At 43.9% G+C, this 144,179-nt stretch overlaps 1 protein-coding gene across 8 annotated transcripts; it reads left to right on the forward strand.

The window, feature by feature from the left end:
• The first annotated feature begins 12,792 nt into the window (after nucleotides 1–12,792).
• On the forward strand, nucleotides 12,793–89,618 carry LOC140733757 (4-galactosyl-N-acetylglucosaminide 3-alpha-L-fucosyltransferase 9-like). 8 transcript variants are annotated; one of them, XR_012100343.1, is made up of 5 exons: nucleotides 12,793–13,058; nucleotides 53,936–54,129; nucleotides 68,730–68,950; nucleotides 81,191–84,215; nucleotides 88,268–89,618. XR_012100343.1 is itself a non-coding variant. In XM_073057494.1 (4 exons), the coding sequence occupies exon 4, from the start codon at nucleotides 81,199–81,201 to the stop codon at nucleotides 82,273–82,275; it is 1,077 nt and encodes a 358-aa protein (XP_072913595.1). In that variant the 5' UTR covers nucleotides 12,793–13,058; nucleotides 53,936–54,129; nucleotides 68,730–68,950; nucleotides 81,191–81,198; the 3' UTR covers nucleotides 82,276–89,618. The 8 variants fall into 8 exon arrangements, 6 of the variants coding, with proteins under 6 accessions (XP_072913595.1, XP_072913596.1, XP_072913600.1 ...); XR_012100344.1 differs by having other exon boundaries at nucleotides 81,191–83,797; XM_073057494.1 differs by having other exon boundaries at nucleotides 81,191–89,618.
• The last annotated feature ends 54,561 nt before the right edge of the window (nucleotides 89,619–144,179 follow it).

The raw sequence follows: 144,179 nt of genomic DNA on the forward strand, positions 1-144,179 counted from the left end.
TCTAAAATGTCTCCTCTCAATTTTGAGTCTGTGCCCTCTAGTTCTGGATACCCCCACCATAGGAAACATGCTCTCCACATCCACCCTATCTAGTCCTTTCAACATTTGGTAGATTTCAATGAGATCCTCACTGCATTCTTCTAAATTTCCACGAGTACAAGCTGGAATACAGACCCATAGTTTCGGTTTGCTCCTGCCTCACTGAACTTGTATCTGCCTACCTGGACTCCATTTTGTCACCCATAGTTCATTCACTCCTCACGTACATCCGGGATACATCCCATGCTCTCCACCTCTTCAATAACTTCCAGTTTCCCATTCCTGACCGCTTCATTTTCACTATGGATGTCCAATCCTTATACACTTCCATTCCTCATCAAGAAAGCCTCAAAGCCCTCCTCTACTTTCTGGACAATAGACCTCACCAGTTCCCCAACACCACCACACTCCTCCGGTTGGCAGAACTGGTACTCAAACTGAATAACTTCTCTTTTGGCACTTTCCACTTTCTTCGGACCAAGGGTGTAGCTATAGGTACTCGCATGGGCCCCAGCTATGCCTGCCTCATCACCGGGTATGTGGAAGAGTCTGCTCCAAACCTATACTGGTACTGCACCCAACTTCTCCTTCGCTACATTGACGACTATGTTGGTGCTGCTTCCTGCACCCATGCTGAGCTCATCAATTTCATCGACTTTGCCTCTAAGTTCCACCCAGCCCTCAAATTCACTTGGTCCACCTCGGACACTTCTCTCCCCTTTCTCGATCTCTCGGTCTCCATCTCTGTAGACACACAGTCCACTGACATCTTCTATAATCTCACTGACTCTCATAACTACCTCAAGTATACCTTTTCCCACCCTGCTAAATGCAAAAATGCCATTCCCTATTCCCAGTTCCTCCGACTCTGCCGCATCTTCTCCCAGGATGAGGCTTTCCGTTCCAGGACATCTCAAATGTCCTCTTTCTTTAAGGATCATGGTTTCCCTTCTGCCGTCATCAATGATGCCCTCACCCGTATCTCCTCCACTTCCCGCACTTCGGCCCTCACCCCATCCTCCCGTCACCACAACAGGGGCAGGGTTCCCCTTGTCATCACCTACCACCCCACCAGCCTCTGGATCTAGCACATCCAGAGTGATCATAATATGATAGAATAGTATTCTAAAGTCAGGGTAACATAACTGTGGCTAACAAGGGAAGTCAGAAACAACAAAAAAGCAAACAGGATGGCATATCATAGTGCAAAAATTAATGGGAAATTCGAGGACTGGGAAGCTTTCAAAAACCAACAGAAGACAACCAAAAATGCCATAAGGAGAGAAAAGATGAAATATGGTAAGTTAGCAAATAATATCAAAGAGGATACTAAAAGATTTATTCAGATATATAAAGAGTAAAAGAGAGGTCAGAGTAGATATCAGACTACTAGGGGGGGTTTCAATGAGATCCCCCTTCATCCTTCTAAATTCCAGCGAGTAGATACCCAGAGCCATCAAATGTTCCTCATATGATAAGCCTTCATTCCCAAATCATCCTTGTGAACCAAGTCTGGACCCTCTCCAATGCCAGCACAACTTGCCTTAGATGAAACTAATCACAATACTCCAGGTGAGGCCTTATACAGCCTCAGTGTTACATCCATGCTCTTGTATTCAAGACCTCTTGAAATGGATGCTAACATGGCATTTGTCTTCCTCACCACCGACTCAGCCTGCAAGTTAATATGCAGGGTGCTCTGCACAAGGACTCCCAAGCACCTCTGCATCTCAGATTTTTGGATTCTTTCCTCATTTAGAAAATAGTCTGCAGATCTATTTCTACTACCAAACTACATGACCATGCATTTTCCAACATTATATTTCATTTGTCACTTTCTGCCCATTCTCCTAATCTACTTAAGTCCTTCTGTATCCTACCTGTTTCCTCAACATTACCTGACCCTCCACCAATCTTCATATCATCTGAAAACTTGGCAACAAAACCATCTATGGCATCATCTAAATCATTTAAATGCAGCATAAAAAAAGTGGTCCCAACACTGACCCCTACGGAATACCACTAGTCACTGGCAGCCAACCAGAAAAGGATCCTTTTATTCCCACTCGCTGCCTCCTACCAATTAGCCAATGCTCCAACCATTCAATAACTTTCCTGAAATACAATGGGATCTTAACTTGGTAAGCAGCCCCATGTGTAGCACCTTGACAAAGGCCTTCTGAAAATCCAAATATACAACATCCACTGCCTCCCCTTTATCTATCCTTCTTGTAATCCTTCTGCATTCCAACATTCCAACAGGTTCATCAGGCAGGATTTTCCCATAAGGAAACAATCCTTAACTTTGTTCTATCCTGTCCTGTGGCACCAAGTACTCCATAGCCTCATCCTTCTCACCACAGTTACAAGTATCTGTAAGTTTCTTGTCATTTTGCTCCTCTATCACTCATCCAAATTGTTATAATCCAAATCACTTTTCCTTCATTATTAAATTGATCCAGCAGAAGAGTCCCAAGAAGATCCCCTCTCTTCAAAACATTAATGATCGGCTTTGTATGTGCTGGTATTCAGAAGAGTTTGTGGCCCAGTGCTCGGGGTACTAACATTGGCGAGTCTGGAGCTTGAAGCCTGGAGTTCAGATCCTCAACCATGGACCTCATTCACTGTCATCAGCAAGCCCTGGGCTTGATAACATAGATTGTAGCCTGAAAGATCAAAGATTATTTGGAGGTCCAGGGGCCAATAGCTGGACACCCAAGTCCATGAATCTCTGCAAGTCTGCTGGGGTAGTGGAAGACCCAATGACTGCAAATGCATGAGTCCACTGGAAGCTGGACACTGAAGACAGCCTGCTCTAGGGTTGGAGGACGACGTGTGTGGTGGGAGGAATGGAGCTTGTTTTGCTGTTGTTGTTCTGTCACATTTTGTGTTGTGTTGGTCTGCTGTACATTGTGGTAATGCTACTTTGGCACCAGAATATATTGTGATACTTGTAGGCTTCCCCCAGCACATCCTTGGTTGTGTATGTTAAATGATGCATTTCACTGCATGTTTCAATGTACACATAAATGAATCTGATGTGATATGATTGAATCATATAAAATCCCAAAGTGATCTTGAGAGAGTGGATGTGCAGAGGATACCAACAGGGCAAACTTGTAATTTGGGGTTCACTGATTAAAAACAAGAGGAATCTATTTTCTCAAAGAGTGGTTGGTTTTCAACTCTGCATCAAAGAGCAGTGGCAAGCAGTGTTCTGGAGTAATTTTAGACATCATCAAGGAACCCCAGCATCCATGCCATGCTCTCTTCTCACTACTACCATTGAGCAGGAGGTACAGGAGCCTTAGGTCCCACATCAACAGGTTCAGGAACATTTATTACCCTACAACCATCAGGTTCCTGAACCAGAGAGAATAACTTCACTCATCTCAACATTGACAATGTTGACTTGACTCATCTCAACATCTCAACAACCTATAAGTTCACTTTCAAGAACTATTGACAATTCTTGCCCTCAATAATGTTTATTCGCACAACTCATCTTTTTTAACACATTGGTTGCTTGTTAGTCTTTGTTTATGTGTAGTTTTTCGTTAATTCTATTGTATTTCTTTATTTTCCTGTAAAAGCAGGCAAGAAAATGAATTTCAAGGGTGTATATAGTAATAAAGAAATACAATAGAATTATCATGTTCTTTGATAATAAATTTGCTTTGACAGATAATTACTCATTTAATTGAGAGGTGCGGCATAGTAACAGGCCCATCCTGCTCAACAAGCCCATGCCACCCCATTACACGCATATGAGTAATTAACCTGTATGTCTTTGGAATGTGGGAGGAATTCCATGGGGTCACAGGGAGAACATACAAACTCCTTAAAGACAGTGGCAGGAATTGAACTGGGGTCACTGGCGCTGTAATAACATTATGCTACTGTGCCACCCCTTTGATAAACAAGGGAGTTAAAGGTCACCATCAGTGAACCTGAATGCAGAATTGGCATTAAATGCAGATGATGCTATTGAATAACAGAGCAGGCTCGAGTTGCTTATGATCATATTCCTGCTCCTAAATCATATGCACAGATGAATAAATGATATCTTCCTTAAGTTAACATAAGAACTAGAAGCAGGAGTTAACCATCTGTCCTGTTGAGCTTGCCCTGCCATTCAATAAGATCATAGCTGGTTTGGCCAAGGACGCAGCTCCACTATGCTGCCATTTCCCCATAATCCTTAATTCCCGCAGTATTCAATAATCTATCAAACTGTGCCTTAAACATATCTTACCTGGGCAGAGAATTTCACAGGTCCTGGAATATTCAATGCCCAAGCAATGTCCTCATTTTGAGCAATGTTTGAATTATTGCAACTTAATTGTAACCCCTGGCTCATCAATAATGACCACTTTCAAGGACTGTTCATCGCATGCTCTGGATATTCATGGCTTATTTATATATTGTTATTATGTTGTTTATTTTAAGTATTTGCAGAGATTTTTGTCTTTTGCATGAAGGTCATTGAATCTCTTATACTTCTTAGTGTTTGCTGTGAATGCCCACAAAAATGAATCTCAGGGATGACAGATATCTATGCGGATAAATTTATGTTGAACTCTGCCTCTTACAGCCACAAGACCATAAAACATAGAAGCAGAATGAGGCGATTCAATCCATTGATTCTACTCTGGCATTCCAGCATGTTAATTAATTTCCCTTCTCAGCCCCATTTAAATTTTTCTCCCAATACTACTGCTGTTTTTTCAAGAATTTTCTTGCTCCCTCTTTAAGTACTTCCAGTGATCTAGCTTCCATGGCCATCAAAGGATGCAGAATTCCAGAAATCCCAGTGAGAAGAAATTCATACATCCTTTGTTTAGAATCAATGGCCCTTATCCATGTCCTTAGTCTGGGATACTCCCAACAGTGGAAGCTTTTCAGTATCATCAACCTTATCTATCATACTTCAAAAATCCCTCATTATTCTAAACTGTTCGCAATGCAGAGAGAGCCCCATTGTGAAGCAATGCACTTACCGCAAAAAATCATGAGACCTGAAGACATAGGAGCAGAATTTGGCCATTCAGCCCATCAAGTCTGCTCCACCATTCCATCATGGCTGATTTATGTATTACAAATCTACATCATCTTCATCTGCTCTGACCTATTCATTTTACTTTATTTTGTTTTAGAGATATAGCAGGTCAAAAATCTCTCATTCTTCTTTGCTCTAAGCGATGCTGAGATAGCTTCTTCCCAGCCCAATCAGCCAAATCAACTAGCAACTCAGCAGTTTAGCCTTAGCCTAATCACAAGGTAATTTACACTGGCCAATTAACCCACTAACCGGTATGTCTTTGGAATGTGGAAGGAAACCAGAGCACTCGGAGTGAACTTAAGCGCTCATGGGAAGAATTTTTTGGAAATGTCATTGGAATTGAACTCCACCAAGCTGTAATAGTGTTACGCTAACCACAATGGTACCATGCTGCCCTATGCCACCCTTATCTACCATCCTTCTAAAACCTCTCATCTTTCTAAACCAGGGGTTCCCTACATTTTTCATGCCACGGACCAATACCATTAAGCAAGGCATCCATGGACCCCAGGTTGGGACCCCCGTTCTAAACTCTAAATAATGCAGAGGTAGCCTCATTGTGAAGAAATGCCCTTACTGCAAGAAACCATAGACCATAAGACACAGGAGCAGAATTGGGCCATTCAGCCCATCGAGTGTGCTCTGCCAGTTGATCATGTCCGATTTATATGTTACAAACCTCATTATCTTCATCTGCTCTTAACAAATATCCTATTAATTCCTTCTCTGTTCATAAGAGACACCACAGCAGTGTAATGGTTAGCATGGCACTACTACACTTCGGGCCAATGAAGTTCAGAGTTCAATGACACCATCTGTAAGGAGTTTGTGTGTCCTCCTCATGAGTACAAAGGTTTCCTCCAGGTGTTCTGGGTTCCTTCTACATTCTAAAGATGTACCGGTTAGTTGGTTAATTGGTCATTGTAAATTGTCTTGTGATTAGGCTAGAGTTAAATAGATGGGTAGCCAGCAATGTTCCTATTAATTTGTAATGGCCAGTGTGCACAAGAATCCTGTGCTGTGCAATTTTTTACCCAGTGACAACATACCTACACTGAATTTTAGAAAATAAAGGCATTCATTTTAACAGCAGGCAAAACACTATCAATAAGACATTTGATCTCCTCTGGGTTTGATCGTTTTTGCTCATGTTCATCTGCACTCTCACAAAACATGAGAGTAATGAAGGATTTTCTCAGCTGAGCTTTTGCACACTGTCTGTAGGTGATTTGCTTGCTAAATGATACATCAAAAAGTCAAGTTTCCAAATATTACTCCACTTCTTCCCACTTGCAAATTCTCCAGAACTTTTGCATCGCAATAATACACGCAGGTAACACCAGTCTCTGTATAGTACATAAACATTTCTTGTAGCTGCATGTTCCTGGCCTCATGGGCTTTTGGTGTAGCAGTTTCTACTGTTTCATGAAGCCATTCTGATTTAAATGAACTCGCAGTTCTTTTGCACTTCATTTCCTTTGCTTCTTTGGAATTTGACATAGTGAATCCATAACTTCTTCAATAAAAACAGTATAAATAAGCCAATTCTAACATCTGCGGACAAATCATTGCAAACTCCACACTGTGAACACCGTCCACATCAAAAACCAGAAAAGGAAATGTGATTGTGTATGATCGCGAAGTATACTTAACATGCCAACAGGGTAGAGGGTGACAACCTTTGTTTAAATTCCTTTGTGTGCTAGTTGCAAAAACTCTGTGCACACACACAGACACACACCTTAGAAGGAACATTGGTAGTCAAACTAGTACTCCCATTTTTTCTAGCACATTGTGTTTCACTTTTTTAGCCTCAATACCTCCTTGTGTAATTGGATCTTTGATTTCCTCACTTGCAGACCCCAGTCAGTTCAGATTGGCAAAAACATCTCCTTCACAATCTCCACCAGCACAGCTGCACCCGAAGACAGTCTGCTCAGCCCCCTGCTCTACTCACTTTACACTTACTATGTGGAGCTAAGCTCAGCTCCAATGCCATATTCCAGTTTGCTGATGACACAATTGATGTAGATCAAATCAAAAGTGGTGATGAATCAGCATATAGGAGGGAGGTTGAAAATTTGGCTGAGTGCTGTCATTACAAAAACCTCTTACTCAATGTCAGCAAGACCAAGGAGCTGATTAATGACTTCAGGCTGAGGAAACCAGAGGACCAAGAGCCACTATGTGTGCAATTATGAAGAAAGTACTGCAGCACCTCTACTTCCATAGCAGTCTGCAGAGAGTCAGCACGACATCTAAAATTTTGACAAACTTCTATAGATGTGTAGTGGAGGGTATATTGACTGGCTGCATCACAGTCTGGAATGGAAACACCAATGCTCTTGAACAGAAAATTGTACAAAATGTAATGGATTTGACCCAGTCCATCACAGATGAAACCCTCCTAGCCATCGAGCGCATCTACACAGGGCGCTGTTGCAGAAAAGCAGCATCTGTCATCAAGGGCCTCCATCACCCAGGCCATGCTCTCTTCTTGCTGCTACCCACAGGAAGAAGGTACAGGAGCCTCAGGGCTCACACCACCAGGTTCAGGAATAGTTACTACCCTTCAACCATCAGGTTCTTAAACCAAAGAGAATAACTTCATTCATCTTCACTCACCCATCATTGAAATGTTCTCACAGCCATTGGACTCACTTTCAATGATTCTTCATCTCATGTCCTCAATATTTATTGCTTACTTATTTATTATTATTATTTCTTCTTTTTGTATTTGCGTACTTGTTGTCTTCATCACTCTGGTTAAACACCCTAGTTGGGTGGGCTTTCATTGATTCTGTTATAGTTGCTATTCTATAGATTTGCTAAGTATGACCATAAGAAAATGAACCTCAGGTATACAGTGACATATATGTACTTTGAATTTTGTATGTTACTGCCACTAGCCAGGAAATGTTTCTTTATTTATCTGAATTATAATTAACATTCTTTTATTGGCTTCATTTCATTATTAGTGGGTTTAGCAGGGCAGTATTAGCAGTCATAAATAAACCAGCTGCACTTACTATTGGTTTCCAAAAAGCTCAAAACCTAACTGACATACCTTGCCCCAGGTTGGACCAAGGTCGTCAGGGTGGTGAGGGGTCACTGAGAAAAGAAATCCCATGTGTACAAATGTTGAAGTGGACGGTGTGTGTGTGTGTGTGTGTGTGTGTGTGTGTGTGTGTGTGTGTGTGTGTGTGTGTGTGTGTGTGTGTGTGTGTGTGTGTGTGTGTGTGTGTGTGTGTGTGTGTGTGTGTGTGTGTGTGTGTGTGTGTGTGAGAGAGAGAGAGAGGTGGGAAATCTGGGATCAGGGCTTGTTTTGTCTTTGTTGTTTTATACCATTATTTTTATTGTTGTTTGTTGTATGTTGCCTGCGTGTTGCTCTTCTGAACATGATGGGTATGCTATGCTGCCACTGGATGTGTAGTGAAGCTTGTGGACTGCCTCCAGTACATCCTTAGATTGTGTTGGTTGTTAATGCAAACAGTGGATTTCACTGTAAGTTTTGAAGTTTGCTTCTGTGTCAAGCCATATAGCATTGTGCTCCAAGGTTTCTTAATCGAGTCATTAAATCCTTGTGCTTTCTGTTTACTCTTTTCATTTATTTTGACTGGCATGAGATTTTCACACATTTTGTTTATTTAAAGTGGGCTCCTGATTAGTGCTTATTGCGGGGGTTATTGTTTTCAGAATGATTTATTGCTCAGTCAAGCCACCGATGTTTTGTTGGAATTCCTCTGTATAAGCTCTTGTTTCCATCTCTACATGGGAGTCTCTGCAAATGGGTTCAGTCATTGCCAGTGCACACTGTGACATTCGATGTACACGTGATGTACCCGTTTCCATTTCCTGAGGAGATGGAGGCAAGTGAGGCTTGCCCCTACCATTTTAATCAATTTTTACAGGAACACCACCAAGAGTGTCCTGAACAGCTGCATCACTGCCTGTTTTGGGAAAGCAAGGCATTGACTGCTACTCTGTATGTAACTGCTAAGAGGATCCTCAGGGTCTCTCTTCCCCCTAATAGAGATGCTTTTCAGGAGAACTGCATATGGAAGGCCCTTAGCATTGACAGTGATCCTCCCATCCATCCAACAATCTCTTTGAACCCTACCATCAGGCAGGAGGTACCGAAGTATTAGGACATGGACTGTTAAGATGGAAAACAGCTTCTTCTCCCAGACTGTTGGACTACTGAACTCACTGCTACCACCCAGGTTTCCACAGTGCTGTGGCCACTGTGCTATTTGCTTTACACTTATGATTTGTGTGGATAAGTACAGTTCCAGCACCATATTCAAGTTTGCTGATGTTGTGGGCCATATCAAAGGTGATGAGGGAAATTGAAAACTTGGCTGAGTGCTGGCATAACAACAACCTCTCACTCAGTGTCGGTAAGACTGACGAGCTAATTGTAGACTTCAGGAGAGGAAACCAGATGTTCATAAACCAGTTCTCATCAGTGGATCGGAGGCAGAGAGGGCAGTAACTTTAAATTCCTGGGTGTCCCTATCTCAGAGGAGCTGCCCTGGACCCATCATTTAAATGTCATTGCAAAGAAAGCACAACAGCATCTCTACTGCATTAGGAGTCTGCGGAGATTTGGCATGGCATCAAACATTTTGGCAAACTTCTACAGATGTCTGGTGGAAAGTGTATTGACGAGCTGTATTATGGCCTGGTAGGGGAACACCAATGCCTTTGAACAGAAAATCCTACAAAAGATAAAGGATTTGGCCCAGGCATCACAGGTAAAGCCCTCCCAACCATGGAGCATATCCACATGAAACACTGCAATAAGAAAGCAGCATCCATGATCAGAGATCCTCACCACTCAGGCTATGCTCATTTCTCACTGTTAGAATCAGGCAAAAGGTACAGGATCTTCAGGACTCGCACCACCAGGTTCAAGAACAGCTATTACCCCTCAGCCATCAGGCTCCTGAACAAAATGGGATAATTACACTCTTTCTATTGAGATGTTCCCACAGAAAATTATCTCTCTTCAGGACCCTTTATCTTGTTATTTCATGCTCGTGTTATTTATTGCTATTTATTTATAGTTACATTCCAACAGTTTGTGTTCTTCTACGCTCTTTAGAAGTATAGAAACATGGAAAACCTACAGCACAATACAGGCCCTTTGGCCCACAAAGTTGTGCTGAACATGCACCTACCTTGGAAATTACTAGACTACCCCATAGCCCTCTATTTTTCTAAGCTCCATGTACCTATCCAGAAGTCTCTTAAAAGACCCTATCATATCCGCCTCCACCAGCGTTGCCAGCAACCCATTCCACGCACTCACCACTCTCTGAGTAAAAAACTTACCCCCAACATCTCCTCTGTACCTACTCCCCAGCACCTTAAACCTGTGTCCTCTTGTGGCAACCATTTCAGCCCTGGGAAAAAGCCTCTGACTATCCACATGATCAATGCCTCTCATCATCTTATGCACCTCTATCAGGTCACCTCTCATCCTCCTTCGCTCCAAGGAGAAAAGGCCGCATTCACTCAACCTATTCTCATAAGGCATGCTCCCCATTCCAGGCAACATCCTTGTAAATCTCCTCTGCACCCTTTCTATGGCTTCCACATCCTTCCTGTAGTGAGGCAACCAGAACTGAGCACAGTACTCCAAGTGGGATCTGACCAGGGTCCTATATAGCTGCAACATTACCTCTTGGCTCCTAAATTCAATTCCACAATTGTTGAAGGCCAATGCACCATATGCTTTCTTAACCACAGAGTCAATCTGCGATGCAGCTTTAGTGTCCTATGGACTCGGACCCCAAGATCCCTCCGATCCTCCACACTGCCAAGAGTCTTACCATTAATACTATATTCTGCCATCATATTTGACCTAACAAAATGAACCACTTCACACTTATCTGGGTTGAACTCCATCTGCCACTTCTCAGCCAGTTTTGCATCCTATCAATGTCCCACTGTAACCTCTGACAGCTTTCCACATTACCTACAACACCTCCACCCTTTGTGTCATCAGCAAACTTACCAAGCCATCCTCCACTTCCTCATCCAGGTCATTTATAAAAATCACAAAGAGTAGGGGTCCCAGAACAGATCCCTGAAGCACTCTGTTGGTCATTGACCTCCATGCAGAATATGACCCGTCTACAACCACTCTTCTCCTTCTGTGGGCAAGCCAGTTCTGGATCCACAAAGCATTGTCCCCTTGGATCCCATGCCTCCTTATTTTCTCAATGAGCCTTGCATGGGGTACCTTATCAAATGCCTTGCTGAAATCCATATACACACTACATCTACTGCTCTTCCTTCATCAAAGTGTTTAGTCACATCCTCAAAAAATTCAATCAGGTTTGTAATGTTACAGTCCGGTCCGTGGACTCCTCATTCCAGTCATTTCCTTTTCCCCTGTGTTCCATTGGGCACCTTGATTAAGGCATCTGATCTTCATTTCGAACCAGCAGCACAAAAGGCTCCGGGTTACAGCTAATGAGTTGCTGGACCGTCATCAGAAGGTCGTCACCGGTAACCAGTCACCGGAAGCCAGTCACCTCAGCAAGGCGGCTATGCTTGTCTCGGGGACGCCGAGAATCGTGGATTCTAGTTGTTTCTGTGCCGTGGCCACTTAGTGAATTCAGTCGTTTTCGTGTCCAGCTGGGTTGTCGGCCGTTTTGCTGCTGCTCCGAGTATGATACGAATTCTGTCGTTTTCATGGCCGGCTGAGACTAGGTCGAGTCGGGAGCCTGCCGTGTGCAGTTTCTGGGTCGAGTCGAGAGCCTGCTGTCCTTCCAGCTGAGTAGACTCGGCCGTTTGCCGCTACTCCGACTTGGGTATTCTGTTTCTTCATTGTCCAAGTCCTTCCAGCGGAGTAGGTCCGGCCGTTTGCTGTCTCCTCATTGTCCAATTCTTCCAAGTCCAGGCTCCAAGCCGTGTTCCAGTTCCAGGCTCCGTGTTAAGTACGAGCCCAGGCTGAGGCTCAATAAAGCTCCAAGTCCGAGTCAAAATCTGAGTCTGAGTTGAGATCCAAGTTCCAAGTCCAAGTCAAGATCCAAGTCAAGTCTGAGTCCAAGTCCAGTTTGTTATCCAACCTTTAAGTCTAGGTTGACATTTTTGTTCTGGCTTTCAGGCTTCCTAGTAACTATCAATAAACACTGTTCTGTTTATTCTGCCTCTGTGTTTCTAACCAGCTGCACCACTGCACAGTGGCAGACAGGAAGGCTCTAAAACGGGTAGTTAAAACTGTCCAACACATCTTCAGGAATCATCAGGAAATGACTTCATTATTTCTTGTCAGTCACTTTATGTACAGCCTGGTATCACTTCATGGACATACAATCAATCTACACATATAAACTAGCTTATTCATATTTATTGTGTGTATTTGGTATTGTTTTCTTTATCGAACTGTGAGTTTTTGTCTTGCGTCGGACCCGGAGTAACAATTATTTCGTTCACCTTTACACCTGTGCTGGAAATGATATTTCTTGAATAAGTGACCTTGAATGATCTTGAAACCATTTACTGGACGCTTAGGGACCGAGTGTTCACGCCGAGACCCCGGACTGTCGCAGCGCAGTGCCCGGGACACCCGAAGGAGGTGGGTATCAATCCGGCCGATGGGGGGTGGGGGGGATACCGTCATCACATGCCCCCTCCTGGCGTCTAGCCCACGGCGTGTAAATGTGCCCAGCCCCCGGGGTCGGAGTGGCGAGGGGGCGATGCTGGGGCGAACAGCGTTGCGGCTTCCACTTCGCTGAAAAGTAACGCGAAGACGCCACTTCCTGTCTAACAAAGGCATTGCGGTGGCGAAAGCGGAGCCTGCCGTCAAATACCCGCAGCAAACGCCGGCTCCAAAGCATACCGGGGGGCACAAAGGAGAGGAGACCTTCTGTTCTCCTCCTTAAAATGGGATTCTCTGCCAGACCTGTTTTTCCTCGGCTGACGTGCATCCAATTCTGAAATTGTGAGTACTCGCGAATGCGATTCGTACATTGTAAAAGTATGGTTCATTCACCAATTGCACCTGCAGGTATTGTCCATCGCTGGGACTGCAACGCCGCATCGTTTCGTTTCTTTCATGTTGGCAGAACATTTCAGTGTTAATGATTTTATGGGGAAAAAAACTGTATGTTCTTGCATAATATCCATGTTAACGCACGGTTTGCAAATACCCTTTCACAGATTTTCCCATTATATAAGCTATCTTATGTATTTATATTTATTTATGATTATTGTGTTCTTTATGCTTAGTGTGTGTTTTTGTATATACTGGATCGAATCCGGAGTAACAATTATTTCGTCTCCTTTACACTCGTATACGCGAAAAGCCATTAAACAGGCTTGAATGTTGAAAAGGTTTACATAGAACATTGTAGAATTAAAAATAACAATTAAAAATATATAGCAGCCCCTATGTAATTCAAATGACCTTTTGTGTATCTGAATGTGGATAGGTTTGATTTTTTTTTAGTATCATTCTTTCGAAGTCGACGTGAAATGATAGCGCCACCTCCAAAAATGACCCACGGAATCTTGCAGAGACTTGAGAAACCCCGAGGCTGTTTAAAATCAAAATATCATTTGACTGCCTATTAAAACTTTGTCAGCTAATATTGTGCGTCCACCAATCACGTTGCGAACCCATCTTTGTGTTGGGATCAGTCGAGGTGTAGCGAGCGGCCACACTCACGACGCTGTTCAATCAACGATTCATCTTTCAAAGTGGGCTGTGATTCATGGCAAATCCCGCACGGTAATCCGCTTCCAACATTCCCCGGTTATTCCAAAGCAGCGGCTCCACAATAGATGTTTGTTGTGTTGGATGCATTTGCAATTGTTAGCCTTGCTCTTGTACAATCAATCCGCGCAGCTCTTTTAGCTCGTTTCGAGGAAACCCGTTCAGAACTGTGGGGCTCACTTGTTAATGCAGTTTCGGCGACGTGACTTGATTGCCAAGTGCCATATTCGCAACGGAACGCCGACTTAAAGTTAACCATTCCTTACTTCCTCAGCAGCCCCTGTGCAACATATACAATGCAGAAGTCAGCTGAGGGAGCTGCGTTCCCAACCAAGACCAAAATTAGGCATTTTGTCAAATAATCACCGTTTAGCCACAAGGGGTGTGTGTGTGTGTGTGTGTGTGTGTGTGTGTGTGTGTGTGTGTGTGTGTGTGTGTGTGTGTGTGTGTGTGTGTGTGTGTGTGTGTGTGTGTGTGTGTGTGTGTGTGTGTGTGTGTGTGTGTGGCCTCATAGGACTGTGGCCTTGTCATGGCCCAGAAGCTTGTGAGTTCCTGAGATCCCAAGAGCAATGGGGTCTGGAGTTTAGGGTCACCCATGGCGGAAAGGTCAAGCCGGAGGTTCCAGACAAAGAGCAATCCAACCACGACCTCATCGGTGGAGCTGGAGGAAGGCTGCAGCAGTGAAGGGTCCCCAGTCATCTCACACACCGTGCCTCTGGATTCTGAGCCCAATCTGTCCAGGACCGTGTGGTAGCTGCTTCTGCATCAGCCTCTCCACCTTAACCAAAGCCGTGCACAGGCATTCCCCAATAAGAAAATCCACCCTAACATCCTGATTAAGTGGATCAATCTCTGCAGACACCTGAGGATGAGGACCCAGGAATAGACAAGCTCTTAGGAGATCATCATACTCAACTTGAGCTATTACACTGTGTGTGTGTGTGAGTGAGTGAGTGTGAGTGTGTGTGCGTGTGTGTATGTGCGCGTGTGTGTGTGTGTGTGTGTGTGTGTGTGTGTGTGTGAGTGAGTGAGTGTGAGTGTGTGTGTGTGTGTGTGTGTGTGTGCGTGCGTGCGTGCGTGCGTGCGTGCGTGCGTGCGTGTGTGTGTGTGTGTGTGTGTGTTCTGCACAGACAATGCAAAATACTAACACATTATCTCGTTGAGTGCCAGAAATTGTATTGATTCAAAGACGTGACATTTACAACATCTCGGCCATGCTCTTTTCTCATCGCTGCCATCAGGACCAACTCACAACACCAGCTTCAGGAACAGTTATTACCCCTCAACCATCAGGCTTTTGAACCAGAGGGGATAACTTCACTCAACTTCACTCATACAATCACTGAACTGTTCCCACAACCTATGAACTTTCTTTCAAGGACTCTTCATCTCATGTTCTCGATGTTTATTGTCTGTTTATTTATTTATTTTCTTTCTATTTGTATTTGAACAGATTATTGTCATTTGCACATTGGTTATTTGTCTGTCCTGTTGACTGTGGTCTTTCATTGATTCTCTTATGGTTACTATTCTATAGATTAATTGAGTATGAATTGAAAATGAGTCTCAGAATTGTATATGGTGGCACATATGTACTTTGATAATAAATTTACTTTGAACTTTGAACTTTGAACTGAACATACAAGATTGGAAGGAAAAAAGACTTCTTCAAAAATAGGAAGATGAATAGATTGGTTTATGTAGTTGACACTACGACTGATCAATAGAGAATGTCACACTGTGTTAATTATAGCATAAATAGGATCATGGGAATACAAGGTGTAATTGCAATTAGATAGTTTTCTAAGAAGAACAAAGGTTTCTTTCCGACCTACCATTCTACTATATAATCTGTACACCACATAGTCTTCACTGATATTTTAATTGAGCAGATTTTGAGATTTTCTGAAATTACGCAAGAGATTTGTTGGCCCTCATGGGATGAGAGGGAGTTGAATGTAAATTGGTACCTCTGTTATATGTGTTCAGCCTAGGATTCAGGTTTCTCACGATTTTAAAACTTTCCAATATATGCTACTTGGAGTAACTTTATTATGGTAATATCTGTTGGATAATTCTGAAGTAGCTAACTTTTACCTCTGTCTACCCAGTTCGTCCCTCCTTTAGATGTTCAACTTTGCCAATCTCCTGCTTTAAATTTATTTCACCAATTCTATATAATAAACCAATGTAAACGTTCCCACAGTGCACAAAATGCTGGAGGAACTCATCAGGTCAGGCTACATCAATAGAGAGGAATAAGGAGTCTGTGTTTTGACAGACAGACAGACAGACATACTTTATTGATCCCGAGGGAAATTGGGTTTCGTTTCAGCTGCACCAACCAAGAATAGTGTAGAAATATAGCAATATAAAACCATAAATAATTAAATAATAATAAGTTAATCATGCCAAGTGGAAATAAAGTCTAGGACCAGCCTATTGGCTCAGGGTGTCTGACATTCCGAGGGAGGAGTTGTAAAGTTTGATGGCCACAGGTAGGAATGACTTCCTATGCCACTCAGTGTTACATCTCGGTGGAATGAATCTCTGGCTGAATGTACTCCTGTGCCTAACCAGTACATTATGGAGTGGGTGGGAGTCATTGTCCAAGATGGCATGCAACTTGGACAGCATCCTCTTTTCAGACACCACCATCAGAGAGTCCAGTTCCACCCCCACAACATCACTGGCCTTATGAATGAGGCCATGGTATTTCATCAGGAATCTCAGCCCAAAATGTTAACTGTTTATTCCTTTCCATAGACAACGCTTGACCACAGTTCCTACAGCATTTTATGTGTGTTGCTCTAAATTTCCAGCACTTGAAGAATCTCTTGTGTTTAAACGGTCCTGCATCCTTTTTTGTTGTTTGTTTAAATAACTGTGAATCAGAGACTCTTAAAACCCATAGATGTGCAACTTGAGTGGTAGGACAACAATCCTTTGTTCAAGAAAACTGCTCTAAGAAGGTATTTTGTAGTCCATCAAGAAAACAAACCCTGCAAGGTTATAGGCAGAGTGCTCAGCATAATATATTAAGTCAAACATTGTAACACAGCTGATAATTTTGTAGTCTTAGACCATAAGACTATAAGATATAGGAGCAGAATTAGGCCATTTGGCCCATTGAGTCTGCTCCGCCATTTCATCATGGCTGATCTATTTTCCCTCTCAGAACCATGCTCCTGCCTTCTCCCTGTATCCCTTCATGCTCTGACCAGTCAAGAATCTGTCAACCTCTGCCTTAAGTGTACATAAAGACTTGGTCTCCACAGTGATGCACCATCAATAACTCACGCCGAGACTTAGGAAGTGAGATATCGGCTTTTATTGACTGAAGAACAACACTACATCCTGGGAAAATGAGGGAGAGCAGCAGGCCACAGTCGCCTTTATACAGGGGTCTGTGGGAGGAGCCACAGGAGCAGTCAGCAGGGTCTTGGGAGGAGCCACAGGAGCAGTCAGACAGGTATATCTAGTTCACCACACACAGCTGCCTGTGACAATGAATTCCACAGATGCTCCACTCCCTGGCTAAAGAAATTCCTCTTCATCTCTGTTCTAAAAGGATGCCCCTCTATGCTGAGGCTGTGACTTCTGTTCTTAGACTCTCCCAGAAGAAGAAACATCCTTTCCACATCCACTCTATCAAGGCCTTACATCATTTGATAGGTTTCAATGAGGTCACCCCTCACTTCTGAATTCCAGTGAGTACAGGCCCAGAGCCATCAAATGCTCTTCATATGACAAGCCATCAGTCTGTGAGTTCAGCTCAGGGCTAGCAACCCTGACTGGTCAGAAAAACTGTTACGGAAACAGCACTGAAGAATCCTGTTCTAAAACTTGAGCATAAAGGTGTCAAAAGGCCCATTAATCTGCCTAGTCCCGTTGACCTGCATACCACAACCATCTACATACCTATTCAATTTTCTTTTAAATTTTGAAATCGACCCTGCATCCACCAATTGCTTTTGTAGCTCGTTCCATACTCCCTCCACCTTCTGAGTGAAGAAGTTCCCTCTCAGTTTCCGCTTAAGCATTTCACTCTTCACCTTTAACCCATGACCTCTAGTTCTAGTCTAACCCAACCTCAATGGAAAAAGCCTGCTTGCTTTTACTCTATCTATACCCCTCATAATTTTGTATATCCCTATCAAATCTTTGCTCAGTCTTCTATGTTCGAGGGAATAAAGTCCTGTCCTATTCAACCTTTCTCTATAACTCAGGTCCTCAAGTCCCAGCAACATTTTTGTAAATTTTCTCTGCACTCTTTTAGTCTTATTTACATATTTTCTCTAGGAAGTTGACCAAAACTGGACACAGTACTCCAAATGTAGTAAATGATAAGGAGGATAGTAATAAATATCAAAAGCTGATGACTGTGGGGCCAAGTCATTGGGCATATTTAAAGCAGAGGTTGATAGATCCTTGATGAGTCAGGACATCAAAGGTTATGGGGAGAAGGCAGGAGAATGGGGTTGATAGGGATAGTATATCAACTGTGATGAATTTATGATCAGCCGGTGATCTGTCCCATCCGTCCAGCAATCTCTAACCCCTACCATTAGGCAGAAGGTACCGTAGCACTTGGACACAAACTGTTAGGATGGGAAACAGCTTCTTCCCCCAGGCTGTGAGTCTACTGAACTCCCTGCCGCCACACAGGTCCTGTATTACGTGCCAGTAGCGTTATACTGGTTACTTTTTAAATTGTATCATTTACGCACCTCAGTATTTGTTAATTTATTGGTGGTAATATTACATTATGTGTTATGTGTGTGGGTTATAGATACTGTGTAGTACGCCTTGGTCTGGGGGAACATTGTCACGTTTGGTGATATACATGTGTACCGTTGGATCACAATAACATTGAACTTGAATGGCAAAGGCTCGATTGGCCTAGCTCTGCTCTTATATCTTATGGTCTTAAACCTGTACTTTTTCAATGAGCTGAGATGATCCCTGGGGCCAGTAGAAGTCCAATGGCTAGGCCAATTAATATGCTAATTATATTTATATCATTGCTCACTCAATTCAGTATTATTAAAGCATGAAGGACATCCGACCCTGGCTCCCTCATTGGAGTATTGAGGAGGGTGTGGTTATTCTTCACCGCAAAGTAACACAGATAAGAAGATATAGAGGTCATAGATGCCAGATTGTTCACCTTAAGACAGAGAGGATCACAGGGAAATTTGCCATACAGTTAAGATTTAATATTTGTTAGGAAATGTAGGGGAGGCTTGAGCCAAAGGCAGAGCAGTAGAGGCGATTTAGTAGTGAGCAATCACTTTACTAATAAACTTCAAAATAACAAGCTCTGAAGGGCCACAACATGAGAGAACAGATGGTACTCAACATGATGAGGCAACGAGACAAGTAAAGGCTTGGAGCAACTGAATGAGGCTGGCTGGTTCAATGGGTGAGCAAAGGATTGTGGCTGAGAGCTGGGTTCAAACAGGCTGCAGGTGATAAGTAAGAAATGAGTGGCAGGTGACTCCTGTTAGCTAGGAGGGGACGGTCAAGTGCCTGCCTGTGCAGGCCTGACAATATTAGTTATGTTTGTTGCAGGTATTTTGAAACATTGAAATATGCAGTGAAATGCATCAGTTTGTCTCAATGACCAACACAGTCCGAAGATGTGTTGGGGCAGCCCGCAAGTGTTACCATGCTTCTGGCACCAGCATAGCACACCCATGGTTTATTAACCCTAACCTGAGTGTCTTTGGACAACAGCAACTATACTACCTGAGGTGCTTAAGGAAAGTTAATCTGCCTCAAGAATTGCTGGCCAACCTTGATCGATGTGTGATGGAGAGCATACTGACATACGGAATGACAGTGGGACTCTAGCTGCAGCAAGACAGATCACAAAGCACTCCAGTGGGTGATTGGGAAGTCTCCGTACATCACTGAGACTCAACTACTGGACTTAGAGACTATCGCTGCCTACGGAGTGCTCGTGATATCATTAAAGCCTCATCCCATCCCGGAAACTGTCCGTTCAATCTGCTGCCATTTGGTAGGAGACACAGAAACACCTTAGCCAAGACAGTGCGACTGAAAAACAGCTTCTTCCCGAGGCCTGTTGAGCAGCTGAATATTGCTACACCCTGGCTTGCCGTTGGACTTTGAGTGTTATGAACTATCGAAGTCACGTGTTGCATGTAAATATGGGATTATTCTAATTAAGTGGTACCGTATGCATTATAAATATCTGTTTTTCATGGACTGGGGTAGCACCACAATCTCAATAAGTTCTGTTCTGTTTGGAATGTGAGAGGAAACCGGAGCATGCAGAAAATGCATTTCTTACTTCCCAGCATCTACTCCAGCCTTGCAGGAATAGGAAAGGGAGGAAAAGAAGAGCTCCCTTCACAAAATGGTGAGTATACAAGATTCCAGAAGTATGATATTGCTCAGTTTTTAAACTGTTTTTTATTACCATGATCAATAGGAGGAGCAACTAAGCAAGAATTTAGTTTTTAAATTAAAATTTTAACAGGGCAGCTAATGGCACTCCCCATTCCCATTCTGACATGTTGATCCATGACCTCCTCGCCTGCCACAATGAAGCCATCACAGGTTGGAGGACCAACACCTCATTTCCTTCGCTGTAGCATCCAGACCGATGGTGTGAGCATCAATCCCTCTAACATCCAGTAACTTTTCCCTTCTTTCCCTCCTCTTCTTTTCCTTTCCTTTCCTCATTGATTCCCCTCTCACCCCTTCTTTTTCCCTCACACCACCCTCTGGTGCCTCTCCTCCTTCCCTTTCGCCCATGGTCCACTCTCCTCACCTATTAGATTACTTCTTCTCTCCTTTACCTCATCTACCTATCACCTCCCAGCTTTGTACTTCAATTTCCCTCTCCCCACCCGGCTGCCCTCTTACCTGGTCTCACCTATCATTTGCCTGTTTGTCCTCCATCTCCTCCTCCCACCTTCTTATTCTGGCTTCTTCCCCCATCCTTTCCAAGCCCGATGAAGGCTCTCATCATTGACTGTTTATTTCTCTCCTTAGAGTTCCTCCAGCATCCAGCATTTTGTGTGTGTTGCTCTGGATTTCCAGCATCTGCAGAGTCTCTTGTGTTAGTAAGAAAGAATTAATTATTTTCAAAATTTCCTCACCTATTGGGAGAGGGCAGATATATGAGCAGGGATTGTTCAAGAAATAAATTCCTTAACTGTCAATAACGTGTAAAAATTGCCACAAACGTGGAAATTGAAATAAAGGGACTCCTGTATATGAGAAGAGAAATGTGTATCCATATAAATATTTTATATGGTAATGATAAACTCAGGAAGGTTTTTCAGAAGCTGAGAAGACAGAAAATATACTTCTCTGCAGAGAGAATTTAACAATTGTGTGGTTCAGTTGTTTGAGGAGAAACAGCTGATTAGATTTGAATGTAGGACAATGCGCAGAGAAGCAGGTAGCAGTAATTTATCTGTTAGTGACAGGTTGCCCCTGACAGAGGCTGAGAGAGAGAGGAATCATCAGTCAAATGTACAGGAATAATGGAATCCTGAGCACTTTTATACCTGAAGAACTCCCAGGATCTTTATCAGTTGAGATTCTACATCAAATTGCATGAAGGGTAATGACTGATGGCCCTTGACCCATGTCCTCACTTTCAACTGGCCAGGAAGTCTTGGAACACAAGACCAAGAAAAATCAATTTAAAACTGGAGCGACATCACACTTCCGGATCGTTCTTGACACATTTGGGGAACTCTCCTTTCTCTCTCTTTCCCATTCCTAACACACAGGAAAAGAATTTGGCCATTCAATTGTGGCCTATTTTATTTTTCCCTCTCATTCTCCTGCCTTCTCCCTGCAACCTTTTCATGTCAGGCATACATAGAGTCATTATTTATTTTATTTTTTTTCCCTTCTATATTAAGTATTGCTGCTAAGTTAACAAATTTCATGACAAATGTTGGTGATATAAAGCTGATTCCAATTCTGATCAGAACTGGAAAGAAAGAGGGAAGAAGCCAGAATAAAAAGGTGGGGGAGGGGAGGAGGATAGGTGAGGCCAAGTGGATGGGAAAGGGAAAGGGCTGGAGAGGAAGGAATCTGGTAGGAGAGGAGAGAGAATCATGGACATGGTTTTCAGCTAAGTTGGGCTGCACTGTGGAATAGTTTAAAATTCAAAGTAAATTTATTATTGAAGTACATATGTGTATGTCACTATATACACCCCTGAGATTCATTTTGTTGTGGGCATTCACTGTAATTACAAGGAAGCGCAATAGAATCAATGAAAAACTACACAATAAAGATGGACACACATACACACACACACAAATGAAGAGCATAAATAAATAAATAAACAAACAAACAAACAAGCAAGCAAGCAATAGAGAACATGAATTGTAGCGTCAGTCCAGAGACTGAGGAAGCAGTTCAGTGTTGGGGTGAGTAACATTATCTCACCCACATATTGCAGCACCAGAGACCCAGATTTAACATTGATGAGTGGGGTTCCCATGGTTTACAAGGGACCTCATGGGTTTCCTCCCACTTTCCAGAGCGATGTAGGTTATGAGTTTAATTGTCCATTCTAAATGGCTCCTGGTGTGCAGTTGAATGATAGAATCTCAATCGGGACACAGTTTACCAAGGTCTTGCACAGAATGTCCTCAGTTTTAATTTGCTTCTAGCTAAATACCATCTCCTCAACCTTTGGTAATGCATGCACCTTCCCATAATGAAGCAGTTTCTAACTGTGTTAATATTCATATGAATTGCTTTATTATTGATTTTAACCCTTATTTAGATTTTGTTTTTTTTTAGCATCAATGGTTGTGATATATTTGATAATGGAATTGGTTTATTTTTGCCACATGCAGTGAAAAGTGAAAACCTTGTTTTGCATACAGATCAGGCAAGTGTGATGTTGGCATTCACTTCAAAAGGACTGGAATATAAAAGCTAGGAGTTACTTTGGAGACTTTATAAAGCACTTGGAGTATTGTGAATAGTTCTGGGCCCCTTATCTCATTGGAGAGGTTCACAAAAACGATTCCAGGATTGAATGGCTTGTCATAGGAAGAGCATTTGATGGCTCTGGCCTCGTATTCACTGGAATTCAGAAGAATGAGGGGTGACCTCATTGAACCCTATCGAAGAGTCTTAAGAGCAGAGGATACTGCCTCAGAATAGAGGGGAGTCCTTTTCGAATGGAGATGGGGGGAATGGCCTGCTTCTGCTCCGATATCTCATGGTCTTATGGTCTAAATCATGACACAATGCATTGAGATACAATAACAGTGCAGAATAAAGTGTAGTAGATATTGAGAAAGTACAAGTGCAGGTAAATAATAAGTTGCAACATCATAACATCAGACAACAAACAACATCATGTTGTCTATATGGACTTCAGTAAGGCCTTTGACAAGGTTCCGCACAGAAGGTTAGTTAGGAAGGTTCAATCATTAGGTATTAATATTGAAGTAGTAAAATGGTTTCAACGGTGGCTCGATGGGAGATGCCAGAGAGTAGTGGTGGATAACTGTTTGTCGGGTTGGAGGCCGGTGACTAGTGGTGTGCCTCAGGGATCTGTACTGGGTCCAATGTTGTTTGTCATATATATTAATGATCTGGATGATGGGGTGATAAATTGGATTAGTAAGTATGCAGATGATACAAAGGCAGGTGGCGTTGTGGATAATGAAGTAGGTTTTCAAAGCTTGCAGAGAGATTTAGGCCAGTTAGAAGAGTGGGCTGAATGATGGCAGATGGAGTTTAATGCTGATAAGTGTGAGGTGCTACATTTTGGTAGGAATAATCCAAATAAGACATACATGGTAAATGGTAGGGCATTGAAGAATGCAGTAGAACAGAGTGACCTAGGAATAATGGTGCATAGTTCCCTGAAGGTGGACTCTCATGTGGATAGGGTGGTGAAGAAAGCTTTTGGTATGTTGGCCTTCATAAGTCAGAGAATTGAGTACAGGAGTTGGGATGTAATGTTAAAATTGTACAAGGCATTGCTAAGGCCGAATTTGGAGTATTGTGTACAGTTCTGGTCACCGAGTTATAGGAAAGATGTCAACAAAATAGAGAGAGTACAGAGAAGATTTACTAGAATGTTACCTGGGTTTCAGCACCTGAGTTACAGGGAAAGATTGAACAAGTTAGGTCTTTGTTCTTTGGAGTGTAGAAGGTTGAGCGGGGACTTGACAGAGATATTTTAAATTATGAAGGGGATAGATAGAGTTGACATGGATAGGCTTTTTCCACTGAGAGTAGAGGAGATTCAAACAAGAGGACATGAGTTGAGAGCTAGGGGGCAAAAGTTTAAGGGTAGCATGAGGGGGAATTTCTTCACTCAGAGAGTGGTAGCTGTGTGGAACGAGCTTCCAGTAGAAGTGGTAGAAGCAGGTTCAATATTGTCATTTAAAGTAAAATTGGATAGGTATATGGACAGGAAAGGAATGGAGGGTTATGGGCTGAGTGTGGGCCAGTGGGACTAGGTGAGAGTAAATGTTCGGCACGGACTAGAAGGGCCGAGATGGCCTGTTTCCGTGCTGTAATTGTTATATGGTTATAATGAGGTACTTGGGAGCTAGAGAGTCCCATCATATCGTATAAGAGGTCCATTTGTAAGTTTGTGTCATCGCTGATACTTAAATCTTCATTTTGTGTTTTTCCTCGTACTTTGAGACAAACTGCCACTGTATAGTCTGGCTTTGCGACGATTATCTTCCCAACAGAAGCATCAGCAGCTCTGATTCAGCGCTCCTGGACAAACTGAGTACCCCGATTCCTGAATCCCCTTTCCTCACCTCAGAAGAGTCAAATTGGATTTACTGTCAAAGTATGTATACACAATACATCTCTCAGATTCATCAACCCACAGGTAGCCATGAAACAAGAAAATCATGGAACTTGTTCAATGAAAACATCAAATGCTGTACACGCAAAGAAAAGAACAAATCACGCAAACGGCAAAGAGCAAGCGAACAGCACGAGTGGAGCACCTGGGAATGGTTTTGCTGCTGATGTAATGGTCGTTCTGTGGAAGCAGTGTTTGGGCTATGGTTAGAGATAATGGATGCTTTGGAGTGTGAGCTGGGGCTTTTGTTCAGTGTGAGATGGAGAGAGAAGATGCTGGAGTGAACGGGACATAGAATATGACCCGGTGGGGAGACCGTGATTCGACAGAGCCGGACGGCGAGATTGACTGAGGATCCATGAATTGATCTCCAACTGGTGCACATTTGTCTGTTTAAATATAATGGATCCTTTTTTATTTATTTCTTTTCTTTACTGACACTCTTGTGAAGATTCATAAATGTAATTCCTTCAATCGTATACAATGTGCTGTCTGCTGTTCCTTGGCACCGAGTTGTAACAGGATTGCAAATTACACAGCATGCACACAAACTGAGTTTGGGGTGGGAGAGCTGGCTCAATCTCTCTAGTTTGGCAGGACCGGTGTATGTCTTCCCTAGTCTTACACAGCTAATGAAACCAGGGGGTTTCACATAGAAATCGAAACATCAAACCAGGAGACCAGGAGTATTGAATTTAGTTCAGTTCAGCACTGCACCGCTAGCCAGTGCCGGTAACAGAGACAGCCTTTGCCAAAGTGGCCCAGTCTGCTTCGATGAAACTGCTAAACATTCAGCAAAAAAAGAGAATCCAGAAACACATGCAGCATGAACATCTAAGTCCCTGAAAAAACAAGTCCACAGCCATGAACCTCACCAGTCAAACCTTGCAATGTGGAACCCAAGGCTCCTTCACTTCCCTCGGACAGTAATTAGCTGAGGAAGAGCAAGACCGGTCAAGGCCAAACACCTGCCTGACCTCCACTCCACTCTTGTCCTCATCGACTTCAATCTTGCTCAACGTCTCAGTCGGAGAGAAGCAACGGAGTTGATCATGGGCTCACACTCTGTCTCTGGGCTTCCAGGCCGCCAGGCCGAACACTCTGTCCCAACCTCACTGAACTCCCAACCTCACTGAACTCCCAACCTCACTGAGCTCCCAACCTCACTGAGCTCCCAACCTCTCTGAACTCCCAACCTCTCTGAACTCCCAACCTCTCTGAACTCCCAACCTCACTGAGCTCCCAACCTCACTGAACTCCCAACCTCACTGAGCTCCCAACCTCACTGAACTCCCAACCTCACTGAACTCCCAACCTCACTGAGCTCCCAACCTCACTGAGCTCCCACCCTCACTGAACTCCCAACCTCACTGAGCTCCCAACCTCACTGAACTCCCAACCTCACTGATCTCCCAACCTCACTGAGCTCCCACCCTCACTGAACTCCCAACCTCACTGAGCTCCCAACCTCACTGAACTCCCAACCTCACTGAGCTCCCACCCTCACTGAACTCCCAACCTCTCTGAACTCCCAACCTCACTGAGCTCCCAACCTCACTGAACTCCCAACCTCACTGAGCTCCCAACCTCACTGAGCTCCCAACCTCACTGAACTCCCAACCTCACTGAACTCCCAACCTCACTGATCTCCCAACCTCACTGAGCTCCCACCCTCACTGAACTCCCAACCTCACTGAGCTCCCAACCTCACTGAGCTCCCAACCTCACTGAACTCCCAACCTCACTGAACTCCCTCGGAGGCAGCAAAGCACCAGGTTGCTCAATCAGCCCCCAAAACACCATGGAAATGTAATTCAGAGGTTCCAATCACACACATAGAGTCATATTTGAAAGAAGTATACGAGGGGTGATTGACAAGTTCATGGCTTAAGGTAGAAGGAGTCAATTTTAGAAAACCTAGCACATTTATTTTCCCTTCTTTGTAGAAGTCAACATCTTGGACCTCCAGAAGTGGTCCACAGCATGGGGTGATTGATAAGTTCATGGCCTAAGGTAGAAGGAGATGAGTTATTAATTTCAAACTTACTGCACTTTCACTCAAAGAGTTGAACTGCACATGCATGTAATGAGAGCTGTATAGCTAACCTCCTTCTACCTTAGGCCATGAACTTATCAATCACCCCTGCTGTGGACCACTTCTACAAAGAAGGGATCCGTATGCTCCGCGACAGCTGGACTAAGTGTGTTCATGTAGGAGGGGACTATGTTAAAAAATAAATGTGCTAGGTTTTCTAAAATTGACTCCTTCTACCTTAGGCCATGAACTGATCAATCACCCCTCGTAGCATAAACACCATCTATAAATTTGCTGATGATACAACCATTGTTGGCAGAATCTTCGATGGAGATGAGAGGGCATACAGGAGTGAGATATACCAGTTTGGGAAGTGGTGACACAGCAATAACTTTGCACTCAGTGTCAGCGAGACCAAAGGGCTGATTGTGGACTTCAGAAAGGGTAGGATGATGAAACACAAACCAATCCTCGTAGGGGGATGAGAGGTGGAGAGAGTGAGAAATTTCAAGTTCCTGGGTGTCAATATCTCTGGACCTAACGTGGACCCACCATATCGATGCAGCTATAAAGAAGGCAAAACAGTGGCTATATTTCATTAGGAGTTTGAGGAGATTAGGTTTGTCAACTACAACACTCGAAAACTTCTATAAATATACTGTGGAGAGCATTCTGACTGGCTGCATTACTGGCTGGTATGATACAGGACCGAAGTAAGTTGCAGGAACTTGTAAAATTAGTCAGCTGCATCATGGGTACTAGCCTCCGAAGTATCCAAAACATCTTCAAGGAGCAGAGCTTCAGGAGGGGATATCCATCATTAAGGATCCCCACTGCTTAGTATATACCCTCTTCTCACTGTAACCATCAGGGAGGAGGTACAGAAGCCTGAAGGCACACACTCAGCGATTCAGGAACTGCTTCTTCCCGTCTGCCATCTGATTCCTCAATGGACATTGAACCCATGAACACTACCTCACTACTTTTTTATTTCTGTTTTTGCACTAATCAATTTAACTATTTAATGCATATATACTGTAATTCAGATTTTTTCTCCATTTTAATTTATCATGTATTTCATTGTACTGCTGCCATACAGTTAGCAAATTTCACGACATATACCTGTGATGTTAAACCTGATTCTGTTTCAGAAAAGAAGTAGTTTTGTGCTTTGTCTGAAGGACATCGCCATTGGTTGTGTTGTTCACTGGCTCCATGCTGGCATCCATGCCTAACATGGAAAGATTGCTGGGAGTAATCAGGAGAATGAGAGGGAAAACTAAAATCAGCCATGATCGAGCCAAGAAGACTTGGCCTAATTCTCTTCCTGTGTGTTAGGAATGGGAAAGAGAGAGCAAGGAGAGTTCCCCAAATGTGTCCAGAACGATCCAGAAGTGTGATGTCGCTCCAATTTTAAATTGATTTTTCTTGGTCTTGTGTTCCGAGACTTCCTGGCCAGTTGAAGGTGAGGACATGGGACAAGGGCCATCAGTCGTTACCCTTCATGTGATTTGATGTAGAATCTCAACTGATAAAGATCCTGGGAGTTATTCAGGTATAAAAGTGCTCAGGATTCCATTATTCCTGTACATTTGACTGATGATTTCTCTCTCTCAGCCTCTGTCAGAGGCAGCCTGTCACAAACAGATAAATTACTGCTACCTGCTTCTCTGCGCATTGTCCTACATTCAAATCTAATCAGCTGTTTCTCCTCAAACAACTGAACCACACAATTGTTAAATTCTCTCTGCAGAGAAGTATATTTTCTGTCTTCTGAGCTTCTGAAAAACGTCCTGAGTTTATCATTACCATATAAAATATTTATATGGATACACATTTCTCTTCTCATATACAGGAGTCCCTTTATTTCAATTCCCAAATTTGTGGCAATTTTTATACGTTATTGACAGTTAAAGAATTTATTTCTTGAACAATCCCTGCTCATATATCTGCCCTCTCTCAAGAGATGAAGACGTTTTGAAAATAATTCTTGTTTTTGTCAGGTCTGCACAGGCAGACACCTCCTGGTCTCCGCCAGTGAAGAGGAGTCTCCTGCCATTCGTTTCTCACTCATCACCTGAAACTGGCAGTGTGTCTGTGGCCTACCACCATCAGGCTCCTGGACTGGCTTCCCTCCCCTCAGTACTGACCCGACTTGTCGGCTGTGGATATACCCTGTTTTCAGCCACCTGGGAAGCAGAAAGGGTGTGGGGGGCAGTAGATCGGGTACTTGGACTGCATCAAGAGTCACACTTGGTGCTGGATTAAACCATGGAATTCATGACCCTTGTGGCGATGTGGGGCTGGAATTCAGAATCGCTGCTGGCCTAATACCATCATGGCCTCTTGAGAAGTGCTCGGGAAATGCCTACCAACCTCGAAAGCCTCATCATCCTGGCCCTCTGAATTGACAAGCATCTTAGAGAATGACTGTCCAGGTGATCAGCTGGAATCCTAGTTCTGTTCCCAGAACTGTTTCAGGCTGCAGGATCCTCATCAACAAAGCCCCCTCTGGAACTCATGCTGTTCTCCCCCAAGAGCATGATTGCCACTGGAAGAACAATATGTTTACTTACTGCCGAGCCCCTGATCACCCATGTTCAAATGCCCACTGCATCTCGAAAGCAGCACCACCAGGTAGAAGTGAAGGTCCTTCTACCTGGCAACCCCCCACCGGCCTCTCGTACCAGCACCACTCTCTCTGTGCTTATCCACACCCTAATGATTCTACACATTCCGGAGGTTCTGGTGGATGCCGGTGCAGCAGGCAACTTTCTGGACAAGACTCTGTGTATGCAGCTTGGACTCCCTACTGAGCCTACCTCTCAGCCCTCCTGCATCAAAGCAATCGATGGATGTCTGTTGGGGTCTTGGATGGTCACAGCATACACACGGCCTGTGCACTTGAGCTTTGGAGAGCAGCACGAATCCATTCATTTCCTCCTGATTGACGTACCCAACACACCTCTCATCTTGGGTTATCCCTGGCTCTCCACTCACGCCCCTCATTTCGCCTGGTCATCTGGTTCACTCCCGAGTTAGGGATGCCCCTGCCAAACCATCTGCCTGTGGCCACATCTGACTTTACCCCATACATCTGTAGAAATGGAGGAAACCCTTGACTCACCAAACTCCCTCTGGAATACCACAACTTAGCCATCGCCTTCAGTAAAAAGGAAGCCGGCACCTTTCCATCTCACAGATTACACGACTGTGCAATCAAGCTCCTCCCAGGTACCATTCCTGTCTCCCAGTCTCCTCTGGAGATCCAAGCCATGAACATCACCAAAGTGCCACAGCATGGCTTCATTTTACCATTCCAGTTCCTAGATGGTGCACAATTCTTCTTTGCCAAGAAGAAAGGTGGGTGTCTCAGTCCCTGCATTGTCCACCATGGATACAACAAAATAACCATTACAAATGCTACCCTTCCCCCTTGAGGGATAGTGCATTCAAACCATTCCATGGAGCCCAGATCTTCACCAAACTGGAGATATGGTGTGTGTACGACCTGATCCACATCTGCCAAGGAATGAGTGGAGGACGGAGTTCATAACACCCACTGGCCACTACAAATACTTTTGGACTTTCCAGTAGTCCAGCCATTTTACAAGCCTTCATCAACAACATCCTCTGAGACATGCTACACAGATATGTATTCATCTTTGACGATATTCTCATCTTTTCCAAAGACCACCAAGACCAAGTCATTAAGCGTCTTCTCGAAAATGAACCACATTGAGAGTTGGAAAAATGCCAATTCCACACCACAGTAAGTTTCTTTCTGGGTTACGTCCTTTCACCCCAAGACATAACCATGGACGTAGAAACGTACTGGCTCTCATGAGCTCTCACCACGGTTAATTGGTCCCTTCAAATTTATCCATTGCATCAACACAGTCACTTACCATCACCAGCCATCACCATCCCTCAGGATCACACTTAGCATGTGTCTTGCCTTACGGCCGTTGTCCATGAACCACTCAACCCACCTGAGCCTACACCTCTGGAACCAAGGATGATGGAAGGGTGGTCCGGTGTACATGGCTCACCAGTTGATGGATTCAGATTGTACAGGTTGGAGCAGAGTTCTTGGGTGCTGGCTGGTTTCATCTTGGATCCAGCACTCATCAAGGAATTCCACCGGACCCATCCAGATCATCACCTGGCTGTCAGATGTCAGCCATAGGACTGAAGGGGGAGGGGGTGGGTCAGTCAGCCTGTAGAGGCAAGCACCTCCCAGTCTCCATCCAGTAAGAGGAGTCACCTGCCACTTATTTCCAATTCATCACCTGCAGTCTATTTAAACCCAACTTGTATGTACCTGTACAGTTCTTGTTGACTCTCGGAACCAGCCAGCCCCAAACAGTTGCTGCTAGCCTTTAGCTACATTTTTATCTTGTGTTAAATATCTATTTTCTCTTGTTTAGTGTCCCCTTGAGGCTTGTTATTTTTTAGTTTGCTATTAAAGTTATCGCTCATCATTAAATCGTTTCCACTGCTCTGTATTTGGGTCAGCTACATTTCCTGACAATTCTTGCTCAGTTGCATATTACCATATTACTCATATTACAGAAAAAAGTAAAACCTGGGTGAAGCCACACTTCTGGATCTTTGTGATTCTCCATTTTGTGAAGGGAGCTCTTCCTTTTCTCTCATTCCCATTCCTGCAAGAAAGGAATACAGAACAGAACAGCACAATACAGGCCCTTCAGCCCACGATATTAACCATACAACCATATAACAATTACAGCACGGAAACAGGCCATCCCAGCCCTTCTAATCCGTGCCGAATGCTTACTCTCAGCTAGTCCCACTGACCCCCACTCAGCTTATAACTCTCCATTCCTTTCCTGTCCATATACCTATCCAATTTTACTTTAAATGACAATACTGAACCTGCCTCTACCACTTCTACTGGAAGCTCATTCCACACAGCTACCACTCTCTGAGTAAAGAAATTCCCCCTCGTGTTACCCCTAAACTTTTGCCCCCTAACTCTCAACTCATGTCCTCTTGTTTGAATCTCCCCTACTCTCAATGGAAAAAGCCTATCCACGTCAACTCGCCCTCATAATTTTAAATACCTCTATCAAGACCCCCCTCAACCTTCTACGCTCCAAAGAATAAAGACCTAACTTGTTCAACCTTTCCCTGTAACTTAGGTGCTGAAACCCAGGTATCATTCTAGTAAATCTTCTCTGTACTCTCTCTATTTTGTTGACATCTTTCCTATAATTCGGTGACCAGAACTGTACACAATATTCCAAATTCAGCCTTACCAATGCCTTGTACAATTTTAACATTACATCCCAACTCCTATACTCAATGCTCTGATTTATAAAGTCCAGCATACCAAAAGCTTTCTTCACCACCCTATCCACATGAGATTCCAGCTTCAGGGAGCTATGCACCATTATTCCTAGATCACTCTGTTCTACTGCATTCTTCAATGCCCTACCATTTACCATGTATGTCTTATTTGGATTATTCCTACCAAAATGTAGCACCTCACACTTATCAGCATTAAACTCCATCTGCCATCATTCAGCCCACTCTTCTAACTGGCCTAAATCTCTCTGCAAGCTTTGAAAACCTACTTCATTATCCACAACGCCACCTACCTTAGTATCATCTGAATACTTACTAATCCAATTTGCCACACCATCATCCAGATCATTAATGTATATGACAAACAACATTGGACCCAGTACAGATCCCTGAGGCACACCACTAGTCACCGGCCTCCAACCCGACAAACAGTTATCAACCACTACTCTCTGGCATCTCCCATCTAGCCACTGTTGAATCCATTTTACTACTTCAATATTAATACCTAACAATTGAACCTTCCTAACTAACCTTCCGTGTGGAACTTTGTCAAAGGCCTTACTGAAGTCCATATAGACAATGATATTGTACTGATCCAAGTTCAATCTAATTTTTCCCTCCCACATAACCCTCCATTTTTCTATCCACATGCCTAGCTAAGACTATAACCATAAGACCATAAGATATAAAAGCAGAATTAAGCCATTTAGCCCATCACATCTGCTCTGTCATTTCATCATTGGCAACCCTTACATTTCTTCTACCAGAGTGTATGACCATACATTTCCAAACATTGCATCCCATCTGCCATTTCTTTGCCCACTCTCTGGAAAAAACAATTCCTTCTCATCTGTGTTCTGAGGCTGTGTCCTGTGGTTGTAGACTCTCTCACCACAGGAAACATCCTTTCCACATCCGTTCTATCAAAGCCTTTCACCATTCAATAGGTTTCAATTCTTCTGATTTCTCTTGAATACAGACCCAAAGCTATCAAACACCATTCCTATGACAAGCCATTCTATCTTGCAATCAGTTTTGTGTACCTCCTCTGAAGCCTCTCCAGTTCAACACATCCTTTCTAAGTGGCCCAAACCTGCTCACAATACACCAAGTGAGGTCTCACCAGTGCTTTATAAAGTTTCAACATCACATCCTTGCTTTGATATTCTAGTCCTCCTGAAATGAATGCTATCATTGTATTTACCTTTTGCTCACCACAGAGTCAAACTGCAAATCCTGCACAAGGACTTCCAAGTCCCTTTGTGTATTTTCTTCCCATTTCGAAAAGCATCAGCCCTTTCATTTCTTCTACCAGAGTGCATGACCATATTGTATCCAATCTTCATTTTCCTTGAACATTCTCCTAATCTGTCTAAGTCCTTCTGTAGCCTCTCTACTTCTTCAAAACTACCTGCTCCTCCAACTATCTTCATATCGTCTGCAAACTTTGCAACAAAGCCATCATTCCATCATACAAATCATGGACATATAATGTAAAAAGAATTGGTCCCAACACAGACCACCGTGGGACACCACTAGTCACCACCAGCCAGCCAAAAAAGGTTCCCTTCATTTCCACTCTTTGCCTGCTGCCAATCAGCCACTGCTTTATCTATGCTAGAATCTTTCCTGAGATATCATGGGCCCATTGTTTGTTAAGCAGCCTCGTGTGGCACGTTGTCGAAAGCCTTCTGAAAATCCAAGTACACGTCAACAGATTCTCCTTTGTCTATCCTGCTTGTTAGTTCTTCAAAGAATTCCAACAGAGATTTAAGGCAAGATTTTCCCTGAGGAAGCCATGCTTACTACAGCCTATTTTATCATGTGCCTCCAAATACCCTGAGACCTCATCCTTAATAATTGACTCCAACATCTCAACATTTTCCCAACTACTGAGGTCAGACCAACTGGCCCACAGTTTCCTTTTTTCTGCCTCTCTCCCTTCTTGAAGAGTGGAGTGACATTTGCAATTTTCCAGTCTTTTAGAAGCATTCCAGAATCTAGTGATTCTTGCAAGGTCATTGCTAATGCCTCCGCGATCTCTTCAGCCACCTCCTTCAGAACTCTGGGGTGTACCATCCAGCTAGATGACCTATCTACCTTCAGACCTTTCAGTTTCCCAAAAACCTTCTAGTTGTAGTAACTTCACGCACTTCATGACCCATGACACCTAGAACTTCCACCACACTACTCGTGTCTTCCAGAGTGAAGTCCAATGTAAAATACTTGTTCAGTGTATCCACCTTTTCATTGTCCCCTATTACTACCTCTCCCACATCATTTTCCAGCAGCCTGATATCTACTCTCATCTCTCTTTTAAACTTTATGTATCTGAAGAAACTTCTGGTGTCTTCTTTAATGTTATTAGCTAGCATACTTTCCTGTCCATCTTTTCCATCTTCATGACTTTTTTAGTTGCCTTTTGCTGGTTTTTAAAAACTTCCCAGTCCTCTAACTTCCCACTAACTTTTGCTCTATTATATGCACTCTCTTTGGCTTTTATGTTGGCTTTCACTTCTCTAGTTAGCCACAGTTGTGTCATCTTCTTTTTAGAATACATCTTCCTCTTTGAGATGTATATATCCTGTACCTTCAGAATTGCTTCCAGAAATGCTAGCCATTGCTGCTCTGCCATCATCCCTGCCAGTGTTCTTTACCAATTAATTCTGACGAACTCCTCTCTCATGCCTCTGGATGTCTGTAAAATGTCCCTAAATTATCTGTCTCTACCACTGGGAGCACATCCGCTACACTCAGCACTCCCTGTGTCAAAGGGAAACTACTTCTGACATCCCCCCCTACACTTGCCTCCAAATACATTAAATTTAAAATTATGCCCCCTTGTATTAGCCATTTCCATTCTAGAAATTCGAGAGAGGTGTATAAGATGATAAGACCTCTCCTCATAAAACATGCTCTCTAATCCAGGCAGCATCCTGGTAAATCTCCCCTGCACCCTCTCGAAGTATAATGCTTTTCGTGTTATTTATATAATTGGGTTCTCTTTATCTATGTTTAGGACTTACATAAAGACCTGATCAAATTCTAGTTCATATTTATGTAGAAATAGAGAAAACTCCACAAGTTTCACAAACTTTCTCGCAGCACTTTAAATAGAATCACATTGTCTCTAAAATTTTTAAGTGATCTGACAGAACAAAACATGTGTGTAAATGTGATACAGTTGATTCTGGTTATCTAGGCCATTGGTTAATTGGAGCTGCCACTTTTTTGGGACAAATCTTAAAGATCAAAGTCTAATCAAGAAAATAGCTGGTTTTTCATTTCTTCAAGACACTATGCTGCTTAATTAGGACAGGAGGCTGTTGCTGAACAGTTTCTTGCTGGCATCAGTTATGCTCATTTGTGTGACCATTAGACGCTTCACCATGTTTAGAGCAAACCATTTTTAAATAGCATCAGCTGTGTGTGCTTGTGTAATGTTACCATTTGGACGACCAACACTGAATTAAAAAGCAGTGATTTTTGACACTACTTCATGCTGGAAGGCAAAGAAGGCAGTCCATTATCTACATTAAATGCCTGCACTAATCTGTTCATTTACAGTCAATCAAAAGAACACGACAGTGTACACTGGATGAATTCCTCCATCGATAACTATTAGGAACTGTAGTACTTAGGCTACATCCACACTAGACCGGATAATTTTGAAAACGCTGGTTTCGCGTAAAAATGATGGGTGTCCACACTATGCATTTTTGAAAAGTATCTCTATCCACATTGAAACGGAGATTTCATCAAATCTCCTCCTAATGCGCATGCGCAGGACACATCTACCAAAAACAAGTGACATGCTTAGTGTTGAATCTTACCTGAAACAGGAGAGACAGGGTTTGGGGTGGCTATACCAGCAAAAAAAATTGCAATCAGCAGAAGAACATCTGATAAGTTAGCGGTGTATACAGTGGAGATGATGGCAGTATTGGTTGTGTTGCGTTGGGTAGAGAAAGCTAGACAAGTCAAAGCATTGATATGCTCAGGTTCATCCTCAGTTCTAGCAAGTTTAAGGTCTTTTCAGTCAAGATGTACTATGAAGTCCTTCAGTCAGTCACAAGAGTTGCAAATCAGGGAGGTCAGGTTAAATTTCTATGGGTTCCAGCTCATGTAGGGGTGAAGGGGAATGAGAGGGTGGATGAGTTGGCAAAGGGGGTGTTAAAGAAAGAAAATATAGAGGTGCATGTAAGTATCAGTAAAGCAGAGGTTAAGTGTGTAATCTGGGAAAAAATCAACCAAATGTGGCAAGAAAGATGGGACAGGGAGGGGAAAGGGAGGCATTTATATCAAATACAAAAGAGTGTTACAGGTACTAGGGTAGGTAGTGGATACAGAAGAGAGGAAACTGTGTGGACTAGGTTAAGGCTGGGGCACTGTGCACTAAACAAAACATTGAAATTGATAGGGAAACATCAGACAGGCTCGTGTGAGGAATGTCAGGAAGAGGAGTCAGTAGAACATGTAGTTCTGAGTTGCAGGAAGTATGGGATACAGAGAGAGATGATGAGAATTAATCTAAGGGAATTGGGGGTGCAGGAATTCACATTAAAAGGGTTGCTGGGCATGGGTGAGAGAGCACAGGTTAGGGTATTTTTAGCTTTCTTAAGGGGTATAGCATTTTTTTATAGGATATGATGGATAAACAGGAATAGGGTACTAGGATGGCCAAAGATGGGAGGATTAAGTGTAGGTTAGGGTATGTGTGTGTGTGCGATTGGGTGAAGGGATTTAGAGTGTGAGTCTATCGCACACTCCGGAGCAGAAGGTGGTGGTAATGCACGACTAAGCTGGGTGCCAACTGCGGTAAAATGAGATGGGGAGAGAGAGAGAGTGCTGAATCTCACTGTGAAAGACCATGTGTGTTTGTTCAGTTATAGACTAGAAAAACTTAAACGATGGGCAGCTGTTGGCTCTTGTGCAGGAAGATTTAAAAGTAAAAAAAAAACAAATACTGGAGTGTATGGAGGCAACCAACAGGAAGTTCACGGACTGTATGACCCGGCTGACGACGAACATTGAAAAACCGACTAACTCTTTTGCTTTAATAAAGCACCTTGTTAAATGTGTAAAACATGTCTGCATCAGTGTTATCTTGTATTTCCATACAATGTTACACATCTATTGTCAGAGAAGTACATGCATAAATAGTTAAACCACCTTCATACGAGCAAGGACAAAAAACAGGGCAAAGTGAGTACACTTATTTATTCAGTAAGTTATGGGTCAAAGTATTTGGTGAGTGCATTTCTAACTCTTCTGGCTTCAGTCTCGTTGCCGTCTGTTCCAAAATTGTTAGGTTAGGTTCAAGAAAACAATGAAATGGTGCGCTGCTGTCTGACAGCGTTTTCAGATTTCTCTGGTTACCCCGTCCACTCTGATCTGCCTGAGCAGCATTTTCAAAAATACCCACCCTGGAAAGCGTTTCTGAAAAGCTCCGGTTTCAGGGGGAGGAAAACACCATTTTAGTGTTGACGGAGGGTAAAAACGAAGAGAAAAAGCTTCGTTTATGGATTTATCCGGCGTAGTGTGGATGTAGTTGTAGTGTACAGTATTGGTGTGTTCTAATTTGTTCAGTATTTCATTTAACTTACTTAAACAGTCGTTAATCTTTTTTACACCTTTTTAACCATTTCCATGAAACTTCGCCTAATTGTGCAGCTGCTTAATTGGGCCAAAATGTACAGGTCCCGATGTGTCCCCATTAACTGGAACCCACTGTCTATGGAGAAGAAGCAGTGGAGTATCTGGGAACCTTAGAATGAGCTTTGGGTGATAAGTAGCACAAAGAACTAATCTGATAGGAAACCCTACCACTATTGACTGTTATGTCTCAAAGGTTTGAAAGGTACATTTAATGTCAGAGAAATGTATACAATATACATCCTGAAATGCTTTTTCTTCACTAACATCCACAAAAACAGAGGGGTGTCCAAAGAATGAATGACAGTTAAATGCTACAACCCCAAGGCCCCACCGCTCCCCACTCCCATGCATAAACAACAGTAAAGCAATGATTCCCCCCCACCAGCAAGAAAAAGCATCGGCCCCCCCACCGAGCACTCAACTGTGCAGCAAAGCATCAGCAAAGACACAGACTTGCAGTACCCCAAAGACTACTCGTTCACCCAGTAGTCGACAGACCACAGGCTCTCCCTCCCTAATAAGGGAGAAAGAGGTGTCTCCGTTTCACAGCGAGATGGGAGACATAACAAACAACTCATTGGTTTATAATGTTGTGTGATCCAAGGATTCAAGATTTGATGTACATTTATTATCGAAGTATGTATGCAGTATACAACCTTGAGATTCATCTTTCCAATAGACAGCTACAATACAAAAAAAACCACGGAACCTGCTCAGAGAAAAATATCAGCCACCTCCCCATGTGCCAAAGAAACACAAATTGCACAAACAGCAACAAAAAAAGAGTGAAAACCACGGAATATTAAACACGAAATCAAAAGAGTTCAGGCTTATTTGATTCATTTCAGTTAGTCAAAATCGCACAAAGTAGCAATAATAAAAAGGAGTGACCAAAAACCGGAAACACATCATAACGTGAACCACAGAGTCCAGTCCACCATGTAAATTGCCCAAGACCCAGGATTCTGGCACCATCTTCCGACAGCATCGAGGGAGAGAGAGACTATCACACACAGTGATCTTCCTCAGGCAGCAGTGAGTGAGAGGGAGAGAGAGACTATCACACACAGTGACCCTCCTCAGGCAGCAGTGAGTGAGAGGGAGAGAGAGACTATCACACACAGTGACACTCCTCAGGCAGCAGCGAGTGAGAGGGAGAGAGAGACTATCACACACAGTGACACTCCTCAGGCAGCAGCGAGTGAGAGGGAGAGAGAGACTATCACACACAGTGACCCTCCTCAGGCAGCAGCGAGTGAGAGGGAGAGAGAGACTATCACACTCAGTGACACTCCTCAGGCAGCAGCGAGTGAGAGGGAGAGAGAGACTATCACACACAGTGAACTTCCTCAGGCAGCAGCGAGTGAGAGGGAGAGAGAGACTATCACACACAGTGACCCTCCTCAGGCAGCAGCGAGTGAGAGGGAGAGAGAGACTATCACACACAGTGACCCTCCTCAGGCAGCAGCGAGTGAGAGGGAGAGAGAGACTATCACACACAGTGACCCTCCTCAGGCAGCAGCGAGTGAGAGGGAGAGAGAGACTATCACACACAGTGATCTTCCTCAGGCAGCAGCGAGTGAGAGGGAGAGAGAGACTATCACACACAGTGACCCTCCTCAGGCAGCAGCGAGTGAGAGGGAGAGAGAGACTATCACACACAGTGACACTCCTCAGGCAGCAGCGAGTGAGAGGGAGAGAGAGACTATCACACACAGTGACCCTCCTCAGGCAGCAGCGAGTGAGAGGGAGAGAGAGACTATCACACACAGTGACCCTCCTCAGGCAGCAGCGAGTGAGAGGGAGAGAGAGACTATCACACACAGTGACCCTCCTCAGGCAGCAGCGAGTGAGAGGGAGAGAGAGACTATCACACACAGTGACCCTCCTCAGGCAGCAGCGAGTGAGAGGGAGAGAGAGACTATCACACACAGTGACCCTCCTCAGGCAGCAGCGAGTGAGAGGGAGAGAGAGACTATCACACACAGTGACCCTCCTCAGGCAGCACCGAGTGAGAGGGAGAGAGAGACTATCACACACAGTGACCCTCCTCAGGCAGCAGCGAGTGAGAGGGAGAGAGAGACTATCACACACAGTGACCCTCCTCAGGCAGCAGCGAGTGAGAGGGAGAGAGAGACTATCACACACAGTGACCCTCCTCAGGCAGCAGCGATTGAGAGGGAGAGAGAGACTATCACACACAGTGACCCTCCTCAGGCAGCAGCGATTGAGAGGGAGAGAGAGACTATCACACACAGTGACCCTCCTCAGGCAGCAGCGAGTGAGAGGGAGAGAGAGACTATCACACACAGTGACACTCCTCAGGCAGCAGCGAGTGAGAGGGAGAGAGAGACTATCACACACAGTGACCCTCCTCAGGCAGCACCGAGTGAGAGGGAGAGAGAGACTATCACACACAGTGACCCTCCTCAGGCAGCAGCGATTGAGAGGGAGAGAGAGACTATCACACACAGTGACCCTCCTCAGGCAGCAGCGAGTGAGAGGGAGAGAGAGACTATCACACACAGTGACCCTCCTCAGGCAGCAGCGATTGAGAGGGAGAGAGAGACTATCACACACAGTGACCCTCCTCAGGCAGCAGCGAGTGAGAGGGAGAGAGAGACTATCACACACAGTGACCCTCCTCAGTCAGCAGCGAGTGAGAGGGAGAGAGAGACTATCACACACAGTGACCCTCCTCAGGCAGCAGCGAGTGAGAGGGAGAGAGAGACTATCACACACAGTGACCCTCCTCAGGCAGCAGCGAGTGAGAGGGAGAGAGAGACTATCACACACAGTGATCTTCTTCAGGCAGCAGCGAGTGAGAGGGAGAGAGAGACTATCACACACAGTGACCCTCCTCAGGCAGCAGCGAGTGAGAGGGAGAGAGAGACTATCACACACAGTGACCCTCCTCAGGCAGCAGCGAGTGAGAGGGAGAGAGAGACTATCACACACAGTGACACTCCTCAGGCAGCAGCGAGTGAGAGGGAGAGAGAGACTATCACACACAGTGACCCTCCTCAGGCAGCAGCGATTGAGAGGGAGAGAGAGACTATCACACACAGTGATCTTCCTCAGGCAGCAGTGAGTGAGAGGGAGAGAGAGACTATCACACACAGTGATCTTCCTCAGGCAGCAGTGATTGAGAGGGAGAGAGAGACTATCACACACAGTGACCTTCCTCAGGCAGCAGCGAGTGAGAGGGAGAGAGAGACTATCACACACAGTGACACTCCTCAGGCAGCAGCGAGTGAGAGGGAGAGAGAGACTATCACACACAGTGACCTTCCTCAGGCAGCAGCGAGTGAGAGGGAGAGAGAGACTATCACACACAGTGACCTTCCTCAGGCAGCAGCGAGTGAGAGGGAGAGAGAGACTATCACACACAGTGACCCTCCTCAGGCAACAGCGAGTGAGAGGGAGAGAGAGACTATCACACACAGTGATCTTCTTCAGGCAGCAGCGAGTGAGAGGGAGAGAGAGACTATCACACACAGTGACCCTCCTCAGGCAGCAGCGAGTGAGAGGGAGAGAGAGACTATCACACACAGTGACACTCCTCAGGCAGCAGCGAATGAGAGGGAGAGAGAGACTATCACACACAGTGACCTTCCTCAGGCAGCAGCGAGTGAGAGGGAGAGAGAGACTATCACACACAGTGACCCTCCTCAGGCAGCAGCGAGTGAGAGGGAGAGAGAGACTATCACACACAGTGACACTCCTCAGGCAACAGCGAGTGGGAGGGAGAGAGAGACTATCACACACAGTGACCTTCCTCAGGCAGCAGCGAGTGAGAGGGAGAGAGAGACTATCACACACAGTGACCCTCCTCAGGCAGCAGCGAGTGAGAGGGAGAGAGAGACTATCACACACAGTGACCTTCCTCAGGCAGCAGCGAGTGAGAGGGAGAGAGAGACTATCACACACAGTGACCCTCCTCAGGCAGCAGCGAGTGAGAGGGAGAGAGAGACTATCACACACAGTGACCCTCCTCAGGCAGCAGCGAGTGGGAGGGAGAGAGAGACTATCACACACAGTGACCCTCCTCAGGCAGCAGCGAGTGAGAGGGAGAGAGAGACTATCACACACAGTGACACTCCTCAGGCAGCAGCGAGTGAGAGGGAGAGAGAGACTATCACACACAGTGACCCTCCTCAGGCAGCAGCGAGTGAGAGGGAGAGAGAGACTATCACACACAGTGACCTTCCTCAGGCAGCAGCGAGTGAGAGGGAGAGAGAGACTATCACACTCAGTGACCCTCCTCAGGCAGCAGCGAGTGGGAGGGAGAGAGAGACTATCACACACAGTGACCCTCCTCAGGCAGCAGCGAGTGAGAGGGAGAGAGAGACTATCACACACAGTGACCCTCCTCAGGCAGCAGCGATTGAGAGGGAGAGAGAGACTATCACACACAGTGACACTCCTCAGGCAGCAGCGAGTGGGAGGGAGAGAGAGACTATCACACACAGTGATCTTCCTCAGGCAGCAGCGAGTGAGAGGGAGAGAGAGACTATCACACACAGTGACCCTCCTCAGGCAGCAGCGAGTGGGAGGGAGAGAGAGACTATCACACACAGTGACACTCCTCAGGCAGCAGCGAGTGAGAGGGAGAGAGAGACTATCACACACAGTGATCTTCCTCAGACAGCAGCGAGTGAGAGGGAGAGAGAGACTATCACACACAGTGACCCTCCTCAGGCAGCAGCGAGTGAGAGGGAGAGAGAGACTATCACACACAGTGACCCTCCTCAGGCAGCAGCGAGTGAGAGGGAGAGAGAGACTATCACACACAGTGACCCTCCTCAGGCAGCAGCGAGTGGGAGGGAGAGAGAGACTATCACACACAGTGATCTTCCTCAGGCAGCAGCGAGTGAGAGGGAGAGAGAGACTATCACACACAGTGATCTTCCTCAGGCAGCAGCGAGTGAGAGGGAGAGAGAGACTATCACACACAGTGACCCTCCTCAGGCAGCAGCGAGTGAGAGGGAGAGACAGACTATCACACACAGTGACCCTCCTCAGGCAGCAGCGAGTGAGAGGGAGAGAGAGACTATCACACACAGTGACCCTCCTCAGGCAGCAGCGAGTGAGAGGGAGAGAGAGACTATCACACACAGTGACACTCCTCAGGCAGCAGCGAGTGAGAGGGAGAGAGAGACTATCACACACAGTGACCCTCCTCAGGCAGCAGCGAGTGAGAGGGAGAGAGAGACTATCACACACAGTGACCCTCCTCAGGCAGCAGCGAGTGAGAGGGAGAGAGAGACTATCACACACAGTGACCCTCCTCAGGCAGCAGCGAGTGAGAGGGAGAGAGAGACTATCACACACAGTGACCCTCCTCAGGCAGCAGCGAGTGAGAGGGAGAGAGAGACTATCACACACAGTGACCCTCCTCAGGCAGCAGCGAGTGAGAGGGAGAGAGAGACTATCACACACAGTGACCCTCCTCAGGCAGCAGCGAGTGAGAGGGAGAGAGAGACTATCACACACAGTGACCCTCCTCAGGCAGCAGCGAGTGAGAGGGAGAGAGAGACTATCACACACAGTGACCCTCCTCAGGCAGCAGCGAGTGAGAGGGAGAGAGAGACTATCACACACAGTGATCTTCCTCAGGCAGCAGCGAGTGAGAGGGAGAGAGAGACTATCACACACAGTGACCCTCCTCAGGCAGCAGCGAGTGAGAGGGAGAGAGAGACTATCACACACAGTGACACTCCTCAGGCAGCAGCGAGTGAGAGGGAGAGAGAGACTATCACACACAGTGACCCTCCTCAGGCAGCAGCGAGTGAGAGGGAGAGAGAGACTATCACACACAGTGACCCTCCTCAGGCAGCAGCGAGTGGGAGGGAGAGAGAGACTATCACACACAGTGATCTTCCTCAGGCAGCAGCGAGTGAGAGGGAGAGAGAGACTATCACACACAGTGACCCTCCTCAGGCAGCAGCGAGTGGGAGGGAGAGAGAGACTATCACACACAGTGACACTCCTCAGGCAGCAGCGAGTGAGAGGGAGAGAGAGACTATCACACACAGTGACCCTCCTCAGGCAGCAGCGAGTGAGAGGGAGAGAGAGACTATCACACACAGTGACCCTCCTCAGGCAGCAGCGAGTGAGAGGGAGAGACAGACTATCACACACAGTGACCCTCCTCAGGCAGCAGCGAGTGAGAGGGAGAGAGAGACTATCACACACAGTGACCCTCCTCAGGCAGCAGCGAGTGAGAGGGAGAGAGAGACTATCACACACTGTGACCCTCCTCAGGCAGCAGCGAGTGAGAGGGAGAGACAGACTATCACACACAGTGACCCTCCTCAGGCAGCAGCGAGTGAGAGGGAGAGAGAGACTATCACACACAGTGACCCTCCTCAGGCAGCAGCGAGTGAGAGGGAGAGAGAGACTATCACACACAGTGATCTTCCTCAGGCAGCAGCGAGTGAGAGGGAGAGAGAGACTATCACACACAGTGACCCTCCTCAGGCAGCAGCGAGTGAGAGGGAGAGAGAGACTATCACACACAGTGACCTTCCTCAGGCAGCAGCGAGTGAGAGGGAGAGAGAGACTATCACACACAGTGACCCTCCTCAGGCAGCAGCGAGTGAGAGGGAGAGAGAGACTATCACACACAGTGACCCTCCTCAGGCAGCAGCGAGTGAGAGGGAGAGAGAGACTATCACACACAGTGACCCTCCTCAGGCAGCAGCGAGTGAGAGGGAGAGAGAGACTATCACACACAGTGACCCTCCTCAGGCAGCAGCGAGTGGGAGGGAGAGAGAGACTATCACACACAGTGACACTCCTCAGGCAGCAGCGAGTGAGAGGGAGAGAGAGACTATCACACACAGTGATCTTCCTCAGGCAGCAGCGAGTGAGAGGGAGAGAGAGACTATCACACACAGTGACCCTCCTCAGGCAGCACCGAGTGAGAGGGAGAGAGAGACTATCACACACAGTGACCCTCCTCAGGCAGCAGCGAGTGAGAGGGAGAGAGAGACTATCACACACAGTGACCCTCCTCAGACAGCAGCGAGTGAGAGGGAGAGAGAGACTATCACACACAGTGACCCTCCTCAGGCAGCAGCGAGTGAGAGGGAGAGAGAGACTATCACACACAGTGACACTCCTCAGGCAGCAGCGAGTGAGAGGGAGAGAGAGACTATCACACACAGTGACCCTCCTCAGGCAGCAGCGAGTGAGAGGGAGAGAGAGACTATCACACACAGTGACCCTCCTCAGGCAGCAGTGAGTGAGAGGGAGAGAGAGACTATCACACACAGTGACCCTCCTCAGGCAGCAACAAGCAAAAGTTTGGTCGATGGTGCTGACCACCCACTTACCATCTGCACTCTCTTTGATGATTTCAATCTTCCTCGATGCTTTAATTGGTGAGAAATGGAATCGATCATGGGCTCGAGCCCCATCTCCAGACTTCTTGGCCTTAAGGCCACGCACTTTGCTCGAAGTGTCACAGAACCCTTTCAGAGACAGCAAAGCATAGGTCACTTCACTGGCCAAAAGCACCTGCAAAATGTAGATCACAAATTCCAATAATAGCAGAACCACATCTGAAAGAAAAAGAAGATGCAAAATAAATGAAAGAAGTTTCATGAACCATGTGGAGGATGTCACCCCTTGGTCACATTGTTCACTGGCACCATGGCTACGTCGGAAAGAGAAATATTTTCAACTGTCATCAGCCAGATTCTACGGCAATAATGAAAGAAAACAGTATGATTTTCGTTTCTTCTTCTTTTCTTGCTTTCTGACATTTTTGTCTTATGAAGATAGTTTGAGTGAGCTAGGCCTTTCCTCTTTGGAGCAAAGGAGGATGAGGGGCGACTTTATGAAGTTGTACAAGACGATAAGACACAAAGACTGAGTGGACAGTTAGAGACTTTTTCCTAGGGTGGAGATGGCTAATACAAGTGGGCATAACTTTAAGGTGATTGGAGGAAAGTATAGTGGGTGGGGGGAATGGCAGATGTAAGTTTTTTACACAGTGATGAGTGTATGAAACATCCTCTCAGGGGTTGTGGTTGAGGTAGCTACATTAAGGACAATTACAAAACTCTTAGATAGGCAAATTAATGACCGAAAAACTGAAGGGCAAGATGGAGGGACGGATTAGATTGATCTTAGAAAGGTTTGCACAACAGTGTGGACCGAAGGGCCTGTACTGTAATACTCTAAGTTCTATGTTCAAGAAGGCATCTTATCAATAATTCTCAAGGATGATTAAGCATGAACAAGAAAATGAATTTTTTAAATTGAGTAATTCAATAAATAAAAGTTAATTTGATGTTTTAGATTACTAAGTGCCTTATCAAGAAACTGAAGTTAGGACCAATAATCTACTGATTATCCAATAGAACTCAGGAATTAATTTCCATTGCACAACTTTGAATTTAAACATTAATAATATAAAACTAAAGAAGTTTTTTTAGAAAATGTCTCAGAACACTGGAAGTCCAAAGGAGTACAGGCGGCAGCTCATCCTCGAATCTGTTGAGTAGGAAAGACATTGTCATGAGAGGTAATGATTTTCTAAACCAGTGATTGTTCTGACAAAAGCTCTCTTCTCATGGTTTCTGAGACAAGGCTGTGTAGAAAATAAGAATCCCGCCACTGAGAAACTGGCTTCTATCCAAAGAAACAAAAGCTGCAGGCACAGAGGCTATGAGTAACAGTTGATGAATACGCATGAAGAAAATACAGATTGAAGGACTACATCCCGACTGAAAGAGCATGACCCGCCCCCGCCTCTGCACTTGTGACTTCTGATATGGAATAATCTGCTGATCTCCCTACCATTCTGAAATTCTGTAGCTCATGTGAGTATGATTTGATATTTTGCTGTGAGCAAAGTGGTTGGCACATCGCTTTATAGTGCCAGCCATCATTGATGGGGATTGAATTCCCACCGCTGCCTGTCTGTTCTTCCCATAACCGGGTGTTTTATTTTCTGGTTTCCTCTCACATTCCAAAGATGTACGTGTCGGAGTTAGCGTGTTGTGGGGTATGCTATGTTAATGCCAAAAGCATGGTGACACTTGCTGGCTGCCACCTGCTCGATTACTTGATTTGATCAAGCAATGCTTTCCACTCTACGTTTCCTTGTGCCTGTAACAAACAAAGCTCAACCTTCCCTCTTTATACAAAGGGGTAGTCTAATATAATTGATAAATTTCTTTTACAATGGCTTCATTTTCTGTAAAGTAACAGGCCAGTATATTTGATATTCAGATGGATCTAATAGACTGGATGATGAGTCTTTGTTAATTAAACTAAGGAGATGGATTTACTTCTCAATATTGTTCTGATGTGAAGTGGAGTGTGTCAGGGGGTGAAAGGTTTTAGGAAGGATGGCTGGGATGAGAGGGTGAATATGGCATAGAGCTTTTATTTTAAAGTAAATTTCAAAGTTCAAAGGAAATTTATTATCTAGTCAAGTCAAATCAAGTCAACTCACTTTTATTGTCATTTTGACCATAACTACTATGTACAGTACATAGTAAAAATGAGACAACGCTTTTCAGGACCATGGTGTTACATGACACAGTACAAAAACTACACTGAACTATATAAAAAAACAACAAAGAGAGAAAAAAAACAGCTACACTAGTCTACAGACCTACCCAGGACTGCATAAAGTGCACAAAACAGTGCAGGCATTACAATAAATAATAAACAGGACAGTAGGGCAAGGTGTCAGTCCAGCCTCTGAGTATTGAGGAGTCTGAGAGCTTGGGGGAAGAAACTGTTACATAGTCTGGTCGTGAAAGCCCAAATGCTTCGGTACCTTTTGCCAGACGGCAGGAGGGAAAAGAGTTTGTATGAGGGGTGCATGGGGTCCTTCATAATGCTGTTTGCTTTGCGGGTGCAGCGTGTAGTGTAAATGTCCGTGATGGCGGGAAGAGAGACCCCGATGATCTTCTCAGCTGACCTCACTATCCGCTGCAGGGTCTTGCGATCCAAGATGGTGCAATTTCTGAACCAGGCAGTGATGCAGCTGGTCAGGATGCTTTCAATACAACCCCTGTAGAATGTGATGGGGGTTGGGAGATGGACTTCCCTCAGCCTTCGCAGAAAGTAGAGACACTGCTGGGAAATTTCTTTGCTATGGAGCTGGTGTTGAGGGACCAGGTGAGATTCTCTGCCAGGTGAACACCAAGAAATTTGGTGCTCTTAACAATCTCTACCGAGGAGCTGTTGATGTTCAGTGGGAAGTGGTCAATCTACAACTCAGAGATTCATTTTTTGTGGTCATACTCAACAAATCTTTAATGGAATAATAACCATAATGGAATCAATGAAAGATCAGTGTGCAAAAGACAACAGATTGTGCAAACGCAAAAAGAAAGAAATAATAATAATAATAAATAACTATGCAATAAATATTGAGAACATGAGATAATGCCTTGAAAATGAGGTCATAGGTTGTGGGAACATTTCAATGATGGGGAAAGTGAAATTGAATAAAGTTACCCCCTTTTGGTTTAAAAGCCTGATGGTTGAAGGGTAGTAACTGTTCCTGAACCTGGTGGTGTGGGTTCTAAGGCTGCTGTACCTTCTTCCTGATGGCAGAAGTGAGAAGAGAGCATGGCTTGGGTAGTGAGGGTCCCTGATGATGGATACTGATTTCCTGCAACAACACTTCATGTAGATGAGCTCTATGGTTGAGAGCTTTCGCTGTAATGGACTGGACCACATCCACTACATAGGATTTTCCATTCAAGGGCAATGCTGCTTCCATACCAGGCTCTGATGCAGCCAGTCAATATACTCCACTACACATCTATAAAAATTCGTCCAAATTTTAGACAGCATGCCGAATTTCCACAAACTCCTAAGGAAGTAGGGCACTGACGTGCTTTCTTCATAAATGCACCTAATTGCTGGGACCAGGATAGGTCATCCAAACTATTAAGACTGATGAATTTGATGTTGCGGGATCTCCCAGTAGACACCATTTTAATTCCACTTTCCATTCCCATTGTGACATGTCAGTCAATGGCCTCCTCCACTGCTACAATAGGGCCACACCCAAATTGGAGGAGTCACATCTCATATTCTGTCTGGGTAGCATGCGCATGGAATTCTAGAACTTCTGGTAATGCCCCCCCCCCCTTCACCATTTCCCATTCCCATTTTCCTCTCTCCTCTCCTTACCTGCCTATCACCGCCCCCTGGTGCTCCTTCCTTTCCCTTTCTTCCATGGCCTTCTGTCATTCCTATTAGATGTCTCCCATCTCTAGCTCCTTATCTCTTTCACCAATCAACTTCCCATCTCTTTACTTCACCCCTCCTCCCTCCTGGTTTCAACCATCACCTGTTACCTTGTATTTCTCCCCTCTCCTACCTTCTTACTCTGGCTTCTCATCTTTTTTCCCCAGTTCTGAGGAATGGTCACAGCCTGAACCATTGACTGTTTTCTCTTTTTCATGAATGCCGCCTGACCTGCTGAGTTCCTGCAGCATTTTGTGTGTGTTGCTCTGGATTTCCAGCATCTGCAGATTTCCTCTTATTTGTGTTTTACCACCATCTTTGATTTGGCCTACAGCAGTGGTGTCACCAGCAAACTTGAATATGGCATTGGTCCTGCGCCTGGCCACATAGTCATAGATGTAAAGTGAGTAGAGCAGGGGGCTAAGCACACAGCCCTGTGGTGCGTCTGTGCTGATGGAGATCGTGGAGGAGATGCTGTTGCCAATTCAAACTGACTCGGGTCTGCAAGTAAGGAAATCGAGGATCCAATTGCACAAGGAGGTACTGAAGCCAAGGTCTTGGAGCTTATTGATTAGTTTTGAGGGGATGACGGTATTGAATGTGAGCTGTAGGTGATGTATTGCATCTTTGCTGTCCAGATGTTCCAGGGTTGAGTGAAGAGCCAATGAGATGGCATCTGCTGTGGACCTGTTGCTCTGGTAGGGCAAATTGGAGAGGATCCAGGTCACTTTTCAGGCAGAAGTTGATATATTTCATCACCAAGTGATGAAAGGTATCATTTAAGGTCTGTTACTATGACAGATTGCTGAAGTGAGTGAATTGAAATGCTTCTTTTCAAGTCAAATTTGTGACTATAGCTGATCTTCCACATAGTTCTTTTTATACTTTAGGAGCACAAAGGCTATTTAGAAAAGATACATGGTGTAGAAACTGCCCGTTCTACCCTTCCAATCCTTACTGACTGTTACAGTCTCCTTGAACCTCCTCCTATGTTTGGTCATCAAAATCTACCATCACAAGTCTCCTTTTGTTCTCTCTCAGAAATATGTTGAACTGTCAATTCTATGCACCTTGACTATCTGGTTCAGCTTCCTCCTTTCCTCTTTCCTCTTCTTCAGTTCCCTTCTCTGATGTTTTACCTCTTCCCATCTGCCTATCACCTCCCCCTGGTGCCCCTTTTCCTTCCCTTTCTCCTATGGTCTGCTCTCCTGTCCTTCTTCAGCCCTTTGCCTTTTCCACCTATTGCCTCCTTACTTCACCCCCATACTCCAGGACCTGGCTTCACCTATCACTTGCTAGCTTTCATGAATCACCTGTTGATTCATTTCCATAGATACTACCTGATCCGCTGAGTTCCTCCAACATTTTGTGTGTACGTTGCTCTGGATTTCCAGCACCTGCCTATGCTAACAAGTTCCATATTCCACCTCAGTTAGTATGTCACTTTACAATGCCAGTTCAAAGTTCAAAGTAAAATTCATTATCAGAGTACATACATGTCACTACATACAACCCTGAGATTCTTTTTCTGCGGGCATACTTAGCAAATCTATAGAGCAGTAACTGTAAACAGGATCTGTGAATTGTAAACATCAGAGACTGTAAACTAATGGTCACCAACCTTTTTAATCCCAAGATCCCCTACCTCGGCCTTAATGAAAGGCGAGATCGACCCCAGATCGATTAGAAAAGACCGTAAGTAAAACCCCGCAACCCGGAAGTAGAAAAAATGTACAAACACCAGGGGTCACCACCCTTTCTTTTGCACCGCGGACCGGTTTAATATTGACAATATTCTTGCAGACTGGCTGACTTGGGGTGGGGGGGGGGGGGTGGTTGTTAAACACAACCCGAATACAGCGATATTTGAAGCAGGTTCCCTATGTCCAGTCTATTCCGCAATTTAGTTTACGTGGCTCTCAGCACTTAGCTTCTGTCCTGCTTGCTCACATTTTTTCCGCTGAAAAAACTCAACAGGTTTGTCTTTAAGTGCAGGGACCAGTGCGTGGCGGGGGAGCTACACGCATGCGCACTGGGCAGAAAGAACGGAACTAAAACCCTGCAACCTGGAAACAATCCCTCAACAGTATTTGTGTATTTATTTTTCATTTTTTTTCGGGATCTACTGGGAAAGTCTCAAAGATCGACCAGTCAATTGCGATCGACGGGTTGGTGACCACTACTGTAAACTATAAATAAACTGTGCAATGCAGTTATAAATAAATAACAACATGAAATAACAAGATAAAAGAGTCATTAAATGAGTGTATGTGTCCCCTTTTGTTCAAGAGCATGATGGTTGAGGGGTAGTAACTGTTCTTAAACTGGGTGGAATGAGATGGTGAGGGTCTTTGATGATAGATGCTGTTTTCTACGGCAACATTTCATTTACATGTGCTCAATGGTGGAGCTAAGACCAAAAGATATTACGCCATTCAGCCCATCGAGTCTGCTCTGTCATTCCATCATGGCTGATCCCAGATCCCATTCAAAACCATACATCTGTCTTCTCACCATATCCTTTGATGCCCTCTCCAATCAGGAAATGATCAACTTTCACCTTAAATATATCCATGGACTTGGCCTCCACCACAGACTGCGGCAGAACATTCCACAAATTTACTACTCTCCAGCTAAAAAATTCCACCTTACCTCTGTTCTAAAGGGTCACTCCTCAATTTTGAGGCTGTGCCCTCCAGTCCTGGATATCCCCACCATAGGAAACATCCTCTCCACATCAACCCTATCTAGTCCTTTCAACATTCAGTAGATTTCAATAAGATCCCTAGGTAATCTTTTAAATTCCAGTGAGTACAGGCCCAAAGCTGCCAAATGCTCCTCATATGTTAACCCCTTCTTTCCCGGAATCATTTTATGAACCTCCTTTGGACTCTCTCCATTGACACACATCCTTTCTGAGATATGAGGTCAAAACTGTTGACAATACTCTTAAGTGCAGCCTGACTAATGTCTTATAAAGGCTGGGCATTATCTCCTTGCTTTTATATTCTATTCCCCCTGAAATATTACATTTGCATTCTTTTCCACATACTCAACCTGTAAACTAACTTTACATAAGGACTCCTAAGTCCCTCTGCACCCCTGATGTTTGAGCCTTCTCAATTAGGATAGTAGTCTGCTCCTTTTACCAAAATGCATTATCATACATTTCCCAACACTGTATTCCACCTGCCACCTTTTTGCCCATTCTTTCAATTTGTCTGAGTCCTGCTGCAATCGCATTGCTTCCTCAGCACTCCCTCCCACTCCACTGAGCAGGGGAAGGCTCATTCTAACCAATTCCTACAGGAGCACCATCAAGAGTGTCCTGTCCGGATGCAAGGCATCTGACCACAAGTCCCTACAGAGCACAGTAAAAACTGTTGAGAGCTTCATCATGATCCTGCAAACTTAAATTTGCCGGACCAACAACAGCTCTTTACTTTATCCTTGTTACATACACGCAACCCTGTAAAATTATCAGCAGCAATAGATCACACCTGGAGTCTGGTTTTGCTGTTAACAAAACACTTTTTTATTAGTAACTACGTCATATAGTAACTTAAACCAGGTAAATGAAGAGTTAACGGTGTTATGCATATATATGTGTAATTATATAAATCCCCAAACTTCTTCAAGCTTAGATGGTAGGTGATGCAGTCTTACGATGGTATGTAAGAAAGGTTCAGTTGAAATGCACAGGTTAATTAATGCGAGATGTTTGTAATCCAAAGGGGAATATTGTGAGAAGGCAATTACGTCGTTATTCTACAGATTCCATGACAGCAATACAAAATAACAATAGCAGTAGGTTTTATCTCTGAAATTGTTCCACTCCACACACAAAGTATCACCAACAGTGATCTTCAATGAATATCCTTTCAACACAAGTGGTACCACACCTGAATTCAGCTACGGGACATCCCAAAGTGGTGGCCACAGGATACTCAAACAGAATCCACGTATGGATTATCACCAACAGTAGCTCATCACAAAGGGGATCATCTTCAAGGGAGCCACCACCCAGGCAAGAGTCGACACACCAGTAGATTCCACAAGGTTACCCCAATCACACACAACGTGATAGCCACTTATCCAGTTCCACGACATACGAAATAACTCCCACAGTGACTTGCCACGGGGTGCCTTTCTTCAGTGAATTACCACACCCAGACAAAGGGTAAACACACACGTGGTATTCACAAAGGTTTTCACCTCACCAGAAAACCCACTCCTGTGGATTAACTCTGTGACAAACACACTTTTGAATCCAAATCGAAACAAACTCACCCTCACAGGCTACTTGGAGAGAGAGTCCAAACAGTGATCTCTTTGTCACCAGATTTCTTCTGTTTCAAACCTTCCTCTCCTCTCTTCTCTCTTCTCTGCGAACTTCTAGTCGCAGTAACTTGTGAGAGTCATATATCAATACTCTGGATCGATCTCAACTCACTCCTTTTGGGCTACTGAAAGTTTAAACCAGCGACCCACTCACTGGTGTCATCCATTGACCGAATCCATCTTGACTCTGACTGTGTGTCTGTGTGTCCTTGTATATTCAAAACAAGCCATCAGAAACCATAAGCATTTTAAAGTGACAGTGCGCAGAAAAAATGAACCCTAGGGGTATAGAACAATCCTTTTCACCAGTTTATTCCTTAAATCTCAGCTGGCAAGAGGTGCAAAACCAAATACCAGCAGGACAACATTCCTCTCCCCCGGGGGCTCATAGCGGACTTCTAACTTAGTTGGTACAGCATTTGCCTTTATACCATAAAGAGTTGTTAATCATTACAGAAGATGGGCAAACAGAAGGAAGTCAACTTCTTTGTGATTTTATAGGTGTGCCAAAGTCAGCTTTCTTTGTCAATCAGGCAGTCACACAGAGCAGGTATTACACAAGTCATACTGACCAAGTACAATGTTCTATAAAATCATTCCCTACTTCCAGAACACTCAAAACTTCATCAGTCCTTCCTCCCTCTTTGTGATATTTATCAGGAAGATTGTAGACAAAGGGCCTGAAGCAGTGTTGAGGATCCCTACAACCGAATCCACGATCTCCTTGACCCACCGCCGTCAGGAAGGAGGTACAGGAGCATCAGGACAAGCACTGCCAGACTGGGTGACTGATTCTCCCCTAGGCTGTGAGACTATTGAACACCCTGCCACCACTGACGTCTCATCACTGTTAGGTATGGTCTTTCGTTGATTCTGTTGTGTTTCTTGGATTTACTGAGTATGCCCACAAGAAGATAAATTTCAAGGTTTTATGTGGTGACATATTTATTTATTTATTTATTTATTTATTTTTATATATATATATATATATATATATATATATATATATAATTCATGTTCTGCATCTGAATTTTAAAAAGAGTGCATATAATGTTCCGAAGCCTATTTGAGATTCATCCAACACCTCATTGGCTTCAATAATTTTCAAGAATCTCCGGCGTGAACCTTAAACAGGGGTATGCCTACGAAGAATTCTAAATCAGCTTTAAAACCTATTTTTGTCTTAAGATAAAATCAGAAAGTGCTGGAAACACTCAGTAGGCCTGGTAGCTGCTTCAGAAAGAAACTGTTAATAGAGTCATAAAAATCTACAGCACAGAACAGGCACTTCAACCCATCTAGTTTGTGCCTAACCATTTAAACTGCCCAGTCCAATCAATCTGCAGCTGGATCATAGCCCTCCATGCCCCTACCTTCCATGTATCTATCCAAACCTCTCTTGAAATCAAAATTGCATGCACCCACTTGCACTGTTGTTCCACACTCTCACTACCCTCTGAGTGAAGAAGTTTCACTTCATGTTCCCTTTAAACTTTTCACCTTTCACTCTTAACTCATGATCTCTAGTGTAGTCTCATCCAACCTCAATGGAAAAAGCCTTCTTGCATTTACTCTATCCATATCCATCATAATTTTATAAACCTCTATGGAATCTCCTCTCAATCTTCTATGCTCTAGGGAATAAAGTCCTAAATTGTTCAATCTTCCCTTATAACTCAGGTACTCCAGACCCAGCAACATTCTTGTAAATTTTCTCTGTAATCTTTCAACCTTATTTACATCTTTCTTGCAGGTAGGTGACCAAAACTGCACACTATACTCGAAATTAGGCTTCACCAACATTTATACAATTTCAACATACCAACTACTGTACTTAATACTTTGATCTATAAAGTGCTAAAACACTTTCTTTACAACTCTATCTACGTGTGATGTTACTTTCAATAAATTATTGACCCGTGTTCCGAATTTTCTGTGTTCTACCACATTCCTCAGTGCCACACTGCTCACTGTGTAAGACTTGCCCCAGTATGCAACACTTCATACTTCTCGGCATTAAATTCCATTTGCCATTTTTTAGCCCATTTTTCCATTTAGTCTAGATCTCACTGCAAGTTTTGTTAGTCTTTTTCACTGTTCACTACACCCGCAATCTTGGTGTCACCTGCAACTTTGATGATCCAAATATCATTTAGATCATTGATATAGATGACAAAAAAACCTAGCACCGATCCCTGCAGCACTCCACTAGTCACGGGCCTCCAGTCAGAGAGGAAAACATCTACAACTGCTCTCTGGCTTCTCCCACAAAGCCAATGTTGAATCCAACTTACTACCTCATCTTGAATGCCAAGTGAACAAACCTTCTGGACCAATCTCCCATGTGGGTCCTTGTCGAATGCCTTTTTGAAGTCCACATAGAGAACATCCACTACGTTGCCTTCATCAGGTTTTTTGGGAACTTCCTCAAAACACTCTCGAAGTTTGTTCAGACATGACCTAGCACTCACAAAACCATGCTGAATAACCCTAATCAGCTGCTGCCTATCAAATAGTAATATATCCGGTCACTTAGAATACCTTCCAATAACTTTCCCACAACTGAAGTTGGGCTCACAGGACTATTAAGTACCTGGTTTATTTTTAGAGTCATTCTTAAACAACAAAACAACATTACTGCTGTGGCCATTTCTGAGACTTGGATGGCTCAGAGGCAGGAATAGTTACTTCGAGTGCCAGGTTTTAGATGTTCCCGAAAGGAAAGGGAAGGAGGCAAAAGAGTTGGGGGCGTGGCACTGTTGATCAGAGATAGTGTCATGGCCCTAGAAAAGGAAGAAGACATGGATGGATTGTCTACAGGGTCTCTGTGGGTGGAAGTTAGGAACAGGAAGGGATCAATAACTCTACTGGGTGTTTTTTACTGACCACCCGATAGTAACAGGGACATCAAGGAGCAGATAGGAGATGGATTCTGGAAAGGTGTAATAATAACAACAGGGTGGTCATGGTGGGAGATTTTATTTTCCCAAAGATCGATTAGCATGTCCCACAAGTGAGGGGTTTAGATGGGGTGGAGTTTGTTAGGTGTGTTCAGGAAGGTTTCTTGAAATAATATGTAGATAAGCCTACAAGAGAAGAGGTTGTACTTGATCTGGTATTGAGAAATGAACCTGGTCAGGTGTCAGATCTCACAGTGGGAGAGCATTTTGGAGATGGTGATCACAACTCTGTCTCTTTACCATAGCATTGGAGAGGGATAGGAACAGGCAAGTTAGGAAAGCGTTTAATTGGAATAATTGGACTGAGGCTATCAGGCAGGAACTTGGAAGCATAAATTGGGAACAGATATTCTCAGAGAAATGTATGGAAGAAATTGTGGCAAATATTTAGGGGATATTTGTGTGGAGTTCTGCGTAGGTACGTTCCAATGAGAGGGAAAGGATGGTAGGGTACAGGAACAATGGCGGACAAAGGCTGTTGAAAATCTAGTCCAGAAGAAAAGAAGAGCTTACGAAAGGTTCAAAAAACTAGGGAATGATAGAGATCTAGAAGATTATGAGGCCAGCAGGAAGAAGCTCAGGAATGAAATTAGGAGAGCTAGGAGGGGCCATGAGAAAGCCTTGGCGGACAGGATTAAGGAAAACTCCAAGGCATTCTACAAGTATGTTAAGAGCAAGGGGATAAGACATAAGAGAATATGACCAATCAAGTGTGACAGTGGAAAAGTGTGTATGGAACTGGAGGAGGTAGCAAAGGTACTTAATAAATACTTTGCTTCAGTATTCAGTATGGAAAAGGATCTTGGTGATTGTAGGGATGACTTACAGAGGACTGAAAAGCTTGAGCATGTAGATATTAAGAAAAAAGATGTGCAGGAGCTTTTGGAAAGCATCAAGTTGAATAAGTCTCCAGGACTGGAGGAGATATACCCCAAGCTACTGTGGGAGGCGAGGGAGGAGATTACTGAGCCTCTGGCAATGATCTTTGCATCATCAATGGTGGCAGGAGAGGCTTGGAGGATTGGAGGGTTGCGAATGTTGTTCCATTATTCAAGAAAGGGAGTAGAGATAGCCCAGGAAATTATAGACCAGCGAGTCTTGCTTCAGTGGTTGGTAAGTTGATGGAGAAGATCCTGAGAGACAGGATTTATGGACATTTGGAGAGGCATAATATGATTAGGTGTAGTCAGCATGGCTTTGTGAAGGGCAGGTCATGCCTTAGAGGCCTGATTGAGCATTTTGAGGATGTGATTGAACACATTGATGAAGGAAGAGCAGTAGATGTAGTACATGGATTTCAGTGAGGCATTTAACAAGGTACCCCATGAAAGGTTTATTGAGAAAGTAAGGAGGCATGGGATCCAAGGGGACATTGCTTTGTGGATCCAGAACTGGCTTGCCCACAGAAGGCAAAGTGTGGTTGTAGACAGGTCATATTCTGCATGGAGGTCAGTGACCAGTGGTGTGCCTCAGTGATCTGTTCTGGGACCCCTACTCTTCGTGAATTTTATAAATGACAAGGATGAAGAAGTGGAGAGATGGGTTAGTAAATTTGCTGAAGACAGAAAAGTTGGAGGTGTTGTGGATAGTGTGGTGGGCTGTCAGTGGTTACAGCGGGACATTGATAGGATGCAAAAATGAGCTGAGAAGTGGCAGATGGAGTTCAACCCAGATAAGTGTGAGGTGGTTCATTTTGGTAGGTCAAATATGATGGCAGAATTAATGGTAAGACTTTTGGCAGTGTGGAGGATCAGAGGGATCTTGGGGTCTGAGTGCATTAGATCCATTGGCCTTCATCAATCGTGTGAGTTTAAGAGCTGAGAGGTAATCTTGCAGCTATATAGGACCCTGATCAGACCCCACTTGGAGTACTGTGCTCAATTCTGGTCGCCTCACTACAGGAAGGATGTGAAAGCCATAGAAATGGTGCAGAGGAGATTTACAAGGATGTTGCCTGGATTGGGGAGCATGCCTTATGAGAATAGATTGAGTGAACGTGGCCTTTTCTCCTTGGAGAGATGGAGGATGAGAGGTGACCTGATAGAGGTGTATAAGATGAAAAGAGGTTTTGATCATGTGGATAGTCGGAGGCTTTTTCCCAGGGCTGAAATGACTAACATGAGAGGACACAGTTTAAAGGCGCTTGGAGGCAGGTACAGAGGAGATGTCAGGGATAAGTTTTTTATGCAGAGAGTGGTGAGTACGTGGAATGGGCTGCCGGCGATGGTGATGGAGATGGATACGATAGGGTCTTTTAAGAGACTCCTGGATAGATATATGGAGCTGAGGAAAATAGAGGGCTATGGGAAACCCTGGGTAATTTCTAAGGTAAAGACATGCTCCGCACAGCTTTGTGGGCCGAAGGGCCTGTATTGTGCTTTTGGTTTTCTATGTTTCTATGAGAGGAAGGAAACTTTCCGGAACATATTTGACAAACTGTATCCCATCTACCGTAAGTCCTTTTAGTGTATGTGAGTCCCAGTCAAGATGTTGAAAGTTGAAATCAGCACAGTCATGTAGTGGTTAGCACAGCACTTTATAGCACCAGCAATTAAGATTCAATTCCTGCCGTTGTCTGTAAGGAGTTTGTCTGTTCTCCTCTTGACTGTGTGGATTTCCTCCAGGAGCTCCAGTTTCCTCCCATTACACCATTCCAAAGATGAACGTGCTAGGGTTAGTGAGATGTGGGCAATATTGGCACTGGAAGTATGGCGACAGTTCCAGGCTGCACCCAGCACATTCATGGACTGTGTTGGTCATTGATGCACACAACACATTCCATCTTTCCTGCATTGATATAAATGCAGCTCAGGACACTGGCTGCACCATTATCAACCTTTTGATTCCTGACTTTTTCTCTGCTTTTACCAACATCTTCCTCCACAACCTCTCCCCTAACTGTTCTAGCACTCTGGTACCTTCCCCCCATAGCGTTAGCAAACCTTTCCACTAGGATATCAATCTTCCTCCAGTTCAAGTGCAATTTGTCCCTACTGTAAGGGTCCCAACTTCCCTGGAAGATAGCACAATGATCCAAAAATCTTAAATCCTTCCTCCTACACCAACTCCTTAGCCAGATGTTAAACTCTATAATCTTCCTATTTCACTAGCATGAGTAGCAATCCTGAGATCACAATCCTGGAGGTCTTGTTCTTTAAATTAGCGCCTTACTCCCTGAACTCACTTTGCAGGACCTCACCATTCTTCCTACATGGACCACTACTTCTGGCTGTTCACCCCACTTAAAAATTCTGCGGACTTGATCCAGGATGTCCCACACCCTTGCATCCAGGAGGCAAAATACCACCCTGGAATCTGGTTCTCATCCACAGAACTTCTTTCTGTTCTCCTAATTAACAAATCCTCTGACACTACAGCTCACCTATTCTCCCCTTCTGAACCACAAAGGCAGACTTTCTACCCCCACCCCCACCCCCAACAGTATCCAAAGTGAAATACCCTTTGTTGAGGGGGATGACCACAGTGGTATTCAACACCAGCTGCTTAACCCCTTTCACCACCCTGACTGTCACCCAGATTCTTGTGTTCTCTACCTTGGTGTAACTACCTCTCTATAGGTTCTATCTTTCACCCCTCAGCGTCCCGACTAAACTGGAGTTCTTCCATTTCCAGCTCCAACTCTTTAATGTGGATAGCTAGAAGCTGCAGCTGGATGCACTTCTTGCAGATGAAATTGTTGGGGACACTGAAGGTCTCCCTGCTTTCCCACATCCTGCAAGAAGTGCATTCAACTCTCATACCTGGCATTTCTATTGCTCTAAATATAACCATATAACCAAATAACAATTACAGCACAGAAACAGGCCATCTCGGCCCTTCTAGTCCGTGCCGAATGCGTACTCTCACCTAGTCCCACTGACCCGCACTCAGCCCATAACCCTCCATTCCTTTCCTGTCCATATACCTACCCAATTTTACTTTAAATGACAATACTGAACCTGCCTCTACCATTTCTACTGGAAGCTTGTTCCACATAGCTACCACTCTCTGAGCTAAGAAATTCCCCCTCGTGTTACCTTTAAACTTTTGCCCCCTAACTCTCAACTCATGTCCTCTTGTTTGAATCTCCCCTACTCTCAATGGAAAAAGCCTATCCATGTCAACTCTATCTATCCCCCTCATAATTTTAAATACCTCTATCAAGACCCCCCTCAACCTTCTACGCTCAAAAGAATAAAGACCTAATTTGTTCAATCTTTCCCTGTAACTTAGGTGCTGAAACCCAGGTAACATTCTAGTAAATCTTCTCTGTACTCTTTCTATTTTGTTGAGATCTTTCTTATAATTCGGTGACCAGAACTGTACACAATACTCCAAATTCGGCCTTACCAATGCCTTGTACAATTTTAACATTACATCCCAACTCCTATACTCAATGCTCTGATTAATAAAGGCCAACGTAACAAATGCTTTCTTCACCACCCTATCCACATGAAATTCCACCTTCAGGGAACTATGCACCATTATTCCTAGATCACTCTGTTCTACTGCATTCCTCAATGCCCTACCATTTACCATGTATGTCCTATTTGGATTATTCCTACCAAAATGTAGCACCTCACACTTATCAGCATTAAACTCTATCTGCCATCGTTCAGCCCACTCTTCTAACTGGCCTAAATCTCTCTGCAAGCTTTGAAAACCTACTTCATTATCCACAACACCACCTACCTTAGTATCATCTGCATACTTACTAATCCAATTTACCACCCCATCATCCAGATCATTAATGTATATGACAAACAACATTGGACACAGTACAGATCCCTGAGGCACACCACTATTCACCGGCCTCCAACCTGACAAGCAGTTATCCACCACTACGCTCTGGCATCTCTCATCCAGCCACTGTTGAATCCATTTTACTACTTCAATATTAACACCTAAAGATTGATCCTTCCTAACTAACCTTCAGTGCAGAACCTTGTCAAAGGCCTTACTGAAGTCCATATAGAAAACATCCACTGCTTTACCCTCGTCAACTTTCCTAGTAACCTCTTCAAAAAATTCAATGAGATTTGTCAAACATGACCTTCCACGCTCAAATCCATGTTGACTGTTCCTAATCAGACCCTGTCTATCCAGATAATTATATATACCTTCGCTTAGAATACTTTCCATTAATTTACCCACCACTGATGTCAAACTTACAGGCCTATAATTGCTAGGTTTACTCTTAGAACCCTTTCTAAACAATGGAAGCACATGAGCAATACGCCAATCCTCCGGCACCATCCCCGTTTCTAATGACATTTGAAATCTTTCTGTCAGAGCCCCTGCTATTTCTACACTAACCTCCCTCAAGGTCCTAGGGAATATCCTGTCAGGATCTGGAGATTTATCCACTTTTATATTCCTTAAAACAGCCAGCACTTCCTCCTCTTTAACTGTCATAGTTTCCATAACTTCCCTACTTGTTTCCCTTACCTTACACAATTCAATATCCTTCTCCTTAGTGAATACCGAAGAAAAGAAATTGTTCAAAATCCTCCCCCCCCCATCTCTTTCAGCTCCACACATAGCTGTCCACTCTGATTCTCTAAGGGACCAATTTTATCCCTCACTATCCTTTTGCTATTAATGTAACTGTAGAAACCCTTTGGATTTATTTTCACCTTACTTGCCAAAGCAACCTCGTATCTTTTAGCTTTTCTAATTTCTTTCTTAAGATACTTTTTACATTCTTTGTATCAAAGGATATCCTAGCAGAAAAGACAGTGGAACAGCAATGGCAGATATTCTTGGGAATAATGCACAAGGTGCAAAATCAGTTCATCCCCCAGAGAAGGAAGGATTCAAATGGGGGAAAGGGGCCACAGTGGTTGACAAACGAAGTCAGAGATTGCATAGCATTAAAAAAAAGGAAGTATGACAGAGTTAAGGTGAGTGGGAGGACAGATGATTGGGAAGTTTTTAAGAAACAACAGAACTTAACTAAAAAGGCAATACAGGGAGAAAAAATGAGGTACGAACGCAAGCTAGCCAGGAATATAAAGGAGGATAGCAAAAGGTTTTTTAGGTATGTGAAGAGAAAGAAGTTAGTTAAGAACAATGTTGGGCCCTTGAAGAATGAATTGGGTGAAATTGTTATGGGAAACAGAGAAATGGCAGAAGAATTTAATAAGTACTTTAGATCTGTCTTCACTAAGGAAGACACAAGCAATCTCCCAGATGTATGGATGGGCCAAGGACATAGGGTAACAGAGGAAATGAAACAGATTGACATTAGGAAGGAAACAGTGATGAGTAGACTGATGGGACTGAAGGCTGACAAATCCCCAGGCCCAGATGGTCTGCATCCTAGAGTACTAAAGGAGGTGGCCCTGGAAATTGTGGATGCATTGGTAATCATTTTCCAATGTTCCTTAGCTTCAGGATCAGTTCCTGAGGATTGGAGAATGGCTAATGTTGTCCCACTTTTTAAGAAAGGAGGGAGGGAGAAAACAGTGAACTATCGACCTGTCAGCCTGACATCGGTGGTGGGGAAGATGCTAGAGTCCATTATTAAGGATGAAATAGTGGCATATCTAGATAGCAGTGATAGGATTGGGCCGAGCCAGCATGGATTTACCAAGGGTAAATCATGCTTGACTAATCTGTTGGAGTTTTTCGAGGATGTAACCAGGAAGTTAGACGGGGGAGATCCAGTGGATGTAGTGTACCTCGATTTTCAGAAGGCATTTGATAAGGTCCCGCATAGGAGATTGATGGGTAAAATCAGAGCTCATGGCATTGGGGGAAGACATTGACATGGATAGAAAACTGGTTGGCAGATAGAAAGCAAAGGGTAGCGGTGAATGGGTGTTTCTCGGAATGGCAGGTGGTGACTAGTGGGGTGTCACAGGGCTCGGTATTGGGACCACAGCTGTTTATGATTTACATCAACGATTTAGATGAAGGCATTGAGAATAACATCAGCAAATTTGCTGATGATACTAAGCTGGGTGGCAGTGTGACATGTGATGAGGATGTTAGGAGAATTCAGAGTGACTTGGATAGGCTGGGTGAGTGGGCAGATACTTGGCAGATGACGTTTAATGTGAATAAGTGTGAGGTTATCCACTTCGGGAGTAAGAACAGGAAGGCAGATTATTATCTGAACAGTGTAGAGTTAGGTAAGGGAGAAATACAAAGAGTTCTAGGAGTCCTTGTTCATCAGTCACTGAAGGTGAATGAGCAAGTGCAGCAGGCAGTGAAGAAGGCTAATGGAATGTTGGCCTTTATTACAAAGGGAATTGAGTACAAGAGCAAGGAAATCCTCTTGCATTTGTACAGAGCCCTGGTGAGACCACACCTGGAGTATTGTGTACAGTTTTGGTCTCCAGGGTTAAGGAAGGACATCCTGGCTGTAGAGGAAGTGCAGCGTAGATTCACGAGGTTAATTCCTGGGATGTCCGGACTGTTTTACGCAGAGAGGTTAGAGAGACTGGGCTTGTACACGCTGGAATTAAGGAGATTGAGAGGGGATCTGATTGCAACATATAAGATTATTAAGGGATTGGACAAGATGGAGGCAGGAAATATGTTCCAGATGCTGGGAGAGTCCAGTACCAGAGGGCATGGTTTGAGAATAAGGGGTAGGTCATTTAGGACAGAGTTAAGGAAAAACTTCTTCTCCCAGAGAGTTGTGGGGGTGTGGAATGCACTGCCTCGGAAGGCAGTGGAGGCCAATTCTCTGGATGCTTTCAAGAAGGATCTAGATAGGTATCTTATGGATAGGGGAATCAAGGGATATCGGGACAAGGCAGGAACCGGGTATTGATAGTAGATTATCAGCCATGATCTCAAAATGGCGGTGCAGGCTCGAAGGGCCGAATGGTCTACTTCTGCACCTATTGTCTATTGTCTATTGTCTATTGTTTATTCCTCGAGCACCTCATTTACTCCATGCTGTCTATATTTTTTGTATGTATCTCTCTTTTTCCTAACCAAATTTCCAATATCCCTTGAAAACCATTGCTCTCTCAAAATTTTAATATACAATAGACAGTAGGTGCAGGGGTAGGCCATTCGGCCCTTCTAGCCAGCACCACCATTCACTGTGATCACGGCTGATCATACACAATCAGTACCCCGTTCCTGCCCTCTCCCCATATCCCTTGACCCCGCTATCTATAAGAGTATCTAACTCTCTCTTGAAAGCATCCAGAGACTTGGCCTCCACAGCCTTCTGGGGCAGAGCATTCCACATATCCACCACTCTCTGGATGAAAAAGTTTTTCCACATCTCTGTTCTAAATGGCCTACCCTTTATTCTTAAACTGTGGCCTCTAGTTCTGGACTCACCCATCAGCGGGAACATGCTTCCTGCCTCCAGCATGTCCAATCCCTTAATAATCTTATATGTTTCAATCAAATCCCCTCTCATCCTTCTAAATTCCAGTGTATACATGTCAGGGTCCGATCCGGAACCGCGGTCCGGGTTTTGATCCGGTCCAGGGGCTCCAGACTCTGGTTCCTGCAGTTGTCCCTCCCGTCACCCGTGATCTAGTTAGGACCCTCCTGGTTCAAGGAGACACACCTGTAACTCATTGAGCTGCAGGTGTTTATAAGGGGCCTTGGGACTGGGACCAGACGGGTGGTCGTTTTGTTCTGTTTCCCCTCCGGCTCTGAACTCGTCTCTGCATTCTGTTATCCCGCCCAGGCTCAGACCTATTCTTCATCATGCTTCTCTGCCTGTACCAGTACTACCAGGTTGGTCCGCTCTCCCACCTTTCTTCCCATGCGCTGGTCCCGCTTCTCCGCTTGGTTTTGTGTTTCGCGCGGTTGCGCTGTCTGCCGGCCGTTTCCGAATTTCCCGTTGTCATGGCTGTTGTGTTAGTCAACCTGGACCTATGCCCGTTCCTACCCCTTGCCCCTGTCGGGCACGTCTGGCCAACCTGCCTCGGCCCAGCAGTGGTTCGGCCTGTTCTTATCCCTTGCCTCCGTCGGGCGGTTCCGGCCGATGGGCCGTGGCCCGGCGGGGGTTCTGCCCGTTCCTATCCCTTGCCTCCGTCGGGCTGTTCCGGCCGATGGGCCATGGCCCGGCGGGGGTTCTACCCCCTCCTTCTCTTCCGCCCAAACTCTGGGATAGAGCCCGCATCTGCCTAGGGGTCCGCGTCGTGCCCAGGCCTCCGGTGTTTCCGCCTGGGAGGCGCCCCTACCCGGGATACATGCAGCCCGCCCAGGGAAGGCTCTCCGCTAGCCTATCGCCACCTAGACCTGTCTGTCTGTCTACCTGTCTACCTGCCTGAACCTTGAGGACCTGTCTACCTGCCTGTCTGAACCCGGGGACCTGTCTACCTGCCTGAACCCGGGGTCCTGTCTACCTGCCTGCCTGAAACTCGAGGACCTGCCTGCCTGAACCCGGGGACCTGTCTACCTGAACCCCGGTGACCTGTCTGCCTGCGTGCCTGAATCCGGGGACCTGTCTACCTGAACCTGAACTTCGGGAGCCACTCCACTCCACCTGCCTGGACTCTATCTGCCTGAACCCCAGCTACCCTTAAGTGCCATGGCATCCCCATCCTGTTTTCCCCCTAGTACTTCAGTGCCTGCGTCCTGTGTTTGGGTCCATCTGGCCCCCCTTGACAATACAAGCCCAGTCGCTCCAATCTTTCAACATATGACAGTCCCGCCATTCCAGGAATTAACCTTGTGAACCTACGCTGCACTCCCTCAATAGCAAGAATGTCCTTCCTCAAATTTGGAGACCAGAACTGCATACAATACTCCAGGTGGGGTCTCACCAGGGCCCTGTACAGCTGCAGAAGGACCTCTTTACTCCTATACTCAATTCCTCTTGTTATAAAACCCAGCATGCCATTAGCTTTCTTCACTGTCTGCTGTACCTGCATGCTTGCTTTCATTGACTGATGTACAAGAACACCTAGTGTTAATCTTTAATCTTTCCTTTCAACCTAACAGGAACATAAATATTCTGTACCCTCAAAATTTCACCTTTAAATGACCGCCATTTCTCTATTACATCCTTCCAATAAAACAAATTGTCCAAATCCACTCCTCCTAAATCCTTTCGCATCTCCTCAAAGTTAGCCTTTCTCCAATCAAAAATCTCAACCTGGGTCCAGTCCTATCCTTCTCCATAATTATATTGAAACTAATGGCATTGTGATCACTGGACCTGAAGTGCTCCCCAACACATACCTCCGTCACCTGACCTATCTCATTCCCTAACAGGAGATCCAACACTGCCCCTTTTCTAGTTGCTACCTCTATGTATTGCTGCCAAAAACTATCCTGCACACATTTTACAAACTCCAAACCATCCATCCCTTTTACAGTATGGGCTTCCCAGTCTATATGTGGAAAATTAAAATCTCCCACAATCACAACCCTGTGCTTACTACAAATATCTCCTATCTCCTTGCAAATTTGCTCCTCCAATTCTCGCTCCCCATTAGGTGGTCTATAATACACCGCTATAAGTGTTACTACACCTTTCCCATTTCTCAATTCCACCCAAATAGTCTCCCTAGACGAGCCCTCTAATCTATCCTGCCAGAGCACTGCTGTAATATTTTCTCTGACAAGCAATGCAATACCTCCCCCTCTTGTCCCTCCGATTCTATCACACCTGAAGCAACAAAATCCAGGAATATTTAGTTGCCAATCACACCCCTCCTGCAAACATATTTCACTAATAACTACAACATGATATTTCCAGGTATCAATCCATGCTCTAAGCTCATCCACCTTTCTTACAATTCTCCTAGCATTAAAATAAATGCTTTTAAGAAATTCTCCACCTCTTCCTCTCTGTTTATCTCTAACAGTACAAAGAACTTTACTGTCTTCTTTTTCTTCCTTCTCCCATACATCTGTTCCTACACTCTGGTTTCCCTCCCCCCTCGTATCTAGTTTAAATCCACTGGAGCCTCTCTAGCAAAGCTACCTGCAAGAATATTTGTCACCCTCCAGTTCAGATGTAAACCGTCCCGTCGGAACAGGTCCCACCTTCCCTGGAAAACTGTCCAATTATCTATAAATCTGAAGCCCTCCGTCCTGCACCATGTCTTCAGCCACATGTTGATCTGCACTATCTTACTATTTCTAAACCCACCTGCACGTAGCACTGGTAGCAACCCTGAGATTGCTATCCTGGAGGTCCTGTCCTTTAACTTGGCACCTACCTCCCTAAACTCACCTTTCAGGACCTCCTCACTCTTCCTACCCACGTCATTGGTCTCTACATGGACCACGACATCCAGCTGCCCACCCTCCCTCTTGAGAATACTGAGAACTCGATTCGAGATATCGTGGACCCTGGCACCAGGGAGGCAACAGACCATCCGGGATTCTCGATCTCTTCCACAGAACCTCCTATCTGTCCCCCTAACTATCGAATCCCCTATCACTACTGCTCTCCTCTTTTCCCTCCTTCCCTTCTGAGCTGAGGGTCCAGTCTTGGTGCCAGAGACGCAACTGTAGCAACTTGTCCCTGGTAGGTCGTCCCCACCAACAGTATCCAAAACGGTATACTTATTGTTGATCAGAACAGCCACAGGGGTGCTATGCTCTTCCTGTCTATTCCCCTTTCCTCTCCTGACAGTCACCCATCTACCTGTCTCCTGACTCCTAGGGATGACTATCTCCCTGAAACTCCTGTCTCTTTCTGCTTCTGCCTCCTGAATGATCTGAAGTTCATCCAGCTCCAGCTCCAGTCCCCTAACATGGTTTGTCAGGAGCTGCAGCTGGATGCACCTTTTGCAGGTGTAGTCATCAGGGACAACAGTGCTCACCCTGACTTCCCACATACTGCAAATGGAGCACTCAACTGCCCTAACTGCTGCCTCCATTACCTACTCCTAATCTAATTAGATTAATTAAAGGAGCTTACCCGGCCTTACCTCACCTGGAGTGAAGCTCGTACTCAGCCTCTGCTCGCTATTTAAATTCTCCCTCTGCCTTACGGGCCGACTTTCATGCACTTGCGCAGTTGTGCCCCATTTAAACCTCGCCTCTGCCTCTTCTCGCCGAAGCCTGATTGAGCCAAAGCCGACCCATTCTGCCTCAGTCCACTCCAACGATGGCTGCTGTATATGGCGGTCTATCTTTTTAAACCTTTGGCGCGTTACGTCACACGCCTGTGCAGTCTAGCCTCTTTGCCGTGATCAGTTAAAAAAAAAGCTTCTCTCCGAGCTTCTTTTACCTCTTCCTTCTCTGCCTCTTGCTGTGATTTAAATGTGCAGTATTAAACAAGGAAACAGTAATAAACTAAAATAAAATCTACCTACAGCTGTTTTGCCTTATCTCACTGAAGTCTTGAAGAGTTAAATCCTCGAATCCCCACTCTAACACTGCCCACTCCAACAAAGGGCATTCCACTTGCCCCTGCCTTATTTTTATTTGCCCTTGCTAATGAATCCTGATCTCTGATTGGTCACTGTTGTAATTGTAATGTTTCATGATTATTTGTCAGATGATAGTGAAAAGTCTCCAGACAAATACATTAAATGTTTTTCTCTCCATAGATGCAGCCTGATGTGTGAAATGCTTCCAGCATTTTCTGAACACAAGATATTCTGCTTATACCTTTTCAAAGGATATTGAAAACTTGGCTCGGAAAAAGAGAGAGATCTACAATAATATAGGCAGTATGGAGTAAATGTGGTGCTCAAGAAATATAAAGAATGTAAAAAGAATCTTAAAGAAATTAGAAAAGCTAAAAGAAGATACGAGGTTGCTTTGGCAAGTAAGGTGTAAATAAATCCAAAGGGTTTCTACAGTTATATTAATAGCAAAAGGATAGTGAGGGATAAAATTGGTCCCTTAGAGAATCAGAGTGGACAGCTATGTGTGGAACCGAAAGAGATGGGAGAGATTTTGAACAATTTCTTTTCTTCGGTATTCACTAAGGAGAAGGATATTGAATTGTGTAAGGTAAGGGAAACAAGTAGGGTAGTTATGGAAACTATGATAGTTAAAGAGGAGGAAGTGCTGGCTGTTTTAAGGAATATAAAAGTGGATAGATCTCCGGGTCCTGACAGGATATTCCCTAGGACTTTGAGGGAAGTTAGTGTAGAAATAGCAGGGGCTCTGACAGAAATATTTCAAATGTCATTAGAAACGGGGATGGTGCCAGAGGATTGGTGTATTGCTCATGTGTTTCCATTGTTTAGAAAGAGTTCTAAGAGTAAACCTAGCAATTATAGGCCTGTAAGTTTGACGTCAGTGGTGGGTAAATTAATGGGAAGTATTCTTAGAGATGGTATATATAATTATCTGGATAGACAGGGTCTGATTAGGAACAGTCAACATGGATTTGAGCGTGGAAGGTCATGTTTGACTAATCTCATTGAATTTTTTGAAGAGGTTACTAGGAAAGTTGACGAGGGTAAAGCAGTGGATGTTTTCTATATGGACTTCAGTAAGGCCTTTGACAAGGTTCTGCACTGAAGATTAGTTAGGAAGGTTCAATCTTTAGGTGTTAATATTGAAGTAGTAAAATGGATTCAACAGTGGCTGGATGGGAGATGCCAGAGCGTAGTGGTGGATAACTGCTTGTCAGGTTGGAGGCTGGTGACTAGTGGTGTGCCTCAGGGATCTGTACTGGGTCCAATATTGTTTGTCATAAACATTAATGATCTGGATGATGGGGTGGTAAATTGGATTAGTAAGTATGCAGATGATACTAAAGTAGGTGGCATTGTGAATAATGAAGTAGGTTTTCAAAGTTTGCAGAGAGATTTATGCCAGTTAGAAGAGTGGGCTGAACGATGGCAGATAGGGTTTAATGTTGATAAGTGTGAGGTGCTACATTTTGATAGGAATGATCCAAATAGGACATACATGGTAAATGGTAGGGCATTGAAGAATACAGTAGAACAGAGTGATCTAGGAATAATGGTGCATAGTTCCCTGAAGGTGGAATCTCATGTGGATAGGGTGGTGAAGAAAGCTTTTGGTATGTAGGCCTTTATAAATCAGAGCATTGAGTATAGGAATTGGGATGTAATGTTAAAATTGTACAAGGCATTGGTAAGGCCAAATTTGGAGTATTGTGTTCAGTTCTGGTCACCGAATTATAGGAAAGATGTCAACAAAATAGAGAGTACAGTGGAGATTTACTAGAATATTACCTGGGTTTCAGCACCTTTTATAGAGAAAGGTTGAACAAGTTAGGTCTTTATTCTTTGGAGCGTAGAAGGTTGAGGGGGGACTTGATAGAGGTATTTATATTTATGAGGGGGATAGATAGAGTTGATGTTGATAAGCTTTTTCCATTGAGAGTAGGGGAGATTCAAATGAGGACTTGAGTTGAGAGTTAAGGGGCAAAAGTTTAGCGGTAACACGAGGTGGAATTGTTTTACTCAGAGAGTGGTAGCTGTGTGGAACGAGCTTCCAGTAGAAGTGGTAGATGTAGGTTCGGTATTGTAATTTAAAATAAAATTGGATAGCTATATGGACAGGAAAGGAATGGACGGTTATGGGCTGAGTGCAGGTCGGTGGTACTAGGTGAGAGTAAGCGTTTAGTATGGACTAGAAGGGCCGAGATGGCCTGTTTCTGTGCTGTAATTGTTATATGGTTATATGATGCTGGAAATCCAGAACAATATGCACAAAATGCTGGAGGAACTTAGCAGGTCAGGCAGCATCTACAGAGAGGGATGACGGACATCGTTTCGGGCTGTTTTTATTTCAAATTCCCAACATCTGCATTGCATTAGAAATCACAATAGAGGAACAATGTGTCAGGCCACCTCTGCTGTTGCAGTGGTACGTGTTCTAATGCAAGGTCTTGATCCGAAATGTTGACCATTCTTCTGTCTCCATAATGCTTAACCTGCTGAGCTCCTCCAACAGTACATATTTCTCCTAATTCCATTACCTGCAGTCTCTTGTGGTTCTAAACTCCACAGTACCTTATCTACTGATTGAAGCCTATTACTATAATCTGCACGGGTGTGTGGCCGCACAGGAACTGAAATGCTCACTCGCACATAGCCTTCATTGCCATGCAGCTCAACATGTTTACAAAATGGGAAAACTTTTCTTTCTAGAACTTCATTGTACCCTTCATTTAATAAATAAAAAGTTTGTGGATTTTCAGAGTTCATTCCAAATATTCAGATTATGCATATCACAAATTTTTTTTTATTTAAAGTGCTGCGCAGTTTTCAGGCCATTTAAAAATTTCCTGTTCACAATGATTGGTCCGCACAGCTGTAAAAAAAAAAATTAGAGGGAGCATTGGTTAGGAGGTTAAAGCCTAATGGTTCAAACCGGGGTCAACAAGTCTGTAGATGTCATGGGTCCGATGTCTGTCAGTCCACAGGTACAGAAGACGCTGGAGGGCTAGAGGTGACCTATCATGGGGTTAGAGGACTGTCTGTATGTCTGAGTGGGTGGGTAGGTGGGATGGAAGAAATGGGCTAATTTTGCAGTTTTATTGCTGTTGTTTTATGAGCATGTTGAATATGTTCTGTTGGCATGGGAATGCCAGTGAATTTCCTGAAATACCATGGGTTCTTAACTTGGTAAGCAGCCTCATCTGTGGCACCTTGTCAAAGGCCTTCTGTAAGTCTAAGTATACAACATTCACTGCATCCCCTTTATCTATACTAAGTATAATCTCCTCAAAGAATTCCAACAGGTTCGTCAGGCAAGACTTTCCCTTAAGGAAACCATGCTGACTTTGTCCTATTTTGTCCTGTGTCACCAAATACTCCGTAACCTCATCCTTAACAATTGAATCCGATATCTTCCCAATCACTGAGGTCTGGCTGACTGATCAGGACATCGATAGGATGCAAAATTGAGCTGAGAAGTGGTAGATGGACTTCAACCCAGATAAGTGTGAGGTGGTTCATTTTGGTAGGTCAAATATGATGGCAGAATATAGTATTAATGGTAAGACTCTTGGCAGTGTGGAGGATCAGAGGGATCTTGGGGTCCGAGTCCATAGGACACTCAAAGCTGCTGCGCAGGTTGACTTTGTAGTTAAGAAGGCGAATGGTGCATTGGCCTTCATCAACTGTGGGATTGAGTTCAAGAGCCAAGAGGTAATGTTACAGCTATATAGGACCCTGGTCAGACCCCACTTGGAGTACTGTGCTCAGTTCTAGTCACCTCACTACAGGAAGGGTGTGGAAACCATAGAAAGGGTGCAGAGGAGATTTACAAGGATGTTGCCTGGATTGGGGAGCATGTCTTATGAGAAGAGGTTGAGTGAACTTGGCCTTTTCTCCTTGGAGCAGCAGAGGATCAGAAGTGACCTGATATAGGTATGTAAGATGATGAGAGGAGTTGATATTGTGGATAGTCAAAGACTTACTCCCAGGGCTGAAATGGCTAACACGAGAGGGCACAGGTGGAGTAGTTTACTATGCAGAGAGTGGTGAATGCGTGGAATGGGCTGCCAGTGACTGTGGTAGAGGTGGATACATTAGGGTCTTTTAAGAGAGTCCTGGATAGGTACATGGAGCTTAGAAAAATAGAGGCCTATGGGTATTGCTAGGTTTACTCTTGGAACCCTTTCTAAACAATGGAAAAACATGAGCAATATGCCAATCCTCCGGCACCATCCCCGTTTCTAATGACATTTGAAATATTTCTGTCAGAGCCCCTGCTATTTCTACACTAACTTCCCTCAAGGTCCTAGGGAATATCCTGTCAGTACCCGGAGATTTATCCACTTTAATGTTCCTTAAAAGTGCCCGCACTTCCTACTCTTTAACCGTCATAGTTTCCATAACTACCCTACTTGTTTCCCTTACCTTACAGAATTCAATATCCTTCTCCTTAGTGAATACCGAAGAAAAGAAATTGATCAAAATCTCTCCCATAATAAATCTTTCTTTGAACTTTGATGGGTCATGAAGTTTGTTATATGGTAGCAGTACATTGCAATACATAAATAAAAACTGTAAGTTACAGTAAGAAGTGTATATTTTTAAGATTAAAATAAATAAGTAGTGCAAGAAAAAAATGAAAAACAATGAGGTAGTGTACATGGGTTCATTGTCGATATCTGAAGGCAGAAGGGAAGAAGCTGTTCCTGACTCTTTGAGTGTGTGTCTTCAGTCTTCTGTACTTCCTTCCTGATGGTTGCAATGAGAAGAGGGCATGCCCTGGGTGATGGGTGCCCTTAGTAATGAATGCTGCCGTTTTCAGACATTGCTTCTTGAAGATGTCCTGGATGCTGGGGAAGCTAGTGCCCATGATGGAGCTGACTGAGTTCTCAACTTTCTGCATCATATCTTGATCCTTTGCAGTGCCCCCCAACCATAACAAAAGTTGATGCAGCCAGCTTCACTGCTCTCCACTATACAAGTGTAGAAATTTGCAAGTGTCTTCGTGACATAAGCACCAAATTTTCTGAAACTCCAAATGGAAAAAACTGCTGTAGAGCCTTCTGTGAAACAGCACCAATGTGTTGGGCACAGAATAGATTCTCGGAGGTGTTGACACCCAGGAATTAGAAATTGCTCACCATTTCCCTCAAAGAGGACCAATGTGTTTCCCTGTCTTACCCTTTAAAAACTGTATAAAACCAATAAAAATAAATAATGGGCAGCCAGGAAGATATTGAGTGCAGTCTCTGAGACCATTCTAATGTTATGTATTGCTATTGATGATCAAGAGTGCTGTTCTCCCAAGGGAAGGGTACTTATCTGTCATGGGAGGGGTAAGAGTTCACAGGATTTAAGACAATGACTGTGATTTGGATTTGATATCTTGGTGCAGGGAGTAGAAATCCATGTAATCACCTGTCAGGTTTGGTACAGTTAGTATACCATATGTATGATGTATCATTGTAAATGTCTTATTGGTGAAGGATCTCTCTCACAATGATTACAAAATCCCTAGATGAGCGTTTGAAGTGCAGAAACAGGAGATTAAGAACTTGATGAAAAAGTTAAGAGCCTGAAACATCGACTATTTATTCCTCTCCATAGATGCTGCCTGACCTTCCGAGTGCCTCCAGCATTTTGAATGTGTTGCTCACGGCTGTGTTGGTTGTTAATACAAATGACAAATTTCATTGAATGTATCTATGTACATGTGAGAAATAAATACATCTCAAAACAAATCTGAATCAAATATCTAGCATCTGCAGTATCTCGTGTCGGAGTTAAGAACTAAATAACTCAATGGGATTAGAGTAGACGTGTGCTTGGTGGGCGTCCATGTATTTGAGATTCAGAAGAACTTGGGAGTCCTTATGCAGAACACCCAGAAGGTTAACTTGCAGGTTGAGTCAGTGGTGAGGAAGGCAAATGCCATGTTAGTATTCATTTCAAGAGGTCTAGAAGATAAGAGCAAGGATGTGATGCTTTGGCTTTATAAGGCACTGCTGAGGCTTCACCTTGAGTATTGTGAACAGTTTTTGGCCCCTTTTCTTAGAAAGGATGTGTTGGCATTGGAGAGGGTTCAGAGGAGATTCACAAGAATGATTCTGGGAATGAAAGGCCCATCATACAAGGAATGTTTGATGGCTCTGGATCTGTACATACTGGAATTCAGAAGGATGAAGGGGGAACTCATTGAAACTTTTTGAATGTTGAAAGGCCTAGACAGAGTAGATGTAGAAGGGATGTTTCCCATGGTGGGAGAGTCTTGGACAAGAGGGCACAGCCTCTGGATTGAGGGATGCCCTTTCCAAACAGAGATGCGGAGAAATTTCTTTAGATAAAGGATGGTGAAATTGTGGAATTTGTTGCCACATGCGGCTGTGGAGGTCAGGTCACTGGGTGTATTTAAGGCAGAGATTGATAGATTTTTGATTGGACATGGCATGAAAAGTTTTGGAGAGAAGGCTCAGCACTGGGGTTGAGGAGGAGATTTTAAAAAGAACCAGCCATGATTGAATGGCCGAGTAGACTCAGTGGGCCAGGTGGCCTAATTCTGCTCCTATGTCTCATGGTATTATGGTTTCTAATGGTCTAAGGGGCTTGGGTCTGCATGCTTTGAGCTTTGGAATCCATTACTGTGAACCGCAGACCCTTTCTGCAACACTGAAACAAACTCCACCTGCTTCTGGAAGATTATTAACCTGTTTTAAGACTCCCTCAGATCAGCTTGAGAGTTGATGTTCTTCCACTGCAGAGAACTATCTGTAGCCACATGAATCCTCTTAGAAGCTTGTGAAGATTTGGCATGTCATCTCATCTAAATCTTTGACAAACTTCTTTAGCTGCACGGTGAAGAGTATCCTGATTGGTTTCATGATGGTCTGGTTTGGAAACAACAATGCCCAGGAATGGAAAAGCACACAAAAGCTCAGTCCATCTCAGGAAACACCCTCCCCATCACTGAGCACATCTTCAAGGAGCACTGTTGCAGGGAAGCAGCATCCACCATCAAGGACCCTCTAGACAACGGTTCCCAACCTTTATTATGGCATGGACCAAAACCATTAAGCAAGATTTCCATGGACCCCTGAGTTGGGAACCCCTGGCTGTTGGTAGAAGTTGCTAGGTGAAGCCATATTGGTGGGGAAGGGGGATGAAGTAAGAATCTGGAAGCCGCAACCACAAGGCTTCACCTCTCACCTTCCAGCTTGTCCTCCCCCTCCCCTCATCTTCTTAATCTGGCTTCTTCCCCCTTCCTTCCCAGTCCTGATGAAGGGTCTCAAACCACAACATTAACAATTTATTCATTTCCATAGATGCTACCTGACCTGCTGGGTTCCTCCAGCATCTTGTGTGTGTTGCACTGGATTTCCAGCATCTGCAGAATCTCGTGTTCCTACATTACCACCCTATCTACTTGTTTTGCTACGTTCATGGGGATATAGGCTTGCACTGTGAGATCCCTCTGTACGTCAATGTTCCCAAGGCTCCTGATATTTATTGTTTATTTTCATCATTCATATGACTTCCCAAAATGTTACACTTCAAATTTTTCGGATGAAACATCATCTGCCATTTCCTCACCCATATTTTCAACTGGCCTGTATCCTGCTTATTCATTTGACAGCTTTAGTCATCATCCACAGCACCACTAACTTGTGTGTTGTCTTACTAATCAGACTAACACACTTTACTCAGTATCATTTACATACTGTGTATTACTTATCTTACAACACTTATTCTTGTGGAATAGACCACCGATCAGAGAAACATCACACCACCGTTATCTTGTGTTACCTATATCCAAGCCAATTCGGTATCCAACCGTGGATACAAGGATCTTGTTGAACACTTCACTAAGGTCAATGTAGATAACATCCACTATCCTAACTCTATTGAGCTAATGATCATAATTCCATTAATTATGGAGAAGGTTAGGTCTGGTCCTCATGTTGAGATTCTAAATTGGAGAAAGACAAATTTCAATGGCATCAGAAAGGATCTGGCAAGTATGGATTGGGACAGGTTATTTTCTGGCAATGCTATGCTTGGTAATGGGAAGTTTATAAAAGTGAAATTTTGAGAGTACATAGTTTGCAACAGCAAATATGGCCATCAAAGCTTGCAACAGGATCTGGAACAGCCGGAATAAATGGGCTGACAGGTAGATAGGGTTATAAAGAGAACTTTTGGAGCATTAGCCTTCATGAGTCAAAGTATTGAGATGTTATGTTGAAGTCGCTGAGACCAGCTTAGTAGTATTGTATACAGTTCAAGTCAATAAGATAGAAGAAGTACAGATAAAATTCACAAGGATGTTGCCGGGACTTGAAGTGGATGGGCTACAGCAGTAGAAGACAATACTGGGTTCCACTCCTGACTTGACGATCTGTGTAATAGGGAAAGGTTGAATAGGTTAGGACTTTATTCCATGCAGCATTGTGGATTGAGAGGAGATTTGATTGAGGTATACAAAGTTATGAAGATTATAGATAGCTTAAATGCAAGCAGGTTGAGTGTAACTACAACTAGAGGTCATGGGTTGAGGAAGAAAGATAAATTATTTAATGGAACCTCGGGGAATTAAAGGAATCTGAGGGAGAACTTTTTTTACTCAGCCTATGTGAGTGTGAAAAAAACTGCTAGTGGAATTTGTGGATGTGGGTTTGAATTTAACATTTAAGAAAAGTGCAGTTCATGGATGGGTGGGTTATGGAAGGATATTGTCCAGGTGCAGGTTGATAGTACTAGGCAGATTAATACTTTGGCAGGGACTAGATGGGCTGAAGGGTTTCTGTGTTCTCTAACTCTATATGGGGCCTAAATAATGCCATGCCTCACTAATCCCTGGGTCATTTTGTGTTGCTTTTGTTTTACTTTATTCCACCACAATGCTCTGTGCAATGAATTGATCTGTACAAACATACACAAGACAGGCTGTACCTATTTCTCGGTACCTGTGACAATAATAAACCAGTTCCAATTCTGATGATTCTGACTAGGTGAGGGACCCAATTCCAGACTCCTACTCAAAATTTATACCTTAAAGTGTTCATATCTCATAATCAGTAGAAAATATTTTCTTCAGAGAGTTTGAGGTTTAGCATAAATTACAACATGGTGGTATTTCAATTTATTCTTTTTACTTTAGTGGATGAAAGTGAAGCTCAATTACTGTGTGAGTTAAGACGGGCAACCACGAGACTGAGAAATGCTAATACTGAGGCTTAATAGATCACTTCACTTTCAGCGAGACATTTATTTTCATTTTTCTCTGAGGATCTTCACCTTGTCGTGGTGGAAAAACTTGTGAGCACCTGAGATCCTGAGAGTGATGCCGTATTGTGCTTAGTTCCTGGTAGGGTCAAACATGGTGGTAAAGTCAAGGAAGAGGTTCCAGACAAGGAGTAATCCAACCAAGCCCTCAACAATGGAGCTGGTGGAAGATGATGACGCATCACAACGGCAGCGAAGGCAGAGCAAGGCTGCAGCAGAGAAGGGTCCCCATTTATCACTGGACCCTGACCCTCATTTGTCAAAGACCATGTGGTGGCTACCCGTGGATCAGCATCTCCATGTTAAACAAAGTCATACACAGGTGTTCTCCATTATTTTCATTCCATGTTTGCTCTTGCATCTTGCATCTGTCATAAATACTTTTATCTGTTAAATAATACTTCAAAGAATTACTTTAAGACTCAGTACCCATACTGAACTGATAAGCAAGGAGGAAAACAAATATTGATAAATTCAACAGGTTTAGCTGTTGCTAATGTGTCCCAGGTTATTTTTATATACTTTTATTTATTTGGAGATGCAGTGTGGAGCAGGCCTTTCCAGCCATTTGAGCCGTTCCACCCAGCAACCCACCTATTTAACCCAAGCCTAATGACGGGACAATTTACAGTCATCAGCAAACCTACTAACCGCTACGTCTTTGGACTATGGGAGGAAACCGGAGCACCTGGAGGAAACCCATGTAGTCTTCGAGAGAAAGTACAAAATCCTTACAGAAGGCATGGGAATTGAACTCAGAACTCCAATGTCCCAAGCTGTAATATCTGTTACACCAGCTCAAACACAATGATCTCCACAAAATGACTACTGGCAGTCTACTGAAGAGCAATGACTCTCCCAAGCACTGCTGCTAACACCTCCAGGTGATTTCAGTATTTCAGATTTCCCACAGGAGCAGTCCTCAATATTTAGTGCCTTTCCCTGCAACACCATGTTTCTCATGGAAGCACACAGTAATCAGGACATTTTGGATAGCTGAGATTTGCCAGGGATGGGATCAAGAGGCAAAGGGGAGCAGTGACCAAAAATGGAGTTGAACTATGAGAGTAGGACGACTAGGGGATAAGATCAAACACATTGGACCTAGGGGCCTCTAAGAATGAGTATTGGAATGAGAATTAGAAGATGAAGAGAAATGGCTGCTCTAAACCATAAAATAAATGTTGTCAACAAAACTGGAATCTTTACTACTTTCAAAGTCAAAGTAAACTTATTATCAAGTTATAGATACACTCAGTGACCACATTATTGAGGTACAGGAGTGGACCTGGTGTGGTCTTCTGCTGTTGTAGCCCATCCACTTCAAGGATCGACATGTTGAGCGTTCAGAAAAGCTCTTCTGCACACCACTGTTGTAATGTGTGGTTATCTGAGTCACTGTCACCATCCGGTCAGCTGAACCGCCTGGCCATTTTCCTCTGACCTCTCTCATTAACTAGGTGTTCTTGCCCACAGAACAGCCACTCACTGGATTTTTGGTTTTTCTTTCGTACCGTAGTCTGTAAACTCTAAAGACTGGTGTGTGAAAGTCCCAGGAGTTCTGCGGCTTCTGAGATACTCAAACCACCCTGTCTGGCACCAACTATCATTCCACAGTCAAGTTCACTTCGATCACATTTCTTCCCCATTCTGATGTTTGGTCTGAACAACAACTGAACCTCTTGACCATGCCTGCATGCTTTTATGCATTGAGTTGCTGCCGTGTGATTGGCTGATAAAGTCACCAGAGTGTGTGTTACCATACTAACTTGAGATCCATTTTCAAAGTACAAAGTAAATTCATTATCAAAATATGTATATGGCACCAAATGCAACCCTGAGAATTAGCAAAAAAAACTGATTAAATAAGAGGAGTTCTTGACCTCACAATCTACCCAGTTATGATCATGCACCACAGTCTGCCTGAACTGTTATTCTGTAGCTGTTGCACTTTAATCCACATTCTGCTACTGTTTTAAATTGTTCTACCTGAATGTGCTGTGTAATGATTTAACCTGTATGAACAGTACATAAGACAAGCTTACATATTATACACTGAATCTCAGTGCATGACAAGAATAAACAAATGCCAATTCCAATTCGTTTATTTTATCAGGAGCTCAGCAGTAAGTTCAGGCTGTGTGAGAAATTGATATTCTTCCAACATTCCTATCTAGAATGCTTCCTATGGTGGAGGAGTCGAGGATCAAGAGCACAGCCTCAGAATAGAGGGGCATCTATTTAGAATGGAAGTGAGGAGACAGAGGATGGTGAATCTGTGGAATTCATTGCCACAGGTAGATGTGGAGGCCAGGTCTTTGGGTATCTTTAGGGCAGAGGTTGATTCTTGATTAGTCAGGGCACGAAGGAATGTGGGGAGGAGGCAGGAGGTTGGGGCTGAGAGGAAAATGGATCGGCCATGATGTAATGGCCAAGCATATTTAATGGGGCAAATGTCCTAATTTTGCTCCTAGACCGTATGGACTTATGGGGTTAACATATGAGGAGCGTTTGGCAGCTTTGGGCCTGTACTCACTGGAACTTAGACGAATGCATCAGGATCTCACTGAAACCGACAGAATGTTAAAAGGACTAGATACGGTGGATATGGAGCGGATATTTCAGACAGACAGACAGACAGACATACTTTATTGATTCCGAGGGGAAATTGGGTTTCGTTACAGCCACACCAACCAAGAATAGTGAAGAAATATAGAATATAAAACCATAAATAATTAAATAATAATAAGTTAATCATGCCAAGTGGAATTAAGTCCAGGACCAGCCTATTGGCTCAAGGTGTCTGACACTCTGAGGGAGGAGTTGTAAAGTTTGATGGCCACAGGTAGGAATGACTTCCTATGACTCTCAGTGTTACATCTTGGGGGAATGAGTCTCTGGCTGAATGTACTCCTGTGCCTCTGATGGGGTACCTATAACTAGAGGGCACAGCTTCAAAATTGAGGGGTGGCCTTTTAGAAGAGAAGTGAGGTGGAATTTTTTTAGCCAAAGAGTGATGAATCTGTGGAATGCAGTGGAGGTCAAGTCCATTGGGTATATTCAAAGTGAAAGTTGATATATTCCTGATTGGTCAGGGCATCAATGGAGATGGTGTGAGAGCATGTATATGGGATTGAAGGGGATCTGAGATCAGACATGATGAAATAGTGGAGCAGACTTGATGGGCTGAATGGCCTAATTCAGCTATTATGGCTTATGGTAGTATGATCTTATGGTCTTCTTTCAGGATTGTCGGCATTCTTATCTGGCACTTTGATCTTGATCTTAAACTTGTTGCATTTCTAGCATTTGAGAAACTATGTTCCTATGATCCTAATGGTCTTTGTTCTTTCCTTTTATAGAACACATTATGACGTCAACTCATAAAGGAATTTTACATACCTTGTTAATTTCCATCATTATTTTGGGCTGCCTGGTAACTTTGTTGTTACTCTATGTTAAACCATCTAACAGCTGGATATATGCTCCCATGGAATCTGCCACCTCTGTTCTACGCATGAAAAATATCTTTGCTTCACAACATGAGGACAATGCAACTATTGTGCTCATTTGGCTGTGGCCCTTCGGTCAGACTTTTGAGCTCAATTCTTGTGAATCAGAGTTCAACATCCGTGACTGTCGCTTGACGGTGGATAAGAACCTGTATAACAAATCCCACGCTATCCTTATCCATCACCGGGACATCAATGCAGATTTTTCCAACCTACCCACACAGCCTCGGCCAATATTCCAGAAGTGGGTTTGGATGAATTTGGAGTCACCTACTCACACTCCAAAGAAGACTGAGCTTGACCGACTCTTCAATCTGACATTGACATATCGAAGGGACTCAGATATCCCTGTACCTTATGGATCACTATCAATTAATAAAGTTCCGTTGCCCTTTGAATTGCCAAGTAAAAGCAGTCTAGTGTGTTGGATTGTTAGCAACTGGAACTCTGAACATGCCAGAGTCAAGTATTACAATGAACTCTACAAGTATGTTGAAATCAACACATATGGTCAAGCTTTTGGAGAATATCTGAGCAATATTGATTTTATGCCAACGATATCCAAATGCAAGTTCTACCTTTCCTTTGAAAACTCGATACATGAAGATTACATCACTGAAAAACTCTACAATGCTCTTTTTGCAGGGAGCGTCCCTGTGGTCCTGGGCCCACCCAGGGAAAACTATGAAAATTATATTCCAGCCGATTCCTTCATTCATGTGGATGACTTCCTGTCACCGAAAGAGCTGGCCGACTACCTTCACATGCTGGATAGCAACAAAGATTTATACATGAACTACTTCAAATGGAGGAAATATTATACAGTGAGGAGGACTCGTTTCTGGGCTGAACACGCGTGTTCTGTCTGTGAACATATTCAGCAACATAAAGAATATAAAACCCTCTCCAGTTTGGAGAAATGGTTTTGGGACTGAACTCGAAAATATTTAAATAATGTCCATCATCAGCAGCATCTATTATATTCAATTGGCTTTTATCTCCAAAAGAACATATTTTTGGATTAATTCTCTAATTTGACTAAAGAATTGTTTTTATTCTATTACACAAGAATTCAACGCAGAGCGATGGATTGCCAATGGATAAATTCTCATTGTACACTGACTTCCAGTCAAGACGTAGAAATAGAAAGCATTAGGAATGCTCAGCAGGTCTGTGGAAAGAAAAACAAGAGTTAATGATTTGGGCTCAACCCCTTTATCAGAACTGAGGAACAGGGAAAACACATTAATTTTAAGAGAATGGGAAGAGAGATATACTGAATTAGTAAAAAGCATTAATGGGTTTGGCATAGGAATAAGTTATAGAGGTATTTCAATTATTGGCTCACCAGGAGAGAAATGAACAAAAACCAAAATTATTTAGGGAGAAAAAATATGAACAAAGAAGCTGTGAAATGCTGAGCCTTGGGACGAAGGAGGATTTTATGGAGGAATACAAAATTATGAGGGGTATAGGTAGGGTTAATTACTGGGGTTTTTCCACTGAGGTTGGATGAAACCAGAACTAGAGGTCATGGGTTAAGGGTGAAAGGTAAAAGGAACATGAGGGGAAATGTATTCACTCAGAGGGTGGTGAGAGTGTGGAACAAGCTGTCAGCGCAAGTAGTGCATACAAGCTCAATTTTAATGCTTCAGCAAAGTTTGGGTAGGTACATGGATGGTAGGGGTATGGAGGGCTAGGGCCCCGATGCAGGTCGATGGGAGTAGGCAGCTTAAATGCTTTTGGCATGCATTAGATGGGCTGAAGGGCCTGATTCTGGGCTGTACTTTCCTGTGGCTCCATGAACATACAAGTAGTGAAATGCTGGGCTGTGGGACAAAGGAATGTAACAGTTGTGAAACGCTGGTCTGTGGTGGGCATGCTCAGTCTGTCAGTCTGAGAGGTAATGAATCTCGGTGTGAATTATAGAGCAAGACAGGTGGTGGGGTAGCGGGAAAGATGGAGTCAGAGGAAAGTGGACGGGGAAGAGATCTGAAAAGGTATTTGAAATCAAAAGCTATTAAAGTTTGTGATATTTGACATCTGAGAAAATGGTTGTAGCATCAATGTAGAGGCAATTAAGTGGAACTGGAGTCCACAACAGCCGACAGAAGGGGGGAGGGAGATGTAGAGTAACTGCAGAGGAGGATCATGGGTATGCATATGATTTGGCATGGCATTAAGACTAGATTCAGGAATAAGTGATTATGTGTGTTCCTATGATCCAGCGTGGATCCAGATTGGGAAGGATGAAATCCATATGAGATGTGTCAGACTGGAAACATTCCCTAAGAAAAGAGACACTTGCTGTAAAATCTGGAGATGAGAAGGAAAACAAAATCCACGGAGGGTGAACAAGCGAAGACTCTGTTGGTGAATGAAGAGCTATGTCTTCAAGGTTGACAATACTGGAAGAGAAGTAGTACTGACTTCAACAATAAATGAAGAGCATCTACAGTAAGGTTCTTTTTGATGCTTATTAAGTTATTGTGATGATTTTATTGATGCTGAGCATCCCTGAGAAACAGTCTGTGTAGCCTCAAACAGACGCATTATTCTATGACAACTCAGTGACCAGTGGAAATGTGCGAAATAACAACCGTTCTTCATGGACATGTTGGACTCCAAATAGTTTGGCAAGGAACCAGCACAAGTACAATGGTACCAGTTTTGGGTAGTTCATTTTGATGGAAACTATTGGAATGAAAGCATTTAGAATGGAGTGGGAAATTACTTCTTTTCATTGTCTACTTTGGACAAGTACAGACTTAAATTGCAGATATCTGGGATGCTTATTCCAACCTGGTCAAGAGTCTAAACTTCTTAGATATGCAGATCAGGCTATGTTGCTTCCACAACAGGAACATTTTAAATGGTAAGAACATAGAGAATTGAATGTTACAGCACAGTTTAGGCAGGCCCATCGGCCCATTATGTTGTGCCAAACTTTTAACCTACTGTAAGATCAATCTCACCCATCCCTCCCACATAGACTCCATTTTTCTATCACAGTCATTACTGAAAGAAACCTGCCACTGCAGTCAGGAGATGCCAATAGAAAAACATTTTCTTTTTAGTTTATTTGTGGCAAGGTTCAAAAGAAACAGAACTTCCATTGAGAGTTCTCTAGGGACTCCAGGGATGTATGTGGCTCTGACTAAAGCACTTTACACACTGGAACTCATTTCCACAGGTCCTTTGCAATTAGCACTGCTGACAGAATTCAATTCCCATCCAGAAGTTCCACATTGCCTTTTAAAATTGCCCATCCTATCTCCTGTAACTCCTAGGACCCCTGTTACTTGTACTGGGAGCTACAGTCATTGGCATTGAGACAATTGGACTCTTTCTGAGCTGTGTACTTCTTTCACTGTAGATACCATAAATACCATATTCTGTCAGGCTGTGTGTCTCTCTAGGCCAAACCACAGCTCAGGAGTAACATGGAAGAGCACAGTACAGTACTGGCCCTCTGGCCCCCAATGTTGTTCCAACCATTTAACCTACTCCAAGATCAATCTCACTCTTCCCTCCATTTTTCTATCATCCATCTGCCCATTGATTGCATCTTTACCTCTATCATTAATCCTCCATATCATCAACTATTTGCTTCAATATATGTCTGTGTATGTCAAAAAACTTGGAAGACATTACACTCAACAGATACACCTGGAGGAAATCTGTTCAAGAGGGAGCTGAGCCATGTGAGAATGACCTTTTGCTGTGAAACAAGAGACTGAACAGCCAAAAGACTTCAGTAAGGCATTTGACAAGGTCCTGCATGAGAGGTTGGTCAACAAGGTTCAGTCACCTGACATTCAAGATACAGCAGAGAATTGGATTAGAAATTGACTGTGTGGGAGAAGCCAGACAGTGGTAGTAATGGTCGCCTCTCTGAGTGGATTTCCTGTCACTAGTGGTTTGTCGCAGGGATCGATGCTGGGTCGTTGGATGACATCAAGACTGGGGGTGTAGTGGTCAGCTGGAAAGACTATCATGGCTTGCAGTGGGAAATGGACCAGATGGAAAAATGGCAGATGGAATGTAATGCAGAGAAGTGCGAGGTTTTGCACCTTGGTAGGACCAACCAGGGTACGACTTACATGGCGAATGGAAGGGCACTAAGGAGTGTGGTAGAACAAAGGCATCTGGGAATACAGGTCCATAATTCATTGAAAGTGATAGATAGGTTTGTAAAGAAAGTTTTTGGCACATTTACCATCATAAATCAATGTGTTGAGTACAGGAGATGGGATGTTATGTTGAAGTTGTATAAAATGTTGGTGAGGCCTAATTTGGAGTACTGATGCAGTCTTCATCAGAAAAGATGAAAACAAGGTTGAAAGAGTGCAGAGCAAATTTACAAGGATGTTGCCGGATCTGGAGGGTCTGAGTTATGAGGAAAGATTGAATAGGTTAGGACTGTATTCCTTAGAAAGTAGAAGATTGAGAGGAGCTTTGATAGAGATATACAACATTATGAAGGGTATCGATAGTGTTAATGCGAGCAGACTTTTTACACTGGGGCTGGGTGAGAGTATAACCAGAAGTCCTGGGTTAAGGGTGAAAGGTGAGAAGTTTAAGGGGAACATGAGGGGTAACTTCTTCACTCAGAGGGTCATGAGAGTGGGGAATGAGCTGCCAGCATATGTGGTGCACTCAGGACCAACAATCCTGACTGCTCAAACAAAACTTTTATGGAAACAGCATTGAAGAATCCTTTCACATCTGAGTGCAACATTATTCCTGGGGCTTGTATGGCTGACAGCATTAAAAACAGAGAGGAAGCCCTGAACACCGTCAAAACCAAGATGGTCAAGGAGACACAGAGATGGAGACCCTCATTACTGCCCCAAATGCCAGCAAAGTAACGGGCAGGAAGTAACACTGCACCAGAATATATGTATCTCGGATCAGCCTGAGTAGCTAGCAATAGACAACCCCTTAGGAGAACATCATACTCAAATGGAGTGATCACACAACCACTACTACATCATCTATACATTTGAAGTACTATGTCAGTTGAAAGAGTTATATACTGTTAAAAACTAGTATTGAATTGCACTGGGTCCACTGGGTAAAGTGATCAGCAAAACTATCATACACTTCTACTCATTTGGCCTCCATCTCAGTCAACTGTTAACCACATACCACTTTTCAGCTCTCTTTTGTACTTCAGAGAGAAACTTCAAAAGTAAATTCATTATCAAAGTACGTACTGCACTGTGCAAAATTCTCAGCTACACATATATAGCTAGGGTGCCTAAGACTTTTGCACAGCACTCCATTTGCCAATGTGGAGCAGAGAGTGAGTTTGTAAATCCAGCAGGAGAAAGAATATTGGGAATGGCGAGGCTGGATTGTCACAGGAGAGGCATGGGACAGGTGGCAGAGGAGTTCCAGAGGCAGTAGGTGGTGCAGGCACAACCAGCCGTGAGACACCGGGCAAGGTCATTTGATTCCAAACAATTAGTTTATTGATTATTACAGAATGTCTCTCTGGTGCTTCCCACTCCCTCCCCTCTCCCTTCCACTTTTCCCTACCATAATTCTCCTCTCCGTACCCCCTTCCCACTCTCAGTCCACAATAGAGACTCATATCAGAATCAGGTTTATCATCACTCACATATGTCATGAAATTTGATTTTTTTACTTGTGGTAGCAGTACAGTGTAATATATAAAATCACTACAGTACTGTACAAAAATCTTTGGCACCCTATCTATCTATATATATATATATCCCAATACATTTGCACAGTAATGTAAATGTTACCGTATGTACTATCTTGAGATTCATTGATTTGCAGGCATTTACAATGAAAGGAACACAGCAAAATTTATTAAAAAAAAACATATAGAAACAAAGATTGACAAACAACCGATGTGCAAAGATAAACAGCAAATAAAAAGAATGCTGAGAACACGAGTTGAAAAGAGTCCTTGAAAGTGAGTCTATAGGTCGTGGAGTTAATTTAGCATTGAGGTGAATGATGTTATGTATCCATACCAGTTCAGGAGCCTGATGGTTGAAGACTAATAACTATTCCTGAAACAGGTGGTGTGGGAACTAATGCTCCTGTACCTCCTTCCTGATGGCAGCAAAGGAGAAAAGAGCTTGGCCTGAATGGTGGAGGCCCTTGACGATGGATGGCAACACTCCCTGTATTGAGCTCAGTCGTGGGGAGGGTATTCCCTGTGATGGACTAGGCTGTATCCACCATTTTCACTAGACTTGTCCACTGCCGGGCATTGGCATTTCCATACCAGGCCATGATGCAACTAGTTAACTCCACTGTGCATCAATAGAAGTTTGTCAAAAAAGTTAATAATGGAGTGATGTTGACTAAGCTTACTGTGTTTATCTCTTCCTTTGAAATCATTATCTGAATATATTTCACTTCTTAATTATTCCATGAATAGCATATTTTGTGGGCATTTTCTGGCCAATAGGAAATGTTAATGATTCATTATCACGCCAACAGCATCCATGGAGCCAAGAAATCTTAGAGACAATTTTTTTACCTCTTTAACATTTCTGTTGTCAGTTTCACACATTTTGTACTTTTAGCAATAGATCTATTTTTTTCACCTCATAAAAATTTTATGCAGCACATTTCTATATACTGAAATAATCAGCAGTTTGAAATTTTGTAATTGTGAAGGGTCTGATAACAGCACAATGGAATTTACTGTCTTTGAAGGATCTGGGCGAGGACAAAAATTCTTCAATGTGAATAATATGTATAAATAATTTAAAGTTTGTAAAAATGTTTTGAAAAAGATATTAATTGTATGTTGATAAAATTACCATTTCTAGCATGATGTAGTTTGCTTATTAGTTTACCAATTGCAATTACATTTGCACTAAGCAGCTAATATCATAAATCTATTATTAATGTGGCTTCTGTTTATGCCTCCTCCTGTAGGCAGCAAATCTATAGAATCTGCTTTGGACTTTGCACAGGGGTACTGAGTGGAGGTGATAATGCATTCTGAACCAAGTTTCTGACAAAAAACTTCAAAGTAATAATTGGAAGTACACTCAATGGCTATTTCATTAATTACCTCCTGTACCTAACAAAGTGACTACTGAGTGTATGTTCATGGTCTTCTGCTGCTGTAGCCCATCCTCTTCAAGGTTCAATTTGTTGTGCATTCAAAGTTACTGTCACCTTCCTGTCAGCTTGAACCAGTCTGGCCATTCTCCTCTGACCTCTCTGATTAATAGGGCATTTTCACCAATGGAACTGCCTCTTATTGGATTTTTTTTTTTTTGTAAGCGCCAGAGGAGGGGTTCCCAACCTTTTTAATGCCATGGACCCTTACCATTAACCAAGAGAATCCCTACTGTAGAGACTTGTGTGTGAAAATCCCAGGAGATCAGCAGTTTCTGAGATACTCAAACCACCCTATCTGGCACCAATAATCATTCTATGGTCATAGTCACTTAGATCACATTTCTTCCCCATTCTGATGTTTCATTTGAACAACAACTGAACCTCTTGACCATGTCTGCATGCTTTTATGCATTGAGTTGCTGCCACATGATTGGCTGATTAGATATTTATATTTACAAGTATTTGTACAGGTGGACAATTAAGTGGCCACTGAGTATTTATTTACATCTGATTGGTTACAAATGCCACACAGAAGTAGTTCTTAATTTAGAATTATTGTATTGTAGAAAGGAACATTTGTATACTTTTTGTCCATTTGTCTTAAATGATAACATTTGAACGCTATCCTTGTTCTGTTATTGAACTCCCTGGCTGTTCTAATTTCACAATGATATTTTCAGTTAATGCAATTCATTCTTTTAAAAATAGCTGAAGTAGTTTGAATTTTTATATTTAAATTTAAATGGGGAAAAAACAGCAGTAATAAATGACACATAAAAATTGACAGAAAAATTTTAACGTTTTACAAAACTGTCTTTAATATAAAGTATTCACCTTTCTGCTTGTATAAGTAAACTTTTATTGATATGTCTTTCTGTGTTGTTGCATGTTTCAGCTCTTAACACTAAGCCCTGGACAATAATGAACTGCAGGCCATTCACACCAGCTAGAACTAGACATTGCCATAATACTATATTGTGATAACTGTGCTCAAGGTGACGACTTGTCCTGAGTAACTTTGTGAGTTGACTCATTTGTTGAATATTTCACCATATTTTGTCAATTGTGCTTTACAGTACTGCCATTTCTAATACCAACCTGAAAATGATAGAAATTTACCATATTTTGTATATAACAGAACAAACATATTAAAATAAATAAGATGTTTCTCTGCATTCTTGTCTTTTTTTTTCTTGGACTGTTTCTCCATATTATAAATTCCTTCAAAAATTCTACTGTACTTGGAGTTTAGAAGAACAACGTGGGAGTTATTGAAAGGCCTAGACTCCCAACCTGGAGTCTATGAGCCCTTCAGTTAATAGCAAGGGTCCCCAGCATAAAAAAGTTTGTGAATCCTTGACTTAAACAGAGTGAACATGGAGCGGAGTCCAGGACCAGAGGGAAGAACCTCAGTATTAAAGAATATCCCTTTGGAACAGAGACGATGAGGATTTTCTTCAGTCAGAGGATGGTAAATCTTCATTACCGCAGATGGCTCTGGAAGCCGGGTCATTGAATATATCTAAACTGGAGGTTGATAGGTTTTGATTAGTCAGGGAATCAAAGGTTATGTGGAGAAGGCAGGAGAATAGGATTTCTACATCAGCCATGATGGAATGGCAGAGCAGACTCGATGGGTGGAATGACATAATTCTGCTCCTATGTCTTATGGTCTAAAACTAGATTCATGTTAAATTATAAAGAAGCTGAGAAAAGAAAGAAAATATACTGCACACATCCTTGAGCCACAGACACAAAATGCTGGAGGAAATCAGTAAGTCAGGCAGCATTTATGGAGAGGAATAAACACATATCCTTCATTCTTTCAAAGTTTGATCCCAGTCCATATTCAGAATGCTAAACATTCACCAAAGCTGCAAAGTTTGATGTGGGCATAGAATTTTATGAATTTAATTGACACTATAAATTGGGAAATGGTGCTTTTGATCTCCTTGTGAATTCCTTTGACCTTAATAATCTCTTCACATGAAAACGCATGTACTAAGGTAATGAAGAACAATACACAGCTTACACAGGAACTATCAATGTTATGCTGAGATGAATATTCTGGTACTACAGGTGCCAATTAGATTTTTCTTGTACATTTTAAGTTGCACTAGAGATTCTGCAGATGCTGAAAATTTTGAGCAACAAATGCAAAATTCTGGAGGACCTCAGCAGGTCAAGCAGCATCTCTGGAGGAAAATGGACAGTCGGTGTTTCAGGTTGTATCTGGAATGAGAGATAAAAGAGAAATGGAGAGGTAGAGCTAGATCTAGCAGGCGACAGGTAGATCTGGCTGACAGGCAATAGGTAGATACAGGTGAGAAAGGTGATTGGAAGGTGGGGTCACACACAGAAAATGCTTGAGGAACTCAACAGGTCAGGCAGCATCGATGCAGGGGAATAAACAGTTGATTTCTCCCCCTCAATCACCTTTTTCTTGCTTCTTCCTGCATCCTTCCCAGTCCTGACGAAGGGTATTGGCCAGAAATGTCAACTGCTGAACTTACTGAGTTCCTCCAGCATTTGGCGAATGAACACCTTCAGCTTGATGTGAACAGTTTCAATGAGATTACTGCAAGTCGGAAGAGCCTGTGAGTTGTTGCCGGAAGCATGGTGACATTTGCAAGCTTCCCCCAGCACACCCTCGGACAGCGTTGGCCATTGACACCAATGGCACATTTCACTCTCTGTTTCAATGTACACGTGACAAATAAAGCTCATCTTAACTGTTTTGCAACTGGTAGCCAGGTGAATCGAACAACTGAGTCTGGAGTAAAATCACAGTAAATACTAAGAAACACAATAAAATCAATGAAAATCTACATATAACCAATGTGCAAAAGACAAGAAGATACTCTGATAACTGGACTGCGATAGGACAGAAACAGACTATGCATGCAGAAGAGTGCTCCTGCATTTAGAATCAACAATGTCAAAATTAAGTATAATCTATCAGGAGTAGATCTCTCAGTGGGAGAGCATTTGGGAGATAGTGATCATAATTCTATCTCCTTTACAACAGCATTGGAGAGAATTAGGAACAGACAAGTTAGAAAAGCATCTGACTGGAGTAAGTGGAATTATGATGCTATCAGTCAGGAAACTGGAGGCTTAAATTGGAAACAGATGTTCTCAGGGAAAAGTACGGAAGAAATGTCGCAAATATTCAGGGGGTATTTGTGTTGAGCTCTGTATAGGTATGTTCCAATGAGACAGGGAAGTTATGGTAGGGTACAGGAACCGTGGTGTACAAAGGCTGTAATAAATCTAGTCAAGAAGAAAAGAAAAGTTTACAAAAGGTTCAGAGAGCTAGGTAATGTCAGAGATCTAGAAGATTATAAGGCTACTAGGAAGGAGTTTAATAAGGAAACTTGGAGAGACAGAAGGGGCCATGAGAAGGCCTTGGTGGGCAGAAATAAGGAAAACCCCCAGGCATTCTACAAGGATGTGAAGAGCAAAAGGATAAAACATGAAAGAATAGGACCTATCAAGTGTGACAGTGGGAAAGTGTGTATGGAACTGGAGGAAATAGCAGAGGTACTTAACGAATACTTTACTTCTGTATTCACTATGGAAAAGGATCTTAGTGATTGTAGTGATGACTTGCAGCAGACTGAAAAGCATGTAGATATTAAGAAAGGGGATGTGCTCGAGATTTTGGAAAGCATCAAGTTGGAAAAGTCGCTGGGAGTGGATGAGATGTACCCCAGGCTACTGTGGGAGGTGAGGAAGGAGATTGCTGAGCCTCTGGCGATGAGCTTTGCATCATCAATGGGAACGGGAGAGGCTCCGGAGGATTGAAGGGTTGAAGATGTTGTTCCTTTATTCAAGAAAGGGAGTAGAGATAGTCCAGGAAATTATAGACCAGATACTCTTACCTCAGTTGTTGGTGAGTTGATGGAGAAGATCCTGAGAGGCAGGATTTATGAACATTTGGAGAGGTATAATATGATTTGGTGTAGTCAGCATGGCTTTGTCGGGCAGGTCGTACCTTACAACCTGATTGAATTTTTTGAGGAGGTGGGTATAAATCAATCAGGCAGTCACACAAGGTGGGTATAAATAAATCAGGCAGTCACTGCCTGATTAATTTATGCCCGCCCCGCGTGACTGCCTGATTGGTATATACCCGCCTCATGTGTTTACTGTCTGATTGACAAAGATAGCTGACTTCTGCATACCTATCAATAGACAATAGATAATAGGTGCAGAAGTAGACCATTCAGCCCTTCGAGCCTGCACCGCCATTCTTAGATCATGGCTGATCATCTACTATCAATTCCCGGTTCCTGCCTTGTCCCCATATTCCTTGATTCCCCTATCCATAAGATACCTATCTAGCTCCTTCTTGAAAGCATCCAGAGAATTGGCCTCCACTGCCTTCTGAGGCAGTGCATTCCACACCCCCACAACTCTCTGGGAGAAGAAGTTTTTCCTTAACTCTGTCCTAAATGACCTACCCCTTATTCTCAAACCATGCCCTCTGGTACTGGACTCTCCCAGCGTCTGGAACATATTTCCTGCCTCTATCTTGTCCAATCCCTTAATAATCTTATATGTTGCAATCAGATCCCCTCTCAATCTCCTTAATTCCAGCGTGTACAAGCCCAGTCTCTCTAACCTCTCTGCGTAAGACAGTCTGGACATCCCAGGAATGTCAAGAGGGGCCGGATGGACCCAAACGCAGGAAGCAGGCACTGAAGTACTAGGGGGAGGACAGGATGGGGATGCCATGGCACTTAAGGGTAGCTGGGGTTCAGGCAGATAGAGTTCAGGCAGGCAGAGCAGAGCAGCTCCCGAAGTTCAGGTTCAGGTAGACAGGCTCCCGGGGTTCAGGCAGACAGGCAGACAAGTCCCCAGGGTTCAGGGTTCAGGCAGGCAGGCAGGTAGGTCCTCGAGGTTCAGGCAGGCAGGCAGACAGACAGGTCTAGGTGGCGATAGGCTAGTGGAGAGCCCTCCCTGGGCGGGCCGCATGTATCCCGGGTAAGGGCGCCTCCCAGGCGGAAACACCGGAGGCCTGGGCACGACGCGAACCCCTAGGCAGATGCGGGCATTATCCCAGAGTTCGGACGGAAGAGAAGGAGGGGGCAGAACCCCCGCCAGGCCACGGCCCATCAGCCGGAACCGCCCGACTGAGGCGAGGGATAGGAACAGGCAGAACTCACGCCAGGCCACGGCCCATCGGCCGGAGCCGCCCGACGGAGGCAAGGGATAGGGATAGGCCGAACCCCCGCCAGGCCACGGCCCATCGGCTGGAACCGCCCAACGGAGGCAAGGGATAGGGATAGGCCGAAACCCCGCCGGGCCACGGCCCATCGGCCGGAACCGCCCGACGGAGGCAAGGGATAGGGTTAGGCCGAACCCCCGCCAGGCCACGGCCCATCGGCCGGAACCACCTGACGGAGGCAAGGGATAGGAACAGGCAGAACTCCCGCCGGACCACGGCCCATCGGCCGGAACCACCTGACGGAGGCAAGGGATAGGAACAGGCAGAACTCCCGCCGGGCCACGGCCCATCGGCCGGAACCGCCCGACGGAGGCAAGGGATAGGAACAGGCCGAACCACTGCTGGGCCAAGGCAGGTCGGCCAGACGTGCCCGACAGGGGCAAGGGGTAGGAACGGGCATAGGTCCAGGTCGACCAACACAACAGCCATGTCAACGGGAAATTCGGAAACGGCTGGCAGACAGCGCGACCGCGCGAAACACAAAACCGAGTGGAGAAGCGGGACCAGCGCATGGGAAGAAAGGTGGGAGTGCGGACCAACCAGGCAGTACTGGTACAGGCAGAGAAGCACGATGAAGAATAGGTCTGAGCCTGGGCGGGATAACAGAATGCAGAGACGAGTTCAGAGCCGGAGGGGAAACAGAACAAAATGACCACCCGTCTGGTCCCAGTCCCAAGGCCCCTTATAAACACCTGCAGCTCAATGAGTTACAGGTGTGTCTCCTTGAACCAGGAGGGTCCTAACTAGATCACGGGTGACGGGAGGGACAACTGCAGGAACCAGAGTCCGGAGCCCCTGGACCGGATCAAAACCCGGAACGCGGTTCCGGATCGGACCCTGACAAGGAATTAACCTTGTGAATCTACGCTGCACTTCCTCTACAGCCAGGATGTCCTTCCTTAACCCTGGAGACCAAAACTGTACACAATACTCCAAGTGTGGTCTCATCAGGGCCCTGTACTAATGCAAAAGGATTTCCTTGCTCTTGTACTCAATTCCCTTTGTAATAAAGGCCAACATTCCATTAGCCTTCTTCACTGCCTGCTGCACTTGCTCATTCACCTTCAGTGACTGATGAACAAGGACTCCTAGATCTCTTTGTATTTCTCCCTTACCTAACTCTACACCGTTCAAATAATAATCTGCCTTCCTGCTCTTACTCCCAAAGTGGATAACCTCACACTTATTCACATTAAACGTCATCTGCCAAGTATCTGCCCACTCACCCAGCCTATCCAAGTCACCCTGAATTCTCCTAACATCCTCATCACATGTCACACTGCCACCCAGCTTAGTATCATCAGCAAACTTGCTGATGTTATTCTCAATGCCTTCATCCAAATCGTAAATAGTAAACAGCTGTGGTCCCAATACCGAACCCTGTGGCACCCCACTAGTCACCACCTGCCATTCCAAGAAACACCCATTCACCGCTACCCTTTGCTTTCTATCTGCCAACCAGTTTTCTATCCATGTCAATGTCTTCCCCCCGATGCCATGAGCTTTGATTTTACCCATCAATCTCCTATGTGGGACCTTATCAAATGCCTTCTGAAAATCGAGGTACACTACATCCACTGGATCTCCCTTGTCTAACTTCCTGGTTACATCCTCAAAAAACTCCAATAGATTAGTCAAGTATGATTTCCCCTTGGTAAATCCATGCTGGCTCGGCCCAATCCTATCACTGCTATCTAGATATGCCACTATTTCATCTTTAATAATGGACTCTAGGATCTTCCCCACTACTGATGCTAGGTTGACAGGACGATAGTTCTCTGTTTTCTCCCTCCCTCCTTTCTTAAAAAGTGGGATAACATTAGCCATTCTCCAATCCTCAGGAACTGATCCTGAATCTAAGGAACATTGGAAAATGATTACCAATGCATCCGCAATTTCCAGGGCCACCTCCTTTAGTACCCTAGGATGCAGACCATCTGGACCTGGGGATTTGTTAGCCTTCAGTCCCATCAGTCTACCCATAAAGGTATTGTCAAACCACAAAGGAGACTGCTTTCTTCTGTTTGCATATATAACCATATAACCATATAACAATCACAGCACGGAAACAGGCCATTCCGGCCCTCCTAGTCCGTGCCGAAATCTTAATCTCACCTAGTCCCACCTACTCGCACTCAGCCCATAACCCTCCACTCCTTTCCTGTCCATATACCTATCCAATTTTACCTTAAATGACACAACTGAACTGGCCTCTACTACTTCTACAGGAAGCTCATTCCACACAGCTATCACTCTCTGAGTAAAGAAATACCCCCTCGTGTTTCCCTTAAACTTTTGCCCCCAACTCTCAAATCTTGTCCTCTCGTTTGAATCTCCCCTACTCTCAATGGAAACAGCCTATTCACGTCAACTCTATCTATCCCTCTCAAAATTTTAAATACCTCGATCAAATCCCCCCTCAACCTTCTACGCTCCAATGAATAGAGACCTAACTTGTTCAACCTTTCTCTTAAGTGCTGAAACCCAGGTAACATCCTAGTAAATCGTCTCTGCACTCTCTCTAATTTATTGATATCTTTCCTATAATTCGGTGACCAGAACTGTACACAATATTCCAAATTTGGCCTTACCGATGCCTTGTACAATTTTAACATTACCTCCCAACTTCTGTACTCAATGCTCTGATTTATAAAGGCCAGCATCCCAAAAGCCTTCTTCACCACCCTATCTACATGAGACTCCACCTTCAGGGAACTATGCACTGTTATTCCTAGATCTCTCTGTTCCACTGCATTCCTCAATGCCCTACCATTGACCCTGTATGTTCTATTTGGATTATTCCTGCCAAAATGTAGAACCTCACACTTCTCAGCATTAAACTCCATCTGCCAACGTTCAGCCCATTCTTCTAACCGGCATAAATCTCCCTGCAAGCTTTGAAAACCCACCTCATTATCCACAACACCTCCTACCTTAGTATCATCGGCATACTTACTAATCCAATTTACCACCCCATCATCCAGATCATTTATGTATATTACAAACAACATTGGGCCCAAAACAGATCCCTGAGGCACCTCGCTAGTCACCGGCCTCCATCCCGATAAACAATTATCCACCACTACTCTCTGGCATCTCCCATCTAGCCACTGTTGAATCCATTTTATTACTCCAGCATTAATACCTAATGACTGAACCTTCTTAACTAACCTTCCATGTGGAACTTTGTCAAAGGCCTTGCTGAAGTCCATATAGACTACATCCACTGGCTTACCCTCGTCAACATTCCTCGTAACTTCTTCAAAAAATTCAATAAGGTTTGTCAAACATGACCTTCCACGCACAAATCCATGCTGGCTACTCCTAATCAGATCCTGTCTATCCAGATAATTATAAATACTATCTCTAAAAATACTTTCCATTAATTTACCCACCACTGATGTCAAACTGACAGGTCTATAAATGCCAGGCTTACTTCTAGAACCCTTTTTAAACAATGGAACCACATGAGCAATACGCCAATCCTCCGGCACAATCCCCGTTTCTAATGACATCTGAAAGATCTCCGTCAGAGCTCCTGCTATCTCTACACAAACTTCCCTCAAGGTCCTGGGGAATATCCTGTTCTGTAATGATTCACAACTCTTTATGGTATAAAGGCCAATGCTGTACTAAATAAGTTAGAGGTTCAACACGAGCCCCCAGAGGGAGAGGAAACCTGTCCCTCTGTTGTGTGGCTCCAAACTTCTCGCCAGCTTAGTTCGAACAAATAAACTGGAGAAAAGGATAAAGTAAAGAACTGTTTGTGGTGTGGTTGTTGTTCCGGTGAATTTAAGTTTACATTAAATATAGGGGTATTACAGGGAAAGCTGCAGGGAACCAAAATTCTTTGCACCACAAGGGAGTCAATTGGCACTCACACACCTTCTTCTGCCTCCAGCTTCAAGGGGTACTGAGGTATAGAGGGCAAAGCTTGGTTTTCCTTTAACTTGATCTGAATTGGGCACAGGTAGTACATCCAGCCTCATGGCCAGAGGTAGCTCATAGCTGGGGAGCAACCTCCTTTGTCTGGTCTATCCTGGAAATGTGGTGGACCAGGTGCCCAACCTTTTGGTTTGGTTGCTTCCAGTATCTTAATCGTCCTTTGGGAAAGACTTGTCAGGTCCCCTTAGACTTGGCAGCCGGCAGAGTCCGACTCATCAACCCACCTGACGATGAGTCCACACCGGTCCTTAAGCAGCGTCGAGGGAGATCCACCCTGAGGAAAGCGAATGCGAGTAAGGCAGCTGGCCCGGCCGGGTACTGAAAGCATGTGCCGACCAGCTTGCTGAGGTGTTTACAAGTATATTTAACCTCTCACTGCAACAAGCTGCTGTTCCAACATGCCTTAAAACCTCCACCATCATCCCAGTGCCCAAAAAATCAGCTGTGAAGTGCCTGAATGACTTGTCGCCCTGTAGCACTGACACCCATAGCCATGAGTGAATCTGCAGATGCTGGAAATAAATGAAAACACAAAATGCTGGCAGAACTCAGCAGGCCAGACAGCATCTATGGGAGGAGGTAGTGACGATATTTCGGGCCGAAACCCTTCATCAGGATGCTCCCATAGGTGCTGTCTGGCCTACTGAGTTTTGCCAGCATTTTGTGTTTTCACCCATAGCCATGAAGTGCTTCGCGAGACTTGTGCTCTCACACATTAAGGCTACAATCCCACCTGATCTGGACAAACACCAGTTTGCCTACCGGGCAAACCGCTCCACAGAGGATGCAATCACAACAGCCCTCCATATTGCTCTGACTCACTTAGAGGAACCGAACACTTATGTGAGGATGTTATTTGTGGACATCAGTTCTGCATTTAACACAGTCACCCCCCATAAACTGGTCAGCAAACTGAACTCTCTTGGCCTTGGTTCCTCCCTGTGCTCATGGGCCATGGACTTTCTCACAGACCAACCACAGCAAGTCAGAGTTGGCAAGCACACCTCCACCACCCTCATCTTAAAAACAGGCACCCCACAGGGCTGTGTGCTGAGCCCTATGCTCTACAGACTCTTCACACATGACTGCACCCCCATTTACACCTCCAACTCCATAATTAAATTTGCAGATGATACCACAGTGGTCGGCCTGATCTCGGACAAGGATGAAACAGCCTACAGCCTCGAGGTGGATCATCTGACGGAGTGGTGTAAGGACAACGACCTGGTCCTTAACACTTCTAAAACAAAAGAGATGATCATTGAATTCAGAAGATCAAAGGACAGAGTACACCCCCCCCCCCAATATACATGGAGAGGTAGCGGAAAGTGTGGAAAACCTAAAGTTCGTTGGAGTTATCTTGTCAAAAAGCTGACATGGACCACCAACACCTCACTGCTTGTAAAAAAGACACAACAAAGACTCTTCTTCCTCAGAAAGCTGAAACAATCCAAACTCCCGCAAAAACTGTTGCTTAACTTCTACAGAAGCACAACTGAAACCATCCTGACCAACAGCGCCACAGTGTGGTATGCCAGCTGCACAGCCGCTGAGCGACAAGACCTGCATCGCGTGGTGAAGGTGGCCCAGCGAATTGTCAGGATGGAGCTCCCAGGACTGGACACCATCTACTCCAGCAGACTCAGGAGGAAAGCAATCAGTATAACCAGAGACACCACACGCCCCGGCCTCTCCCTGTTTGACTCACTGCCGTCCAGCAATAGGTTCAGGACACTAAAAACCAGAACAAGTAGACTGAGGGACAGCTTCTACCCCAGAGCTGTGGCCTCCCTCACACCACTCCCACAGAGCAACGATTGAAACTGTGAGCACACACAAGGACTCAAATACTCGCACTAACGGCACTTTGTGCATTACTGTGATATTCTGGTGCTGCTGCAACTTATTTTCTGCTACTTATCTATTTAATACTGTTTTTCTATTACTGTCTTGTTTTTATCTACCGCTTTATTTAATTGCCTGAGAGGAAGCCAAACAGAGTTTCATTGTACCTATGTATAATGACAACAAAGATCATTCAATTCAATTCAATTCAATAAGCAAGAAGGCCCAGGCTCTTAGGCTTATACCCAGGATTAACGGCCAGGGTAATGTGCGGAACCACTAACCCAGTCTGGCACAAGAGGTAGTCTAGAATGGTGATCAGGTAAGCTGTACCTTCCTTACCTTCTACCTCTCCTATCAACAATTGGCTTACAGGAAGAAAGCAGAGGGTAGAAAGTATTCTGCCTGGAGGTCGGTGACTAGTGGAGTGCTGTAAGGATCTGTCCTGGGACCCCTGCTCTTTGTGATTTTTATAAATGACCTGGATGTAGATGCGGAAGGATGGGTGAGTAAGTTTGCAGATGACATGAAGATTGGAGGAGTTGTGGACGGAGCTGTAGGTTGTCGAAGGTTACAAGAGGATATAGACAGGATGCAGAGTTGGGCAGATAAGTGGCAGATGGAGTTCAATCCAGACAAGAGTGAGGTGATGCATTTTGGAAGGACAAACCAGAAGGCTGAGTAAGGGTTAATGTTCAGTTAATTAAGAGTGTGGATGAACAAAGGGACCCTGGGGTTCAAATCCATACATCCCTCAAGGTCGCTGAACAGTTTGATAGGATAGTTAAGAAGAACTAGGGGATGCCAGGATTCATTTATAGGGGGACTGAGTTCAAGAGTAGAGAGGTCATGTTGCAACTCTACAAATCTCTGGTCTGACCACACTTAGAGTATTGTGTTCAGTTCTGGTCACCTCATTATAGGAAGGATGTGGAAGCTATGGAGAGGGTGCAGGGGAGATTTACCAGGATGCTGCCTGGTTTGGAGAACAAGTCTTATGAGGTAAGCTTAGCAGAGCTGGGACTTTTCTCTTTGGAGTGTAGAAGGTTGAGAGGGGACTTGATACAGGTCTACAAGATTATGAGAGGCATTGATAGGGTGGATAGCCAGTACCTGTTTCCTACGGCACGAATAGCAAACACCAGAGGGCATATATACAAAGTTAAGGGAGGGACGTTTAGGGGAGACATCAGGGGTAAATTCTTTACACAGAGGGTTGTAGGTGCCTGGAATGAATTGCTAGGGATGGTGGTAGAGGCTAAAGCATTAGGGGCATTTAAGAGCCTCTTGGACAGGCACATGGATGAAAGAAAAATAGAGGCTTACGGGTAGTGTGGGTTTAGTACTTTTTTTAAGGAATATATGGGTCAGCACAACATTGAGGGCTGAAGGGCCTGTACTGTGCTGTATTATTCTAGTGTCTACTGTCTAATGACACTTTCCCTGACCAGTGACACCACCTCTCCTCCTTTAATCCCTGCTGTTCTATCCTGTCTAAAACAACGGAATCTCAGAATATTGAGCTGCCAGTCCTGCCCCTCCTGCAACCAAGTCTCATTCTTGGCTACAATATCATAATTCCATATGCGGATCCATGCCCTGAGCTCATCAGCCTTTAAGAACATAAGAAATAGGAGCAAGAGTAGGCCATCTGGCCCTTCGAGCCTTCCCCGCCATTCAATAAGATCATGGCTGATCTGTCCGTAAACTCAGCTCCATCTTCCTGCCTTTTCCCCATAACCCTTAATTCCCCTACTATGTAAAAACCTATCTAACTGTATCTTAAATATATTTAGTGAAGAAGCCTCAACTGCTTCCCTGGGCAGAGAATTCCACAGATTCATCACTCTCTGGGAAAAACAGTTTCTCTTCATCTCCGTCCTAAATCTTCTCCCCTTAATCTTGAGGAAATGTCTTCTAGTTCTAGTCTCACCTACCAATTGAAACAACTTTCCTACTTTTATCTTATCTATTCCTTTCAAAATTTTGTATGTTTCTATAAGATTCCCTCTCATTCTTCTAAATTCCAGAGAGTATAATCCCAGGCGACTCAATCTCTCCTCACAGGTTAATCCCTTCATCTCTGGAATCAACCTGGTGGACCTCCTCTGCACTGCCTCCAAAGCCGGTATATCATTCCTCAAGTATGGAGACCAGAACTGCACACAGTATTCCAGGTGCGGCCTCACCAGTACCCTATATAGTTGCAGCATGACCTCCCTGCTCTTGAATTCAATCCCTCTAGCAATAAAGGCCAACATTCCATTTGCTTTCTTAATAACTTGGTCTACCTGCAAGCCAACTTTTTTGCGATTCATGCACAAGCACTCCCAAGCCCCTCTGCACAACAGCATGCTGCAATCTTTCACCATTTAAATAATAATCTGCTCTTCTATTATTCCTTCCAAATTGGATGAACTCGCATTTACCAACATAGTATTCAATCTGCCAGACCTTGACCCACTCACTTAACCTATCTGTGTCCATCTGCAGACTCTCCACATCTTCTGTATGATTTGCTTTTCCACTCAGTTTAGTATCGTCAGCAAATTTTACTACGCTACACTCAGTCGCCTCTTTGAAATCATCAATGTAAAAGGTAAACAGCTGCAGCCCAGCACCAACCCCTGCAGCACCCTACTCACCACTGTCTGGCAACCAGAGAAACACCCATTTATACCAACTCTCCGCTTTCTATTGGTTATCCAAGCCACTATCCATGCCAATATACTTCCTCCAACTCCACGCATCCGAATCTTATTTATAAGTCTCTTGTATTGCACCTTAGTCTACAAGGACTCTGAAGTCCCTTTGCATCTCTGCATTTTGAATTCTCTCACCATCTAAATAATAGTTTGCCCACTTATTTCTTCCACCAAAGTGACTGACTATACAATTTCCAACACTGTATTTCATTTGCCACTCTCTGTTTCCTCAACACTACCTGCTCCTCCACCTATCTTTGTATCATTGGCAAATTTAGCCACAAATCCATTAATACTGTAGTCCAAAGCATTGACATCTATCATAAAAAGCAGCAGTCCCAACACCAAACCCTGTGGAACTCCACTGGTAACCGGCAGCCAACCAGAATAGGGTCCCTTTATTCCCACTCTCTGTTTTCTACCGATCAGCAAATGCTCCACCCACACTAGTAACTCCCCTGTAATTCCATGGGTTCTTATCTTGCTAAGTAGCCTCATGTGCGGCACCTTGTCAAAGGCCTTCTGAAAATCCAAGTACACCACGTCCACTGCATCTCCTTTGTCTACCCTGTTTGTAATTTCCTCAAAGAATTGCAGTGGGTTTGTCAGGCAGGAATTTCCTTTCAGGAAACCATGCTGGCTTTGGCCTATCTTGTCAGGTGCCTCCAGGTACTCCATAATCTCATCCCTAGCAACTGATTCCAACAACTTCCCAACCACTGATATGTACAGTACTATGTACTCTGATAATAAGTTTTACTTTGAAATTTGATAGGTCATGAAGCTTGTTATAAGGCAGCAGTACATTGCAATACCTAATAAAAACTGTAAGTTACAGTAAGAATTATATATTTTTAAGATTAAAATAAATAAGTAGTGCAAGAAAAAAATGAAAAACAATGAGGTAGTGTACATGGGTTCATTGTCGATATCTGAAGGCAGAAGGGAAGAAGCTGTTCCTGACTCTTTCAGTGTGTGTCTTCAGTCTTCTGCACTTCCTTCCTGATGGTAGCAATGAGAAGAGGGCATGTCCTGGGTGATGGGCGCCCTTAGTGATGAATGCTGCCGTTTTCAGGCATTGCTTCTTGAAGATGTCCTGGATGCTGGGGAAGCTAGTGCCCATGATGGAGCTGACTGAGTTCTCAACTTTCTACATCATATCTTGATCCTGTGCAGTGCCTTCCAACCATACCAAAAGTTGATGCAGCCAGCTTCACTGCTCTCCACTGTACATCTGTAGAAATTTGCAAGTGTCTTGGTGACATAAGCACCAAATCTCCTGATACTCCAAATGAATAAAACTGCTGTAGAGCCTTCTGTGAAACAGCACCAATGTGTTGGGCACAGAATAGATTCTCGGAGGTGTTGACACCCAGGAATTTGAACTTGCTCACCATTTCCCTCAAAGAGGACTAAGTGTTCTCCCGTCTTACCCTTTAAAAACTGTATAAAAACAATAAAAATAAATAATGGACAGCCAGGAAGATATTGAGTGCAGTCTCTGAGACCATTCTAACGTTATGTATTGCTATTGATGATCAAGAATGCTGTTCTTCCAAGGGAAGGGTACTTATCTGTCATGGGAGGGGTAAGAGTTCACAGGATTTAAGACAATGACTGTGATTTGGATTTGATATCTTGGTGCAGGGAGTAGAAATCCATGTAATCACCTGTCAGGTTTGGTACAGTTAGTATACCATATGTATGATGTATCGTCATAAATGTCTTATTGGTGGAGGATCACTCTCACAATGATTACAAAATCTCTAGTTGAGCATTTGAACTGCAGAAACAGGAAAATAAGAATTTGATGAAAAAGTTAAGAGCCTGACATGTCGACTATTTATTCCTCTCCATAGATGCTGCCTGACCTTCCAAGTGCCTCCAGCATTTTGAATGTGTTGCTCACGGCTGTGTTGGTTGTAAATACAAATGACAAATTTCATTGAATGTATCTATGTACATGTGAGAAACAAATACACCTCAAAATAAATCTGAATCAAGTATCTAGCATCTGCAGTACCTCGTGTCAGAGTTAAGAACTAAATAACTTAATGGGATTGGTGTAGACATGTAATTGGTGGGCGTCCATGTATTTGAGATGCAGAGAAACTTGGGAGCCCTTGTGCAGACCACCCGGAAGGTTAACTTGCAGGTTGAGTCAGTGGTGAGGAAGGGAAATGCCATGTTAGTATTCATTTCAAGAGGTCTCGAATACAAGAATACAAAGCATGTGATGCTTTGGCTTTATACCATAGAACCGTAGAACATGACAGCACAGAAACAAGCCATTTGGCCTTTCTTGGCTGTGCCGAATCCTTTTTCCAGCCTAGTCCCACTGACCTGCACCTGGGCCATATCCCTCCATACACCTCTCATCCATGTACCTGTCCAAGTGTTTCTTTAATGTTAAAACTGAGCTCACATTTACCATTTCATCTGGCAGTTTATTCCACACTCCCACCACTCTCTGTGTGAAGAAGCCCCCCCCAAAATGTTCCCTTTAAACTTTTGCCCCTTCATCCTTAACCCATGTCCTCTGGTTTCTTTTCTCCCCTAGCCTCAGTGGAAAAAGCCTGCTTGCATTTACTCTATCTATACCCATCATAATTTTATTAACATCTATCAAATTTCCCCTCATTCTTCTACGCTTCAGGGAATAAAGTCTTAACCTATTCAACCTTTCTCTGTAACTCAGTTTCTCACATCCCAGCAACATCCTTGTAAACCTTCTCTGTACTCTTACAAACCTATTAATATTCTTCCTGTAATTAGGTGACCAAAACTTCTCACAATACTCCAGATTCGGCCTCACCAATGTCTTATACAACCTCACCATAACATTCCAACTCTTATACTCAATACTTTGATTTATAAAGGCCAATGTACCAAAAGCTCTCTTTATGACCCTATCTGCCTATGGCACCACTTTTAGGGAATTATGTATCTGTATTCCTAGATCCCTCTGTTCTGCTGCACTCCTCAGTGTCCTACCATTTACCTTGTATGTTCTACCTTGGTTTGTCCTTCCAAAGTGCAATACCTCACACTTGTCTGCATTAAACTCCATTTGCCATTGTCAGCCCATTTCTCCAGCTGGTCCAAATCCCTCTGCAAGTTTTGAAAACTTTCCTCACTGTCCATTACACCTCCAATCTTTGCATCATCAACAAATTTGCTGATCCAATTTATCACATTATCATCCAGATCATTGATATAGATGACAAATAACAATGGACCCAGCACTGAACCCTGTGGCACACCACTAGTCATAGGTCTCCACTCAGAGAAGCAATCCTCCACTACCTTTCTTTGGCTTCTCCCATTGAGCCAATGCAGAATCCAATTTACTACCTCTCCATGTAGAACTAGCGACTGAATCTTCCTAACTAACCTCCCATGCGGGACCTTGTCAAAGGCCTTACTGAAGTCCATGTAGACAACATCCACTGCCTTGCCTACATCCACTTTCCTGGTAACCTCCTCAAAAAACTCTATTAGACTAATCTAATCTAAAAACTCTATAAGGCACTGGTGAGGCCTCACCTTGAGAATTTTGAACAGTTTTGGGCCCCTCATCTTAGTAAGGATGTACTAGCATTGGAGAGGGTCCAGAGGAGGTTCACAAGGATGATTCCAGGAATTAAAGGCCCATCATACGAGGAATGCTTGATGGCTCTGAGTCTGTACTTACTGGAATTCAAAAGGATGAAGGGGGGGATCTCATTGAAACCTTTTGAATGTTGAAACACCTAGACAGAATAGATGTGGAAAGAATGTTTCCTATGCTGGGAGAGTCTTGGACAAGAGGGCACAGCCTCTGGATTGAGGGATGCCCTTTCCAAACAGAGATCCAAAGAAATTTCTTTAGATAAAGGATGGTGAAATTGTGGAATTTGTTGCCACCTGCAGCTGTGGAGGCCAGGTCATTGGGTGTATTTAAGGCAGAGGTTGAAAGGTTTTTGATTGGACATGGCATGAAAAGTTTTGGAGAGAAGACTCGGCACTGGGGTTCGGGAGGAGATTTTAAAAAGAACCAGCCATGATTGAATGGCAGAGTAGACTCAATGGGCCTGGTGGCCTAATTCTGCTCCTATGTCTCATGGTATTATGGTTTCTAATGGTCTAAGGGACTTGCATCTGCATGCTTTGAGCTTTGGAATCCATTACTGTGAACCGCAGACCCTTTCTGCAACACTGAAACAAACTCCACCTGCTTCTGGAAGATTATTAACCTGTTTTAAGATTCCCTCAGGTCAGTTTGAGAGTTGATGTTCTTCCACTGCAGAGAGCTATCTGTAGCCACATGAATCCTCTTAGAAGCTTGTGAAGATTTGGCATGTCATCTCATCTAAATCTTTGACAAACTTCTTTAGCTGCACAGTGAAGAGTATCCTGATTGGTTTCATGATGGTCTGGTTTGGAAACAACAATGCCCAGGAATGGAAAAGCACACAAAAGCTCAGTCCATCTCAGGAAACACCCTCCCCATCACTGAGCACATCTTCAAGGAGCACTGTCACAGGGAAGCAGCATCCACCATCAAGGACCCTCTAGACAACGGTTCCCAACCTTTATTATGGCATGGACCAAAACCATTAAGCAAGATTTCCATGGATCCCTGGGTTGTGAACCCCTGGCTGTTGGTAGAAGTTGATAGGTGAAGCGATTTAGGTAGGGGAGGGGGGTGAATTAAGAATCTGGAAGCCCCAACCACAAGGTTTCACCTCTCACCTTCCAGCTTGTCCTCCTTCCCCTCCCCTCAGATTCTTATTCTGGCTTCTTCCCCCTTCCTTCCCAGTCCTGATGAATGGTCTCAAACCACAACATTAACAATTTATTCATTTCCATAGATGCTGCCTGACCTGCTGGGTTCCTCCAGCATCTTGTGTGTGTTGCACTGGATTTCCAGCATCTGCAGAATCTCTTGTGTTCCTACATTACCACCCTGTCTACTTCTTTTGCTACTTGATAAATGTGACAGGTTTAGCTGTTGCTAACATGTCCCAGGTTATTTTTATAGACATTTATTTATTTGGAGATGCAGTGTGGAGCAGGCCTTTCCAGCCATTTGAGCCGTTCCACCCAGCAACCCACCTATTTAACCCAAGCCTAATGACGGGACAATTTACAATCACCAGTGAACCTACAAGTTTGCCAGTAAAATGGGAAAGGCCGTTGGTTTCAATCTGATGGCAGGCGTATGTAACCAGTATGTCTTTGGACTATGGGAGGAAGCCAGAGCACCCGAAGGAAACCCATGCCGTCATGGGGAGAAAGTACAAAATCCTTACAGAAGGCATGGGAATTGAACTCAGACCTCCAATGTCCCAAGCTGTAATATCTGTTACACCAGCTCAAACACAATGATCTCCACAAAATGGCTACTGGCAGTCTACTGAAGAGCAATGACTCTCCCAAACACTGCTGCTTACACCTCCAGGTGATTTCAGTATTTCAGATTTCCCACAGGAGCAGTCCTCAATATTTAGTGCCTTTCCCTGCAACACCATGTTTCTCATGGAAGCTCACAGTAATCAGGACATTTTGGATAGCTGAGATTTGCCAGGGATGGGGTCAAGAGGCAAAGGGGAGCAGTGACCAAAAATGGAGCTGAGCTATGAGAGTAGGACGACTAGGGGATAAGATCAAACACATTGGACCTGGGGGCCTCTAAGAATGAGTATTGGAATGAGAATTAGAAGATGAAGAGAAATGACTGCTCTAAACCAGAAAATAAATGTTGTCAACAAACTAGAATCTTTACTACTTTCAAAGTCAAAGTAAACTTAATATCAAATTATAGATACACTCAGTGACCACATTATTGAGGTACAGGAGTGGACCTGGTGTGGTCTTCTGCTGTTGTAGCCCATCCACTTCAAGAATCGACATGTTGAGCGTTCAGAAAAGCTCTTCTGCACACCACTGTTGTAATGTGTGGTTACCTGAGTCACTGTCACCATCCGGTCAGCTGAACCGCCTGGCCATTCTCCTCTGACCTCTCTCATTAACTAGGTGTTCTTGCCCACAGAACAGCCACTCACTGGATTTTTGGTTTTTCTTTCGTACCGTGGTCTATAAACGCTAGAGACTGGTGTGTGAAAGTCCCAGGAGTTCTGCAGTCTCTCAGATACTCAAACCACCCTGTGTGGTACCAACAATCATTCTAAGGTCAAATTCACTTCGATCACATTTTTCCCCATTCTGATGTTTGGTCTGAACAACAACTGAACCTCTGGACCATGTCTGCATGCTTTTATGCATTGAGTTGCTGCCATGTGATTGGCTGATAAAGTCACCAGAGTGTGTGTTACCATACTAACTTGAGATCCATTTTCAAAGTACAAAGTAAATTCATTATCAAAATATGTATATGGCACCAAATGCAACTCTGAGAATTAGCAAAAAAAAACTGATTAAATAAGAAGAGTTCTTGACCTCACAATCTACCCAGTTATGATCATGCACCACAGTCTGCCTGAACTGTTATTCTGTAGCTGTTGCACTTTAATCCGCATTCTGCTACTGTTTTAAATTGTTCTACCTGAATGTGGTGTGTAATGATTTAACCTGTATGAACAGTATGTAAGACAAGATTATTACTGTATCTCAGTACATGACAATAATAAACAAATGCCAATTCCAATTCAAGTTTATTTTATCAGGAGCTCAGCAGTAAGTTCAGGCTGTGTGAGAAAATCATATTCTTCCAACATTCCTATTTTGGAATGTTTCCTGTGGTGCAGGAGTCGAGGATCAAGGGCACAGACTCAGAATAGAGGGGCGTCCATTTAGAATGGAAGTGAGGAGACAGAAGATGGTGAATCTGATCTGTGGAATTCATTGCCACAGGTAGATGTGGAGGCCAGATCTTTGGGTATCTTTAAGGCAGAGATTGATTCTTGATTAGTCAGGGCTTGAAGGAATGTGGGGAGGAGGCAGGAGGTTGGGGCTGAGAGGAAAATGGATCGGCCAAGATGTAATGGCCAAGCATATTCAATGAGACAAATGGCCTAATTTTGCTCCTAGGCCTTGGGTCTTATGGGGTTAACATGTGAGGAGTATTTGGCAGCGTTGGGCCTGTGCTCACTGGAATTCAGAAGAATGCATGAGGATCTCATTGAAACCTATGGAATGTTAAAATCACTAGAGAAGGTGGATATGGAAAGGATGTTTGCTCTGATGGGGGTACCTAGAGCTAGAGGGCACAACCTCAAAAGTGGGGGGTGACCTTTTAGAAGAGAAGTAAGGAGGTTTTTTTTTTTAGCCAAAGTATGGTCTATCTGTGGAATGCAATGGAAGTCAAGTCCATTTGGTATATTCAAAGTGGAAGTTAATGGATTCCTGATTGGTCAGGGCATCAATGGAGATGGTGTGAGAGCATGTATATGGGATTGAAGGGGATCCGAGATCAGACATGATGAAATAGTGGAGCAGACTTGATGGGCTGAATGACCTTATTCAGCTCTTCTGGCTTATGGCTTATGATCTTATGGTCTTCTTTCAGGATTGTCGGCATTCTTATCTGGCACTTTGATCTTGATCTTAAACTTGTTGCATTTCTAGCATTTGAGAAACTATGTTCCTATGATCCTAATGGTCTTTGTTCTTTCCTCTTATAGGACACATTATGACGTCAACTCATAAAGGAATTTTACATACCTTGTTAATTTCCATCATCATTTGGGGCTGCCTGGTAACTTTGTTGTTACTCTATATTAAACCATCTAACAGCTGGATACATGCTCCCATGGAATCTGCCACCTCTGTTCTACACACGAGAAATATCTTTGCTTCACAACAAGAGGACAATGCAACTATTGTGCTCATTTGGCTGTGGCCCTTCGGTTAGAGATTTGAGCTCAGTTCTTGTGAATTAGAGTTCAACATCTGTGATTGTTTAAATGGTTTTGGCATTCACTAGATGGGCTGAAGGGCCCGTTTCTGGGCTGTACTTTCCTGTGGTTCCATGAACATACAAGTGATGAAATGCTGGGCTGTGGGACAAAGGAATGTAACAGTTGTGAAACGCTGGTCTGTGGTGGGCATGCTCAGTCTGTCAGTCTGAGAGGTAATGAATCTCGGTGTGAATTATAGAGCAAGACAGGTGGTGGGGTAGCGGGAAAGATGGAGTCAGAGGAAAGTGGACGGGGAAGAGATCTGAAAATAGATAGATAGATAGATAGATAGATAGATACTTTATTCATCCCCATGGGGAAATTCAACATTTTTTCCAATGTCCCATACACTTGTTGTAGCAAATGTATTTGAAATCAAAAGCTATTGAAGTTTGTGATATTTGACATCTGAGAAAATGGTTGTAGTGTCAATGTAGAGGCAATTAAGTGGAACTGGAGTCTACAACAGCTGACAGAGGAGGGGGGGAAGATGTAGAGTAACTGCAGAGGAGGATCATGGGTGTGCATATGATTTGGCATGGCATTAAGACTAGATTCAGGAATAAGTGATTATGTGCGTACCTATGTTCCAGTGTGGATCCAGAGGTGGGGGTGTGGCACTGTTGATCAGAGATAGTGTCACGGCTGCAGAAAGGTGGACGCCATGGAGGGGTTGTTTACGGAGTCTCTGTGGGTGGAGGTTAGGAACAGGAAGGGGTCAATATCTTTACTGGGTGTTTTTTATAGGCCACGCCATAGTAACAGGGATATCAAAGAGCAGATAGGGAAACAAATCCTGGAAAGTTGTGATAAGAGTTGTCATAATGGGAGATTTTAATTTCCCAAATATCAATTGGCATCTTCGTAGAATAAGGGGTTTAGATGGGGTGGAGTTTGATAGTTGTGTTAAGGAAGATTTCTTGACACAGTATGTAGATAAGCCTACAAGAGGAGAGGCTGTATTTGACTTGGTATTGGGAAATGGACCTGGTCAGGTGTCAGATCTGTCAGTGGGAGAGCATTTTGGAGATAGGGATCATAATTCTATCTCCTTTACAATAACATTGGAGAGAGATTGCAACAGACAAGTTAGAAAAGCATTTAACTGGAGTAAGTGGAATTATGAGGTTATCAGGCAGGAAATTGGAGGCTTAAGTTGGAAACAGAAGTTCTCAGGGAAAAGTATGGAAGAAATGTGGCAAATATTCAGGGGATATTTGTGTTGAGCTCTGTATAGGTACGTTCCAATGAGACAGGGAAGTTATGATAGGGTACAGGAACTGTGATGTACAAAGGCTGTAATAAATCTAGTCAAGAAGAAAAGAAAAGCTTACAAGAGGTTCAGAGAGCTAGGTAATGTCAGAGATCTAGAAGATTATAAGGCTACTAGGAAGGAGCTTAAGAAGGAAATTAGGAGAGCCAGAAGGGGCCATGAGAAGGTCTTGGTGGGCAGAAATGAGGAAAACCCCAAGGCAATCTACAAGTATGTGATGAACAAGAGAATAAGACGTGAAAGAATAGGACCTATCAAATGTGTCAGTGTGAAAGTGTGTATGGAACCGGAGGAAATAGCAGAGGTACTTCATGTAAACCTTACTTCAGTTTTCACTATGGAAAAGTGATTGCAGTGATGACTTGCAGCAGACCGAAAAGCTTGAGCATGTAGATATTAAGAAAGGGGATGTGCTGGAGCTTTTGGAAAGCATCAAGTTGGATAAGTCACGGGGACCAGATGAAATGTACCCCAGGCTACAGTGGGAGGGGAGGGAGGAGATTGCTGTGCCTCTGGCGATAAGCTTTGCATCATCAATGTGGATGGGAGAGGTTCTAGAGATTGGAGGGTTGGGAATGTTGTTCCTTTATTCAAGAAAGGGAGTAGAGGTAGTCCAGGAGATTATAGACCAGTGAGTCTTACCTCAGTGTGATGGAGTAAAGGGAGAGGCAAACAGGGGTATAGATTGAAAGAGATTAAAAGACAGTGATTAGCTAATGATTAATTACCTTATGTTTGTTGCTGGACAGCCAAAAGGGAACCTTACCCAGCAACAAGTGATGTACCAGACATTGTTCCCTAATAGTGTTAGGCATAGGTCCAAATAAGGAATTGTCTGGTCGCACAAAACATTTTCAGGTATAACATAACTAAACAGGAGGAGGGATGGCTTTGGGTGGGGTAGAACATTCGAGAGTAGCGGTGGGGTGTCAACATGAGGAGCTAAGGCTGTATCCAGGCTAGCCTTGGCAGAAAATAATTATAACTAACCAATGATGATTTTACATCTAATTGTATCTTAACATGTGATCGAAACTATTCTAAAACTGTATTAACTCGCGTAATTATAATATCTCCTGTAATGATCGTTGTTACAAGTTGTTAAGAATTGTGCTTAACAGTGCCCAGACTAGCTGTGTGGGAGATCAGTCTGTAACTTCCCCCATAGCACGCTATGAATAAAGAGTAAAGGTTTTATCATTTGTTGTATGGTCTTATTGCATCCCTGGTACTGGTGCCTTTGCATCGGGTCGATCTGTCTTTGACAATTTGACGAGCCAGCCGGGAGTCCAAGACGAGGTATTCCCGGGGGACAGCGTTAATGGTCGCCTCGGTGGCCGTGACCTGAGATGGATGGGCCCACAAGGTAAGATTTACCTTGATCTCTCTCATTAACTGTCCACCTTGACGACCCCTTCGTCCGACCGGTAATCCTCTGACGGACTCCTTCGAAAACCTGAGTTGAGGATCACCCGAGTACCAGAGGTCAGTAGATTCGGGGTAACAGAGGACACGACGAGATATTGTATTTCATTTTGTGAGGTATTGTGAGAATTAAAGTCTGTGCGTGCTGAAGAATTGGACAGTGGATCATCAACAGTGATCCATGACATTTTTCTTTGGGTGTGTCACCGCGAATCGGGCAGTGGGTTAGCGGCAGTGACCCATTACATTTGAAGCTGGTGAGCAACTTAATTGTCGTGGGAGGCCGGGGTGCGTAGCACGGTAAATTGACTAGCACGAGACAGAATGGAAGTTTGGCAAAACACAGGGGAAGAGGCTCTCTCCTGCAGTCTATCCGGATATTGTAAATATGCTTTGGGGTACGCTTATGGTCATTTGCCTGTCTCAGCATCCAGCCTTAGACCGGTTGTTAAGAGGGGAAATCCCCCACACAAAGGTCAGGACCCTGAAGTGCATGTGAGAAAAGGAGGAGGCTGACCCACTTGGTTAGGAAGCATGGATAAGTCTGGGAATAACACACTATTATTTAAAATGTGCAGAGATGACCCGGAAAGAGAAAATTATTACCAAAGGTTATCAGCATGCCTAAATAAGAAACTGGGCAGTGAAATTTGGCCATTAGGTGGGACCTGGGACTTAGATAAATGTCTGAATGCAGAGGAAGCAATTTGGAAATGTGGTGCTGGATAAAATTGGAAAGTTTTAATGTGCAATTGGAGAAAAATGGCCAAAGAATTAAATAATAGATGAAGCAAAGTAGTTGGGAGCATAATTCAGGTCAGAGAGGGTTAGTGTATGTGATAATGAAGGAAATTTGAAATACTGGGACACATTAAAAGGACTGTGTGAGAATTATGATATGCACAAGGGAAAACAATAAATGGATAAGGGAAAGATAGATTAAGGATAGGTGACAAGGTAAAGGTGAAGCCGGCAAAGGTAAAACTGAGGTACCTCTTGACCTGTCTGGACTGCTCATGCTGTTTGATGATAATGAGACTAGCAACCCCAGCCCACGGCACGGCAACCCCCGTATGCTCCACCTAAGCAGTCGCCCCAGGGTAATCACAACTCACCCCCGCCAAGCCCAGTGACCACCCACACAAGGGGACAGTTGAGGAAGTGGAAGGGTAATAACCAGCCAGGGACCAGGAAACCACTAAGTAGGTGGAATTTTCTGGTAGGAGACGGACGTCTACTGGACCCTGAGACAGATACGGAGTACGATTCAGGCACAGGTAGTGATGCCTCTGAGGACTTTCACCAGCCCCCTGCTACAAATAGACCCCATGGTAGACAGTTTCCTATGCTTACTGTAGCTAACCCCAACATGGGTAAACCGAATCAGTAGCCCACGATAAATGTCTATACTCCCTGGAAGCCCCAGAGATGTGTATGATAATGAATCAGGCTCCGAATAGGAAAAATGACCCTGAGGGTTTTATCGATTATATGACTGGCACAATTCGAATGTTTCAGGCGACCCCTCAGGATCTCTGTAGTTTGTGTTGCAAGGCCCTCACCACTAGTGAGCAGGAACATTGGCAGGAGGCTTTGGGTAACCATGCCAACTGGCAGGCTTTCTCTGCGGTAGTGGCCACGGCTAATCAGGTGAATACTATACGGCAAGCCTTAAGCCTTGACCCTTCTAGTCCGTGCCGAATGCTTACTCTCACCTAGTCCCACTGACCCGCACTCAGCCCATAACCCTCCATTCCTTTCCTGTTCATATACCTATCCAATTTTACTTTAAATGACAATACCGAACCTGCCTCTACCACTTTTTCTGGAAGCTCGTTCCACACAGCTACCACTATCTGAGTAAAGAAGTTCCCCCTCATGTTACCCCTAAACTTTTGCCCTTTAACTCTTAGCTCATGTCCTCTTGTTTGAATCTCCCCAACTCTCAATGGAAAAAGCCTATCCATGTCAACTCTATCTAACTCCCTCATAATTTTAAATACCTCTGTCAAGTCTCCCCATCAACCTTCTATGCTCCAAAGAATAAAGACCTAACTTGTTCAACCTTTCTCTGTAGCTTAGATGCTGAAACCCAGGTAACATTCTAGTAAATCTCCTCTGTACTCTCTCTATTTTGTTGACATCTTTCCTATAATTCGATGACCAGAACTGTACACAATACTCCAAATTTGGCCTCACCAATGCCTTGTACAATTTTAACATTACATCCCAACTCCTACACTCAATGCTCTGATTTATAAAGGCCAGCATACCAAATGCCTTCTTCCCCACCCTATCCACATGAGATTCCACCTTCAGGGAACTATGCACCATTATTCCTAGATCTCTCTCTTCTACTACATTCTTCAATGCCCTACCATTTGCCATACATGTCCTATTTTGATTACTCCTACCAAAATGTAGCACCTCACACTTATCAGCATTAAACTCCATCTGCCATCTTTTAGCCAATTCTTCTAACTGGCCTAAATCTCTCTACAAGCTTTGAAAACCTAATCATTATCCACAACGCCACTTATCTTGGTATCATCTGCATACTTACTAATCCAATTTACCACTCCATCATCCAGATCATTAATGTATATGACAAACAACATTGGACCCAGTACAGATCTCTGAGGCACACCACTAGTCACCGGCCTCCAACCTAACAAACAGTTATCCACCACTACTCTCTGGCATCTCCCATCCAGCCACTGTTGAATCCATTTAGAAACATAGGTGCAGGAATAGGCCATTTGGCCCTTTGAGCCCGCACCACCATTCAGTATGATCATGGCTGATCATCCAATTCAGAACCCTGTACCTGCTTTCTCTCCATACCCCCTGATCCCCTTAGCCACAAGGGCCATATCTAACTTCCTCTTAAATATAGCCAATGAACCGGCCTCAACTGCTCCCTGTGGCAGAGAATTCCACAGATTCACCACTCTGTGTGAATAAGTTTTTCCTCATCTCGGTCCTAAAAAGCTCGGTCCATTTCAATAAGATCCTCCCTCAATCTTCTAAATTCCAGTGAGTATAAGCCTCGTCGATCCAACCTTTCTTCATATGAAAGTCCTGCCATCCCAGGAATCAATCTGGTGAACCTTCTTTGTACTCCCTCTATGGCAAGAGTGTCTTTCCTCAGATTAGGGGACCAAAACTGCACACAATACTCTAGGTGCAGTCTCACCAAGGCCTTGTACAACTGCAGTAGAACCCCCCTGCTCCTGTACTCAAATCCTTTTTCTATGAATGCCAACATACCATTTGCCTTTTTCACCGCCTGCTGTACCTGCATGCCCACCTTCAATGACTGGTGTACAATGACACCCAGGTCTCATTGCACCTCCCCTTTTCCTAATCGGCCACCATTTAGATAATAATCTGTTTTCCTGTTCTTGCAACCAAAGTGGATAACCTCACATTTATCCACATTAAATTGCATTTGCCATGAATTTACCCACTCACCTAACCTATCCACGCCACCCTGCATCCTCTTAGCATCCTCCTCACAGCTAACACCGCCGCCCAGCTTCGTGTCATCCACAAATTTGGAGATGCTGCATTTAATTCTGTCGTCTAAATCATTAATATATATTGAAGCATAAAAAAAGATTTAGCACATCTGGGAGAGAGGCTGCAATGTTGGAAACTCCACTGTGTTTAGCTTTGAAGTCGGCGATGGTGTGCAGACCTTGCCAAACACTGCGTGTGTTGTTGGTGCAGAGCTCTGTCTGGATCTTGTCCCTGTGTTGTCGTTTCGCTGCCTTGACGACTTTGTGCAGATCGAAGCTGCATTTCCTGAGCTCCTGCTGATTATTGACAATGTAAGCTCTGTGTTGAGCGGTAAGTTCTGCTCGCACGGAACTGCTGATCCAGGGTTTCTGGTTTGGATAGACCTGAACCGATTTTTAGGGGACATCATCCTTAAAGCACTTCCGGATGAAACTCGTGACCCCTTCCGTGAACTCAGAGACATCCTCATCATGGAAGACTTTCCAGTTGAACATATAGGACATATAGAGTGGTAGTTATACCCAACGTGTAGGATCTCTACCCCTCTCCTGCCCATGTCATTGGTACCAACAAGTACCACAACCTCTAGCTGCTCATGCTCCCTTTCAAGATTTTGCAACCGCTGAGAGACTGTAGCACCCAGCAGGCAACACACTATCCTGGTGTCTCTTTTGCTGCCACAGAATCTCCTATCTGTCCCCATAACTACTGAGTCCCCTAAACTATTGCTCTGCTCGACTTCACCCTACCCTTCTGAGGCTCAGAGCTGACCACAGTGCTACTGGTCTGGCTGCTGCTGCCTCACCCAGATAGGTCATCCCCCTCATCAGTATCCAAAGGGGTATACCTGTTACTGAGAGGAATGGCCACAGGGAGATCCTACACTGACTTCCTTCTCCCTTTACCTCTCTCGGTGTTCACCCATCTACTCCTCGAATTCTGCACCCTGAGTGTAACCTCCTACTCAAAAGTTGTCCATCAATTGCTCCACTTCCCGGATGATCCTAAGTTCAACCAACTCCAGCTCCAGCTCCTTGATGCGGTCTTTCAGGAACTGGAGTTGTCTGCACTTCCCACAGGTATAGTCATCAGGGAGACTATCAGGTTCCATGAATTCCCACATCCAACAGGAGGAGCATTCCACTGCCGTATCTGACAGCCTGCCTGCACTGTACAATGGACAACCGAGACCAAATCAGCAACAATGAAAGGAAAAACCTACCCTTCTTACCTGTTTCTTTGGCCTCAGTCAAAGCCTCTAAGTTCCCACTCTGACTCTAGCCGCCACTCCAATGATGGCAGCTCCGCTAGACCCTGTCTCTCTTTTACTGTTTAAAAATATAAGAAAAAAAAACACACAAGGAAAAAGAACTCACCGTCTCCTCCAGTGGAGCTGTGTTTCTGTGTTTCAGTGATCAATGAGGGTCATTGGTCACTGTGGTACAGTCCCACTCTCACTGACCCATTGTCGTTCAGACAAAAATGAGATCCCTTGCATTCTTGGTATTTTATTGTGAAGAGAGGAACTGAAGGGTCAGCCCCAGAGAGGAGCTGGGCTTCGTGGGATGCTGCCCCTGTAAATCCCGGGACATTCCTGCCACCCATGTTATAGACAATAGACAGTAGGTGCAGGAGTAGGCCATTCGGCCCTTCTAGCCAGCACCGCCATTCACTGTGATCATGGCTGATCATACACAATCAGTACCCCGTTCATGCCCTCCCTTGACCCCGCTATCTATAAGAGCTCTATCTAACTCTCTCTTGAATGCATCCAGAGACTTGGCCTCCACTGCCTTCTGGGGCAGAGCATTCCACATATCCACCACTCTCTGGGTGAAAATGTTTTTCCGCATCTCTGTTCTAAATGGCCTACCCCTTATTCTTAAACTGTGGTCTCTAGTTCTGGACTCACCCATCAGCGGGAACATGCTTCCTGCCTCCAGCATGTCCAATCCCTTAATAATCTTATATGTTTCAATCAGATCCCCTCTATTCCTTCTAAATTCCAGTGTATACAAGCCCAGTTGCTCCAATCTTTCAACATATGACAGTCCCGCCATTCCGGGAATTAACCTTGTGAACCTACACTGCACTCCCTCAATAGCAAGAATGTCCTTCCTCAAATTTGGAGACCAAAACTGCACACAATACTCCAGGTGGGGTCTCACCAGGGCCCTGTACAGCTGCAGAAGGACCTCTTTACTCCTATACTCAATTCCTCTTGTTATAAAGGCCAGCATGCCATTAGCTTTCTTCACTGTCTGCTGTACCTGCATGCTTGCTTTCATTGACTGATGTACAAGAACACCTAGATCTCGTCGTACTTCCCCTTTTCCTAACTTGACTCCATTTAGGTAGTAATCTGCTTTCCTGTTCTTGCCACCAAAGTGGATAACCTCACATTTATCCACATTAAACTGCATCTGCCATACATTTGCCCACTCACCCAACCTGTCCAAGTCACCCTGCATTCTCATAACATCCTCCTGACATTTCACACTGCCACCCAGCTTTGTGTCATCGGCAAATTTGCCAATGTTACTTTTAATCCCTTCATCTAAATCATTAATGTATATTGTAAACAGCTGCGTTCCCAGCACCGAACCTTGCATTACCCCACTGGTCACAGCCTGCCATTCCGAAAGGGACCCGTTAATCGCTACTCTTTGTTTCCTGTCAGCCAGCCAATTTTCAATCCATGTCAGTGAGTTTAACATCGGTAGCTGAGCGAAGGGCGCTGAGTAGGCTACGGTCAATTATGGAAAACCCTGAACATCCTCTACATAGCACCATCCAGAGACAGAGAAGCAGTTTCAGCGACAGGTTACTGTCGATGCAATGCTCCTCAGACAGGATGAAGAGGTCAATACTCCCCAATGCCATTAGGCTTTACAATTCAACTGCCAGGACTTAAGAACTTTTTTTTTTAAAGCTATTATTAATGCTTTTTGAGTTAGTGATTTAGATGCATATCATATTATTACTGAGTTAAGTATTGTATGTAATGAGTTTTTGCTACAACAAGTGTATGGGACATTGGAAAAAATGTTGAATTTCCCCATGGGGATGAATAAAGTATCTATCTATCTATCTATCTATCTAATCTCCTATGTGGGACTTTATCAAAAGCTTTCTGGAAGTCCAGGTACACTACATCCACTGGCTCTCCCTTGTCCATTTTCATAGTTACATCCTCAAAAAACTCCAGAAGATTAGTCAAGCATGATTTTCCCTTCATAAATCCATGCTGACTCGGACTGATCCTTCTACTGCTATCCAAATGTGTCGTAATTTCCTCTTTTGTAATTGACTCCAACATCTTTCCCACCACTGACGTCAGCCTAACCGGTCTATAATTCCCTGTTTTCTCTCTCCCTCCTTTCTTGAAAAGTGGGACAACATTAGCCACCCTCCAATCAGCAGGAACTGATCCTGAATCTATAGAACATTGGAAAATGATTATCAATGTGTCCACGATTTCTAGAGCCACCTCTTTAAGTACCCTGGGATGCAGACCATCAGGTCCCGGGGACTTAGCAGCCTTCAGACTCAACAGTCTATCCTACACCGTTTCTCGCCTAATATAAATTTCCTTCAGTTCATCCTGTACCCTAGTTCCTTTGGCCACTATTACATCTGGCAGGAAGTTTGTGTATTACATGTAATATTACGTGTAACATCCTTTACATATTACATCCTTTACCCTAGTTCCTTTGGCCACTATTACATGTTGGCAGGAAGTTTGTCCAGCTGCTGCTCCTGAACAGCTGGAATGGCAAATGGCCTCCATACACAGCATCTTGATGGTTGGTGAGCCCTACCTTTCGGAAGCTGGTCACACTGCAGGCAATGACTGCACTCTTTGAACAACGGTGGTCACCACCAGGAGGAGCAGTAGGGGAAGAAAGGATGTGTGGGTGCCCCTGTGACCCTCCCCTCAACATACCGCTTTGGGTCATGTTGGGGTGCGAGGACACATCGCAGGTTTCCTCCTGAAGGAAGAATCGGGAAGCAGGTAGAGCGATCGGGTTCTGGTAATGAATTGTAATCAGAGTTGACATGCTCTTCAGTGGCTCTTCACCAGATTCGCAAATGGTACATGGCCTTCCAGGAGCCAGGGTCAGGGAGAGTAAACACAAAGTACACTGCAGATGCTGTGGTCAAATCAAGATGCACAAAAAAGCTGGATGATCTCAGCAGGCCGGGCAGCATCCATTGAAAGAAGCAGTCAACGTTTCGGATTGAAACCCTTCATCAGGACTAAAGAAGGAGGGGGGCAGGGGCCCTATAAAGAAGGTGGGGAGAGGGTGGAAAACCAATCAGAGGAAAGATCAAGGGGTGGGGGAGAGGAAGCAGGGAGGGGATAGCCAGGAGAGGTGAAGAAGGAATGCAAGGGGAAAGCACTATGGGTAGTAGAAGAAGGCAGAATCATAAGAGGTGATAGGCAGCTAGAAGAGGAGACAGAGTGAAGGTGGGATGGGGTAAGGGAGAGGGAGGGAACTACCGGAAGTTGGAGAATTCGATGTTCATACCAAGGGGCTGGAGACTACCCAGATGGTATACGAGATGTTGTTCCTCCAACCTGAGTTTGGCCTCATCATGGCAGTAGAGGAGGCCATGTATGGATATATCCGAATGGGAATGAGAGGGAGAGTTGAAGTGAGTGGCAACCGGGAGGTTCTGTCTGTTGTGACGGACGGAGCGGAGGTGCTCGACGAAGTGGTCCCCCAATCTGTGTCAGGTCTCACTGATGTAGAGGAGGCTGCACCGGGAGCCACCGGATGCAATAGATGACCCCAACAGACTCACAAGTGAAGTGTTGCCTCACCTGGATGGACTGTTTAGGGCCCTGAATGGTGGTAAGAGAGGAGGTGCAGGGACAGGTGTAGCATTTACGCTTGCAGGGATAAGTACCAGGTGGGAGATCTGTGGGGAGGGAGGTGTGGACCAGGCAGTCGCGGAGGGAATGATCCCTGCGAAAAGCAGAGAGGGGTAGAGAGGGAAAGATGTCCTTAGTGGTGGAGTCCTGTTGAAGGTGGTGGAAGTTGTGGAGGATAATATGCTGGATCTGGAGGTTGGTGGGGTGATAGGTGAGGACAAGAGGGACACGGTCCCTGTTGTGGTGACGGGAGGATGGGGTGAGGGCCGAAGTGCGGGAAATGGAGGAGATGCGGGTGAGGGCATCATTGATGATGGCAGAAGGGAAACAACGATTCTTAAAGAAAGAGGACATTTGGGACTTAAAGAAAGATCAGGGATATGTTGGCCAGCTGCAGAACAGTCGAGTGGGGCCTGGATCAGCTGGTAGCTATGTTAGTGCAAAGGCATGGGTAGAAAATGAGATTCGATAGATGTGAACTTATGGAGTTGGAAGCTGTTTCTGACTGTAAAGGACCTACATTTGTCTTGACCAATCTTTTTTTTTTCACGTATCTATAAAAGCTTTTACAGTCAGTTTTTATGTTCCCTGCCAGCTTTCTCTCATAATCTTTTTTCCCTTTCCTAATTAAGCCCTTTGTCCTCCTCTGCTGGTCTCTGAATTTCTCCCAGTCCTCTGGTGTGCTGCTTTTTTTTTGCTAATTTATATGTTTCTTCTTTGGACTTGATACTATCCCTAATTTCCCTTGTCAGCCATGGGTGCACTACCTTCCCTGGTTTATTCTTTTGCCAAACTGGGATGAACAATTGTTGTAGTTCATCTATGCGATCTTTAAATGCTTGCCATTGCATATCCACCGTCAACCCTTTAAGTATCATTTGCCAGTCTATCTTAGCTAATTCACATCTCATACCTTCAAAGTTACCCTTCTTTAAGTTCAGAAACTTTGTTTCTGAATTAACTATGTCACTCTCCATCTTAATAAAGAATTCCACCATATTATGGTCACTCTTACCCAAGGGGCCTCGCACGACAAGATTGCTAACTAACCCTTCCTCATTGCTCAATACCCAATCTAGACAGGCCTGCTCTCCAGTTGGTTCCTCGACATGTTGGTTCAGAAAACCATCCTGCACACATTCCAAGAAATCCTCTTCCTCAGCACCCTTACTAATTTGGTTCACCCAGTCTATATGTAGATTGAAGTCACCCATTATAACTACTGTTCCTTTATTGCACGCATTTCTAATTTCCTGTTTATTGCCATCCCCAACCTCACTACTACTGTTAGGTGGCCTGTACACAACTCCCACCAGCGTTTTCTGCCCCTTAGTGTTATGCAGCTCTACCCATATCGATTCCACATCTTCCAGGCTAATGTCCTTCCTTTCTATTGCGTTAATCTCCTCTCTAACCAGCAATACTACCCCACCTCCTTTTCTTTCCTGTCTATCCCTCCCGAATATTGAATATACCTGGAAGTTGAGCTCCCATCCTTGGTCACCCTGGAGCCATGTCTCTGTGATCCCAACTATATCATATTCATTAATAACTATCTGCACATTCAATTCATCCACCTGGTTACGAATGCTCCTCGTATTGACACACAAAGCCTTCAGGCTTGTTTTTACAACACTTATACAATTATGTTGAAAAGTGGCCCTTTTTGCTTTTTGCTCTGGATTTGCCTGCCTGCCACTTTTACTTTTCACCTTACTACTTTTTGCTTCTACCCTCATGTTACACCCCTCTGTCTCTCTGCACTTGTTCCCATCCCCCTGCCACATTAGTTTAAATCCTCCTGAACAGGAGTAGCAAACGCTCCCCCTAGGACATTGGTACCAGTCCAGCCCAGGTGCAGACCATCCTGTTTATACCGGTCCCACCTCCCCCAGAACTGGTTCCAATGCCCCAGAAATTTGAATCCCTCCCCCTTGCACCATTTTTCAAGCCACGTATTCATCTGAAATATCCTCCTATTTCTACTCTGACCAGCACGTGGCACTGGTAGCAATCCAGAGATTATTACCTTTGTGGTCCTACTTTTTAGTTTATCTCCTAACTCCCTAAATTCACCTTGTAGGACCTCATCCCGTTTTTTACCTATATCGTTGGTACCTATGTGCACCACGACCACTGGCTGTTCACCCTCCCATCCTAGAATGTCCTGCAGCTGCTCAGAGACATCCTTGACCCTTGCACCAGGAAGGCAACATACCATCCTGGAGTCTCATTTGTGGCTGCAGAAACACCTATCTATTCCCCTTACAATCAAATCCCCTATCACTATAGCTCTCCCACTCTTTTTCCTTCCCTCCTGTGCCGCAGAGCCACCCATGGTGCAATGAACTCGGCTGCTGCTGCCTTCCCCTGATGAGACATCTCCCCCAACAGTATCCAAAACAGTATATCTGTTTAGGAGGGAGATGACCTCAGGGGACTCTTGCACTACCTGCCTGCTGCTACACTGTCTAGTGGCCACCCGTTCCCTTTCTGCCTGTGTAGCCTTTACCTGTGGTGTGGCCAACTCACTGAACGTGCTATTCACGACTTTCTCAGCATCGCGGATGCTCCAGTATGAATCCAATCGCAGCTCCAGATGCTCAATGCGGTCTGCCAGAAGCTGCAGTTGGACACACTTCCTGCACACATAGACGTCAGGGACACTGGAAGTATCCCTGATTTCCCACATGCTGCAGGATGAACAAACCACGGGGCCGATCTCAGCTGCCATGACCTACCCAATACTTGCCTCAACTTTTGAAACTTTCTCCTTTGAAAGGAACTTACCCGGCCTTACCTCACTTGGAGTGAAGCTCGTCCTCAGCCTCTTCTCGTCAAAGCCTCTCAAGTCAAAGCCTCAAATCTGCACTCCTTGGCTGGCTGGCTGGCCGACCTGCTCACTCGCTGGCCACTTTCCACAGGCCGCTCCACGGGGTAACCCTCTATTTATTTGTTTGAGCTTTTCAAACTGCTTGGTCATCTGACCTCGATTGCCCAATCAGCTGCTTTCTGCTAAGTCTGAGTTGTTCAAATCTTGATTGTCTAATCAACAGCTTTCTGCTGAGCTATTCAAATCTTGATTGACTTGATTGCACAGTCCAACTGCCAAAACTGCCAGAATCTCTTGAGTCAAAGCCTCAAATCTCCACTCTTTCACTGGCCCACTCACTCACTGGCCGCTTTCTCCATGTCTCCAGTGCGGAACACGAGCTGTCCATCATATAGCTCTGCCATTCAGTTTCCAAGGCAACTCACAGACTTTCTCTCCCTGCTGCTGAATTAGCACACAAGCTGTTCACTCCCTCTCTCTCTTGTTTAAAGGAACAGTCCACTTTAGAATAATCCTTCAGATCTCATCACACCTCTATCCTTTTAAGAAAAATTTTGATGAAACAGCAAAATTTTTGTCTTAACTATTGATTATACAGCTTAAAGCAATACATGTGTAATTATCAGGTAACATAGCAAAGCATTATGAACTTAAACTTAACATAAGGGAAAGGTGGGAGTCTTCATTTAGAAGATGTACAGTGGGGTTCATTGGTAATTGTACCTCTGTTAGTTCTGTAAGAGTACTGATCAAATGCTTTTTCAGCATCTAGAAATAGCAGGCCACAGGCAGGCGGGATTTTATGTGTTGCACTCAGTATGTGTAAGAGCCGGCAAATAGTATCAAATGCGAGATGTCCCCTGATAAAGCCTGTTTGATCTGGGCCAATTATTTTCCCAACTACTGTCTCAAGTCTACTGGCTAAGAATTTGGAAAATATCTTGAGGCCGGCATTTATCAAGGAGATTGGACCGTGATTGGCACACTCCAAGGGGTCCTTACCGGGTTTAGGTATAACTGTGATCAGGGCTGTGTTTAGATCTCTATGGAAAGAGCCATTTCCAATAGCATAATTTAATGTTTCTAACCATACTGGTCCAAGAATATCCCAAACTGCTAGGAAAAAGTTTCACAGGTATGCTGTTTATACCTGGCGTACGACCCTTATTTGGAGCTTTGACTGCTTTGAGTAGCTCATCCCATATAATAGGAGAGTCTAGAGTTTTGGTGTCCTCTAATGACAACGTAGGGAGGTCTAATCCACTAAAAAAATCTGTGAAGTCATTCTCAGAAAAGGAACTGACCCACTTGTATACAGTTCTTTAAAGTAATTCTTGAATGTCTAGTTTATTTCCTCTGTTGTAGATACTACTCCACGTTTAGCACATCTAATTGCTGGTACAGACCTTTTAGCTTCCTGGTGTTTGAGCGTTAGTGCCAAAGGATGGCTCGGTCTGCTGCCTTCTGCATAATACTATGTTTGGTTATATGGATCATATATTCTGCCCTGCTTCTTAATAAATCATTTAATTCTGCTTGTTTTGTTTTGAGCTTGTTTTCTTTTGTTATGGTATATCTCCTTTTGAGATCATTCTCCAAAACCTTACATTGTTCTTCCAGAGTGGAAATCTTTTGAAGCCGGCTTTTATGTAGGTGGAAACTGAACCACATGGTGTTATTTCGTTAAAAAAAAAAATCCTTGATGGGGGTCCAAATCGCTGTCACATCCGAGACACTATTTTTATTTAAATTTATAAATTCCGTCAGTTCTGTTCTCAAGTTGTGTTAGAAATTTGTCGTTTTTTAGAAGGGTGGAGTTAAACCTCCACCTAGTAGCCTTATTTTTGATTTTGCCATAATTAAAAGTAGATATGACTGGGTTGTGATCAGATAGATGTCTGAGCCAAAATTCTATTGAGTGTACCAAAGGCAGCAAACCGGAGGATATAAGAATGTAATCCATCCGAGAGAAAGTTTTATGTCTTGTGGAGAAGAAGGTATAGTCTTTAGCAGATGAATTATGCACCCTCCACACATCAGTTAAATTTAAATCCATTAGAAAAAGGTTAAGTGCTTTGGAAGCAGGTTCTTGAGAGCTCCATATAGTTGAGGAAGATTTATTGAGGTTATTGTTTACCAAAGCATTCATGTCTGAAACAACGTATAGTTGGTAATCACTTAACTTCAGTAATTGTGAGCTAATTGAGGGGAAAAATTCAACCTCGAATATAGTTGGGGCATATAGGCTAATGAATGCAACTTTTTTACCCTGAATGGATGTACAGCAAAAAGCTAGATGTCCTTCATTGTCGGAGTCTGTCCTTTCAATTGATACATTAATACTACGGCTCATTAATATCATAACTCCTTTGGTATGAGTACCATCAGCTGATGCCACAATGGGTTTATAAAAGCGGTTTTGAACCCTGGGAATGCCACTAGATTTAAGATGTGTTTCCTGTAAAGGCGTGATATCTATTTTCTTCCTGCGTAAGAAATCCAAAACCTTTGAATGCTTGTAGGGAGAGTTTAATCCTTTAACATTAAATGAGACAATAGTAATATTTTCTAATTTATCTGTGTTGCTCATCTTCCCCTGGATCAGTGTTGTGGATCAGGGTGGTGGACCCCTGAGTTACCCCCTTCCCACCCTCCTCTCATCACCCCTCACATACAACCCTTTACTTTGTAACATCTGTGAGTGTCACTTAGCAATGTCAGACACTGAACATTAACCGCAGCCCACCCCAACACCAACACATTAGAAAGGTAAAGTGGTTCTCATTGACAGTCATATCAAAGAGACAAGGAAAAAACCTGATCAAACCTGTTAACCTACATAATTAAAACCATTCCCGTCTCAAATATAGTATAACATATAATCAAGCTGCCAACAGCAAGTAAAAGTATATTCTATGCAGACTTATATATCACCTTACCATGTTATCCTTGTACTAACAAGTTAACTGAGCCATTACTTTAAAACTCTGACGTACAATACTCAGAAACAAACTGGCCCCTTAATTAGCCAAATATAAAAGTGCATCAAATTACTTTCCAATACAAGAATAAGCAAAAGACTTCACACCAGGGACGTTAATTTGCCCGTGCCTGTTGCATTGCGCATACAGGCTGGTCCGAGCTCTTAATGCAGTTCCATCTCCTCCCGAGGGGCGTGTGGACTTTGCCCAGGGTCTTCTTCCATATCCCCCAGCACCGATGATTTCAGAGCTTCTTTCGCTTCCTCTGCCGAGTTAAACGATCTCTTCATGCCCTTGATATTCACTCTCAAAATCGCCGGGTATATGAGGAACAAGTCAATCCCCTTCTCTCGAAGCTTCGCATGGATCTCCTTATATCCCTGCCATTTCTGTGCCGTGCCGGGGCTGTAGTCGGTGAAGAACTGCAGCTGAGTGCCATCAGGGAGAGTAGGTTTGGCTTTCCTCGCGCCCTCCAGGATAGCCTGTAGGTCAGTGTACCGTAGAAGCCTAAAAACCATGGTCCGCAGTCTTGAGGTGTTGTTGGAAAAGATCCTATGTGCTCTATCGATCTCCAATGGAGTGCTGTGGGAGTTGTTGAGCACTGGAATCCAGTTAGGCAGCAACTCCTGGAGGTAACCTCTCGGATCGTCGCCCTCAGTGCCTGTCGGTAAGTTGACCAACTGCACATTGTTTCTCCTGTATCTGTCCTTCAAGTCGCCTAGCTTCTTCCGTAACTTAGTCACCTCTGTGAGACAGGAGCTAGTATCTCTCACATTTTTGTGTAAGCTAACCTGAATATTGTCTATTTTGTTGAAGGACCGTGCTAAATTTTTTAGCATGAATATCCGCTTGCTCCTTTAATGACTGGAGAATGTTACCATTCTCTGCCATATGCTTCTGGATGGGGACTCCTTTAGCGTGTGGGCTACCGTTTCTTGCAACGATTCCATCTCTGTTGCCCTTGTTTGCTTAACTAGCATAGCTATTTCCTCGGATGAATCACTAGCTTGGTGTCATCTGCTGGTATCTTGTTTCTTGGTTGAATTTGGATCTTTTCTTGATGTCATGTCTTTAGTTAGATCTTTCTCTAACTCAACCTTGTATTAAGACCGTCTATGAGCCCTAAAGAAAGTGAAAAAGGAGGGTTACATGTCAGCGCTCTGTGCTGTGCTGCCATCTTGCCTCGTACCTCATCGGAAGTACAAGAAGATGTTCTTGTGGGCTGGGGAATTCAGAGCAGGGATCCCATTGTAAGGATAGGGGGTAGGAGATGTGGGATTGAGATGAGGGAAGATTGCTTCTCCAAGGAAAGTGGTGAACTTGTGGAATTCTCCATCACAAACAAAAGTTGAAACTGGAAGGATGAAGGAATGAGGAAAGAAGCTGGAACGGGCTGGAACAAGCTGGAACATTGAATGGAGGAAAAGTCTCCTCTGCTACTTCCCTGAGATCTCACCCGGAGGCCGTGTGGAACCTGGAACTCATGGCCTGAAGGGGTGGCAGAGGAGGACAGACTTACTAAAATGACAATCTGTGTACTGTACCTAGACAAACTCTGTGTTTGTTTCAATAGCTGATATATAGGATTTGTGAAGTTGAGTATTTGACCATAAGCCTGGATGTTGATCTAAAAGGCCTGTCTCTCTGGCTCAGGGAGCTGCCCCCTTTCTTCACATGATGTTGCTGGGTAGGACATTGCTGCTGGTCTGATTGTCTTGGAACAGTTAATGTTTCCTTGGTGGGCTGTTCTTTCTCACTTTGTAAACTTAAATCCACCGGACCAGTAACCACACAGTAAATAATTTATAACTTTATCCCTGGCTTCAGTTTATTTTCTCAAGCTCAGCCGGCGAGAGGTGTGGAGCCGCACAACAGAGGGACAGTGTTCCTCTCCTATGGGCGGCTCATTTCGGACCTCTAACTTAGTTAGTACAGCATTGGCCTTGAAACCATTCAAAGAGTTGTTAACAATTACAGAATATATGCAAACTGAAGGAAGCTGTCTTCTTTCTGGTTTCACAGGTATGCAGAAGTCAGCTGTCACGCAGAGCGAGTATTACACAAGTCACCCTGACAAAGTGCAAAGTTCTAAAAATCATTCCCTACCTCCCCAACACCCTTAAAAATTCATCATTCCCTCCTTTTTATCATTACATGATAATCCTTCACAACAGATTATCGCTTCTACAACATGATACAAAACATGGCCAAGGCACTGTAGGATACAAACAATAATTAAAGTTAATACAATCAGACTTCTGAAATGCAAAAACACCCCTTAGAAGTCCCTGAATATATTAAAGTGCCAGGGCCATCCTCTTGCCTTAATCGTCCCAAGACCGTACCGCTAACTGCTAACATCTTGGATTTTGTGAATCTCTTGGGTTATGTCTTGAGATAGGGTCCAATTTGGAGAAGAAGGTCTGAGAATCAGAACGGGAGAGCTGCGTGAGCCATTTTGATGTTTTCTTCTCATCGGTGTTAAGAGAGGCAGAACTGCGCAGGCGTGTGACGTCGGGCAGTGAAGCGCAGGAGATCTAAAAGGAACACAACCTTATACAGCAGGCAGCATTGTTTGCAGGCAGTGGAGTGAGCCAGGAGCAGAGTGAAGGCTTAAGGGCTATGGCTCAACAGGCTTAGGCGAAAACAGGCGAGGCAAGGTAGGTTTGTTTTCAATTTTTCTTGTTATTTGAGGAAAGGGGGATCTATGAGTGTGAGGGCAACTTGTTCTCAGTGCAAACACGAGGAAATCTGCAGATGCTGGAAATTCAAACAACACACACAAAATGCTGGTGGAACACAGCAGGCCAGGTAGCATCTATAAGAGAAGCACTGTCAAAGTTTCGGGCCGAGATCCTTCGTCAGGACTAACTGAAAGGAAAGATACTAAGAGATTTGAAAGTAGTGGGGGGAGAGGGAAATGCGAAATGATAGGAGAAGACCAGAGGGGGTGGGATGAAGCTAAGAGCTGGAAAGGTGATTGGCGAAAGTGATACAGAGCTGGAGAAGGGAAAGGATCATGGGACGGGAGGCCTCGGGAGAAAGGAAGGGGGGGGGGGAGCACCAGAGAGAGATGGAGAACAGGCAGGGTGATGGGCAGAGAGAGAGAAAAAAAACAAACAACTAAATATGTCAGGGATGGGGTAAGAAGGGGAGGAGGGGCATTAACGAAAGTTAGAGAAGTCAATGTTCAAGCCATCAGGTTGGAGGCTACCCAACCAGTATATGAGGTGTTGTTCCTCCAACCTGAGTGTGGATTCATCACACTCATTCGTCATTGTTGCTCTCAGTGTCGGATGTGGGAGATCCTGGAGTCTCCTAGCCTCCCGGACATCCACGTCTGCGCCAGGGGCAGGGAGTCAAGTTTCTGGATCTTTGGGATGTCTTTTAGGGCAGGTGTGACCTGTACAAAAGGGACCAGTTGCACTTGAATCCTTGGGGGACCAATATCCTGGTGGGGAGATTGCGAAGAGAGACTGGGGAGACTTTAAACTAGATTGGTTGCGGGGGTGGGAATCAAATTGAAGAGACTAGGGGAGAGGAGGTTAGTTCACAAATAGAGAAAGTTTGTAGAAAGTGTGTGAGGGAGGATAGGCAGGTGATAGAGAAGGGGAGTGCTCAGAAGGAAGATGTAGGGGAGAAGGAAGAAAAAGATAGCCAAGTTGTTTGCACCATTAGGGATAAACAGAGAGTAAGAGGTGGAGTATTCCTTAAATGCATTTATTTTAATGCTAGGAGCATTGCAAGAAAGGTTGATGAGCTTAGAGCATGGATTGATACCTGGAAATATGATGTTGTAGCTATTAGTGAAACATGGTTGCATGGGGTGTGATTGGCAACTAAGTATTCCTGGATTTTGTTGCTTCAGGTGTGATAGAATCGGAGAGGCAAGGGGAGAGGTGTTGCATTGCTTCTCAGAGAAAATATTACAGCGGTGCTTTGGCAGGATAGATTAGAGGGCTCATCTAGGGCGTCTATTTAGGTGCAATTGAGGAATGGAAAAGGTGTAGTAACACTTATAGGGGTGTATTATAGACTACCTAATGGGCAGCGAGAATTGGAAGAGCAAATTTGTAAAGAGATAGCAGATATTTGTAGTAAGCACAAGGTTGCGATTGTGGGAGATATTAATTTTCCACACATAGACTGGGAAGCCCATTCTGTAAAAGGGCTGGATGGTTTGGAGTTTGTAAAATGGGTGCAGGATAGTTTTTTGCAGCAATACATAGAAGTACCAACTAGAGAAGGGGCAATGTTGGATCTCATGTTAGGGAATGAGATAGCTCAGGTGATGGACATATGTGTTGGGGAGCACTTTGGGTCCAGTGATCACAAGGTCATTAGTTTCAACATAAATATGGAGAAGGATAGGACTGGACCCAGGGTTGAGATTTTTGATTGGAGAAAGGATAACTTTGAGGAGATGCGAAAGGATTTAGAAGGAGTGGATTGGGACAATTTGTTTTATGGGAAAGATGTAATAGAGAAATGGAGGTAATTTAAAAGTGAAATTTTGAGGGTACAGAATCTTTATGTTCCTGTTAGGTTGAAAGGAAAGGTTAAAAGTTAGAGACAACCATAATTTTCAGGTGATCTTGGAAACTTGGTTCGGAAAAAGAAAGAGATCCACAATAAATATAGGCAGCATGGAGTAAATGAGGTGCTCGAGGAATATGAAGAATGTAAAAAGAATCTTAAGAAAGAAATTAGAAAAGCTAAAAGAAGATATGAGGTTGCTTTGGCAAGTAAGGTGAAAATAAATCCAAAATAGCAAAAGGATAGTGAGGGATGAAATTGGTCCCTCAGAGAATCAGAGTGGACATCTATGTGTGGAGCCAAAAGAGATGGGGAGATTTTGAACAATTTCTTTTCTTCGGTATTCACTAAGGAGAAGGATATTGAATTGTGTAAGGTAAGGGAAACAAGTAGGGTAGTTATGGAAACTATGACGATTAAAGAAGAAGTACTGGCACTTTTAAGGAATATAAAAGTGGATAAATCTCTGGGTCCTGACAGGATATTCCCTAGGACCTTGAGGGAAGTTAGTGCAAAAACAGCAGGGGCTCTGACAGAAATAATTCAAATGTTATTAGATACGGGGATTGTGCCAGAGGATTGACGTATTGCTCATGTGGTTCCATTGTTTGAAAAGGGTTCTAAGAGTAAGCCTAGCAATTAAGAGTAAGTTTGACATCAGTGGTAGGTAAATTAATGTAAAGTATTCTTAGAGATGGTATATATAATTATCTGGATAGACAGGGTCTGATTAGGAACAGTCAATTTGGATTTGTGCGTGGAAGGTCATGTTTGTCAAATCTCGTTGAATTTTTTGAAGAGGTTACTAGGAAAGTTGACAAGGGGAAAGCAGTGGATGTCGTCTATATGGACTTCAGTAAGGCCTTTGACAAGGTTCCGCACAGAAGGTTAGTTAGGAAGGTTCAATCGTTAGGTATTAATATTGAAGTAGTAAAATGGATTCAACAGTGGCTTGATGGGAGATGCCAGAGAGTAGTGGTGGATAACTGTTTGTCAGGTTGGAGGCCGGTGACTAGTGGTGTGCCTCAGGGATCTGTACTGGGTCCAATGTTGTTTGTCATATACATTAATGATCTGGATGATGGGATGGTAAATTGGATTAGTAAGTATGCAGATGATACTAAGGTAGGTGGCGTTGTGGATAATGAAGTAGGTTTTCAAAGATTGCAGAGTGTTTTAGGCCAGTTAGAAGAGTGGGCTGAAAAATGGCAGATGGAGTTTAATGCTGATAAGTGTGAGGTGCTACATTTTGGTAGGACTAATCAAAATAGGACATACATGGTAAATGGTAGGGCATTGAGGAATGCAGTAGAACAGAGTGATCTAGGAATAATGGTGCATAGTTCCCTGAAGGTGGAATCTCATGTGGATAGGGTGGTGAAGAAAGTTTTTTGTATGCTGGCCTTTATAAATCAGAGCATTGAGTATAGGAGTTGGGATGTAATGTTAAAATTATACAAGGCATTTGTGAGGCCAAATTTGGAGTATTGTGTACAGTTCTGGTCACCGAATTATAGGAAAGATGTCAACAAAATAGAGAGAGTACAGAGGAGATTTACTAGAATGTTACCTGGGTTTCAGCACCTAAGTTACAGAGAAAGGTTGAACAAGTTAGGTCTTTGGAAAGGGTACAGAGGAGATTTACCAGGATGCTGCCTGGTTTACAGAGCATGGAATATGATCAGAGATTAAGGGAGCTAGGGCTTTACTCTTTGGAGAGAAGGAGGATGAGAGGAGACATGATAGAGGTGTACAAGATATTAAGAAGAATAGATAGAGTGGACAGCCAGCGCCTCTTCCCCAGGGCACCACTGCTCAGTACAAGAGGACATGGCTTTAAGGTAAGGAGAGGGAAGTTCAAGGGGGATATTAGAGGAAGGTTTTTCACTCAGAGAGTGGTTGGTGCGTGGAGTGCACGGCCTGAGTCAGTGGTGGAGGCAGATATACTAGTGAAGTTTAAGAGACTATTAGAAAAGTATATGGAGGAATTTAAGGAGGGGGGTTATATGGGAGGCAGGGTTTGAGGGTCAGCACAACATTATGGGCTGAAGGGCCTGTAATATGCTGTACTATTCTATGTTCTATATTCTATAAGTTAGGTCTTTATTCTTTGGAGCATAGAAGGTTGAGGGGGGACTTGATAGAGGTATTTAAAATTATGAGGGGGATAGATAGAGTTGATGTGGATAGGCTTTTTCCATTGAGAGTTGGGGAGATTCAAACAAGAGTACATGAGTTGAGAGTTAGGGGGCAGAGTTTAGGGGTAACACGAGGGGGAACTTCTTTACTCAGAGAGTGTTAGCTGTGTGGAACAAACTTCCAGTAGAAGTGGAAGAGGCAGGTTCGATATTGTCATTTAAAAAATAAATTGGATAAGTATATGGACAGGAAAGGAATGGAGGGTTATGGGCTGAGTGCAGCTCAGTGGGATAAGGTGAGAGTAATCGACTAGAAAGGCTGAGATGGCCTGTTTCCGTGCTGTAATTGTTATATGGTTATACCTGGAGGCACCTGACAAAATAGGCCAAAGCCAGCACAGTTTCCTGAAAGGAAAATCCTGCCTTACTAACCTGCTGGAATTCTTTGAGGAAATTACAAGTAGAGTAGACAAAGGAGATGCAGTAGATGTGGTGTACTTGGATTTTCAGAAGGTCTTTGACAAGGTGCCACACAAGAGGCTGCTTAGCAAGTTAAGAACCCATGGAATTACAGGGGAGTTACTAGTGTGGGTGGAGCATTGGCAGTTCGACAGAAAACAGAGAGTGGGAGTAATGGGATCCTATTCTAGTTGGCTGCCGGTTACCAGTGGAGTTCCACAGGAGTTGGTGTTGGGACTGCTGCTTTTTATGATGTATGTCAATGCTTTGGACTACGGTATTAATGGATTTGTGGTTAAATTTGCTGATGATACAAAGATAGGTGGAGGAGTGGGTAGTGTTGAGGAAACAGAGAGCCTGCAGAGAGACTTAGATAGCTTAGAGGAATGGGCAAAGAAATGGAAAATGAAATACCATGTTGGAAAGTGTATGGTCATGCACTTTGGTGGAAGAAATAAACAGGTAGACTATTATTTAGATGGGGAGAGAATTCAAAATGCAGAGATGCAAAGGGACTTGAGATACCCTAAAGGTTATGAAGAAGGCAAATGCAATGTTGGTATTCATTTCTTGAGGTATAGAATATAAGAGCAGAGATGTGATGTTAGGCTCTATAAGGCACTCGTGAGAGCATTCTTGGGAGTATCAGGTGCAGTTTTAGGCTCCTTATTTTAGAAAGGATATACTGACATTGGAGAAGACTCAGAGAAGATTCACGAGAATGATTATAGGAATGAAAGGGTTACCGTGTGAGGAACATCTGGCAGCTCTTGGGTTGTATTCCCTGGAGTTCAGGAGAATGAGGGGGGATCTCATAGAAACATTCCAAATGTTGGAAGGCCTGAACAGAATAGATATGGCAAAGTTATTTCCCATGATTCTAGGACAAAAGGGCATGACTTCAGCATTGAAGGACGTCCTTTTAGAACTGAGATGCGGGGAAGTTGCTTTAGCCAGAGGGTGGTAAGTCTGTGTAATTTGTTGCCACGAGCGGCTGCAGGGGCCAAGTTATTGGGTGCATTTAAGGCAGAGATAGATGCGTTCTTGATTAGCCAGGGCATCAAAGGGTATGGGGAGAAGGCAGGGGAGTGGGGATGACTGGAAGAATTGGATCAGCCCATGATTGAATGGTGGATCAGACTCAATGGGCCAAATGGCCAACTTCTGCTCCTATATCTTATGGTCTTATGGTTATATCACTACATACAAACCTGCAATTCTTTTTTCTGCTAGCAAACTTAGCAAATCTATAGAAATGTAACTGCAAACAGGATCAATGAATAACAAACTGTGCAAATGCAGATATAAATAAATAATGAGAGCCTTATGCTGGTGATATTAACCCTGATTCGGATTCTGATAGAAATACCTTATTGTAATGGGCCTTTTTGGCCCACGAGCGTGAGCCAACCAATTATACATACCATATGTGTCCAATTTTGCTACTAACTTGTTCATCTTTGGAATGTGGGAGGATATCAGAGCACCCAGAGGAAGTCCATGAGGATGCAGAGAAAATGTATAAATTCTTCACAGAGAGTGGCAGAATTAAACAAGGTCATTGGCACTGTATTAGTGTGATGTTCACTGCTAGGTTACCATGCTGCCTCAAAGGTAAAAAATAAAAGGGAGATGAGAATGGATACAGGACTGCTAGAAAATGAGGCTGGAGAAATAATAACAGGGCCAAGGAGGTGGCAGATGAACTAAGTGAGCATTTGCATCAGTCTTCACTGTGGAAAACACTAGCAGTGTGCAATATGTTGAAGGGTGTGAGGGAAGAGAAGTGAGTGCAGTTACTATTACAAGGGAGAAGGTGCTCAAAAAGCTGAAAGACTCAAGTTCCGAAAGTGGTAGAGTTAGAGATTGTGGAGGCATTGGTACTGATCTTTCAATAAATCACTGGGCCCTGCCATGGTGCCAAAGGACTGGAAAATTGCAAATGTCACTCCACTCTTTAAGAACAGAGGAATGTAGCAGAAAGGAAATTATATACACAGAAACATAGAAAAACTACAACTCAATACAGGCACTTCAGCTCACAAATCTGTGCTGAACATGTACTTACTTTAGATATTACCCAGGGTTACCATAGCCCTCTATTTTTCTCAGCTTCTCTTAAAAGACCCTATTGTATCTGTACCCCTGATATCCCCTCTGTACCTGCTTCCAAGCACCTTAAAACTGTGCCCTCTCATGTTAGCCATTTCAGCCCTGGAAATAAGTCTCTGACTTCCCACATGATCAATGCGTCTCATCATCTTACATACCTATATCAGGTCACCTCTCATCCTCTGTCGCTCCAAGGAGAAAAGGCCGAGTTCACTCAACCTATTCTCGTAAGGCATGCTCCCCAATCCAGGCAACATCCTTGTAAATCTTCTCTGCACCCTTTCTACAGTTTCCACATCCTTCCTGTAGTGGGGTGACCAGAACTGTGCACAGTACTCCAAGTGGGGTCTGACCAGGGTCCCATATAGCTGTAACATTGCCTCTCGGCTCTTGAAATCAATCCCACAGTTGATGAAGGCCAATGTACCATATGCCTTCTTAACCAGACAGTCAACCTGTGCAGTAGTTTTGATTATCCTATGGACACAGAACCCAGGATCCCTCTGATCCTCCACACTGCCAAGAGTCTTAACCTTAATACTACATTCTGCCATCATATTTGACCTACCCAAATGAACCACCTCACACTTATCTGGGTTGAACTCCATCTACCACTTTTCAACTCAGTTTTTCATCCTATCAATGTCCTGATCAGTCAGCCTGACCTCAGTGTTTGGGAAGATATTGGATTCAATTTTTAAGGATGAGGTTACGGAGTATTTGGCAACACAGGACAAAATAGTACAGAGTCAGTATGGTTTCCTTAAGGGAAAATCTTGCCTGATGAACCTGTTGGAATTCATTGAGGAGATTACATGTAGGATAGATAAAGGGGATGCAGTGAATGTTGTATATTTGGACTTACAGAAGGCCTTTGACAAGGTGCCACAGATGAGGCTGCTTACCAAGTTAAGAATCCATGGTATTTCAGGAAATTCACTGGCATTCCCACGCCAACAGAACATATTCAACATGCTCATAAAACAACAGCAATAAAACTGCAAAATTAGTCCATTTCTTCCATCCCACCTACCCACCCACTCAGACATACAGACAGTCCTCTAACCCCATGATAGGTCACCTCTAGCCCTCCAGTGGACTGACGGCCATCGGACCCATGACATCTACAGACTTGTTGATCCCGGTTTGAACCATTAGGCTTTAACCTCTGAACCAATGCTCCCTCTAATTTTTTTACAGCTGTGCGAACCAATCATTCTGAGCAGAAAATTTTTACATGAACTGAAAACTGTGCAGCACTTTAAATAATTTTTTTTGTGATATGCATGCTATGAATATCGGTATTTACAGATGTGACAATATGTTAATATGATGCTTAAAAATGTAACCAAGTCGTACATGCTTGATAGAGCTCTTTAGAAAAGCATATAATTCAGATAATGGTAGTAGAATCATTTCAAGCATGTATAAGGGGTTGTCAAATCTTAAAACACATTCGACTTTATACATTAAAACAAAATGGGAGAAGGAGGGAGGGATAATTATATCTGAGGAAGAATAGACAACAATATGGAGGTATCAATGGAAGTGTACCAGTTCACAGAAATGGAGGGAGTTTGGATGGAAAAACTTGATAAGATATTTTATAACACCCTCTCAGAAATCCCATTATGATAGTAACTTCCCTGTTTGCTGGAGAAATTGTGGAAATCAAAATGCAAATCATTATCATATTTTTTGGGACTGCCCTGTTATCAAAAACTATTGGAGGGGGATACACAATGCCCTACAAGACATCTTTAAATGTGAAATACCCTGAGAGAGTCAGACCATATATTTTGGATATATACCTCGTGAATGGTTGAAAAGGGATAAATATTTAATGAATATACTGTTGGTGGCTGGTAAAAAGACTCTTACTAGGAAATGGTTATCACAGGAGAGCCCAACTTTAAATACATGGATGGAAATTACAATGGACATTTACAAAATGGAGAAGATAACAGCATCTGTTAATCATAAGCTGGAACAATTTGATTCATACTGGGAAAAATGGTTTAACTACATAATGCCTCATAGGCCTGATTTTATTCTCACAAATCAATGAATCTGTTGTAAAAAAAAAGATCACTCCCTATTTGTACATAGTTCTTTCCTTTTGCTTGTTTTTTCTTTCCACTCTTTTCTATAAGTGTATACCCCAGATAAATACTTTGTGGAGATTTGTGATATATATGATTAAATGATATATATGTACAATGTCTGAAATACATCTCATGGAAATGTTTGTTTGATGATGAACTTCACTAAAAAAGTAAATTACAAAAACAAAAGAAAAATCACACAATTTTTATTTATTAAATGAAGGGAACAATGAAGTACTAGAATTTTTTTTTCCCCATTTTGTAAACATGTTGAGCTGCATGGCAATGAAGGCTATGTGCGAGTGAGCATTTCAGTTCCTGTTTGGCCACACACCCGTGCAGATTATAGTAATAGGTTACAATCAGTAGATAAAGTACTGTGGAGTTTAGAACCACAAGAGACTGCAGGTAATGGAATTAGGAGAAATATGTACTGTTGGAGGAGCTCAGCAGGTTAAGCATTATGGAGACAGAAGAATGGTCAACATTTCGGATCAAGACCTTGCATCAGAACACATACTTCTGCAACTGCAGAGATGGCCTGACACATTGTTCCTCTATTGTGATTTTGTGTGCAATGCAGATGTTGGGAATTTGAAATAAAAGCAGCCCAAAACGATCATCCCTCTCTGTAGATGCTGCCTGACCTACTGAGTTCCTCCAGCATTTTGTGCGTATTGCTCTGGATTTCCAGCATCATAAGCAGAATATCTTGTGTTCAGAAAATGCTGGAAGCATTTCACACATCAGGCTGCATCAATGGAGAGAAAAGCATTGAATATTATTGTATGGAGACTTCTCACTATCATCTGACAAATAATCATGAAACATTACAATTACAACAGTGGCCAATCAGAGATCAGGATTCATTAGCAAGGGCAAATAAAAATAAGGCAGGGGCAAGTGGAATGCCCTTTGTTGGAGTGGGCAGCGTTAGAGTGGGGATTTGAGGATTTAACTCTTCAAAGCTTCTGTGAGAGAAGGCAAAAAAGCTGTAGGTAGCTGTGATCATCCCCCTCAACAATGGGTATATCACTTTGTATACTGCTGGGGGTGGAGGTGGGGGGTAGAAAGTCTGCCTCTGTGGTTCAGAAGGGGAGAAGGGGAGAAGAGGTGAGCTGTAGTGTCAGAGGATTTGTTAATTAAGAGAAGAGAAAGAAATTCTGTGGATGAGAGCTAGATTCCAGGATGGCGTGTTGCCTCCTGAGGGTGTGGGACATCCTGGATCAAGTCCTCAGAATTTTTAAGTGGGAGGATGAACAGTCAGAAGTAGTCGTCCATGCAGGTACTAATCACATTGGTAGGAAGAATGATGAGGTCCTGAAAAGTGAGTTCAGGGAGTTAGGTGCTAATTTAAAGAACAAGACCTCCAGGATTGTGATCTCAGGATTGCTATTCATGCTAGTGAAGTAGGAAGATCATACAGTTTAACATCTGGCTAAGGAGTTGGTGTAGGATTTAAGATTTTTGGATCATTGGACTATCTTCCAGGGAAGTTGGGACCTGTACAGAAGGGAAAAATTGCACTTGAACTGGAGGAGGACTGATATCAACAGCATCTCATTGGTATTTTGAAATAGTGTGATACTCATGTGTCTTATGTAGTAATCTTCTATTCAGTGCTTTTAATTTTGCCGTGCTTGGGAGAGTTCTATAAGTTAGTTTTTTTTTGTTATGAGGAGTAAAAGGCAGCACAATACTATAGCTTCATGAAGCCCGAGCATGCCACAAGGGGCAAAATATCAGGAATACATGAGCAGTTGGTGTGAATAACAAGTGCTTTCACCACCTACCAGCTATACCCTGGGCGTATTTAATTTATAGTTAAAATCTTCACGATCAGCAAAGGATAAATCTACAACATTTCCTGGTGAAGCTGAGGTGGTCACATGAGTTCATTGGTAGCAAGGACGATGATTCAATGTGATGCGATCTCTTGCCCAGCTCACATTTGAAAGCAGTCATGGAGTTACTATCCATTGTACCGGCTGATCATGTATTCCTGAGACGCTCAACATTGGTGTCAGGCTATTGAGGACAGAGGCGTCCAGAGTATAATGAAACATGTGGCCTTCAAATATGAAAGTGAGTTTCCATTCTTCAACTGTTCTCTTTAAAAAAAAACTTGTTTTTGGTAAGAGCTGACAGAGGTCAGGGAGAAGGTTACTTCCTACCTTCATTAAAGAGATTCTGACAGACAAATCCATTCATTGAAGAAAATCTGGGCAATTACAATGTGGTAGATGTGTTCCAAGGTGACCTCAGTCATCTTCCCAAGGGAGAGATGGAACCTGTAGACTAAGGTGCCATACAAGAGACTTATAAATAAGCTACAGATGCATGGAGTCGGAGGAAGTGTATTGGCATGGATATGGATTGGTTAACCAATAGAAAGCAGGGAGTTGGTATAAATGGGTGTTTCTCTGGTTGGCAGTCAGTGGCGTGTGGGGTGCTGCAGGGGTGGGTGCTGGGCCCGCAGCTGTTTACCATTTACATTGATGATTTGGAAGAGGGGATTGAGTGTAGCGCAGCAAAATTTGCTGATGACACTAAACTGAGTGGAAAAGCAAATTGCACAGAGGATGTGGAGAGTTTGCAGAGGGTTATAGATAGGTTAAGTGAGTGGGATGAGGTCTAGCAGATGGAATACAATGTTGTTTAACTGTGAGATCATCCATTTTGCATTTTGGAAGGAATAACAGAAGAGCAGATTATTATTTAAATAGTGAAAGATTGCAGCATGCTGTTGTGCAGAGGGACTTGGGAGTGCTTGAGCATAAATCACAAAAAGTTGTCTTGCAGGTTGAACAAGTTATTAAGAAGGTAACAGAATTGCCAGAGGGATTGAATTCCAAAGCAGGGAGATCGTGGTGCAACTATACAGGAGAGGCCACACCTAGAGTACAGTGTGCAGTTCTGATCTCCATACTTGAGGAAGGATATATTGGCTTTGGAGGCAGTGCAGAGGAGGTTCACCAGGTTGATTCCAGTGATGAAGGGATTAACCTGTGAGGAGAGATTGAGTCGCCTGGGATTATACTCTCTGGAATTCACAAGAATGAGAGGGAATCTTATTGAAACATACAAAATTTTGAAAGGGATAGATAAGATAGAAGTAGGAAAGTTGTTTCCATTGGTGGGTGAGACTAGAACTAGGGGACATTGCCTCAAGATTCAGGGGAGAAGATTTAGGACGGAGATGAGGAGGAACTGTTTTTCCCAGGAAGTAGTGAATCTGTGGAATTCTTTGCCCAGGGAAGCAGTTCAGACTTCTTCACTAAATATATTTAAGATACAGTTAGATAGGTTTTTACATAGCAAGGGAATTAAGGGTTATGGGGAAAAGGCAGGTAGATGGAGCTGAGTTTACGGACAGATCAGCCATGATCTTATTGAATGGCGGGGAAGGCTCGAAGGGCCAGATGGCCTACTCTTGCTCCTATTTCTTATGTTCTTAAAGGCTGATGAGCTCAGGGCATGGATCCGCATATGGAATTATGATATTGTAGCCAAGAATGAGACTTGGTTGCAGGAGGGGCAGGACTGGCAGCTTGATATTCTGAGATTCCATTGTTTTAGACAGGATAGAACAGCAGGGATTAAAGGAGGAGAGGTGGTGTCCATGGTCAGGAAAAGTGTCGTTAGACACTAGAATAATACAGCACAGTACACACACTTCAGCCCTCGATGTTGTGCCGACCCATATATTCCTTTAAAAAAGTACTAAACCCACACAACCCCGTAAGCCTCTATTTTCCTTTCATCCAGGTGCCTGTCCAAGAGGCTCTTAAATACCCCTAATGTTTTAGCCTCCACCACCATCCCTGGCAAGTCATTCCAGGCACACACAACCCACTGTGTAAAAAACTTACCCCTGATGTTTCCCCTAAATTTCCTTCCCTGAACTTTGTACATATGCCCTCTGGTGTTTGGTATTCATGCCCTGTGAAACAGGTACTGGCTATCCACTCTATGCCTCTCATAATCTTGTAGACCTCTATCAAGTCCCCTCTTAACCTTCTACGCTCCAAAGAGTAAAGTCCCAGCTCTGCTAACCATGCCTTGTTTTCCAATCCAGGCGACATCCTGGTAAATCTCCTCTGCACCCTCTCCATCGTTTCCACATCCTTCCTATAATGAGGTGACCAGAAATGAACACAATATTCTAAGTGTGGTCAGACCAGAGATTTGTAGAGTTGCAACATAACCTCTCTACTCTTGAACTCAATCCCCCTACTAATGAAGTCAAGCATCCTATCGGCCTTCTTAACTACCCTATCAACCTGTGCAGCGACCTTGAGGGATGTATGGATTTGAACCCCAAGGTCCCTCTGTTCATCTGCGCTCTTAAGTAACCAACCATTAACCCTGTACTCAGCCTTCTGGTTTGTCCTTCCAAAATTTATCACCTCACACTTGTCCGGATTGAACTCCATCTGCCACTTTTCTGCCCAACTCTGCATCATGTCTATATCCTCTTGTAACCTTCGACAACCTACAGCTCCATCCACAACTCCTCCAATCTTCGTGTCATCCATAAACTTACTCACCCATCCTTCCGCCTCTACATCCAGGTCATTTATAAAAATCACAAACAGCAGGGGTCCCAGGTCAGATCCTTGCGGCACTCCACTAGCCACTGATCTTCAGGCAGAATGCTTTCCTTCTACTACTACCCTCTGCTTTTTTCCTGTAAGCCGATTTTTTATCCAAACAGCCAAGGTTCCACTGATCCCATGCCTCATGACTTTCTGGATGAGTCACTTCTGAGGGACCTAGTCAAATGTCTTGCTAAAATCCATGTAGACCATATCGGCTGCCCTCCCCTCATCAATTTCTTTTGTTACCTCTTCAAAAAACTCGATTAGGCTCGTGAGGCACGACCTTCCCTTCACAAAACCATGTTGACTGTCCTTGAGTAGACTGTACTTCTCCAAATACTCATAGATCCTATCCTTAAGAATCCTTTCCAATAGTTTGCAGACCACCGACGTAAGACTCACCGGTCTATAGTTCCCAGGATTCTCCCTATTACCTTTTTTAAACAAGGAATCTACTTTTGCCGTTCTCCAATCTCCTGGCACCTCTGCCGCAGCCAAAGAGGATTCAAAGATCACAGCTACTGCTCCAGCGATCTCTTCTATCACTTCCCACAGCAGCCTGGGGTAGATCACATCCGGCCCTTGATGTTTTTAAGAAAATACAACACTCCTTCTTCCTTAATCTCTGCATATCCAGCACACAGGCCAGTTCTACTTCAATCTCACTCTGATCAAGCTCCTTTTCACTTGTGAATACTGAAGCAAAGTATTTATTTAGGACCTGCCCAAACTCCTCTGCCTCCAGGCACATGTTGCCCTATTTATCCTTTAGTGACCCACCTTCATTCTTGTCATCTTTCTGTTTTTCACATACGCATAGAATGCCTTGAGGTTCTCCTTAAGTTTCAGCAGCCTATCTTTCTTCTCTCTGTCTCTCTCTCTCTCTCGCCCTCTCTCCCTCTCATTGTTAATAATAATGTATTAACATGATAATATATGTATTATATTATATATAAAATAAATACATTATAATATTAATAAATTATATTAATATTATTAATTATGTATTCTCGTTATAATACATTGTTGGTGGAAGATGGCGGCATGACAGCAGTGCGCAGTGGCCACTCCAGGATGAATATCTGTTATCAGTCAAGTAGGATGCCATGTCCAATCCTGATTTGATGGAGACGGACGTGAGAAGCACGGAGGAACATCTGGTGAAACTTTTGAAATGCCTGTTTCGCTGCCGCTGCTATTGTGCGATTGAAAAATCTCTGAGAGGAA

The sequence above is a fragment of the Hemitrygon akajei genome, chromosome 9 (genome assembly GCF_048418815.1).
Source record: "Hemitrygon akajei chromosome 9, sHemAka1.3, whole genome shotgun sequence".
In the NCBI taxonomy this organism is placed as follows: Eukaryota; Metazoa; Chordata; class Chondrichthyes; order Myliobatiformes; family Dasyatidae; genus Hemitrygon; species Hemitrygon akajei.

What these genes read in the sequence shown, in the direction of transcription:
- LOC140733757 (XM_073057494.1), top strand. Translation starts at nt 81,199, where the DNA reads ATGACGTCAACTCATAAAGGAATTTTACATACCTTGTTAATTTCCATC.